Source organism: Mustela erminea, chromosome 14, assembly GCF_009829155.1.
Source record: "Mustela erminea isolate mMusErm1 chromosome 14, mMusErm1.Pri, whole genome shotgun sequence".
In the NCBI taxonomy this organism is placed as follows: domain Eukaryota; kingdom Metazoa; phylum Chordata; class Mammalia; order Carnivora; family Mustelidae; genus Mustela; species Mustela erminea.
In genome coordinates, this window is record NC_045627.1 from 55,924,987 (window position 1) to 56,069,165 (window position 144,179).

General features: G+C 40.0%; 2 long non-coding RNA genes across 2 annotated transcripts; one reads left to right on the plus strand and one right to left on the minus strand.

Moving 5' to 3' along the window:
- Window positions 1-11,256: 11,256 nt before the first annotated feature.
- On the plus strand, window positions 11,257-112,497 carry LOC116573652. Its single transcript, XR_004278911.1, has 3 exons — window positions 11,257-11,629; window positions 46,037-46,221; window positions 112,251-112,497. It is a non-coding gene; the product is annotated as an uncharacterized LOC116573652 (long non-coding RNA).
- Window positions 98,037-107,349, minus strand: LOC116573654. The gene is made up of 3 exons (XR_004278913.1): window positions 107,288-107,349; window positions 106,995-107,120; window positions 98,037-98,116 (listed from the first exon to the last, which is right to left on the minus strand). It is a non-coding gene; the product is annotated as an uncharacterized LOC116573654 (long non-coding RNA).
- Window positions 112,498-144,179: the final 31,682 nt, after the last annotated feature.

The following is a 144,179-nucleotide window of genomic DNA, read 5'->3' on the forward strand; positions in this document are numbered from 1 at the left end:
TATGATCTAGTAATTCTATTATAGGGTATTTACCCAAAGAAAATGAACTCTAATTTGGAAAGATATATATACTCCTATATTTATTACAGCATTATTTGCAATTATAGGAGTAGCCCAAGTGTCCATCACTAGATAAGTGGACAGATAGATATATATACTCCTATATTTATTACAGCATTATTTTTGCAATTATAGGAGTAGCCCAAGTGTCCATCACTAGATAAGTGGACAAAGAAGTGGTATCTATATCTATACATAATGGAATATTACTTAGCCATAAAAAATAATGAAGTCTTGCCTCTTGCAACAGCATGGATGGATCTAGAGAGTATAATGCTATGTGAAATAAGTTGGTTGGAGATTATTATTCACTTATGATTCACTCATATGTGGAATTTAAGATATAAAGCAAATGAACAACAACAAAAAAAAGAGACAAACTAAGAAACAGACTCTTAACTATAGAGAACAAACTGATGGTTACCAGAGGGGAGGTGGATGGGGGAAAGGGTGAAGATAATTAAGGGTCTACTTGTCATGATGAGCACTGAGTAATATATAGAATTACTGAATTACTATGTTGTATACCTGAAACTAATGTAACACTGTAACTTAACTATACTGGAATTAAAAGTAAAAAAAAAAAAAAAAAAAAGAGTGGAACCTGGGTGGGTCAGTTCATTGAATGTCTGACTTTTGATCTTGGCTCAGGTCTTGATCTCATGGTTGATTTTGAGCCCTGTGTTGGGCTCTCCATTGGTGTGGAGCCTATGGGACTAGGGGGAGGGGGAGGGGAAAAAGAAAAAAGAAAAGAAAAACAACAAAGCAATTCTATACCTGTATCACAATGAATCAGATTTTTCAATAAACCAATTATGTGCAGGGAAAATTAAACTAAAATAAAAAGGTATGATTAATTTTAATTATGTGTTACTAAATCTATTATGTCTAAAACATTATCATTTCAACATGTAATCAGTATAAAAATTAATGAGATTTTTACATTTTTTCCACACCAAATCTGATGGATCTTAGAGTCAATTCAATTCAGCTGCTAAATTTTTAGCATTTCAGAAATACTTGCTTTGTGTTTAAGATTTTATAAAACTTACAGTTGAAAAAGTAAATTCACATACCCAAGTTGTTCCACACTCATTTCCCTGCCAATAACTATGTTATGGATAAGTTTTAAAATTCAATAAAAATTTAAAAGCAGTTTCTCAGGTGGATTAGCCATATTTGAAGTGCTTAATAGCCATGTTTGAAGTGCTCAATAGCCACATGTAGCTAGTGGCTACCATATTGGACAACTCAGGTCAAGATGATAAGGTCATACTCAGGAAGCTAATATTTGATATTTTTACTTTTAAATTTTATTTTAATTTTTATTTATCTTTTATAATGTGGCGCTAAAGAGAACTGGTGGCTTTGTATAAAAGTGGTTTTCATAGTGGTGCCTGGGTGGCTCAGTGGGTTAAGCCTCTGCCTTAGGCTCAGGTCATGATCTCAGCAGGGTGCCTGTTTCCCCCCCTACCCCCCACCTCTCTGCCTACTTGTGGTCTCTGTCAAAGAAGTAAATAAAATCTTTTTATAAAAAAGTGGTTTTCACAGGTAATTTAAAAACACTCATTAAAGTATAAAATATATACAAACAGTATACACCTCAATGAATATTCACAAAACAAATACATACATGCAACAAACACCCAAACCCAGAACAGAACATTACCAGCACTCCACAAAGATAGGGGTCTAGATTCATTTTTTCCCCGAATATAAATATCTAATTGACCCAGTGCAGTTTATTAGAAGATAATCCTTTCACCACTCCATTGCAGTCATTTATCATGAATCAAATATCTGTATGTGAGGATCTGTTTCTGGACATTCTATTCCATTGGTCTGTTTGCTTATTCTTGTGCTAATAACTCACTGCCTTGGTTACTGTAAATTTATAATAAGACTTTTGGGTAGTGGAAATCCTTAAACCTTTTCAATATCTCTTGTCATATTATTTCCACAAATTGTATATACATGATGTCCAGCAATTTTTTTTTAAATGCATAAAAATAGAATACTTGACTAAAAACAAACCAACAAAAAGGAATAATTCCAGAAGGCATCCAGATAATGAAGTTCTTTATCATGGGATTTAAAATTTTTTATGCTTAATATGTACAAAGACATAAAAGATAGAGGAAACAGGAAACTGTAAAATTTCTATTTCAAATGGAAATTTGTAGAACAGGAAACATAATAACAGAAATTAAGATGTCAATAGGTATGTTTAACAGGATATTAAATTCAGCAGCTAAACAAAAAAATTCATGAACTGAAAGATCAGAAGAAAATATTCAGATTAAAGAGAAGTGAAGCTAAAGAATAGAGATTCCAAAAAATAGATACAAGGAAGAGCATAGCAAAAAATTTTAATAGGTATATAATTATAGTTGCAGAAGAAGAAATGAGAAAATGAAGCAGAAGCAACAAATGGAGAGGTGGTGACTGGATTTTTTTTTCTCAAGTCTAATTTTAGACACTAAGTCACAGATCCAGGAACCACTATGAACTCAAATGGGATAATAACTAAGAAAATCAAACCTGCACATATTATGGTAAAACTGATGAAAAACAAAGACAAAAAGAAAAAAAATCTTCAAAGCAGCGAGAGAAGAAAGATATATTATCTTCAAAGGAATTACAGCTAATGTGTTGTTAAAAAGAATAGAAGGTAAAAGACAGTAGGATTATGGATTAATGTTTTGAAAGAGAAGTAATTGTCAACCTGGGTTCTATAAAAAAAATAAAGCCAAGCAAGCACAAATTGACAAAAAATGTCACCAGTGGACAAGTAAGAAATAGAGTAACGGTAGAAGGAAAATGACGGTAGAGAAAGCAAAGACATGCAGGAAGAAATGAAGAATATTGGAAAGGAGAAACATGAGCAAATAGAAATGTATGTTGACTGTACAGAAATAGCAATAATGGAAGAGAATTGAAGAACACAACAAAAATGACAAAAGATGAGAAAGAGGTCTTTGCATTGTCTGGGAAATGGTTAAAAAAAAAACTAATTTATATTCTACTAAAATATGCCAAAATACTGGTTATAATCTCTGCAGTAATCACTAAAAGAATAATAAAATAAAGCATAGTAAGCAAGTTAATGGAAGGGGAGGGAGATTTTAAAAAATTAATACAGGGGCGCCTAGGTGGCTCAGTGGGTTAAAGCCTCTGCCTTTGGCTCAGGTCATGATTTCAGGGTCCTGGGATCAAGCCCCGAGTCGGGCTTTCTGGGCAGCAGGGAACCTGCTTCCCCCACCCCCACACCTGCCTCTGCCTACTTGTGATCTCTGTCCTGCCAAGTAAATAAACAAAATCTTTTAAAAAATTAATGCAAAAGAAAACAAAAAGAAATATAAAAGAGATAGAGAAATAGACAGCAAATAATAAGATGTTTAAATCCAAATACTTCAATAGTTATATTAAATGTAAATGAAATAATACTTGAACTTAAAGACTAAGTCTATCCAACTAGATAAAAGTAACACAATCCAGTTATATTCTGCTTACTGGAGAACACTTTAAATAAAATTATATAGAAATATTGAGGGTAAAAAAGTAGAAAAAGGTATATGATGTAAAGCAAAAGTACACTGGTATAATTATACTACCATCATCGAGACTGTAAAGGAAGGAAGCATTACAGGGATTCAAAAGAGACATTTAGTAGTGATAAAGGGGTCAAGCCAACCTCCCATCTCTGGGTAGCGAGACATCTATCACATGTTGACATTGAGGCTTTCTCAAGACAAGTGACCAAACAGAAAATGCTAGGGGACTAATAGTGCACTAAGTACCTAGAATGTGCACTGGGCACCCCGCACTGAGCGGGGAGTTTTACACTGTTGCCTCCTTTTATTTTCACAGAAGCCTTCTGAAGTGAATGCTGTCTTAGTCACTTTGTCAATGAAGAAAATGAGGCTCAGAAAGAATACTAGACACTTTCAGAAGTTCACACAACTGGTCTCTAGAAGAGTTAGAATTTAAATGTGGGTCCATCTGATCCCCCAATTTTTTTTTCTTCTCATTATTTGATATTGATAAAAGCAATGGCTGAAGTGTTAGAGTTTCTGTTATAGGTTCTATTCTCTCATGTCAGCTAAGGGACAAATTATTCTTTGATTCTATGACTCATTCATATTATTTGAGAAAGAATGCTGGTTTATATTTTTTCAGTCAAAAGGACAGACTTTATTCCTAGTCCTTTCTGCTTCTAAGTTTTATTATATGTATCGGTATAATCCTGATGTGAGAAAGCTTGCTTCCAAGGAATGAGAAACATCTAAATTTTTCTATCCAAGGATGATCTGTGTTCCCAGGTGGGTTACATTTGGGGAACCAAAAGTCTTCTTCATGAAGATTGCAAAGGCGGCCCTAACCGGGTCACTGAGGAACAGATGGTAGAAGCTTAGGCCCCCTACCTTCATCATGGGACAGCATTACCTCTTGTAAGAACAATGACAACATCCCATCTGCCTGTCTGACAGCCACAACTCAGGGTGAGACCCCTCTTGGAATTCTGCCTGTTTAGTCAAACACCTTTCTAACAAGAGTACTGACTCCCCAAGAAGGAAAGGGAGGTGTCAAGACATCCCTCCACAATTCTTTATTAAAAAGATTCCATTTTGAAAATGATATCCTTTTCCTGATTGTAAGACTGGTATGTGTTTGTTAAAGAGAGTCAGAATATAGTTTACCTACAAATCTCCACATAATCTTGGTTAATATTCTGGGGAATATTCTTCTGAATATTTTTCTATATATATACACAGTCATCCATATACATATTTTATAAAATTCATGCTATTCATAGTGAGTTTTAAATCTACTTATTATATTGCCATCATTTTTCTAAGTTTATATAGATTTATAGAGACAAAAGAACTTAGGGTGTCAGTAAGAGTGTAATGAAAATGATAGACACTTGACTCTAATTTAATTAAGGGAAAAAGGAAGTAGATAATGAATGGGGGAAATCAGAAGGATTAATGGACTGAAGATCACATGGGGGTCAAAGAATGGTTGAAGTAGGAGTTGTTGTTAAAGCAAAAGGAAGTGCATAGATGGTGGGGTGCATGGTTAATGATTGCTTGGTATAATAGTTTTTATGTAACAAAGTCTCATGGCCATAAGACTGAGTGGCTGAAGTTGAAGAAAACTCACTGGAGGTGAGGAAATCGGGAAATGTAAGAGCTGGATGGGATGTCCAAGTGGTTATAGACTCAGGATTATGGCAGGACTTGATCTGGGGAGGAAGGCCCTGATCTAGGTATGTTTTATATTATAATACATCCCATAATGTTATGTTATGTTAATTATACTATACTCCATTATATTAACAGGAGGGAAACAGCCAAACATCATCCTTATGCAACTTTACTGACAATGAGAAAGAACCAACTCTTTTGCTCATGTTGTGGAATTCTCACCAGGCTCAAGATCTGATCAGCTTTTAGAAGAAAGAATATGTTGCCTGACAGAAGCAGTGTGGTGTTGATAATAGTGGACTTTGGAGTAAGACAAAAACTGAATCTGAATGCTGAAAACATTGGGTAATTTACCTCATCTCTTTGAGCCTGAATTTCTAAATCCCTAGAATGGGATTCTGAATGCCAATTTTATGGAGCCAGATGAAAGAGGTGACCCTAGGATCACAGTGCCTGGAATTTAGCCTGGGCTCAAGAAATCCAAATTCTTTTCCCGTGAGGAGTCCTATCCAGGGACATACCAGTTTTGAGGGGAAAACCTGTAAGCGGTCCTATTGGGTTTTGTTGGAAAAACAGTTTTCTAAATTACAGTTTTGTGCAAAAAGACAAGCAAATGAATAGTTTGCCAAAGGTGTCAAGACACCTTACTTTCTCAATTTCCTTATACTATGGAAATTTAATTCCATTTTGTGGTGATTACAATTCAGTCTCTGGAGATAATTGCACCTAATTGTCATCTTGTTATGAATAACTTTGTGGAGAGAAATGCAGCTACACAATGAGGTTGATTACCTAAGGTTTACAGCATTCAGAGAAATGACGAAAATAGGCCAGAGTCCTTGGCTGAATATTGATTACTGAAGGAAATCCAGGATTTCTTTGAGATTCAAGAAGTGTACTTTTCTTTCAGCTCAAGGGAGGCCTAGAAAAGTTAGTGACAGCTGTCATCACCTAAGGGTAGAAAATCTCATTTTTACTCCTTAGTAATGTTTAAATACAAGTTATCAAGTATCTATTGTGTGCCAGAAGCTTTCCAAGTGCTGGCCAATTGTTACGCCCATTCTCTGAAGGAGATGTGGGTTCCTATTTTCCAGCTGAGAAGGCTGAGGATGGGAGGTTTGAGGGAGATTTGAAGTGACTCACCCAAGTCTAGTCAAATGGCAAATGGCACAACCAGAATTCAAACTCACATCCACCTTTAAAGCCTAATCTGCACACTCTATGAAGTTGCCTCTAGGCAAAGCTCTGGATAGCAAGATGTTCAATCTCCAGATTTTTTTTTTTTTTTTTTTTTTTTTTAAATAATATGGCTACTAAAATTTCTCTGGAGGATGCCTGGGTGGCTCAGTTGGTTAAACATCTGCCTTCGGCTCAGGTCATGATCCCAGGATCTTGGGAGCAAGTCCCGCATCAGGATCCCTTCCCAGCAGGGGAGCCTGCTTCTCCTTCTGCCTGCTGCTTCCCCCAGTGCACGCGCGTTCTCTCTCTCTGACAAATAAATAAATAAAACCTTCAAAAAAATATCTTAGAAGAAATTAATCAAGGTTCTCCAGAGAAGCAGAACCAATAGGATATGTATATGTGTAGAAAGAGATTATAGGGAGTGGTATTCTTGCTGCCTTTTTTTTTTTTTAAAGATTTTATTTATTTATTTGACAGAGAGAGAGAACACAAGCAGAGGGAGAAGCAGGAAGAGGTAGAGGGAGAAGCAGGCTCCCGCCTCCACAGGGAGCCCAGTGCGGGACTCGATCCTGGGACCCTGAGATCATGACCTGAGCTGAAAGCAGACGCTTAGCAGACTGACCCACCCAGGTGCCCCCATTCTTACTCTTTTTTAATGAACTATTTCACTTCTCTCTGATGCCTTGTGTGAGCCAGAGGCAAAGAACTTGGGTAACTTGGAGGACTCTTAGGTAAATGCATTTAGCAGGATACTTACTAGGACCAGTAGAAAAAAAATAAAACATAGTAATAATAGCAATAATTTGATAAGAATGCATGAGTTCCCTGCCTCGGCTGGGGCATCAGGCAGCAGGCACATTAATTGCATTTAGCTGTTCCTCATATTCCAGTAAAATGGGAGCTTCGTGAAAGCAGGGGCCGATTTGTTTGCCTCCTCTTGTTTTGTTTTTAGCCCCTGGTAGAGAGCCAGACCCATGGAGAGGGGCTCAGTAAGTCTCTGCAAAATAAATGAAGGAATGTGACAGTTCACTTAGGATCATTCTGTGCTCTGTCAATATCCATCTCAAACTGTGGAAGTCAGAACTGGGTGATTTTTTGCATGACCTCAGGAGAAAGAGGAGTCAGATTGGCATTCCACCACAATTTTGCCTTTTACTTAAGATGTGGCCCAAGTTACTTCATGTTTAAGCCTCCATTTCCTTGTCTGACTCTTCAAAACCCATAGACGCAACCATTCATAGTTCTGTAATCTTTTCCAATCGCTCCCACTCCACCTATAAACAGAGAGAGTGACTAGAGAGCAAAACGAAACAGGACTCCAAACCCTACAGGCAGCAGCATGTACGATAAAACGGCGACAAGGTATCCTCACAAACCCCAGAGATGACCAGCCACCACGAAACCCGCGTGGCATCCGTGTGTGCAAGGGATGGAGAAGAGGGAAGCACTGGAGCGTCTGGTGGGTGTAAAAACAGGGAACCCTAAAATAGACAAGAGATACTTGTCACAAAACACTGAGGGCTGATCTGAAAACAGCTACTGAACCCAGGAGGCTGTGTCCAGTATACCAGCAGACGCTGGAAAGGTGCACAAGGCTCACTCTCCCTGCTGGAGCTCGCGCCCCTCGCACATGCCCTCACTCTGCACCCGCATCACTCCTCTTAATTGTTCAGCTCTAAGAGTAGGTATTACTTTGCCTGGCGGGTAAATTTCTTATTCTGCTTTAACAAATTACCTCAGACCAGCTTAAAACAACACAAATGCGTTACCTTATAGTTTTGTCATTTCAAAGTGCTACGTAGGTCTTCCTAGGTTAAAGTCGAGGTGTCAGCGGGGCTGTGTTCCTTTCTGGAGGCTCTAGAGAATCCGCTTCCTTGCCTTTACCAGCTTCTAGAGGCCGCCTACGCTCTTGGTTTTTGATCTTCTTCCTCCATCTCCAAAGCCAGTAACAGGGGGTTCAGGTTTCCTCACATCACGTCTGCCTGCCTCACTTCGTCTTTGTAGTCAAATCTCCCTCCGCCTCCCTCGTAAGCTTATAAATTCGCTTGTGATTACATCGGCGCCATGCTCCCTCCCTATCTGAGAACCCTAACTTAATCACACCTGCAAAACCTTTCACGCAGGGTAAGGCACTCTGTTCACAGGGTCCCCAGATCAGGAGGTGGAGGTTCTTGGTGGAGAGGGGGTCGTTACTCTGCTACCACACCAGAGAAGCATATCCCGACCCAGATGGGGTTAGGTGCCCTTCTCATGAGTGCCAACAACTGCAGCCCTACTTGTCTATTGACTTATCTGTCACATAGGTAAGATGGGATGTTCCTTAAAGGCAAACCCGTGTCTTCTCTGCCACTGCCTTCTGACTGTAGCGCCCTGCTGTCTAACCCGAGTAGAATTCCAGCCACATATGTTATCTTAAATTTTCCAGTGGCCACGTTAAAAAAAAAAAAAAAAGTAAAAAGTAAAAAGCTAGTGTAACACATTTAATTCTGTTTTATTTAACTCAATACATTTAAAATGTTAGCATTTCAATCTGCAACCCATGTAAGATTTACTCTATTTTACATGGATGTATTTGTACTAAGTCATCAAAATCCAGGATGTATTCTTACACACATAGGACCAGCCACAGTTCAAATGCTCCGTGGCCACATGGAGCTGGTTGCTGTCCCCATGAGACCAACCTTAGCACAACCCCTGGCATTGGAACTTCCCCCTTCCCCCCAACCCAGTTGCCTAACAACTGGTCAGGGCATTGATGAGGAGCCAGTGTGAGGGCCCAGTCTTCGGTGTAACTGCAGCTTCAGGGCTCTTACATGTTTGTGGCTTGTCGCATCAGATTTTGCATGAAAACCAGAAACAAAATCAAATGCCTTGTGAACCACCTATTTGCATTTCTGCTTTGTCAATGCACACACTTGGATTGGGCACTGTTGGTTCCCTGTGATGAGGGAGCATCCACGGCAGTAAACATTTACCCGGAGCCCTCTCCCTGGGCGCCCATGAGTAGGAGGTAATTAGCTGGTGAGGAGAAAAACATATTTTCACAACATTTCCCAAGGTTTGCCTTTGCTTTCATGTATAGCTCCTTCAAAATATTATCCTCAAATTGCAATTTGAAAGCTGACCGTGCTAACTTTGGCTTCCTGAACCTCTTTGAAGTCACAGAACAGTCTGAACACAAAGCATTTGCACAGGCCTACAACAGAAAAATAAACACATATCCCTCCTGTAGGGAGACCCTGGCTTCTGAGCTGCAGAAAAGAGGTCTGCCAAACGGGGGCGGCTGACTGGCATCCAGGACTCTGGTCTCCATCAGGATTGCTTCAGGACACTCCTTGGTCCCCTGAGTTGCTCTTTCAAAAAGCCACTGGAGTCCCCTTCATGCATGCACAGGTTTCTGCACCATCAGCACACATGCAAAGTTCTCTGGCGTGTGCTTACCCGTAGAGCACTGTCATGTAGCAGGATATTAAATATACTATAATCACAAACACATTTTTGCTCCTCATGCCAACAAATGGGTTCTAAACAGAGACAATCCCATAACCACAGCATTCTGTGCTGTTCTTTTCCTCTTTGCACACCCAGCAACTGGGCAAAGAACCAGTCACATATTAGGCTGCTAAATGATGATGAATGAATGAAAGAATGAACGAAGGAACGAATGGCATGAACCCTCTTCTATCACTCTCAGACTTGCAAAGGGACTGGGAAGAGAAATCTACTAGAGATCACGCCCTCCTCGGAACACATGTGAGGCAAACTCTGAGCAAAGAAGAAGGTCTCTCCAATACAGGCCATTATTAAAAAGAGAGGAGAAAGGAACAAGCACCTCAAGAGTGCAGGATGCAGGCTTTTGCAGAGTCTAAAATGGAGACGAGTCTCAGGGTAGACTGGACACTGCCTAGAGGCTGAAGATCACTTTGTGTTCTCCGGAGCATGACTGGCAGGATCCAGCTAGAACTCTGCAAAGGCAGCGAAGGTCCGAGGAAGTGGAGCAAGCCCCAACACAAATCTGAGTTGGTTGAGGCTGTGTCTGCACGCGTACTGTGTCATAGATTTCTGCTGATTAAAGTCAATGGTTTACAGCTTATTTTATTTCTGTTGAGTTCGCCTTCGCGGTTCAGTGTATCCAAACGTCCTTTGACCCAATGTATTTACAAAACTGAAAAGCCACCCCCCCAATAGGAAAGTAAAGATAGGGATGGGAATAATGCCTGGCAGAAGATTCTCACAGGTCTGAACACAAGTCCTCTTGCAAGCGATATAGGCTACAGTGGCTATGGTACCCTTGGAGTATGGATGCTCGTATTTCCGATCATGGGCAGGGAGGGTGGGCCCAGAGCATCACCCTGAAAGGGGAGCCAGGAAAAGCAACTGAGGAGCCCAACCTGTATCTCTCCATCCCACCCTCCTCCTGGAACCCCAGTTTCTCACGAGCCCACTATAGAAGGGAAGAAATGTGCTTATGCGTGTGTGTGCATGCATGGGCTTTATTTTTTACTGGTTTATCTTCTCTTAAGACCCAGACAGAGGGGAGTGTCTGATTACTCCTTACTCATGGTGTGTTAGGGTCGCTGTCTAAACTTGGAACAGAAGCATGTTCTTTAAATTCTCCCTTTCTTTTCTTCCTGTCTAGCAAGAGTGGGGAATCATTCTGGAGAAAGATGGTATACACAGTCTCAAATACATACAGTTAAATCCTAACTCTCCAGGGTTGATAATTAAAAAAAAAAAAAAAAAAACCCTCAAGGACACAGGCATTGTGACACACAAAAAATAAGAGAGTCGGCCAGTTTGCTAAGGCCAGATGGTGGGCAGTGAAGAATAAAATTAGGTTTTGAAATTGGGTGAGGCTGGGATGTTGCAGATTTTGCAATGTATTCATGAGTAGAGTTACTTATTTTAGGGACATGCAGGCCCATGTAATGTGGGTCAAATTCAGAGTCGAAGGTTTCTATGCAACTGTGGCAAAAGAAACAGGCCAGGAATGAGTTTCAATTAAACCAAATGACAAGGATAACCAGAACGCAGATTTGGGGCAGGAAGAGGTCAGAGGAATGCCATGAAATCAATGAAGGTAAGTAGGGACAGATGAGCCAAAAAGGAGGCAGAAGCCCGGAGCCTGTTTTCCAGCTTCCTGTTCTGAGGATGGGTGTCCTGCTGAGTGTTAGCAGGTAAGTGCTGCAGCTGTGTGCGACAAGCTCGGGAGGAAAGCTTACTAGTAAACAAGTTTAGCTACTGGAAGCTGACATTTGTCCAATTTTTTTCATTGTAATCATTAAATTGGCTAGTGTTCTGTCTACTTGAAAACTCCACAAAGTTTGGTAGGACATGAAACGTTGGTACTGGTGATTCTGAGGTTGACATTTGAAACATTTTCTCTAAAGTGAGAGGCTTCAGTAACATTGGGAGAGCCAAATTTTATTCCCAGGTCTATATCCTGGGCTTATTTTGCTAAGTGCTTGGCTGTAGTATTCCACTGTTACCACTGCCAGATCCCCATTTTGGTTCCAGTATATAGTTCAGGTATTAAGAAGATCTCTCTCTTATCATGTCCTAAATTAGTAACAGTGGCCAGTGCTATAATGAGACAAATTAGTCTGCGAATGAAGCAAGGAAATGCTGGCTATTTCTGGATCACTTACAGCAAGCCTAGTCCCATGGGATAGGCACCAGTGGCTTCCAAGCAAATGGTTTTGTACTGTGTTCTTTTAGTGTTTACACCTATTTTTTTTTTTAATAAAATGAACCTCAGGTGCACCAAATTGGATTACTCATAATTCTGAGTTATGGAAAGGTATCATATATCCATATATATCTCTGTTTTTATTTATTTTTTTTCCTCTACTAATCATCCCTGGTTCCAGTTTCAACTCTCCCCATCAAAGACATCCACTCTTGTACCTTCACTTACAATAAGTGTTATCGTGTTAAACATGTTACTCTGCTTCAGACTTTCTTACATTCAGCATTATTAACCCAACACTTGCATAGAACACATTTGGTTTCCATTTCTTATTGGTGGACACCTAGGTGATTTCAAACCTTCTATTAATTACCTTCTATTATTCTATTCATTATTTTTATTATGTCTTTTTCTGCATATGCGGGTCCCCCCCCCCGGAAGATAGTCCCAGTCATACTATGTAGACATAATGAATTTTCATTAAACACTTTCAATTTGGTCCCCAAAATGAGCACACCACTCTCCCCCAACACTTAAAAAAGATCCAGTAAAGGAGCCGTTCATTAAACTGATAGGTTATTATTCCCCCTACACCCCAGCTTTCCTGGGGAATAACTGAAATATCACATTGTATAAGTTTATATGCAACACGACAATTTGATACACTTATACAGTATAAAATGATGACTACAGTAAGGTTAATTAACACCTCCATCCCCTCACATAATTACTATTTCTTTTTGTGTGTGCTAACATTTAAGATTTACTTTCTTAGCAACTTTTAAGTATACATTATAGTAGCATCAACCACAGTCACCATGCTGTTCATTAGTGTTATGGCTGATTTAATGTTAAAACCTGTTTAACTATTAGGACCTGCTTAGTCAGAGCGACTCCATATTACCTGGGTAGCCATATTGTTGTTTACATCTATGGGCTTCATTCCAGGAATAAATGCCCCAGCAGTTCTAAATGCCCCAGCACATCCCAACAGTTCTAAACATCCCAGCAGTTCCTGGTATTGGTTCTGGGTATCGGTTCTGGGAGTAAACGCCCTAACAATAGAAGCCACATACCTTGAGGTCTGCGGTTATGCTCTATAAAACCAGCTTGTGAGATCGAGATGGGGTGCCCCTCTTTGGAGGCAGCCTGGCCGGTCAGTCTGACTTCTAATGCTTGGCATAGAATAAAGCTTTGCATAACTTTCATTTTGTCTTAGTCTCATTCTTTTGATAATGGACCCCAACAATTAGATGCCCAGGACTTAGTACTTATAGTTGAAAGTTTGTACCCTTTGACCAATATTTGCCACTCCCCCCAAGTCCCTGCCCCTGGGAATCACCATTCTGCTCTCAGTTTCTACGAGTTTGGCTTTTTTAGATTCTACAAACAACTGATAAAGCATTTGTCTTTCTCTGCTTTACTTCACTTAGCATAATGCCCTCAAGGTTCATCCAATGTTGTCACACAGGTCAAAATTTCCTTCTTTCTCATGGCTCAGTAATATTCCTGTGTACATGTCTCTGTGTGTGTGTGTAATCTCATTTTTTAACTCCATTCATCCGTAGATGGTCAGTTAGGTTGTTTTCACATCTTGGCTACTGTGAATAATGCTGCAATGAGCATGGGAGTGCAGGAATCTCTCTGAAATACTGATTTTATACCTTTAGATACAAACCCAGGAGTGGGATGGCTGGATCATGTGGTAGTTCTGTATTTAATTTTTTGAGGAACAATGATGCTCTTCCCCATAATGGCTATACCAATTTACATACCCACCAACACTGTAGCAGGGTTCTTTTTCCCCCCATCCTTGCCAGTATTTATTTACCCCTTGTCTTTTGAAAAGAACCATTCCCACAGATGTGAGGTGATACCTTCAGAAAAATAATACATTGTAAACAAAAATGGTTACCTGCTAAGAATGGTGGGATCTGAGTGAGAGGTATATGTGGGTTTTTTGAACTCGCAACTTTTCTGTGAATAATTTTGAAATTACTGAAAAATAAAAAGGTACACAAAAAAGAATCCATGGTCAGGTAGGAAGTCATTAAAATGTGTCGATCAATGTAAGTATGCATTAATAACAAATAATAATCATTTTTGAAGTTAAAAACACTGTGAGACAGAAGTGTTGCATATCGCATGGCTTGTGTAGCAACAGTGATTTTGGATTCACTGAACAATGCATCTTTAAAATATATAAGGCAATATTTAAGGGAATGGCAAGATGAAATTAATGCAGCTTCTCAGAAAATTTGAGAAACTGAAAGACCATGATGACTAAAGGCTAGACACCTTTCAAATAACACAATTAGCAAGTTTTATTGAATAGATACAAACACACAAAATCCTGCACCCAACATATAGAAAATTCACATTCTTCTAAACAAACATGAAACAGCTTTTAAAAAACTGATCACATTTTAGGCAACAATGGAAGTCTCGACAAATCCCCCAAAATATTTTATGAGCTATATATTTAAATCACAATGTAATAAATCACAGATTGATTTTTAAAAACAGCCAAAGTAAGAACTTTCTCCCTCCTTCAAATACAATTGGAAACTATGGAACCTGATTTGAAATACTTAGTGGGTTAAAGAAAGCTAAGTGGAAGTTATAAAATATTTAGCGTGGACTGGAATGCCAAAGCAGGAAAATGAGAATGCAGCTAAGCAAGTATTTTGCAGGGAAACATTATAGACTTAAAGGCACATATTCAGAAATAAGAAAGATAAAAAATTAATGGACTAGCATCAAACTCAAGATGCCTGTGAATAACCACAAAACATCTTCAAAAAAAAAAAAAAGTAAGAGGTGCAGAAAAGCACGAGATGAATAAAACTAATGGAAATCTGGGAAGATTAGGGCTAAATCCAATTGTCAATGTGGGGCTCAAGCCACATTTAGCTAATTGAAAGGTAAAGATGGATGTTCAGCAAACATTTGTTTTATTCAATATTAATACTTACAGAGTTATTTCCTGTGCTTGACTAGATATTGAACATGGTGATTATAAGTGTCAGGCTAAGGCACTAAAACTTATTCCTCAGGAGATCTTCAGGTAGGATTTTAAACTTGGGTGCCATAACCAGGTCAGGGCCTTGGAAAACCTTGCTTCCCAGCCCTCTGCCAGCATGCAATTCCTGGCAAAATTTTATCAGTCATTTATTTCCCATGGGTATCTCAACTCTGGACTCTGATAAAATAGGACATTCTTACACTCTCCAAAGAATTCTTTAAAAAAAAAAATTCTTTCAGAAAATTCACCATTCTTTTCCCTCCAAATGTATGTCCATTCCTCCATGGCTAACCGTAACATGATCCCAAGGTATAAAGCCAAAGAAGACATACAAATGGCCAATGGACACTTGAAAAAATGCTCCACATCCCTTGCCATCAGGGAAATGCCATCAAAACCACAATGAGATACCACGATATCACCTCACACCAGTCAGAATGACTAAAATTAACAAGACAGGGAACAATAAATGTTGATGAGGATGTAAAGAAAGCGGAATACTCCTACACTGTTGGTGGGAATGCAAACTGGTACAGCCACTCTGGAAAACAGTATGGAAGTTCCTCAAGACATTAAAAATAGAGCTACCCTATGACCCAGCAACTGCACTATTTGGGTATTTACTCCAAAGATACAGATGTAGTGAAAAGGAGGGACACCTGCACCCCAATGTTCATAGCAGTACTGTCCACAGTAGCCAAACCATGGAAGGAGCTGAGATGCCCTTCAACAAACAAATGGATGAAGATGTGGTTCATATATACAATAGAATATTACTCAGCCATCAGAAAGGATGAATACCTACCATTTACATTGACATGGATGGAAATGGAAGGTATTATGCTGAGTGAAATAATCAGAGAAAGACAATTATCATATAGTTTCACTCATATGTGGAATATAATGAATAGCACAGAGGGTCATGGGGACAGGAAGGGCAAACTGAGTGAGAAGAAATCAGAGAGGGAGACAAACCACAAGAGACTCTTGACTCCAGGAAACAAACTGAGGGTTGCTGGAGGGGAGGTGGTGGAGGGGTTGGGATAACTGGATGATGGGCATTAAGGAGGACATGTGATGTGATGAGCACTGGGTGTTATATGCAATTAATGAATCATTGAACATTACATCAAAAATTAATGATGTATTATATGTTTGCTAATTGAATTTAAATTAAAAAAAGAAAAAAAGCTAAGTTGATGTCCCTGCATGATTGGTCACGAGAGTCCAAGAATACCCCTTAACCTATTCCTTAGAATTCTTGATTTACAAAGCTCTCTTGTGACAAATTTGCATTCTAAAGAGTAAATATTTGAATTCTGTATTATGATTCAAAGTGAGTATCATCTGCTTTGTCAGCTGAGAGCATTATCTTAATATAAAAACATTTGGCTTCCAAGAGTAAAACTTTATTTCAGGATTGGATTTCTCGATAATTTCAGTGACTGAGAGAATACATTAAATCAGGTATTATGTTCGGGTTGGTTATTACATTTTATAGATAGCCTTTTGTGTTTCTAGTTTATAAGGAATAAATAAGTTAGCCAAATCGATATATATAGCTGGGCTATGTTTCCACTATTTTTCAGAAATGTATTGTCTAACACTGTTGCCTAATATACTCTGAGACTATTGTTTCCCTCTGTGTTTTCCGATATAATCTAGAAAAATAAAAACCAGAGGCAAACACAATTCTGTCACTCTATTTTTGTTGGAAGCAAGACAGTTGCTATTATTTGGTTTGGGGAAAATAAAGGCAGTATTTCAGATGTGAAAAATTGCTTGGACTTAAAAATAATATTTGATGGTGTGAGCAGTAGGACCAAAGTGGCATCCTTTGTGTATAGGCAGAAGAAACCAATTCATTTGCAGTTAATCTCTCTTTATATAATCAAGGAAATACCATCTCTGTGTAGAGATAATTGTGAGGACATGGAAGACCAAGGACAAAGCACTACATTTTGACTGGAAGTTGCTAGGAATCAGCTCTTTGAGAGAATCAGTAGGGTATAGTGATTGAATTCAGCTATTGATTCAGGCACACCTGACCTTGAATCATCTCTGATTCTTACCAGCTGTCTGACCTTTCTTTTTAAATCTCCAAAAGGAGAATGATGGGAGTATCTGAGTGATTAGCCCATTGAGAGAATTAAAAGAAACCAAACGTTTTTTTTTAATTTTTAATTTTTTATAAACATATATTTTTATTCCCAGGAGTACAGGTCTGTGAATCGCCAGGTTTATACACTTCACAGCACTCACCAAAGCACATACCCTCCCCAATGTCCATAACCCCACCCCCCTTCTCCCAACCCCCTTCCCCCCAGCAACCCTCAGTTTGTTTTGTGAGATTAAGAGTCACTTATGGTTTGTCTCCCTCCCAATCCCATCTTGTTTCATTTATTCTTCTCCTACCCACTTAAGCCCCCATGTTGCATCACCACTTCCTCATATCAGGGAGATCATATGATAGTTGTCTTTCTCCACTTGACTTATTTCGCTAAGCATGATACGCTCTAGTTCCATCCACGTTGGCTCAAATGGCAAGATTTCATTTCTTTTTATGGCTACATAGTATTCCATTGTGTTATATACCACATCTTCTTTATCCATTCATCTGTTGATGGACATCTAGGTTCTTTCCATAGTTTGGCTATTGTGGACATTGTTGCTATAAACATTCGGGTGCATGTGCCCCTTCGGATCACTACGTTTGTATCTTTAGGGTAAATACCCAGTAGTGCAATTGCTGGGTCATAGGGCAGTTCTATTTTCAACATTTTGAGGAACCTCCATGCTGTTTTCCAGAGTGGTTGCACCAGCTTGCATTCCCACCAACAGTGTAGGAGGGTTCCCCTTTCTCCGCATCCTCACCAGCATCTGTCATTTCCTGACTTGTTGATTTTAGCCATTCTGACTAGTGTGCGGTGATATCTCATTGTGGTTTTGATTTGTATTTCCCTGATGCCGAGTGATAGGAGCACTTTTTCATGTGTCTGTTGGCCATCTGGATGTATTCTTTGCAGAAATGTCTGTTCATGTCCTCTGCCCATTTCTTGATTGGATTATTTGTTCTTTGGGTGTTGAGTTTGCTAAGTTCTTTATAGATTTTGGACACTAGTCCTTTATCTGATATGTCGTTTGCAAATATCTTCTTCCATTCTGTCAGTTGTCTTTTGATTTTGTTAACTGTTTCCTTTGCTGTGCAAAAGCTTTTGATCTTGATGAAATCCCAATAGTTCATTTTTGCCCTTGCTTCCCTTGCCTTTGGCGATGTTCCTAGGAAGATGTTGCTGCAGCTGAGGTCGAAGAGGTTGCTGCCTGTGTTCTCCTCAAGGATTTTGATGGATTCTTTTCTCACATTGAGGTCCTTCATCTATTTTGAGTCTACTTTTGTGTGTGGTGTAAGGAAATGGTCAATTTCATTTTTCTGCATGTGGCTGTCCAATTTTCCCAACACCATTTATTAAAGAGGCTGTCTTTTTTCCATTGGACATTCTTTCCTGCTTTGTCGAAGATTAGTTGACCATAGAGTTGAGGGTCTATTTCTGGGATCTCTATTCTGTTCCATTGATCTATGTGTCTGTTTTTGTGTCAGTACCATGCTGTCTTGATGATGACAGCTTTGTAATAGAGCTTGAAGTCCGGAATTGTAATGTCACCAACTTTGGCTTTCTTTTTCAATATCCCTTTGGCTATTCGAGGTCTTTTCTGGTTCCATATAAATTTTAGAATTATTTGTTCCATTTCTTTGAAAAAGATGGATGGTACTTTGATAGGAATTGCATTAAATGTGTAGATTGCTTTAGGTAGCATAGACATTTTCACAATATTTATTCTTCCAATCCAGGAATATGGAACATTGTTCCATTTCTTTGTGTCTTCCTCAATTTCTTTCATGAGTACTTTATAGTTTTCTGAGTATAGATTCTTAGCCTCTTTGGTTAGGTTTATTCCTAGGTATCTTATGGTTTGGGATGCAATTGTAAATGGGATTGACTCCTTAATTTCTCTTTCTTCTGTCTTGTTGTTGGTGTAGAGAAATGCAACTGATTTCTGTGCATTGATTTTATATCCCGACACTTTACTGAATTCCTGTATAAGTTCTAGCAGTTTTGGAGTGGAGTCTTTTGGGTTTTCCACATATAGTATCATATCATCTGCGAATAGTGATAATTTGACTTCTTCTTTGCCGATTTGGATGCCTTTAATTTCCTTTTGTTGAATGCTGAGGCTAGGACTTCTAGTACTATGTTGAATAGCAGTGGTGATAATGGACATCCCTGCCGTGTTCCTGACCTTAGCGGAAAAGCTTTTGGTTTTTCTCCATTGAGAATGATATTTGCGGTGGGTTTTTCATAGATGGCTTTGATGATATTGAGGTATGTGCCCTCTATCCCTACACTTTGAAGAGTTTTGATCAGGAAGGGATGCTGTACTTTGTCAAATGCTTTTTCAGCATCTATTGAGAGTATCATATGGTTCTTGTTCTTTCTTTTATTGATGTGTTGTATCACATTGACTGATTTGTGGATGTTGAACCAACCTTGCAGCTCTGGAATAAATCCCACTTGGTCATGGTGAATAATCCTTTTAATGTACTGTTGAATCCTATTGGCTAGTATTTTGGTGAGAATTTTTGCATCTGTGTTCATCAAGGATATTGGTCTATAGCTCTCTTTTTTGATGGGATCCTTGTCTGGTTTTGGGATCAAGGTGATGCTGGCCTCATAAAATGAGTTTAGAAGTTTTCCTTCCATTTCTATTTTTTGGAACAGTTTCAGGAGACTAGGAATTAGTTCTTCTTTAAATGTTTTGTAGAATTCCCCCAGGAAACCGTCTGGCCCTGGGCTTTTGTTTGTTTGGAGATTTTTAATGACTGTTTCAATCTCCTTACTGGTTATGGGTTTGTTCAGGCTTTCTATTTCTTCCTGGTTCAGTTGTGGTAGTTGCATCCATTTCTTCCAGATTGTCAAATTTATTGGCGTAGAGTTGCTCATATTATGTTCTTATAATAGTTTGTATTTCTTTGGTGTTAGTTGTGATCTCTCCTCTTTCATTCATGATGTTATTTATTTGGGTCCTTTCTCTTTTCTTTTTGATAAGTCGGGCCAGGGGTTTATCAATTTTATTAATTCTTTCAAAGAACCAGCTCCTAGTTTCATTGATTTGTTCTATTGTTTTTTTAGTTTCTATTTCATTGATTTCTGCTCTGATCTTTATGATTTCTCTTCTCCTGCTGGGTTTAGGGTTTCTTTCTTGTTCTTTCTCCAGCTCGTTTAGGTGTAGGGTTAGGTTGTGTACCTGAGACCTTTCTTGTTTCTTGAGAAAGGCTTGTACCGCTATATATTTTCCTCTCAGGACTGCCTTTGTTGTGTCCCACAGATTTTAAACCGTTGTATTTTCATTATCATTTGTTTCCATGATTTTTTTTCAATTCTTCTTTAATTTCCCGGTTGACCCATTCATTCTTTAGAAGGATGCTGTTTAGTCGCCATGTATTTGGGTTCTTTCCAAACTTCCTCTTGTGGTTGAGTTCTAGCTTCAGAGCATTGTGGTCTGAAAATATGCAGAGAATGATCCCCATCTTTTGAAACCTGTTGAGTTCTGATTTAGGACCGAGGATGTGATCTATTCTGGAGAATGTTCCTTGTGCACTAGAGAAGAATGTGTATTCTGTTGCTTTGGGATGAAATGTTCTGAATATATCTGTGATGTCCATCTGGTCCAGTCTGTCATTTAAGGCCTTTATTTCCTTGTTGATCTTTAGCTTGGATGATCTGTCCATTTCAGTGAGGGGAGTGTTAAAGTCCCCTACTATTATTGTATTATTGTTGATGTGTTTCTTTGATTTTGTTATTAATTGGTTTATATAGTTGGCTGCTCCTACGTTGGGGGCATAGATATTTAAAATTGTTAGATCTTCTTGTTGGACAGACCCTTTGAGTATAATATAGTGTCCTTCCTCATCTCTTATTATAGTCTTTGGCTTAAAATCTAATTGATATGATATAAGGATTGCCACTCCTGCTTTCTTCTGATGTCCATTAGCATGGTAAATTCTTTTCCACCCCCTCACTTTAAATCTGGAGGTGTCTTCGGGCTTAAAATGAGTTTCTTGGAGGCAACATATAGATGGGTTTTGTTGTTTTATCCATTCTGATACCCTGTGTCTTTTGATTGGGGCATTTAGCCCATTAACATTCAGGGTAACTATTGAGAGATATGAATTTAGTGCCATTGTATTGCCTGTAAGGTGACTGTTACTGTATATTGTCTCTGTTCCTTTCTGTTCTACCACTTGTAGGCTCTCTCTTTGCTTAGAGGACCCCTTTCAATATTTCCTGTAGAGCTGGTTTGGTGTTTGCACATTCTTTCAGTTTTTGTTTGTCCTGGAGGCTTTTAATCTTTCCTTCTATTTTCTTTTTTTTTTTTTTTTTTAAAGATTTTATTTATTTATTTGACAGAGACAGATCACAATTAGGCAGAGAGGCAGGCAGAGAGAGAGAGGAGGAAGCAGGCTCCCTGCTGAGCAGAGAGCTTGATGTGGGACTCGATCCCAGGACCCTGAGATCATGACCTGAGCCGAAGGCAGCGGCTTAACCCACTGAGCCACCCAGGCGCCCATTTCCTTCTATTTTCAATGATAGCCTAGCTGGATATAGTATTCTTGGCTGCATGTTTTTCTCATTTAGTGCTCTGAAAATATCATGCCAGCTCTTTCTGGCCTGCCAGGTCTCTGTGGATAAGTCAGCTGCCAATCTAATATTTTTACCATTGTATGTTACAGACTTCTTTTCCTGGGCTGCTTTCAGGATTTTCTCTTTGTCACTAAGGCTTGTAAATTTTACTATTAGGTGATGGGGTGTGGGCCTATTCTTATTGATTTTGAGGGGCATTCTCTGAACCTCCTGAATTTTGATGCTCGTTCCCTTTGCCATATTGGGGAAATTCTCCCTAATAATTCTCTCCAGTATACCTTCTGCTCCCCTCTCTCTTTCTCCTTCTTCTGGAATCCCAATTATTCTAATGTTGTTTCGTCTTATGATGTCATTTATCTCTCAAATTCTCCCCTCGTGGTCCAGTAGCTGTTTGTCCCTCTTTTGCTCAGCTTCTTTATTCTCTGTCATTTGGTCTTCTATATCGCTAATTCTTTCTTCTGCTTCATTTATCCTAGCAGTGAAAGCCTCCACTTTGATTGCACCTCATTAATAGCTTTTTTGATTTCAACTTGGTTAGATTTTAGTTATTTTATTTCTCCAGAAAGGGCTTTTATATCTCCCGAGAGGGTTTCTCTAATATCTTCCATGCCTTTTTGAGCCCGGCTAGAACCTTGAGAATTGTCATTCTGAACTCTAGATCTGACATATTACCAATGTCTGTATTGATTAGGTCCCTAGCCTTCGGTACTGCCTTTTGTTCTTTTTTTTGTGGTGAATTTTTCCGCCTTGTCATTTTGTCCAGATAAGAGTATATGAAGGAGCAAGTAAAATACTAAAAAGGTGGCAACAACCCCAGGAAAATATGCTTTAACCAAATCAGAAGTGATCCCAAATCGTGAGTGGGGAGAAAGGGGATAAAAATAGGTTCAAAAAGAAAGAAAGAAAAAGAAAAAAAAAAAGAAAAGAATTAAAAAAAGAAAACGAATAAAGAAAAGTATAAAAAAGAAAAAATATATATATTAGATAAGCTAGTTAAAAAACGTTAAAAAAGAAAAGGGTAAAAGTTAAAAAAATTTTAGCAGAAGAAGAGAAAAAAATGAAAAAGAAAAAAATTAAATTAACTGCAAGACTAAAAAATCACAGGGAGAAAGCCATGAATTCCGTGCTTTGCTTTCTCCTCCTCTGGAATTCTGCCGCTCTCCTTGGTATTGAAACTGCACTCCTGGTAGGTGAACTTGGTCTTGGCTGGATTTCTTGTTGATCTTCTGGGGGAGGGGCCTGGTGTAGTGATTCTCAAGTGTCTTTGTCCCAGGCAGAATTGTACCGCCCTTACCAGGGGCCGGGGTGAGTAATCCGCTCGGGTTTGCTTTCAGGAGCTTTTGTTCTTTGAGCGCTTTCCGTAGAGTTCCGGAGGACGGGAATACAAATGGCGGCCTCCTGGTCTCCGGCCTGGAGGAGCCGAGAGCCCGGGGCCCCACTCCTCAGTGCGCCCTCAGAGAACAGCGCCCTGTAACTCCCGTCTGCCTGACCTCCGGCCGGCCGCGCTCTGAGCTCACCGAGCCTGCGACCGGTTCAAGGTAACCCCGAGCTGTGAGCTTACTGTCGGCTCTGTCTCTGTAGCTGGCTTTCCCATTCCAATACCCGCAAGCTCTGCGACACTCAGACACCCCTGATCCTTCTGTGACCCTGCGGGACCTGAGGCCACGCTGACCCCGTGTAGACTTTGCCCCTGTTTAGCCTCTGGAGTGATGTCCCTCAGCGGAACAGACTTTTAAAAGTCCAGATTTTGTGCTCCGTTGCTCCGCCGCTTGCTGGGAGCTGGCCCCTCCCCCCGGGGTCTATCTTCCCGTCGCTTTGGATTCACTGCTCCGCCAGTCCTACCTTTCAGAAAGTGGTCATTTTTCTGTTTCTAGAATTGATCTTCTTCTTCTCTTCAATCTGCGGATGGATTTGCAGGTGTTTGCAATCTTTAGATAAGCTATCTAGCTGATCTCCTGTTAGCTGAAGTAGTCTCAGCCTGCTACTTCTCCGCCATCTTGACTCCTCCCCCCCCAAAAAGAAACCAAACTTAATAAGGCTCCCAGCTCTGTGCCTGACCCACAGTGAACCCTTCCCCATCTCCAAGGAAACTACTAGCGTAGCAGTTCAAGAAAAAACAGGGAGGCACCTAGTAGTTGAGAACTACTGGTAAATTTGAAAAAGGAGAAAAGAAAGGCAATGATACTGCTAGTGTGGGGAGGGGAGTATAGCAAGTCGAGGCCTCTGGCTTTAGGAAGAAATACTGAAGGGAGCAACTGAAAGGGAATCTGGGTCTCCCAGGTACAACAAAGCTTTGAGGATGACTAAAACTCCCAGAGGCCACTATCATGCAGGATAATGCGTGCATCTGATTTACTCCCCAGCTTCTCACTCTTGCCCTGACATAGGAGACTTCCACACAGATCTCCAACTTCACCCCCACACTATGACTACGGCTCCCTACAGACAAGTCAGACTTTCTGCCAGCTGGACCTTCCTGAAAAGATCCTGCACCTTTTGACCTGTGCGACTTTGTTCCTACTGTCCCCCCCCTAGATTGTTTCTTCCTTTCTTCCCATCTTTGAATTCCTAGCCATCCTCCTTCTTCCATTTAAAAGCCACCTTTCTCCTTCCCGGATCGCAACAGTAAGGTCCAATATCCATCCACCTCTTTTGAATTCCTGGAGTACTTGCTGGGCCCTCATTATTCACTTTGGATTTGAGTTGTTACCATAGGTTCATTACTCCTAAACCTGGAAGCAACTCAAGCGAAGAGACGATCTTATCTGTTTCCTCCTGCATGGTGGGTGGCACATGATAGGCGTGAAATACATGAGTGTTCACGGGATACTAAGAGCACAGCTGTATTTCTGAATGGACGGCTCTTGTGATCAAGCATTTTTATGATCACCTAATGGTAAAAACCATACCCAGTTTTCTGTTAAGGATCTACTATGCCCCAGGCAAGTTGCCACATTCTGTGAATGAGATTGACTCAATACTCACTCCCTTGTGCCTTATATTCTAATGAGAAAAACAGAATTTAGACAATTAGAGCTGCAGTGAGTGTAAGGAAAAAGGTAGGAAGAGAGGGGTTCTAATTAAATAGCTCACTTGTCACAAAAGAGAAAGCTGTTATCAGTACTGAAAAAGTTAAGTGGGTTAGTTTCCAAGTTGTGAAAGTCCTGTCCCTGTGACTGATTTAGGTGTGAAGCTACAACATACTATGGGCCACGGGAGCTGCTCTGTGCTCTAGGAGAAGGAGGTGGTCTATAAATTCAGATTCATTAATAAAGGAGTAGGTTGGGAAGTTGGGATCATTAGTTGGCTGAAGCAATGCACTAATGCAGCATAAAACATAAAACATACTGAGGTCTGCCATTTATTGTCCCCTCAGCTGGCATAAAGTTATTGTTGAGTTATTGGCTGTAGCAAAGCTGTAAAGTCACATAGTAGCATTATATATTATATACAAATGCAGGCATATACAGCCGGAATATATAGACAGATGCTTCCATTTTATCTCATTCTGTTAATTTAACTTGGTGTTTGGATGTAGACTTAAAGCACAGTAAATCACTGGGATCACTTCAGGAGGCTTAGCTCAGAGCAAAGCTATCTCTTTGGTTTAAAATCACTCTGATTACTCCCAATCCTTCCTAGAGAAAGCACTTAACTAGATGTTCCATATTCTCTTGAGAGTCATCTTTCCAAAAGTCAATGACAGAAAAAATTGACTTTGAATAAAATAACAATAGCTCAGGATTCTAATATTTAATTTCAACATTTCCCTAAACAAGGACAGAATTTGGCCTGTGAACAATAATGGCCCTTTGAGTCTTCTTTCTTTCCCTTTTGCCTGAATTTATATTAACCTGCAAAAACTTGGAACTTCTTTGGGAAAGGTGAAGGACTGTGTTTTTTGTTTTGTTTTATTTTGTTTTTTGGGGGGTTTTGCTTTGGTTGATTTTCAGAAAAGTTAAAGACAAAGTGATTACACAATAAAGTGCCATCCCAGCTCACTGAGTTTTCTTCCCTGAGGGTTACTACCATTTCTGTAGAAAACTATTCAAACTCCCTCATATTGCCAATTATCAATAGAATGATGGAAGCACTTTATATAGGCACCTTGAGTACAGTATAAAGCAGTAGCTCAACACCAAGGCTCTGAAATGAGGAAGATTTGTGTTTTAACTCTACTATTCATGAACTGTGTGAACTTGAGTAAGTTATGGAACCTCCCAAAGCCTCAGTTTCCTTTTCTTGGTAGGAATCTGAATGAGCTAATATATGAACATACGATCTATGGGAAGTTCTCAACAAATGATAGTAATTATGATTAATATTATCTTTATTAACCTCTACACCAAGCAGGCGCAAAACAAATACTCCTCTCAATGACCAGTAGAGAGAACCTTCTCTCAGTTTCCCTGAGTTCTAGAAGCAGTGAAATCACTAAAGAAGAATAGGTATGTGTGTCAGGATTCTTTTAGTGTAAGTGCAGACTAGCTTAATCTACTCAAGGCCAAATTGGGATTTATAGGAAGGGGTATAAGTCAAGGGAAGGACATTTGTTGCCTGTTATTAGGAGCATAGGTCCAAATACTTTCACTCACTGCATCTTGGTATTGGAGTCGCCAAGGAAAGCAACAGTCGAGTCCAAGAGGGAACATCACTTCATTCCCCAGAGAAAAGGCAGACCAAGGTCAGCTCCAATAGCTGGCACCAGTCTCCCATGGCCAACAGGTTCCTCCTAGCACCCAACACAGGGCAGCTGGCTTGCACTCACTCCTTTCATGCTACAGTAGAAGGATTCTACCTCCGCCCCACAGGGGACAGATGCAATATTTGGGTTGATCAGGTGCCATTTGTGTTAACTTCAGCAAGACAAAGGAGTACACATGAGTCTGAAATAGGGAAAGTTCTTCCTACACAAAGTGGTAAATCCAGCCCCAGCTATGGGAACTCTTTATCTCTTGGTAAGGAAGTGTTCCAGGTCCAAGGCTGAGTGGGGGTTGAAAAATGACATGCATGAACCTGCCTTTCTCAACACTAAGAGAAGCTTCTAGAACAGAAAAAAGAAATAGAAGACCTTTATATCAATGAATAAAAACTTAGGCCTTGAAAACCACTCAGTTTTTCTCTGCCTGTCTCTTATCTCTGCTTGTTGGTCTACTTTCCTTCTATTTTCAAACAACTTTTCCTTTATGGCATAGGTCACAGCTACTGGCAGCTTCCAGGGCCTTATACTAATTGCTTAGAAATCAGTGAGGAAAGAGAGCATCCCTCTCTCTCTCAGCTTCTACTTGAAAAATTCCAGGGAATGACACTGGAATTGGTCAGGTGACCTCTCCTTGGACGACTCACATAATCAGGGATTGGGGTCCTATGATTGGCAATAATCTGGGCCATGTGCCCATTTCTATTACCTAAAGCAGGGGCACTATGTGCATGTGGGGAGGTGAGGTTGCATAGGGTTTGAAGGTAGAATCCCTCTAGCACAAATGTGACCACTTGTGGAAGAGATCTTAGAGTTAAATTGTCCAAACTCTTCATTTTATTGTCAAGAAACTGGAAGCCACAGAGTTTGTTCAAGGTTAGCAGGGCATGGCCCTTCGGTAGGTTCTCTGCTGGCTGGAAGCATGTCTTCATCAGGTTGTCAGTGGAATGCAATCAGTCTAAAGGACTCAAAATACTTTATTAAGTGCCCGTCAGAACTTCAGTAGGAAACTTTCCTGGTTGAATTAAATACATTTGAATAGGGAGAGAGAGCACAAGAGGGAGGGATGGGGGGGTAGGGGGGTGGGGGGCGGGTCAAAGAGGTTATAATTTGCATTCTTTGGAACTATAATTTCCTTCAACCCTGCAAAGGGACACTATTGGATTTGCATCTGAGAACAAGCTGTGTGAACACAAGCTTGGGAGGTTTAATTGGCTATGAGACAGTCTCAGGCATGACTAAGTGGAAGCTGAGAACAACTTCTCAAACTGCACAGGAGAGGATCCAGTTACAATTTTGCCTCGGAGCTTCCCTTTCTATCCTTATCCCTGTGGGATTCTGCCCAGCCTATGAGTGGTCTGGTCTTATTTCTCAGCTGGTTGTTGGTTTCCACACTGGGGTACACTGAGATACTCCAGGGGGAGTACTGGGAGTATGGGAAAAAAAGGGTAAACAAAGAGCATTTTCTAAGGCTGGCAATTAAAAATATGGCTTATAATTAAGGCAAACATCTGAATATTACAGAACGGAATTTCAATAGCATTTCAAAGTTTACAATGAATCAGAAGTTTATAAAGTCATTTTGCATTTATTGCCAGTGTCCTCGCTCTGTGTCCTTATTCTCTTAGGGCTGGACTTTCATCCTTATCAAGAGTTAGGGATACCTTGGATGGAAAATTCAAGAAGCACTGGGGAATTAATAGCATCCAGAACTTAACTCTGAGGTCTGAGGATAAAATCATCATACTTAGAATTCAGTTCTTCCCTGGTCCTACACACTTCAGAAAGCCTGCTTTCTTTTGCTAAGGTGATTTTGGAAATGGAGGAATATTATTAGGGACAGTTCTCTTATATGTTTGCCTAGCTATTCCATGCTAGACAATTTATCAAACTGATTCCCCTCTGTCCTTTCCTTTCATTTTGCTTATTGCAGCTCTAACAGTGTTTCTTAGTTTCCTTTAAATATAGAATTTGGACATACACAATTTAAGAGCTGGAGGAGGTCTGAGAGATTTCTTCACAAATGAAGAACCTGAAGCTTAGCGAGGTGAATCCACCAGCTGAAGACCACACAGCTCGGCAGTGGCCGAGGCAGAATTGGAACCCAGGTCTCTGATTCTCATTCTAGTGCTCTGCCCTTGACCTCTGACCTCCATAAACACTACTCCAAAAAGGAGTTTTTTGAATGAAAATTGGTCTGCATTTTCTGTCTTTAGTAGGGTTTCACTTATAACTTTAAAAATATGTACCAGTAGTTATGTCTTTCTATTTTTTTTTTAAAGATCTTATTTATTTATTTGACAGACAGATATCACAAGTAGGCAGAGAGGCAGGTAGAGGGAGGGGGAAGCAGGCTCCCCACTGAGCAGAGAGCCCGATGCGGGGCTCAATCCTAGGACTCTGAGACCATGACCTGAGCCAAAGGCAGAGGCTTAACCCACTGAGCCACACAGGTGCCCCATGTCTTTCTATTCTTATTTTGTATATTACCATTTAAAATGTTAAGTTAGTTATTGCTGCACATTTTGTTGATTTCCCCCCCCCAAAGCTTATTATTGATTGATTGGCTATTAGTTTTGTTTTCTAGATCATTAAGTTCTTCCTTTCTATTTATTAATTACTTCCTTCTGATGGCTTTTATTATAGTTTGCTGTTATATATCTTGCTTTTTGAATTATACATTTAGCCATTTTATTTTAAACTTTTATTTAATGCTAGAAATTTTCCTCAGCATTTTTAAAAAGCTATACCCCACAAATTCTGATATGTTTTGTTTTCACTATTTTCTAGGAATTCTAGAAAGTTCTGTTCTGTATCTCTCCTTTGTCTGAAGGATTGTTTAACATACATTGCTTATGTATGTGTGTGTGTGTGTATGTATGTATGCAGGTGGAAAAACCTGTTCGTTTTTGGGTTTTCTAGTTTCACTGTATTGTGTTCAGAGCAATGTATTATCATTATTGCTATTTCTGCATTTTCCACATCGCAATGTGTGCCTGTGTCTAACACTATGGTTAGTTACCCCAAATTCCATCCACTGAGTCTATAATTGTATTGTTCTCCATGGTTCCCACTCCACTGCATTCAATGAGAAGTAGATTTCTATGTTATACTCTTATATTACCTTGTGCATTTCATTTTTGACATTTACCACAAATTCTAACTATATAGTAATTTATGTGCTGCATTAGTGTCTGTAGCAAATTACCTTCACTTTGGTGTCTTAAAACAAGAGGAACTTTTTCTCTCCCTGTTCTGGAAACCAGAGTCTGGAAATCAAAATATTAACAGGGCTGCCCTCTTTCTGCAGGCTTTGTGGGAGAATTTGCTCTTGGTCCCTTCTAGTTTCTTGGGGCTATCAACATTCCTTGGTGTTCCTTGGCTTGTGGCCACCACTCCAATCTCTGCCTCCATCTTTATATCACCTTCTCCTCTGTGCATCTGTCTTATTTTTCTCTGCCTTGCTCTAATAAAGACACATACTGCATTTAGGGATGATTTGGCTAATTCAGGATAAGTTCCTTCTCTCAAGAACTTTAACTGAATCATATCTTTTGCCATATAAGGTAATATTCATAGGTTCCAGGGATTAGGACCTGGGCATATCATTGGGGCCACCATTTAGCCTACTGTGTGTACCATCCCTCCTATCAAATATCTGGCTCTTTTAGTGTCTAAGATCCATGAGGTGAAGCTCATGTCTTTTTTCTGTCTTGATATATCCTTAGTTTCCAGTACAATACTCAATTCATGGTAGTTAATAGTTGTGAAATAAATAAATCCATGAAATGTGCCTTAATTGCTTCTCTATGTTCAAAGTTTTCAGCCTTAGCCTTAAGTAATCTACTTTACTTATAACTGAATGGAGGATATCTATGGATTCTATAGGATCAGACCAACATTTGTATGAAGATATGGCATCATGCGTGGGGCAGCTCATTTTGCATTGTTTCAAAGGCTGTCTAGAATTTTGGAGGATTTTTTTCATTTTACTACACTTGAGGGCTCTATGAATTAACTTCTTGCACAACCTATAGCAACTATTTCAGTGTCTTACTTCATCCATTTTTCTTACATGTTCAGCTTTGTGGAATTATATTAAGATGAGCGTTGCTTCAGGGCTGATGGATCAACTATCTTAGTGGCCAGATCATTCTACCACTTTTGTTCAACATTTCTTTAAAAATTAATGTATACCTGCCTACTTCCAATGCAATTTTAAAATAACTTCCACACTTAGTCTGAATAAGCAAGACAATAAAAATATTTTTTAAAACACCAGAAATAAAACACAAAAAGGAGAGGTATATATGCATTAGGTACTCAGGATGAGATAATTATTATAATCAAGTTCTAAGTTCAGCAATGCTATTGTTGGTGATGGAATAAGAAAATAACATTACTTCATTAACCGATTAAAAAAGAAAAATATGAGTTCATTAGAGGATGTAAAGTTTTTCCTGACTCTAGGCTCTAAAAGGAAGAATTTAGTGTATATATTTTATTTTCAAAGTGTCATTCGTCATTAATCAAATTCAACAAGTCCCCTCATTTATTTTCTGTGTTCTTTCTGAAGCTACTGTTAGGTTTAAATTTCTTTGTGGCTATGTGATATTGTATTGGAGTCATGAGGAGGGTGAATGATAGGCAGTTGTTTAGGATTTTGCCACAAATTCATTTTACTTCTAAATAATGTATATTTAAATAATCAGAGTGAGGTTTAAACATTTTTTTATTTCTATAATCAAGTTTGAGAAGTACCTTAAAATGGGAATTGATATGCTCACTCCACTACTGGTGGAAATCACTAGCCTATTGCACAGTCTACATGCTATAGCATGTAGACATAGTTGGTACGATATACTGATATCAAATGAAGAAGTCACTGAAGAAATAAGAGCATTTAAAGCTACAATGCAGGGCTACTTTCTTCTCATATTTTACATGGTTTCAGAGGATTGGACATTAGACATAATCCCTCAGTGCTTCCCTCTCTGCTCACAAGCTTATCTGTACCACACATAGCCTCCCGTTTCTCCTTTATGTGTTAATAGAGATCATCCTCCCCTTTCCCAAGACCAATTCTTTCACCTTGGTATGAGTCATATCCCTTTGATCTCATAAAGAACTTGGTTCTACCCACCATCCATTCTCTCTCTTGTAATTTCAATTTCTCTATTAACTCTTTTCTTTATTCATGTGCTCCAATGTATTTCATTTTGATAAATAAAAATGTAAAAAATTTGGGGGCACCTGGGTGTCCCAGTCAGTTAAGCATCCAGCTCTTGATCTAGTGCAGGTCTTGGTCTCAGGTCATGAGTTCAAGTCCTGTGTTGGGCTCCACTTAAAAAAAAAAGTAAAAGTATCTCAAAGATCTATAGCTCCTTCACAGTTAAATTTTGTAAAGGCAATCTTACATTCTTTGCTTTATTTATTCACTCACTCATTCATTTGGTTGTTCAACAAACATGTATTGACTCCTAACTAGTAGGATACAGCAATACCAAGACACCCAAAAGAATGATATCCTGAAAGAGATGATAATGTAACAGGATAGAAGATAAAGTAAACAAGCAATTGTAATACAAAGTAACAAGTAACAAATGTTTTGATAGGTATAAAATAAAATGTTACAGGCTCTTTGCTATCCCTTTATCAAGAAGTAGAGTCTAATTTCTTTCTCTTGGATATAGACTGGCCTCAGTAACTTGTCTGACCAATGGAACATAATAGAAGTGTTGTTCAGGGATTTCACCCTAGGTGTTAAGAAACTGAAGGAGGTCAGAACAAGTTTCCCAAAATATGCCACTTTGGTGTGAGGATTATTTTGAGCTAAAGGTAATCAACACCCAGCAGACTCAGGAAAAGCTCTTTACCTACTGCTTAACTGCCTAAAAAAAAATATATATATATAAATTTCCTAATTATAAAGGAAACTTACATTGAAAAAGGGGTCTGTAGCAGAAAGAGATCTATTATCAGAGGTAACTTTTTACTTAAGAAACTTATTTGCGTAATTGGGCAATAGAGATGTTTTCCAAGCATTTTTTCCTCTTGCCTTCCTATAAATGGCCTATTTTCCTCTTTGGCAGCCCCAGACCCCTATCCCATTCCTTACTCAGCATGGCATATAAGCCTCAACTGCCTGGCTGCCTTTTGAGTCTCATATCTTCGTGAGAGCTTTCAGAAGTGTGTGCATAATTAAATTTGTTTTTCTCATGTTAATCTGTCTCATGCTATTTTAACTGTTAGACCAGTCATGGAACGTAGAAGAGTAGAAGGAAAATTTTTCCTCCCCTACAAAACCTTGTGGCTTCTGGCTGGATTTCTTAGAGGATAGATGATCCCTCACAGATCACAGCCACCATGCTATAGGAAACCCACATCGATTGGTGGAACCACAAGTAGGTAATCTGGTTGTCAGCTTAGTAAAACTTTTAGCTGATAGTAAGCAGCAACTTCCAGCCTAGTAAGTGTATCACTTTGATCTTCCACCCAGTCAAGTCTTCAGATGATCCAGCTCTTGCTGCTCTATGATTGCCACAGCAAGACCAATCCCAAGAAAATGTTGATTAGCAAAATTTGGTCAACTCCCATAGTAAGTTGTTTCTAGTCACTAAATTTTGTGATAATCTGTTATGCAGTGATATGTAACTAGACAGCTATCCCTGTAGAATAGTACCTTTCCAGGTTTGGGTCAGGAGAACTTGAGAAGACTTTCCAGGGGATGTGACCTGATGCCATCCTGGGCCCTTGAAACTTCAAATGAAAAAAAAAAAATGTGACCTATGTTAGACATAAGGTTATCAACTAACACTACTATCAAAAGCTCAAGAGTCTATAATGAATGATGAAGGCAATAATAACATGTGCCTGAGCACTAAATGCAGTGTTTCTCCAACTGGTGTCCTTGGGATATAAATAAATAAATAAGTAAATATGTATGTCTGCAAAATATTGTTCTGCATTCAAGTAAGTTTGGGAAGCACTATGTTAATAAAAGTAAAATATGATTTCAATCCTCCTAAATTTATTAAGACTGGTTTTATGGCCTATAAAATATGATCTATCTTGAAAAATATTTCCTGTATACTTGAGAAGAATGTATATTTTATTGCTTTTGGGGGGAATAGTCTGTGACATATGTTAAATCCATCTGGTCTAATGTATCATTCAAGGCCAATATTTCCTTGTTGATTTTCTGTCTGGATGATCCATCCATTGAAGTAAGTGGGGTATTAAAGTTGCCTACTATTATTATATTATTGTCTATTTCTCCTTTTAGGTCTGTTACTATTTGCTTTACATAGTTAGGTACTTCTATGTTGGCTCCATAGATATGTACAAATATACACACACACACACACATATGGCTTCATGGGTTGACCCCTATTATCATGTTTAATTAGAAGCTTGTTCTTTCAAGCCATAGTCATGATGGATTAGCTAATATACTTCCTTCACAGAAAGACTGAGCCCTGGGTCTGCAGCCTTTTGTTGTGCCCTGGGGATGGTAGCTGTTAGAAAACTCTTTCTCTGTTTGTTACAGTCCTGGGAGGCTCATGAAAGTAAGCCTCACTGGCCACCAGAACTAGGTGATTTAGAGGTGTCCCCCGGTAGCAGTTGCAAAAACTGCTGGGGTGTCAGATAGGGATGTGAGCTTTTTTCTTGGTGACACCAATTATTACAGTCCTATGGAAACAGGAATGCAAGCTCTCTTGGTCTCCAGAGCCAGGCAATTAAAAGGTGTCCTCTAAGTGGCAGCCACACAAATTGGGGCAACAGACTCATGTAAAAGCTCCCTTCTAATAGTGCTGATGCTCTGGAGCATGGCAAAAGGAGAGCCCGCCAGCCTTTGTCCCTCAAGAGTGTTCCACCAGGCTTCAAGATGCATATGTTAAATTAGATGCTTCCCCTTAGGGTGATGTTTTAATATAAGCAGGTGAGCCTCCTTTGCTTTAAAGGCACAGATTATCTGCCCCTGAGCCAGGTTGGTGAGTCTGAGCCCGGAAACCCTATAAGAACAGTGACTCAGATCACTAGAGTCTTGTGGGTCTTAGAACACAAGCCCCACTGGTTTTTAAGAGGCTTTGGGGGATCGTGTCTCAAGTGTATGTCTTAAAAGTTGGGATGCCCTATATGGTATTCAAACCCTTTGTTCCTTGGGGAGAAACCCTGGGTTTTGAGTTCAGATATCAGGAACCCATTGTGATGTCCTCTTACCCCCATAAAATCCTATAATCTTCCAATAACCAATCAGTCTTATCTTCTGGCATAGGTATAAGTCAAGGTTGTCTTCAGTAAGGTGGGTCCCTTTGGTCATATGGCATACAATATGGTAACAACATGTGGGTTCATATACATCTTATCAAACAAGCCTAACTTCCCCCACGGGGCATGAACTACTAAAGTAAAGAGAAAACAAATAACGGTTCAAGTGAAATTGAACAACCTTGCAGATATTCTGGAATGCTCTGACATTACAAGCCAAGGTCTCCTTGTCCTTTAAAGCCATTCACCACCTTCCCTTGCTGAGGCAGAGAGATACTCTCTCTTCATCCACTTTCCCATCTGCAAGATGAAAGTGGCGAATGGATGACACCCCCCAGGCATTTCCAGGTTTTTAATGCTATAGAAGTTTCCTTCTCTTGTTTCAGTTTGGTTTTCTTTTGTGTTTGGGCTTCCAAATTCAGACAGAGCCTCTTTGATGTCACTGTCTTCTATAATCACTACCAGCAGAATGGCTTCATCATGCTTGCTTTACATCACGGGGGAGGGGGTGAGGGTGCAGTCAATGCAGAGCGAAGAGGACACTGAATTCCAGATGCAGCTGCTCTTGCACGCCATTTCTGCACCTCTTCCCAGATTCCACAACCACTGGAGACCAGAGACAGTGTATCTGGGCTCAGAGCTTCTCTGTAAGACAAGAAATAACCTACTTGTTTCTTTGGTTCTCTTCTAGACATTAGCTTGTAGGTTAATTGACTTCAGACACACATGTACCTTGGCTGGACATCCGTGTCCCCTTAGGTAAATATTGGACTGTACGATCTCTAAGACACCTTTGGGCTTCAACAATGTATGATTCTAAGCCAACATCTTCATTTTTGGACTCTTTTATTCTAGTTCCGTGGGATATGGTAATACTTCTGGGTCTTCAGAGCCAGAGGAAGAAAAGTTTCACTCTTTGGGTAATGCTTTTGGGTACTCTGGGTCAAAGGCATGAATCAGGCTTGTCACAGACTGGTTGTAGGGTCAGAAACATCTGCTTTACTCCAATGGATGTGAACTGAGATCGGGAAGGCATTTATTTTCTGTAAACCCATTTCTTCAAAACCATCAGTTACATCCTTCTGTTGGAAAGCAACGTTTTTGGTTTTGTTTTGTTTTCATTTTTTATTTTTAAAGATTTATTTATTTATTTTAGTGGTAGAGAGAGAGCGCATGCGTGCAATATGAGTAGGTGGAGCGACAGAAGGAGAAGTTGAGAGAGAGGGAATCCTTGAGCAGTCTCTCTGCTGGGCATGGAGCCTGACAAGGGGCTCTGTTCCAGAATCCTGAGATTGTGCCCTAAACCGAAACCAAGAGCCAGCCGCTTAAATGGCTGAGCCACCCAGGTGCCCCTGTTTTTGTCTTTATTTTTAAAATCGCTGCCTATATCTGAATGGTGTAGAGAGAAATACAAACTAAAAATAAAAAGATTAATTTCCCCTGTGGAAAAGGGAAGAGATTCCTCCTCCCCAAAACCTGTTACTAGAGCATTTACTTTAAAAAAAAAAAAAAAAAAAGTAATTCTTTCTTTCTCTGTCTCATTGAAATGTGTGTCAATCTTTTTAGAAACTAAATAAAACTTTTATCAACCTTGTGATCTAGGAATGTCTTTCTCAAGGACCTACTGACATATCTTTTTGAAATATAAACATGGAGGGAAATAGACCACCTATTTCCTAGTTTCTATGGGAGGATAGGAGCCTAATTTCAATGGGCGCCTTGCTCCAAGCTGTAAGATAAGACCACAGAAAAACAGAAGACATTTGTGTTTGGATAGAGCCAATCAGCTAACCCAGACAGTTGTTCCAGCTGACAGGTGCATCTAAGGATGAACTGTTTGTAACCAGTGTTGCTGGCGGGACTTCTTACTCGAGGGCTAGTTATTGTTTGTCTAATGGGCATGTATGTAAAGGGCAGTGTCTGCTTGGCTCTATCAGAAGATGAGATCTCTTTCTGTCTTTGCAATCTTTTGGTGACCCTCTGTGATGTGCATCATGTTTGGGTTGAATGCTAATTCAGTAAGAAAATTATTTTCCTTCTCTTCTACCTTTTGTGGAGAAGTTTCTGGATTGGGAGAAATTTTTTTTTTAATGTTTCCTTGACAACAGATATTCTAGATCAATGGTTTTCAAACTGTGTTCTTTAGTGGGCCCTCCATAAGTGCTGGGGGATGAGGCAGACAGACAGAAGACTGCCGGGGGAGAGGACTCTGGGCTCTGCGCTTGTTTCCACCACACAGTATTCTTCTTGATATGTTGATATATATACAGTATTAGTGTTCTAGATAATTTTTGCCTAAGATCAAAATTTCTTTGGTAAAAAAGAAAATGATTACAATTCAGTGATCTAGTCTGTACATATGTTTTCATGATCTCTTTCCTTCCTATAGATTATAAACTCTCTGAGGGGAGGGACTTTGTCTCTGTGTCCCCTGCTAACTTCCTCAAAACTTAGAAGAGTCCCTGGAAGATAGTAGGTGCACAGTTATGTTGAATTAATGAATGACCATCAATAATGAACAATGTGTGCCAGAAAAAGAGCGGAGTATGGACACACGTGTTTATAGCAGAATTGTCTTGGACAAACATTTACTCTTGTCTGTGGCTTCCCGTGGCCCAAAGACTGTGTGTGCACAGGGATATAAAATATAGGAACAGCAATGCAGGGGTGCATAAGGCAGAAATATTGCAAAGTGGCTAAAAGCACAGGCTTCAGAATGAGATGGCTGGGATTATAAACCTTTTCTCTAATTAGCTGTCTATGTCACTCTGAACAAAATTCTTAATCTCATTGTGGCTCAAGTCCTTTCACTGCAAAATAATCCTTAACTCTGATTCTATCCTTATGCCTGAGCAAGAGGGGGCCCCCACTCAAGGACCCTACAGGTCACAAACACAGAACACATGCAATTTTAAATAGAGTACACAGACTCCTCTCTTACTGAGACATTCTGTGCCTGACCTGGTCACAGCATGACCCACGATCTTGTGGATCTGCTACAGGATTAAGACAGCTCACACTCTGTTAAAACTCTGTTTCGTACCTTATGCTTTGGAAATGAAAAAGTTCAAATAACCTATTCAAAGTGCTCAGAATAGGGTTTGACATTTGAGAGTTATAATTTTCTTTTTTGTTTGTTTTTTATTTTTTTAAACATTAAAAATAAACTAGATTCAATTAATTAACATATAATGTATTATTGGTTTCAGAGGTACAGGCCCATGATTCATCAGTCTTCTGCGAGCTATTGTTTTCATCCTTAATTTCATTGTCCTTGAGGCCAGCAGCTCTCTTCCTGCTGTACTCGGTCCTTGGCTCTGAGAGGCCTGTTAGAAAATTCAATCTGTGGATCCACGCAGTTTAGTACCAGACCCCAAACTCCAGGGACCTCCACGAAGCTTGGTCACCCCAGTGGACCCCGAGAAACAGCTTACTCACATCTGTGGCTTTTTGGTCATCATCTCAACTTCAATATATTGACATTGAGAAAAACAGAGACCTAAGGCCCAGATGATTTAATTAATCAGATTATGCTTAGAAAGCTATATATTTTTAAATATTTAATGAAATCATGAAAAAACTCCTTTAATCTTTATTAGGACTGAAACATTGAAAAGATATTTTCTGTAAGATGACCTAGGTCAACTTTTGGACCAAAACCTCAGGAACAGTTTTCTGGCTTCTCTCAAAGCCCCTGTCTCACTCAGTATCAACTTGTCCTCTTTCCAGGGAGATCTCAATGAAGCGATCATTATGGTGACAGTAAATTTCATTGTCCGATCAGAACGCTTTAGTGTAAAGGGATCTATAAGTAATTGTGCCAAGATAACGAGCATAAGCCCTGACTGTAACTGGCAAGCAGATATATGATTATCCTATCCTCTCAGAAGTTTGAGCTATCCCACAGTTCAGGACAGTCCCTATCCTCTTCCCTAGCTCAAGTCCCTGATTCTGGGTCAACAGAGGTGGATTTTGCAAAGTAAAAATACAATAGTCAGTTCCACATCCAAGGGTCATTATCTATTTCTGTAGCTGCCACACAATGAACATATTAATTTATAATTTGCTCTTGCTTATTCCAAATAGACTAAAGGTGGCTTATGGCCACTTCAAGTTGAATAAGATAGCAAAAATTGCAAGTAAGTAAGGAAAAAAAAAATCACTAATACGTATGGAGTGGTTACTCTGGGACAGGCACAGTGCCAGGCATTTCATATACATTATCTCAATTAAGCCTTCTGGCGATATTTTCCAGATGGGGAAAGTAGAGCATGAAGAGATTAAGCCCCTCACCCAAGGTCACATAACTTGAAAATGTCAGAACCCAAATGTATTTTATTGCAAGGAAAGTGATGTGTTTCTTAATGAAAATTTCTAATTTGGTTATCTTGTTCTGTTCCATTTTTATCAGTATATGAAACTAGATATGTTTTTATTTCTAAAACCCTTCTCTTTCTTGGATGAGAAAACTTACTATGATTGAATTAAGCAATAAGTTAATGTATCACTTATTTCACTAACACAGGGCCTAGGGGATTTCTGTACTTAAAGGATTACTAATGATTTTTTGGCTCTTCCCATGTGATCCATGATGAAACACCTCAAACTCTTTCAGAAGGAAATAAATTCCATTAAAAAAAATTCAATTGTATAAGCTGTCTTTAAGTTTTGCAAAATTTTCAATTTGCTTTCCTAAGGTTAAGAGCAACTCAGAAGGGTGCATGCTCAATTTAAGGAATTTATATAACATAAATAATTTTCTTCCTTTATGCTTGCTGTAAGTCAGTAATTTTGTTGAAATTCATAGTCTCTGAAAATGATGAATTTGCAGATTGCATGTTTTTCCCTGTGACACAATCTAATTCACCCTCAATACTGAAGAGGGAAAGTCATTAACCTAACAGGGAAGGATGAAATCGGAGATAGGAAAGGTTAAAAATATGAATACAGCATCCTTCCTTTTATCAAAGCACCGAACAGTCATATCAGAGATGTGCAGAGGCCTCAAGAGCTGTCCCAGCTGTCAGAAAAAAAATGACATCATTTTTCCAAACTCCAGTTTCCTGGAACTAAAGTGTCATCTCATTCATAAATACCCCAGGTTTCTAATAATCTTCAGCCGCACCCCTGGAACCTGGTAAGGTAAAGGCGATTGCTTTTCTCTCAGCCTCTGTAACAGTTTATCTGCACCCCGGGTGTGTAATAATCTTGTTACAAATATCATCTGAGTTAGTAAGGAATTGATCTGGGATGTCTTTAACCCTCTTTACCTCAACATGGTCTAATAAATTGAGCATTTTACAAGAGGAAAGTGGACAGAGAAAAAGAGCAACACTAATCATCCATTTCTCCTGTTCTTTTGTCTCAGCAAATGACAGGCCAACAGGCTTTCTGTTTCTTTCTTTCTTTCCTTTTTTTTTTTTTATTAAGATTTTTATTCATTTATTTAACAGAAAGAGACATAGCAAGAGAGAGAACACAAGCAGCGGGAGTGGTAGAGGGAGAAGCAGGCTTCCTGCAGAGCAGGGAGCCTGAGGTGGGGCTTAATCCTGGGACCCTCATGACCTGAGCCAAAGGCAGATGCCCAAAGACTGAGCCATCCAGGTGCCCCTAGGCTTTCTGTTTCCTAAGATGAAGATGGCTGGTGATGGACGCAGTGATGGCCTCTAAATTGTAATGAGCTTGTGTTGGGCTCTGCGTGACAAAGCACTTGGTTAGAGAAAAGTTGGAAGAAAAGGGCTGGGTCTCAGGAGATTGGAGGATGGATTTGATTGACTTCCAAGGACTGTCATATAGTCCTTGAATGATCCAGTCCATGTTCTTGGCCCATTAGCTCCTTCTGTTAGAACAGGCTAATTTCTTTGTCCATCTCCACTAAAGTGGGCAAAACTAGGGCTTACTCCTCACTGACTTAATTTCTCAGTGACTGTTCAAAGAAGGTCTAGTGATTATTAGTTCAACTTCTTTATCTTGCTTAGAAAGACCAGGTTTATTAGACAGTGAAACCTAAACCATTTGTGGCCATGATATGATGAGTTAAAATCTTTGTTAAAATCTGTATTTAATCTAGGTACCCAGAGAGGTGTGGTATTAATCAAAATGTATTCAATACCTAACACTAAACATATGTTGAAAGGATCTCATTTTACCTCCTCTCAAGGTGTGATAATCTCAATACTTTGATAGATATATCCCTTTAGAGACATTATTGGGATTTTCTGCTTTATCCTAAAGCTTAAACCACACATTTGTGTGTGTAACAGCATCCTGAACAGACAAAGATGAGATATGTAGCAATGATTCTTTTCCTGTGTTCAACAGCAATGGCTCACAGATGTCCTAGATATCACCGTGTTGAAGAAGGACATTCTTCAGATGGGGAGAAGATTGTGCTGCTGTTCAGGAGCTCCAAAAGCTCTGATCTGTGCCAGACTCACTATATAACTAGAGTCTTGCCATGACATTTCCCCACCCTGTCAAGGTACTATGAGGGGCTGCAGTGTATCATGGAAGAGCCCTTTGATTCCAGGGATGGAGAAGACATGGAGTCTAGCTCTGCCATACCTTTTCAGAGCCTTAGTTACCCCATTACTAAGCGGGCTAGATTGTACAACAACAGCCAGCTTTCGCTAAGTGCCATGTGTTATGCTCAGGTCTAAATTTTGGTTGGTATTATCTCAGATAAGCCTTATAAACAACACTATGAGATTGTTCTTACTATGAACCTGTCATAGGATGAAGACAACAAAGCCAAGAAAAATTGAACAGCTCATCCCATGTCACACAGCCAGTAGGTGGGAGAGCTAGGATCAGAACCCAGATGATCTGAGTCCATGGATGGGCTTTTGAACTCTATACTCTATGTTGGTAGTAGTTCTTTCTAGTAAAGTCAAGCTGAAAGTCTAAAAAAATGTACTACCCTGTATTTCTAAATCTTGAAATTGTTCTCTACATCTTCTATTATCACCAGATGGGTGTAATTTGCCTTCTGTGATGCTAGTTCTCACTCTGCCCTGCCGACTTCCCTTCCTTGGTCCAGTACTACTCACTGACCACATCTATGATTGGGATCCCTGGCCTCAGAAAATCCATGAGCATAGATTCTTGGAAACCAGCAGTCCCTCAGAACCGAAGAAACCTACTTGCTACCAGGAAAGCTCTATATCCCAAAAGGCTGAAGACCTTTCAGAGAGAATAGCTTCTTACTCTAGATCTGAAAAGTCCGTACATTTTCCCCCTATAGTTCAAATATTTGAAATTGGTTTTGCAGTCGTAATTGTCTCTTACCCCAAGGCAAGAGCGAGATTAGTCAAAGAGCTAATTATGCAGATTTCTCTATTAGATTTCTTCAGCTTAACAGATTTTGAAAGCACTTGCCTATCTACCGTAGAGAAAACATTGATTTCTGTGGCTAGACACCTACTGGGCAGAAATTTCAGATCAGGCCTCACTGTGTTACACATGGAATTGAATAATAATGCTGGCTGGAGTGGCCATTACAAGGTTCTAGTCCAAGGCTGTCTATTGCTGGTTTATTATAGTCATGTAGCTAGCTACCCCCTTAGCCACTGGCCCACCAGCAGGACCAGAGTATGTTAGTAACAGAATTTTCACTGGATTATTTGGCTTTTTTCTACTTGCAGGTGAAAAAATGGGCTGGTAAAACATTTGAGTGGGTTGGAATGCTTTTATACATAATTATAAAGCAGCAACAACCCAAGGGTCTGTTTCTTTCCAATGTTAAGAAACAGATTTTAAAATCTCAGTATGTGCTTCAGAGTTAATTGACAGAGATTTGAAAGACCCCTTTATACTCAAGCTAAATTGTACAAATAAAAGAACAACATTCAAAAGAGGGGAGGAACTTAAGACCAGCAACACAACAAGGTTGCTGCGGATATGCTTTTCAATCATCAGCTGAATTTCCTCTTCCTATGACCAGCTGGTTTATGGATGTCTCATTTGTAAACCAACCTCTGCTACAAATTAATTGTCTGATGTTGACCAAATCACTTAGCTGCTGCTTATTTGTTAAAAATGAGAGAGGTGACTTAATCTCAAAAATACCATTTACCTAAAAACGGGGGCTTTGGTCAATAGAGATGGGTTTTTTTTTTTTTAATTCTAATTTTTTTTAATTACGTTCAATTAGCCAACATATAGTACATTGTTAGTTTTTGAATAGAGATATGTTTAAATCCTAGGTTCCACATGTACTAGCTTTGTGACTCTGGCCAAGTATAACCTCTCTAAGCCTCGATGTTTTCATCTGTGAAATGGGTACTAATACACATGTCTTACAGGGTATTGCAAGGAATGAACTAGATAATGCACATAAAACATCTTGCGTAGTGGTTCTCACTAGGGCTAACTCTGCCCTTTTCCCCAGGGTATATTCAACAATATCTGAAGGCCTTATTGGTTGTCATGACTGGGGGTGCAAATGGCATCTAGTGAGTAGAGGCAAGGGATACTTTTCAACATCCTACACACACAGAACAGCATCCCACAACAAAATGTCAATCTTGGGGAGGTTGGAAATCCCTGGACATAACATAAGGCTCACTGTTGGCACTCAGTAAATGCTGGTGATGGCGGCTTTGGTGGCTCCAGAGACCAACACTGGAGAGGATACAAAAGTCTTGAGGTGTTGACTCAGTGAGGATACATTTTTCTTTTGGAAAAGGAGACAGTTTTTCTTGCAGGGCTCTTCTCTGATCAGGTCAGAAAAGCCCTGGGCCTGAAATGAGGCCCAAGACCTCTTTATACCCAAGACCTACAGACAACAGCAGAATATTTATCCCATATCCCAAGTCCAAATTCAGCCAAATAACATAAGACCCCGGAATTTTCCACTATTCTCTCAACCTAAACAGAAAGGGCTCCAAACTTAATTAATTTGCATTAAAATTCCTCCCTTTCCCACTATTAATTCCAATAATAATTTACTATAGGTCAACCATAAATCATTTACTCCAAAAAGTCCTAAGCAGTAATTACTCCTTTCCAATTCAGTGCACTAAATTAGATTATAATTATTAGTCACACTTGCAGCTTGTATTTAGACTCCGACTCCAGCCAACACAAAACAAATGTTTGGAATGTTTATAAGCACTTTCTTTCTCTTTAACTTGACAGGATTTTTTTTTTTTTTTAAATTCAATAGAAACCATCATACAAAAATAGGGTTTGCCTGGCATCATGCATATTATAAGAATGAACAGCCTGGCAGACATCCACACACACAGTTCCATAACCTCCACGGATGTGGCAGGCCAGAGGAAGGGGATGTTATCAAAGTATAAAAAGAGGTCCACTGGCTCTGGATTATCTTTCCAAGGGGTCTATAAGGTGACCTGAAAAATCTCATGTATTTATTTGTGGTTTACTATTAGTCTCCTCCTTGCCCACTAGACTTCAAGCTCCAGGAAGAAGCATAGCACAAGCTCCAGAAAGAAGCATAGCACAGTGATAAGAAAAGTGAATTTGGAAATCACATTTTATGGATCCATACACCTGGCTAGGATATTGCCAATACATCTACTAGCACTAGGATGTTGGGAAGGTTCTTCTTTAAAACTCAACTTCTCACTGGATACTGTATATCCTGTTGATTATGGCTATATCACAGAGTTTTGGTGAGAGTAAAACAGAATAATGCCAAGGACCTTGTAAGAGTGTAAACATGTAAATGTTGGCCATTACTATATCATTATTAGGGCAAAAACTGTATCTTCTGTTTACAAGTGTAGATTTAGTCCCCAGTACCTTGCTTGCAGAAATTACCAGCTTACTAGATTACTAGTGGTTGAATGACTGAAACGTAGACTACTGGCTAGCAGGATGACTTGGGCAACTTACTTAATCTCCCTGAACCTCAGCATATTGATCTATAGGGGAAGAGGGCTGTTAAAAAAAATGAATGATATCACATTTCTGACAATGTATGATATAAAACATTTGCTTAATGAATGTTGGGTGTTATTATGATTATCCTCATAGTGGGGCACCTGGCTGGCTCAGTCAGCAGAACATGGGACTCTTTATCTTGGGGTCATGAGTTTTAGCCCAAGTTATTGTGTGTAGATCTTACTTTAAAAAAAAAAAAAAAAGATTACTCCCACAGTTAGCTATGTGTACCCTGTGCAAATCTCTTAATTCGAAACTCTGGTTTCCTTATATGAACAAACAGACATTGATTCTGTTTCTCAGGTAGAAGTGGGGAGTTGGTTATAGGCAGTAAGGAGGATTTACCAGGAAGGTGTGATGGAGAGAGAATATTTATAATGGACCGATCATCATGATGAGCCATGGGGAGATAAGGATGGACGTGTCTGTAAGAGGTAAATGGATAAGGAAAAAGATGTAGATTCACTGGAATGGAGCCCCTCTATTCTCTGTTGCAGCAGAAGTGCCAAAATGAGGGAGGCAGCAGTCTGGCAGCTAGAGTGGGATGTTTGAAATGAATTTTTAGAAGAGGTGTAGGTATGGGTGCTAATGTCAATTCCTCCCATGTCACTTTATACACCTTAACATACATAAAATATTTGCTGCAGAATGGATTCTTCAAGCCCTTCTTTTCCCTGGAAGAGGATGCTTAGAGCTTGTGTGGAAAATTTAAACCATAAATGAAAATATTTACCACATAATCTTTCTTGCTATCTCACTGACATGCAGAATCAGTGCTACTTCTCCACGATTCATTTGGTAAATATTCACTGAGGGCCTACTATGTAGCAGACACTCTTCTGTATTCTTGGGACACAGTACTGTATTGACCGCCCCCTCCCAAAATGGAAATCTCATTTTATGTGGTTCAACTGAATTTTCATGAACCAAACAAAGATCTCTGCCTGTGTGGTGCTTACATTCTGATAGAGACAAAGGATGATGAAAATTGAAGTAAGTCTTTAATACGTTGACTATAGTATATAGAAAAGATAAGGGCTATGGAAAAGGTAGAGCAGAGCAAACAATGGAGGCTCAGGGGTATCAGTAGGTCTGATCTTAAATAGTGTGTTCAAGGTAAGCTTATTGAAGTGACATTTAAGTAGTATTCCAAGAAACAATCCAACTCGGTCTTCTCCTGAGGGGGCTGAGAAGCTGACTACTCAAGACATCCTCTAGATCCCAGCTTTTGAGGGTTCCAGATCATCACCATCTGTTCCCCCATTTCTAAACATGATTTTCTTTCTCCAGCAGGGTAAAATCCCCATCATGAAGAGGCTTTCCCACGATAAAATGCATCCTGTGATCTCCTAGCACAGCTGAAGAATCACCATCCCAGTTTGTTGGCTTCACATGGCCAGTTCCTGCTCTCAGTCTCCTGGGATGTGACAGTGTACTTCTGGCAACACAAAGCTGGTGGCAGCACAACAAGCAAGGTACCGACTATACCCATCCCTTCTAAAAACCACTAGGGTTTTTCTAGCTCCTAAAATAAAGTAATTAAGGAGGAGTATGCCTTGAAGAGTGAGAATATGCCTTTTGGGAAGAGACCTTAGTCAGTTTCTTACCCAATCATATCAGCCATAGAGGAGACAGGAAACATGTGATCATTATCCAGGTGGTTCCCATTGGACCTCTGCAGGAATCAATGCAGACTATTGTGTGGGAGATTAATGAGAATAAGATTCTGTAGCTTCAACTAATAGGGATATCAGCAGCTGGTCCTTGTTTAGTGGAAGGTGAAGATCAAGAAAGTAGTAAATAACCTCAACTTGATCTTCACATCCCACTAAACCAGGAGCAGTTGTTGATATTCCTATTAGATGAATCTACAGGAGCTAATTCTCATTGAACTCAAAATGGATGAAAGACCTCAATGTGAGAGAGAAATCCATCAAAATCCTAGATGAGAACGTAGGCTCTTCAACATTGGCCACACAACTTCTTTCCAAAACATGTCTCCAAAGGCAAGGGAAACAAAAAAGAAAATTAACTTTTGGGACTTCATCAAGATAAAAAGCTTCTGCACAGCAAAGGAAACAGTCAGTAAAATAAGGATGCAACCCACAGAATGGGAGAAGATATTTGCAAATGACACTACAGACATAGGGCGGATATCCAAGATCTATAAAGAACTTCTCAAACTCAACACTGAAAAAACAAATAATCAAGTCAAAAAATGGGCAGAAGACATGAGCAGACACTTCTCCAAAGAAGACCTACAAATAGCAAACAGACACATGAAAAAATGTTCATCATTTTAGCCATCAGAGAAATTCAAATCAAAACCACATTGAGATACCATCTTACACCAGTTAGAATGGCAAAAATTGCTAAGGCAAGAAACAACAAATGTTGGAAAAGTTGTAGAGAAAGGGAACCCTCTTACACTGTTGGTGGGAATGCAAGTTGGTGCAGCCACTTTGGGAACAGTGTGCAAGTTTCTCAAAAAATTAAAAATAGAGCTATGCTAGGACCCAGCAATTGCATTACTGGGCACTTACCCCAAAGATACAGATATAGTGAAAAGAAGGGCCATATGCACCCCAGTGTTCATAGCAGCAATGTCCACAATAGCCAAACTGTGGAATGAGCCAAGATGCCCTTCGACAGACAAATGGATGAAGAAGATGTGGTCCATATATACAATGGAATATTATGCAGCCATCAGAAAAGATGAATACCCAACTTTTGTATCAATGTGGATGGAACTGGAGGAGATTAGGCTAAGTGAAATAAGTCAAACAGAGAAAGTCAATTATCATATGGTTTCACTTACTTGTGGAACATAAGGAATAGCATGGAGGACATTAGGAGAAGGAAAGGAAAAATGAAGGGGGAGACTATGGACTCCGGGAAACAAACTGAGGGTTTTAGGCAGGAGGAGGCTAGGGGATGGGTGAGCCCAGTGATGAGTATTAAGGAGGGCATGACTGCATGGAGCACTGGGTGTTATATGTAAACAATGAATCATGGAACACTACATCAAAAACTAATGACGTACTGCATAGTGACTAACATAACATGATAAAAAAAAGAAAGAAAAAAGAGGACCCGAAGCAAAAAATGATAAGCAGTAGTATCAGGAATAAAACCCAACCCATATTACTGTCTGGGATGTAGATCTCACATCCTACTTACTGGCTACTCAAGTTGATACCAAAGAAGCCACTGTCTGTAGCCTCCAAAAATAACTCCTCTGGTCAGAATCTAAATGAAGAAATTGATTTTAAATAAAGAAATATTTCTCTATCCTATCAATATAGCTTATCTTTAAATGTTTAGAAGAAACATCTATAAAAATACATTTGTTGAGGTCATTGTCATGGAAGAGTAAGATAGAGAGCAAATATCTATTCGTCTAATTTAATCAGGACAAACAACTCAACTGGACAATTTGAGCCCCTAAAGAAGAACTGATTTTTGTCCAGTGTGCAATTAAGACAAGTGTTTAAGTTGTTTAAACCACTTCTTATATATTTATATCATTGCTTTAGTCCTTTGCTTTCTGGACACATTGTGAATATTTTTTTGAGTTGGGAAGATTCTTCACTTACTCAACTTAGTATTCTTCTTCTTAAACAAGGCCTAAAATGAAATCAGTTAAACACTCAAGGGTAGAATCACTTCCAAATTTTCAGTGCAACCTTAATTCTAATTTGTGAATTCGAAATCAACTCTGCACTCATTTAGATAATTGTTTGAGCTCTAGGTTTTCTATTACTCTACCAATCATGCCAAATCTGTTGGGAGTTTTTTTTTAGCATGGAGGAGAAAATGAATGTTAGCTTTTTAAGATCTTTTAAAGAAAGAATTAAGTGTTTTCTTTCAATTGAACCATTTATTTAAACTAGTGTGAACATATGGTTTAACAATCAACTATTAAGATAACAATCAAATAAAGGTATTTCTTTTTTAAGTGGTTCTGAATTAATATTCACCTGGGCTAGGCTTAGAAATAACCTGGTCTAATAATTCTTGTCCTTTTTTGGGTCAGGTTTCCCTTTGAGACTCTAATAGAAGTTATGGATCCTCTCCCCCAGAAAATCCATATGTGTATAATTTCAAGAGCTTTATGAACCTGGTAGCCATATGGAATCTACATTCAAAAATCTGTAATTCAGACCAAGCCCCTCCCTTTTTAATGAAAAAAAAATTTTTTTTGAAGTTCCAGTTCAAGATGGCAAGTAGGAAGATCCTGAGTTCACCTCCTCCCATGGACACATCAAGTGTACAGATACATTAGGGACAATTTCCTCTTAATAAAACTTAAGGGCTGCCTGAGTGATGACAATGCATTGGGTGGGCAAATGAGAAGAAAACCACATCAAAGCAGGTAGGAGAGGCAGGATACAATCTCACCATAAGAAGGCTGTCCTCATTAACATTGCTGGTTCTCACTTTGTCAGTAATTCGTAGTGTGGTCTGCATCTAGCACACTCATATTTAGAAAACCAAGGGAACACTAAACGTTTTTCCCTTTATCCTTCAAATTTCTTCAATCTACGTGTTTTGGGAAAATACTGCTTTCCTTCCCCAATTCTTCAGCTATTGTCTACTATAATAAGCCAGCTTGAATTTCTCAGGTCCTATTATTTCCTTTTTCTTGACAACATAAGGGAAGAATATAAGCCCTCCCAGGCACAGCACACTGAGAAATGTTGGGGGCAGGGAATGGACAAAATAGTTGTTGTGAAGGAATTAATGACTGACATTTACAACACGCCTACTTTATATTAGACATGTAGATGTATTTGGGGTTTTAATGCAAAATTTGCCTCCTCAATTATTCCACTTCTTTACTCTAGAAAAGCATCAAACTCTTCATAGTTGAGTGCTAGTCTTTATTCCAAAGAGGTTCAGTGTCTCAGGTCCAACACTATTGTATTTATCATTGCTGGGTTTATAGAATGACACTTTTTTCAATGTCTTCCTTTGTGTTTTGTATCTTGGGCTTCGAAGATGAGCCCATTCTCTGATATTTAAGATGATCTCCTTCTTCATTCTACTCACACATTTCTCTCTGAATTTCGGAACTTTTCAGATTAAAACCATCTTTATTAAACAGGCAGATTTGGAAATGTAAAGCAGACATTGAAAAATAGTTCTTTAAAGTGCCTTTTTAATTTCATGAAACACTCTTTCACCTTTTACCTAGTAATTGTAATTGCCTAAGTTATTTTCCAGGACACAACAAAAAGTAGGGAAATGTAAGAAAATAAAATAGTATCCCGAGTTTGAATGTTAATGTCTAGAATGCATTGAAAGCAAACAGGACTCCTAAAACTCAAGCTTGAATTCTTCTGAGCTACTTTTGCAATTTACACAACACCTCCTTTTTCTTAACTCAGCCTTAAAATCTTCTCCCCCTCCCATTTGCTTATGCAGAGTTGACTGCCTCCGAGATTCCTGCTGAGTTATTTCTGTTATGGGATCTGACCTGCTGTTGAGCTACTCAACATCTCATCTGTTATTTGGGTCTTCTCTCTTCCATATAAGCCCTCCCCCGTTGCTTTGTCAGCTCCTCTGCCCTCTGATCCTCTGAAAGGACCAAGGAAGGAGAGAGCGAGAAAGGCAGGCTCCTGCTGATGTTTATTCTCATCAATCCTAGCAAGCCCTTCTTCCCTAAACATAAAACTCCTTACCACCAGTATTTCCTAAAATGAATCTCAATGTTAATAGTTTTATTTAGGGGAAAAAAATTTTTCTGGTCAAATAAATTTGGGAACTGCTGACTTAAAATCAAATGAGTTTCTTTATTACAGAACTTCTTCAAGCTTTTAATATGCTAATATGCACTGTGAATCTCTTAGGGGGTGATAGAGTATACAGGGTTTCCCAAACCCATTTTACTGCAAAGTAGGTTTTTTTTCTTTTTCTTTTTGTTTCTGGGAGCATATTTTGAAACTAATCTTTTAAGGAACACAATTTGCTTAAACTCATTTTAATTTTTCTCTTTTCTTTAGCCCAGTATTTTCCAAACTTCCACCATTCAGTTATGACCGTCATAATTTCCACTAACAATTTTCTTTAAATCAACTCACTTTTCTACTTAAATAAATTTATTTGAAAAGGAAAAGACTATAAATGGAATTTAAAAATCACTTGACATAAATGGAAAATAACCATCAAATTAAGTAGAAAGAAGCAATGTTATTTAGAAATTTAAAAAATATAATCAAAACAGTATAGTACTGGCACAAAAGTAGGCACATAGATCAACAGAACAGAATAAAGATCTAAGAAATAAATTCACAATTATATGCTCAATTAATCTAAGCTAAGGAGGCAATAATATCCAATGGGGAAAAGACAGTCTTTTCAATAAATGGCATTGGGAAAACTGGACAGCTACATGTAAAAGAATGAAAGTAGACCACTTTATAACCTCATACAGAAAAATAAACTCAAAATGTATTAAAGACCTAAATGTGAGACCTGAAACCATAAAAATCCTAGAAGAGAACATAGGCAGTCAGTTCTCTGACATCAGCTGTAACAACATTTTTCCAGGTATTCTCCCCATGCAAGGGAAACAAAGCTAAAATAAACTACTGAGACGACATTCAAATAAAAAGCTTTTACGTAGCAAGAGAAACAATCAACAAAACTAAAAGACAACCTACTTAGTGGGAGAAGATCTTTGCAAATGATATATCTAGTAAGGTATTAGTGGCCATAAATAGAAAAAAACTTATGCAACTCAATGCCCCCAAAACAATCAGATTAAAATATGGGCAGAGGACTTGAATAGACATTTTTTTCCAAAGACATACAGATAGCCAACAGACCACATGAAAAGATGCTCAACATTACTAATCATCAGGGAAATGCAAATCAAAACCACAGTAAGTATCACTTTATACCAGTTATTTTTTTTTTTTTTTATTTCCAGCATAACAGTATTCATTATTTTTGCACCACACCCCGTGCTCCATGCAATCCGTGCCCTCTATAATACCCACCACCTGGTACCCCAACCTCCCACCCCCCGTCCCTTCAAAACCCTCAGATTGTTTTTCAGAGTCCATAGTCTCTCATGGTTAGAATGGCTAAAATCAAAATGAAAAGAAATAACGAGTGTTGGCAAGGATGTAAGGAAATGGTATCCTTGTTTCCTGTTGATGGGAATGTACTACAACAATTAAAAATTAAAAATAGAAATATCGTATGATCCAATAATCCAAGCACTAATTCAAAAAGATACCTGCACCCTTATGTTTACTGCAGCATTATTTACAATAGCCGAGATATGGAAGCAACCTAAGTGTCCATCAGTAGATGAATAGATAACACAAATGTAACACACACACGCACACATGCGTGTGCACACACACATGCACACACTGGAATATTATGTCCATTAAAAGGATGAGGTTGTACCATTTGAGATGACACGGATGGACCTAGAGGATGTTATGCTAAATGAAACAAGTCAGTCTGAGAAAGAAAAATACCATATGATTCCACTCATAAGTGGAATCTAAAAGAAAAAAACCCACAAATAAATAAACAAACAAAAAGTAGAATCAGACCTATAAATACAGAGAACAAACTAATGGTTGCAGTGGGGGAAAGGGCAAAATGGGTGAAGGGGAAACAGAGGTACAGTCTTCCAGTTATAGAATGAATAAATCAAGGGACTAAAAACCACAGCATAAAAAATATAGTTAATGATATTGTACCAGCACTGTAATGGGAAGATGGTAGCTACACTTGTGATGACCATAACACAATGCATGAACTTGTCCAGCCACTAAGTTGTGAACCTAAAACTAATGTTGTAACATTATATGTATAACCACACTGAAATAAAAAAAAAAAATACGGAAATTAAAAAAATAAATAGTGGAATTCAGGTATTACTACATTAAACTGGTTTATATAAATACATGCCTGAGAATGAATTTCTCCTGAGAAGAATTGAGTTAATAATAAAAATCAAATAATATTAGAGGCCATCTGGTCACTGTTGCTCATTTTCAATGATCATGAAGATTCACCATTGAGAGCATTCTGTTTTTTGTTAATAGTTTTTAAAAAAATTTATTTATTTATTTGAGAGAAAGAGAGACACAGAACACAAGGAAGGGTAGCAACAGCAGGTGGAGAGGGAGAGAAGCAGACTCCCTGCTGAGTAGGGAGCCTGATGTGGGGCTCGATCCCAGGACTCTGGGATCATGACCTGAGCCAAAGTACACACTTAACCAACTGAGCCACCCACGCACCCCTGTAGAGAGAGAATCTTAATTCCTCTGTGCAAAGTAGACCAAAGCTGTTTAAACATTTTCAGAGATAGAGCTGGAAACTAAGAACTGATTTCTTTTAATTTTTTTTTTTCTTTTTACTAGGCACTTGGTTTCTTACCTTATTATTATTATTATTATTTTTTTGGTTAATGAAAAATTTCAAAACAGGGTATCTATCTCCTACAATCAACAAATATTAGCATTTTTTACATAATCATTTCTTGGCTGACTTATTTTTATGTAAACTTTTAACTGACATTACATACACTATTGCTGAACTATTTTAAAGTAAATTAATGATATCATGATACTTCATCCCCCAATTTTTCAGCATGCATCTCCAAAACCTGTTTTCCGGCATACCTACAATACTGTTACCTGTCATGCCTAACACATCTAATATTCAGCTCATATAAGAACTTTTGTTCAAGGAAACTTTTGTTTCAAGAAGCCATTGAATGATCTCCAAATGGTCTTCTTTTGAGAACATCAGGTTGTTTTGTACTGTCCAGAAAGTGATACAAAAAACACTCCTTATCTGTTCGCCACTGCCATTTAATTGGGGGATATACTGATGAAATCCTTTTATAAATATTTCCAGCTTTACCTCATGACATTCAAAGTATTTTGAATTCGTTTTTCAGATGAATTGATAAATAAAACCTTCTATTAGTTGTTTGATGAAATGGAGGACCAAGATTAGAGGAGATTAGAGAAGAGGGCAGTGCTGTGTCTGATGGATAGAAATAATAAAAGAAGTAGCTGTATGTTGAGTGCTTGCCATGAGCCAGGCACTAGACCATATCCGGTATCTCATATCTATTATCTTATTTCATGGTCCACACATCCTATGAAGTACCGTGTTGTTCTCAGGATGGCTGTACACAGTTGGGTAAGAGTTAAGCAGAGCATGAAATCCAGCTGTTGTACCACTCCCCAAACTCTGTCCATCAGGACATTTGAGGGTCCTTCCCCAATACATAATGGTCTCTTGTGGGGTCTGGACAGAGCCATGCCAGGTTTTATAGGGGAGACATCCGAGGTGCAGGGCAAGACCCAAATCCATGTCTTTTTGTAACTAGATTTATCCTCTTAACCACCTTCTGCTGCCTCCCAGAAAACAGAACTTAAATAAAAATTGTTTATGAGGGCAGTGGGAAGAAAGACCCTGAAAAAGCTTAGGGGAAACACAACGGGCCATGCTCCTAAAGAGAACTGTGGTAAAATGAGCTTTTCTGTCATGGTGGACAAAGAGCTTTTACGCATAGAACAGCCAGGAGATTATGCAGTGAGAGGTGGTTAGTTTTAGCGAAGAAGTGATCCATCTTTGTCTTGGCTCCACACCAAAGAACATGGAGGCCTGGCACAAAAAGAATCACCTACATGGGTTTGGGAACAGCCTAGTGAATAAAGAAATGGCAGCTTTCTCATGTCAAGCAGCTGCAGGAAGGGAGAGGATGTAAGAGAGACAGGGGAGAGAGCCATGCTCATACCATGAGGCAAACAGCAGGGAATAGTCCAGAAATGTTGGCACTGCTCTCTGACCTCCTGGGACCATGAGCAACCAAGTCAGGGCACTTCCCATTAGAGGCAGGGGTTTTGCATGTTCCTGGTCAGAGCAGAACCCATGACCATCAACTTTATTTTGGCCAGAACTCCCAAACACTCGAAAGTGTTGTATTCTGTTGCTGTACTCCAACAGGATGGGATCTTGTTTTCGCTTACTTTTAAGTTTTTGTTCTTGCTCATTTAACTGTTAACTCTTGAAACACAGCCCAGGCCATTCTGCCGGGCCAGCCATTCTGTGGAGAGCTTTATTAGCATTATCTGAGTTTATTTGATCTTCACGATAATTATGAGAGAGAGAGAGCGATAGCATAGTCGCATTTCACAGAGGAGGAAACTGAATTTTCCAAGGTCATATACTCAGGAAATAAGGGGGGTTATAGCACAACCTCACATCAGCCTGACTCCAGAGTCCACCTTCATGCCCACGATGTTACACTGTCTCCTTTTGGGTCATCTAGGGGGGAAACTCCTTGTGGTTTTTGTTCATGGGGCTCTGAAGCCAAGGCAGGCTGTTCAATTGTCTACCATCCTGGTCTGCTGATTAAGTAGCAGGTAGGAGGGGGAAAATCAGGAGCGACCGTCTCTTTTTAAAGGAAAGAATAAAGTAGGAGGGTCACTGTGACTGGAGAATTCTACAAATGAGATGTGAGCCTTGCGACCAAAATAACAACTTCTATTAATAGAGTCCAGTAGGAGAAAGACCCAAGAAAAGGCATCCTGACCTGCGCGAACAGATGTTCCAGAGGCAGGAGGTGTCTGGAGGACCAACGTGTTCATTTTAACTTAGTAGGAAAATCAGACAAGTCATGAAAGGCTCTATTTCCCTTCTCCCTTTTCTTTCTCTCTTAAATTCATCTTTATTGAAGTATAATTGGCATATATAATTATAAGATATTTAAACATGTCGATTGGATACAAGTATACATTGTGAAAGGACCCCTCCTGTCCCCCTAATTAACGCGTCCATCACCTTTCATATTTTTTTTTGATGAGAACATTTGAGTTTTGCTCTCCTAGCAAATTTTAATTATACTATACAGTGTTCTCAACTCTAAACAGCAGCTGTGTTTTCCATGAGATCCTCAGACCTCATTCATCTTAGAGCTGAGAGTTTATTCCTTTTTACTCACCTCTCCCTCTTCCTTTTACTGCCTACCCGTCTGTACTCCTGGAAACCACTTTTCCCCTGTTTTTATGAATTTGACTTTTTTTTTTTAAAAAAAAAGATTCCACATAAAAATGACACCACACAACATTTGTCCGTCTGGCTTTTTCCTGGCATAATGATCCTTAAGTTTCACCCATGTTGTTACAAATGGCGGGAATTCCTTCTCTCTCATAGCTGCGTGTTCCTCCTCCCTCTAGTTTCACCTGTGGTATGAAAGAAGCCCCAGGAGGCATTTGGAATCAATTTTTTTTGGGAGGGGGGACTCTTGACACCCTGTTAAAGCCTTAGGGTTACAAGAGTCAGAGTAGGCAGCATAAGAAGTATTAGCTAAAAAGCAAGAAAAGCACATTTGTTCTGAATATTCCGTGGAATTCAATAACCTAAGTTGAAGTTGTTTAATACACGTATTTTCGTTATAATACAAAACACTGGCTGAGTAAGACAGCTGAAGATTTTTTTTTTCCTTCCACTTATATTTCAGTTCTCAGCCAGAATTCCAACCAAATCTCAGTTCCCTCTGTTTATGACCTTGAGAAATATCTGAACTGAAAACCTGGTTGCATCAGCTTTAAATGTGGTAACAATGGTACTTAATTCTTGGAGCTTTTGTGAGAATCGAATGATAATTCAACAGGAAGCTCCTGCATAGCGTTCAGCAAATGTTGACTCTGAGAAAGTCTTGTGGTTTCTGCCCTGCAGTCATAAGCAATCCCTCTCCCCCACCACTAGGTGTCAGCATATCTAAGCTTCCAGAGCTGCTCCTTTGCCATTAATTTAATTCAACAAATACTTAACCGGAGCGCTTGCTCTAGCTATAACTCTCTTCCACCATGCTGGAGATAAAAAGCTGAGTAAGATGACCCTTGATTTCTTTTTTTTTTTTAGATTATTTGTTTATCTATTTATTTGACAGAGAGAGAGCGAGATCACAAGTAGGCAGGGAGGCAGGCAGAGAGAGAGGGAGAAGCAGGCTCCCCGCTGAGCAGAAAGCCGGATGCGGGGCTCGATCCCAGGACCCTGAGATCACGACCTGAGCTGAAGGCAGAAGCTTAACCCACTGAGCCACCCAGGTGCCCCAAGATGACCCTTGATTTTAAAGAGTTTATAACAGGACTATAAGTTCTGGCCGAGTTGCACAAGAACAATTGTTTTATTTGGCTGGCATGCTTTTGTTTATTTTAAATTGATTTAAACGTCTTTAGGTTTGGTCTGCAGTCTGTGCTTCACCCTCCTCCCCCAGCTCTCTTTTCTCATATTATTCTCAGCCCGGATGTGTTACCGTCCTGGCCCTGGCAGACATTTGAGACAGGGATCCCCTCCTCTGCTAATGCATTAAGCGAAGGATAATGCAGACTAGGAGAAAGACTATCTTGAGAGGTGAATCTGTGTAAATGCGCAGTGATAGGAGGAAGAGAAACCCGGTGAAAAACCATTTAATTGTTTTGCTGAGGCCTACACGGGTCCATCTCCACTATCTGCTACATAAAATTGTTTCCTGTCCTGTTCTGTCAAATAACAAAAAAGTTACAAAATAAAGAAAAAACCCAAACTGCTGATTGGTTTCTAAAACTTTCCAGAAGAAAAGGCTTCCAAAATGAAGCCTCATGTGGGTGATATTAAAAAGCAGGAATTGCTAAAATGGCCTGGACTGCCATGTTGTAAGTCCAATGCTCTATATCTGATTCTGACAGCTCCCAGGGAGGGAGCTCACATTTGGAACCATAAAACCTACTCAATGGAAGGGAGACGGCTTTGGTCAATGGGGAAACCCAGTGAATAAATAACTCAATGACTTGACCCAGGACCTACAGATTGTGGGAAATGGCAGCACAGAAACAAAACCCCTGCTTGCCCAGCTTCTTGTCACTCCTTTCTCACCATTTGATGGAGACAGATAATATTTTTGGCTTCAATAATTCATATTTTTGATCTTTCTGACCTGTAGTTACCGGCAATTCTCACTTCATTTCTTTCTGAGACGTGTTTTTGGACCTTGGAATCCTGGGCAGTTGTGTGTCCATGTGGCAAAGATGTAACATCAGCTGACCCTTAGGTTGTAAAACCACAGGAAACGTGAAATAGAAACGTCACCTCATCATTTGAGCAATCCAGGGGAAAAATAAAAAAAATAATCTGCTACTGAAGGGGAAGAAAAAGGCATACGGAATTGATTTTTGACATTGATTCAACCTACTGGGTCTTTGCCCAGTTCCTCTCTTTTCTTTGTATAAATGGAGCCAAGAGTAATACAGATAAATCAGGACCAACCGGTTCAAACGAAAGGACTCCGTTCGGAGATTTCATCTCTCAGTAGAAAGCTTTAGAATAAACACATCCATTCTCTCAGCTGCTCTTGCAGTGGTCCCCGCTTTAATTTTATGTTCTTCCAAAATCAGCTACATCATATCATGAAGTGGGGAAGGCTGCGGTTATCATTAGAGGACTTAACCACTCTTTGAAATTTGTTTCTTAACTTCAAACAAATCTTTAAACAAAGAATTGGTGATGTCAAGAGAGGTGTTTATGAATGAAGATGAATAAGACAAGAACGTGGCTTTTAAGGAGGAATGAAGTCCTAATGAATGGAGGGAGATAAAATAAAATAGACATTTCTCTCATACCAAGTAAGCCATAATAATGGAAGAAATCAGTGATAGATAGTTTGGGGGGATCAGAGAAATCTTTGCAAGAGAGACGGCATTGGTGTTGGGTCTTAAAGGTCTTAAAGGGTCTTAAAGGCTTCTCTGCTTAGAATGGCCACCTTACATTTTGGCTGGTAAAAAGTAATGAGAATAATTCTTTTAACATGTACTGTTTGAAAGCCCAATGTTCTGTGATTAACTATTCATCCTTTACTGCTCAGTTAATGCTGCCATCTTATCTGAGCTTAATATGAGCCTGATAGCAAAGATTCCTTCCTTGTTTGCGTTTCTGGTCTACTTAATTCATGTTGATTATTTTGTATGAGCCATATATGTAGAACTACATATATATATATATATATATATATAATATTATATACAATGTAATATATTAATATTAATATATGGAATATATATATATATTCCATCTATTTACTTGACTTAAAGCTTCTTGAAGGCAGGTATGATTTTGCATGTTATTTTAATTTAGCCCAGCACTTAGTTTACAGAGGAGTTTAAGAAGAATTTATTGAATAAAATAAGGTAGGTGATTGTCCAATCTTCACCTTTGGGGCATGTGTGGAAAAAGTCTATGTCTATGTTGACCATTTCTGTCTTCTTCATGACAAATACCACTACCATGGTCAAGACCACAAGCCATATTTCAGAAGGTTGAAAATAAAATGGTCATATGGATAGATCTTGAAGTTCTCTATCCTTTGTGATGTGTCCCACACACAGCCCAGTCTATTCTAATATGTAGTTTTTATGGAAATGGTTTTGAACTTTACATGAAACTATTGTGTAAAGACAATGAAACGCAACCTTTGTAGAAAATTATATCAAGATGAAGATACATGACTTTGAACTCCTGAGGCTTACTTTTTTTGTTACAGTGTATGTGTGTTAGCTTTTAGCTCCTTTTAAAATCAGAAAGCTTGGGAGATTAAAAACTGAAAGAGTTTGTGCCGAAGACTGCTCAGGGGCCGAAATAATAGAACACCACATCACTTACCCATCAGTTCAAGCCTTTTCTTTTGTCATATAAAAATTACCGAGGTTAATAGGCTGGCTCCAGCCTTGTTCCCCAACTCGCCAGAGGGGTTTAAATTCAGGATCTGAAGGCTACATAAGACAGACATTATCGAGTCTGTCTAAATTGTCTCTACACAAAGACCTATCATGAAAGAAGACAGCTCTAGGGGCTCAGCTTTATTGGCCCAGGATCCAATGGGATACCATTAAGCATTTTGAAAAATAACAGCAAAAAAAGCTTAGAATGTATGTGGTCATTTTCGTGCTCAAGAATATTAAGAGGTGGCTACTTTTACTACCATACGAATGAGAAAACTGAAGCTCAAGAAGTTTCTGCAAGTTGCCCAAGGTTACTCAGTTGGCGAGCAGTAGAGCAGTGAGTTGAACCTTGTGGTTTTGTGCCTACAATATTGAGGGCTAAGCAATTTTGCCTTCGTTGGAATTCCACCCCCCCTCTATATGACACTTTGAGAATATGCCCACCCTCCTCTAAGAAGATAGACTAGCCACAGAAACAGATTCCATGCCAGGTTCTAGATTTTACTACAAGTTGGTTCTTGAACCTTCATGAAAGAGAGTCTGGTATAATTTAGTGTTACATCAATATTCTCTGAATGAATAACATGTCTCTCAGTAGATCCCTTCTTTGTCAAGCTCTGGATTCAGGATAGCATAGTCAATGGCGGAGTCCAAGAGAATATTCCACCTTTCTACCCAGATGCTGCCTAGAAAAGGAAAGCATGTGGATATGAGCATTAGCGGGGTATTCCTATACACTCTATTGCATTTGTGAAATTGCTATTAATTTTTCTCAATCCACTGCCATTTTAAGAGCTACTAGGCTGTGATTATATAGCAATTTACGTGCTATCTTTCCCTTTTCCATCAGCAATGCCAATGCATAATTAAACCATATGCTCTGAGGGGAAATACACTTCTGAGTACAGAAGTAAAAGCAAGATAGTGTCTCAAGAAAAGAGCACAGAAGCCAATTTAAATACTAAGTTAATGTTGGTATATTAATGTCAGAATATACTTTGGCGAGGGAAACGAACTTGAATAATTTCTTTCCATAATGCTTTTTAATTTATTAATAGTATGTTGTTGTTGAAGTCTAAAGACACAGGTTCTCAGTCAAAAGATCTTAACATATTACATAAGATAATTAGAAAAAACTAATAATCATTTGATTATTTAGATGAAGCAGTTAAAAAAGTGGCGATTAATTTTCTCAGGTACACTCAGATAACATATCAAACACCTTAATATAATTTTTAGGAATTTTTTTTTTTTTTTAAGCCCTAGATAAGACCCAGACATTCCAAATGCGTAGCAGGCACAGGATGAGCAGATGCAAATTAATATAAATCCCCTGGAAGTCATTTGACACTAGGTTTTTTTTTTTTTTTTTTTTTGGCATTTTCCCATTTCATAAATAAGTGCATCCTATTACATTTATTTACATTTAGCTGCAGGCTAGTGGAAAAAACCCATTTAACAAATATCAGGCTAAACTCTGACTAATAATTTGGCAGAGTACATCTCACAGGGCAAGGCAGCTACGAGATATAAACATGAGGCACAGAGAAACAGAACACATGCAAAACACCATCTATGACTCGGTTCATTCGGCTCTATTTGGCAGATAAGGGGCTGGAGGGAAATTTGCAAGAATTTCCCCATTTCCTTTCTCCACTGCTTTTCACACTGAGAACTTAGGTCAATATTGCTTTCCTTTATAAGCCAATTTACTGTTGCAAACGAACTGATCGTTCACCAGGAAAGGAGAAGGAAAGTATTCTGGGTAGGGTCTGCTGGTTTGGTGAGCCATTTAATTTCCCACATTGTAACCTGATCTTAAATGGCAGAAAAATGGCACAGAGCTCCGGACAGAACCTTCTAATCCTTGGTCAAATCCATTGACCCAAGTCATGACAAGAGAAAATGAATCTAGAACAAAGGAAATTCTTCTCAAGGGAACCTGTCACAGCTTGGGACCCACTTCATAGACCTTAAAAATTCAATTTCTCTTTAGAGTGAATTTGAGTGATTTAGAGTGAATTAGAGTGAAGTGAGAAAACCCCTCCTCTCCCCCCCACTCCCGCAGGGACCCTGGGCTCTAGGAAAGACAGTTCTCCTAGGTGCATGGCTGAACCTTCTATTGTGATACTGGTATCATGTCCCACTACATGCTAAGCTCCCAACATTTGGAGCCTGTTCAGTATCTGTTCTACTGAGAGGGGTCTCTCCCTTCCATGGAGTAAGTTTTCAGATCCTAGCCCTTGGCTTCATGTAATTCTTTTAAGGACTTTTGTATTGTACTCTTCAATGAAGGACTGCCCTTTGTAATTAAAGAAACAAACATACTTTCTGACGCCTATACCAATGAGTGCAGCTAAGAATAAAATAAATCCTTCAGAGGCTTAATATGGACCAGATCTCTGCAGCTTCTTTGGAGGTTGTGACATAGGGATAGAAGAATCCTCTAGAAGTCATCAAGACTTGAATAATTGCACAAATGTGGTCAATATCAAGGTGGTTTTCTTTGCGTATTCTTGCAACAAGATGTTTGACAGTCAAACATCAGATTTACCTAAGGTAGGCAAGATGGTCATGGACTGATAATCTGTTTTATTATATAGATCATCTTCCAAAGTTGTCATTAAAATGTGGAATCTTATTTTTAATGCATGGCAGAAGCCTGTTACTTCAAGGAATCCAATGGTATCTTAGCACCTCATGGACTGGCTTTCCAAGCTGGGATTCCACCAATATAAGGCATTCATAGAGTAATGCTCCCCTAAAACACTATAAGGGGACATTCAAAACCTCCAGGGCCTGAAGCATCCTCAGCCCATTGTGAGGTTGGGGACATAGGCCTGCCCTGGTCTTCCAATGTGCTTCTTTTTCCTCTTGACAAAGTGACCTGCATTATCAGGCTCAAGTCTAGGCCTGTGGCAACTCCATTTGAGGCATGTCAATGTTGAAAAGTGGGGAGTACAAGTAATTATCCATGCCAAGGGGCCCATGTCATTTATTTGAGGCAACTAAAGGTGTCTACTTTGAATTCTGCAAATTGGCTGTCAGTTTTGCTCAACAAATTCATTAATCTTTCCCTTACTGAGTTCCCTTCTACAGAGACTTGAAGAGGGTACTGGAAGGGAAATGAAAGAGAGAGAAACAGGCAGTCTTTTAGTTAGTAGTCCCTACTCCTCTTATTTCAGTAGCTGTAATCACTCGGGGTCCTGCAGCAAATGGAATGAAAGATTCGTAAGAGATTGGACTGGCCCAATTTTCTCCTACATGGAGGGCCTGGGTCACGTTCATCTCCAAGTCAGCATGTTACAATATCCCAACCACCCACCTTCTCCAATTCTTCCACCAGTTCTCCCTCCCCACATCGTGGCAATCCATATAATACAAACAGAAAAGAGGTGAGTTCAGAGTCTACCATATCCAGAAATCCTGTCACATCCGAAGATTTTTCTTGGATTTTCAAAACCACAGAGGTCCAACATATCAGCCTGACTGATTTTCATCAGCAGGATGATATTAATGATTGTTTTTAAGGTAATTAGTTGGTGGTGGGGGGGGACAGAAAGACTGTTCTATACATGCCTGACCATGCCCAGCCACTCTGCCTTCTGGAGCCTTGGCAGGCAGCTGGGAGGAAGGGAGGTTTGAAAGCTCTGCTATCTGGCCTATTTGTTTTCTTATAATTAATATTAAGCCTCTAAAGGATTAGTAACATTATTTCTTAATAATAATTCCTTATTCCATTTAAAAGATTTCAGTTTTGTGGGAGTGACTGTAGAGTCATGAGGCAATTTCTCTGTTCCCATGTTCCGTTTGCTTTTGGGAGGCTTCCACAGACAGCTTTCATCATAAAGTATAGATTATACATTCCTTAAGAGCAAGAGAATGTTCTGCTGAAAACTTAGATCTGTGTCTCATTTCCTTTCCAACCAACTGAGAATTCTCTTTGGCACAGGACTTAAGAGCTCATGCTATTTTTTTTTTTTTTTTTTTTGGCAGCACAATACAGAAAGATCAGTTTCATTGTCTTTCAGCGTTTTCCACTAATTAGCCTTTTTGATCTCAATGAATAGATGAGCTCTTTTTATATAATTTATTAGCTTAATTATTTCCTCTTTCTTTTTTAAAAAGACAGACAGGGAAAGGATACTAGAATCTGAACAACAGTTTTCACAGCTTGGGAAGCTTTTAAAGTAATACTGGACAAACCGAGGAATTTCTATTACAGAATTTTGTGTACATTACTCGGATATTAGAGAGGGTGGGCTCTGTTCTTTGCTCAAGTACCTGAGAGGGTTTGTGGTTGTGAGACTTGGGGAGAGTGTTGTGGGAAAATTAATGTCTGTCTTCACTTCATTTTTCTTTTCCTTTCCATTTGATAATTATTTTTTTATGTGTCCCATTTTATTTTTTAATGCAGCTTCCCAGAAGATTAAAGGAGAAGACATTTACATATGATGTACTCAACATTTCTTCTACATTACCAGATGTTTAAGAAAGCCAAACATTGTATGTCCCATGTTTAATATTTATACTCTGCCTCTTTCCTAATAATAGAACAAATATATTATAGGGACATTAAACTGAAGATAGATGAGAACATTATATGAGACCAATTAGAGTTAAACAGTTTGTGCACACCAGTTAGCCTTGTAGGGTTATCTGTCATTTTTCATAAAGTGCTCGATTTTTTAAAAAGTGTTCATTATTTCACTTTTCTGTTTCCTCTCTTTTATTTTTTGTTTTCTGTTTCTTTTTCTAAGTCTTTTTACCCAAGGCAAGGCATCTGCCTTCTGCCCACCTATGAGAACTCTCTCAGGATCAAGATCAACCTTCTTCATGGCAGACACTTTCTTTACAGAGAGAAAGTGGCTTTATTGTCAACACAGTGGCTTCCCTAGAAGGGCCACAGATCAACCATTCTAAAAACAAAGTTATGATTTTGGTAGCTACACTCAGATTTTAACCTTGTTATGGAGGCTATCTCTCTACAGGTTTATCCCAGACCTACTCCTTTTGCTCCTTGGGCCTCAGTCTTTTGGTTCCACAAGGATTTTGAATATATTCTTGCCTCCAAACTTTATCATATGCTGTTCCCTCCTTTCCATGCTTTCCCTTAAGCTTAAATGTCACCTCCTAAAAGATACCCTCACTAACCATCAACATATGTCAGCCTGCAATACTATTTTTAAAATATTTATGTATTTACTTATTGGAGAGAGAGAGACAACATGTGCACAGGAGGAGGGGCAGAGGGAGAGCAGGAGAGAATATCAAGGAAACGTTGTGTTGAGCGTGGACCCTGACTCAGAGCTCAATCTCACGACCCTGAGATCACAACCTGAGCTGAGACCAAGAGTTTCATGCCACCCAGGTGCCCCCTGTAATACTTCCCAATGAACTCTTTCCCCTTCACAGAACTTGTTAGAAGTTGTCATTTTGTTTTGTTTTTTAATTCTCTTGCTTTCGTCCATCATGCTAGAACACAAACTTTGTGAGGCTGGGCTTATGTTTCAAGTGTTCATTATTAACAACTTTATGAGTTAGCCTAGAGCCTGGTACAGAATAGATTTGTGACAAATACAGGCCAAGTAAATAGGTAAGTCTCCACAGCAAGTTATTCTAGTTGGTTAGCGTGGCATATATCTTTAACATATTTTACTCTGAATATCAGCATTAGGAATTAGCTTGGGGTACCTGGGTGTCTTAGTCAGTTAGGCATCTGCCTTCAGCTCAGGTCATTATCCCAGGGTCCTGGGATTGAGTCCTCTCTGCTCAGTGGGAAGCCTGCTTCTTCCTCTCCTCCCCACTCATGCTGTCTCTCTCTCTCTCTCAAATAAATAAATAACATCTTTAAGAAAAAAAAAAAAGAAAAGAAAAGGAATTAGCTTGAGCGCCATGGTATATTTAGTGAATTGTGCTCGGTAAAGTAGGACTGAATTATTCTTTTGTCTCTGTGTTCATGGGAATTTAAAGACTTTTATAGAAATATGAATAATTTTTTCTTAATTAAAATGGTAGTACATAGTCATTATAGAAAATTTAGAAACTTAAGTATGATGAAGAAAGTATAAAACTATTTTTAAGATTTATTTGTTTGCGCAGAGGGAGAGAGCGAATGAATGGGAGGAGCAGAGGGAGAGGGAGAGAGAATTTGAAGCAGATTCTGTGCTGAGTGGTGCTTGACTCAGGGCTTGATCTTACAACCCTGAGATCAATATCTGATCTGCAACCAAGAGTTGGATGCCCAACTGACTGAAGCACCCAGGCACCCCTTGTGACTTCTTTTTTCTTTTTTAACATAGTTTGCATTGAGGCAAAGGTCCTCAGCCCACAGATGCTAGTCTTGCTCTAGGATCCCCATGAAAATAAGAGTTGGCATTGGCAAGTACTCAGACTTTCTTGTTTGGTAATTAAAGGTTCTATTTAACCCAGTAGAATTGTGTTACATTTGAAGAGTCACAGTTACCCAGACAGCAGAAGCAGAAAAAAGAATTTGTGCTTTTTTACTCTTTGATTTTATTTTCATCACATGATTTTCCCCCTGTGTTTTATTACCAGCATCTCTTCTTCTGATCTTGACTATGTGTGCTTCAAAAATATTTTGTCTTCTTACCTTCTATTTTGATGTTTCCATTTGTCCAGTGAAGTAGTGACCTTTAGGCTCATAACAACTTCATTTCTCTGACAGTCATCCCCACCAGTAAGGGAGGGGCCTTTGTAACAATTGTGTGTCATCTGCCTTTGTCCCGGTACCAAAATGGCTGAGCTAGAGGTCCAGTCGTATTTTTCCTCGGTGAGTCAGCCTTTGTGGGTGCCTCGAAGTGAGCTGATGTTTACTCATAAAACTGCGAGGCAGCCATCTTCCACCACCTTCTGTGCTGGGAAGACGAAGTGAACACACTCAGAGAGAAGCAGGGACGGAAAGCATGGCTAATTTTCTTGGTAACTATTTACTATTTCCATTCCCTCCTGTGGTCTAGCTATCCTTGGGCTTAGCGAATTACTCAGTCTCCTTCTAATAAAAAAACTTTTCCCCTTTCTTAAGCCAACCTGAATTGCTTTCTATTGCCACTAGAAAAACTGTGGCTAAGTCCTATTATTACCAAGTGAAGAGCCTCCAATATCATTCTTTGGGAGCAGTAAATTCCCTTTTTGGTGTTCCACTTTGCTTTTGTCACAAAAATTCCATTAGTATTTTCTTCTGAGTACCTCAGGCAACACGTGGTGCCCCTGAGTTCCTTTGCCACTTGTGCACCATGTTTCTCTTCGGAATTGTGCTCGTCCTAAGTTCAGGTGATCTTTCTTACTCCGTCAAGTATTCCTCTGAGCACTCTTCTCTCTTCGTGTCTTGCTGTGCTTCTTGTCCTCTCTGAGGTTCAGGTATTCCATAGTCTTTTGGTCTCAAGTTCTACCTACAATGGGGCCCATTACTCATGTTATCGTTGATTTCTCTGTACATTAATCCCTCTGCTTCTTTTCTTCTCACTTCCATTCTTCTTCTCCGGGTTTTTGACAAAGCTGCTCCTACAGAGGCAAGTATTTTTGTCTTCTTTTTTCTGCAACAAGAAGTTTCTCCCTACCATTTTCTTATGTAGCTCTTGTTCACCCCCAGGTTCTTCCTCCTTTCCTTTTATTTATTTCCCTCTCTGAATATAAAGTTTCTTCTTTATATTCCTTAAACTGTTCCTAGAGTCTGTCTTATTCTTACTGGCCTGTGTGTCTTCTACGCCTTCTTCTGGGCTGAGAGAATGAAATCCTTGCTTAATCAGGTGCTCTGGCTTGTCTCCCTTCACTTTTGGAAATTGTCTGAGTAGAACTTTGTAGGTTCAGACATTACAAAGGAGGAGAGTATTAGTCTGGGTTCTCCAGAGAAATGGAATATATATTCTTTACTGTATACATATTCTTTAATTTAATTTCTATATTATACTATATAGTTATATATTATATTTATTTTTTTTAAGTATAGAAAGTAAGGAATTTAGTTCATGTGGTCATGAAGGCTGAGAAGTCTGAGGGTTTGTGGTAGGCAAGCTGGAGACCAAGGAGAGCCGTGGTATAAACTTCCATTTGGTGTAAGCTTCAAGTTCAAAAGCAGGGATAGATCAGTATCTCAGTCAGAAGACAGGCAGAGAGAGTGAACTCTATCTTACTCAACCTTTTTTTGTTCTATTCAGGCCTTCAACAGATGGGCCCATGGTCAATGGCACCCACCCACATTGGCAAGGGCAATCTGCTTTATTCACTCTGCCAATTCAAATGTTAATCCCATCCAGAAAGATCCTTGCAAACACAAACAGAATAATGTTAATCAAATATCTGGGCACCCTGTGGCCCAGTTAAACTGACCTATAAAGTTAACCATCATAAAAAGTTTAATAAAATTGCCTCAGCTGCCCATCCACATCTTGTAGGCATCCACGTCCTGGTGGATCCCACAGAGCTCACCTCCCCTAGGTCTCCTAGGGATTTGAGTGCCTGTTCTCAGTGAAGTCTTGACATGTTTACTTCTCTCATACATTTTTCTCATGGCTATTCCTTCTCTTTACTCTCCAATTTGATCTAGAAGAGGAATGAATTTGCACAAAAATGGCCCATGTAAGGCATCTGAGGATAGCTAGCCCTGCAGAGGGGTTGGGAAGATGAGGGGATTGTACTACCTCAGTGTTGCGACTCAAACTCATAGAGCAGACTGTTCTATCTTTCCCAAATGTATCTAATTACTCCACCCACAGGATTTCCTCACTGGGCACCTTTCTCTCACTGAATGGCTTAAGGACCTGTCCCCCTCCTTTTCTTCATCCTCTACCTCCTTTCTGTCTTAAAGCCCCAAATTCCTCTTTGGTTCCTATGGGTAACAGTTAAGCAAATTCTTTGTTGCAGTGCATCCTTCCAAAGTGCAAATGTCCAGATTCACCTATCCTACCCAAAGATAGTTCTCTCCTGAAAAGCTATGAAAATGCTAGTTTATTCACTCTGCTTTGCTTATTCATGCAAGCAATCATTCACTCATTAAACTTTAACAAGTACCTACTTAGCATCCATTAAACATGGGATGCAAAAGAAAGGCAAAAGTTGTGTCAGAACAGTGCTTGAAGTGACACTATTAGCATGCTGTGCTATGATTTAGGATTTATTGTTTTAAGAAGGAAGATTTAGAATAAGAAAGAAAGAAATGCCCACTCATGTAAGGGCTGAAAAAGAAAACTAACCTATGAATAATAAAAGAAAAAAAATCACACATTTGTTGAGGCTACTGCATTAAAAAGACCCAGCAACAACCTTTCCATTCCTTAGGGAATGTACAGACCAGCACAGGAGATAAACAACAAAGAGGAAACTGCTGCTCAGTATGCAGCAGAGGTGACCGTGGGATGGGAGGGATTTAGCACGGATGGACAGGGGTCATCATAGTATAGTTCCTAGAAAGTTCCACTGAAGCTGAGTCTTGACGGATGAGAGGACTTAGGTAGGTAATGAATCATTTGTTTATTCATCTTTTTTTTTTTTAAAGGTTTCATTTATTTATTTGGCAGAGAGAGGTTGAGAGAGCGAGAACACAAGCAGGGGGAGCAGCAGGCAGAAAGAGAGAGAGAAACAGGCTTCCCACTGAGCAGACAGCCCAAGGCAGGGCTTGATCCCAGGACCCTGAGATCATGACCTGGGCCAAAGGAAGATCTTAACAGACTGATCTACCCAGGCACCCCCGTAATGAATCATTTGTACATTGTTGTGTTTTGGCAGATGGAGGTAGGGAAGAAGGGTGAGTGGATGTGGGATGTGATGTGAGGAAGATTCACAGGGATGTCACATTGATATTTAGGGCTTGACACACCATAAATTAAATTCTGCTTTTCCTCGGGCAACCCCTTGTCGGTAGATGACACCAACACTCACCTGATTGCTCAAGCCAAAACTAGAGCATTCTTCTCCTATATCTTCCCTCAACGAACATATGTAGTCCATCAGTTACCAAGCTTGGCCATTCTGAACAACTTTTAGAATCCTAGATATGCTTTCTCTCCTTTTATCTGTCAATGTGAATATTATTTGCTCTGTCTAGAACACGGTTCCTCTCCCACATATCACTCACCTTTGCTTGGCTAACTCATACTCATTCTTATGGTGTCATTTTAGATAATGCTTATCTCCAGAGGCCTTGCCTGACAACCTATGTCCAGAGTAGATGCTCTTCCTGTGGGACCCCAGCATACCCCAGAAAAGCACCTACAATCTTCTATTCTAATTGCCTATTGGTTTCTCTGTCTCCTTCAATAGTTTAGGAGGTCCCCAGAGGAAAGGATATTGTCTCTTTTTTTTTTATTGTCTCTTTTAACTATAATTATCATTACAGCGGCTGACACAGTGGTTGGCACAAGGTAGATGGTCAGTAGATATCTGTAAAATGAATGAGTAAATGAATGATTGAAGTGTCACGGGTAGAAAGTTCTGATCATGATAATAAGCTATGATTGGATATGATCTGTGTGGCAGAATGGAGGAGGAGCTGAAGTCACCAGAACTGAGAAGGGCAGGGGCTTATTTTCTTTGTAGGTGTCTAGAGATAACTGTTGTTGTTCAGGACAATAGCCTGTCATGACCTGGGTAGAAAGACCATGAACTACAGCCTGGATCTTCAGTGAACACAGTGAATAGTTGGGAGGGCAACAGATCAGAGCTGAGAAAGGGTAAATTGTGCATCATCCAGAAACTATGAGTGTTAAGAAGGAAGGAATTTTTTATAGACTTGGAGGAATATTTTCTACACTAGAAAATTTTTTCTGTTCCTAAAAGGCTCTCAGATCATCATCAAGCCCCATCTCTCTATGTGTCCTGTCCTTAATAATGGCTTTAATCTTGGACCCTTAAGCTGAAAGTGTCTGGTGAGCATTTCCCATTGTTGCCTTTCAGTTTTTCATTCCCAAGTTCAGACTCCCAACTCAGGCACCCCGTTATTGAGACTGCCAGTCCATCATAATGCCTTTGAAAATAGTCACAATGCCTCCTGCAGCAATTGTTCCTCCCTGGAGAGAAAAAAACCATGTTTTAACCTTAGCTTTCAAAGGATGCTCTCTTATTGGCTCATTCTTTTTCTTTTAATGCTCCCTTCAAAGTCCAATTTTTCTAATGCTCTGTGGCGCACACTGAATGACTTATTTCCAGGGATTTGAATTACTGCAAACAGGTCTCTTGGGTCCACCCCAGTGGAATCAATAATAGGCATTCCTACCATGTAACGTCTTGCCACGCAGTATTTTGTATCCCTTTTTATTTAGATCATCACAGTGAATCTTTATATAACGGTGTCCTTCTCTTATCCTTCTCCACCAGAAGGTTCCTTTTCTTTCGCTTCCTTCTCAATGCTTGCTGCTAGGAGAAAAGGCACTGTGGAGAAATCAGCAATATTTGTGTCTTTTCTTCTCATCTTATATCCGTCTCTGTTTTTCTTCCCTTTTACTTTGCCCATTCCATTTCTTCAGCTGTGTCTTGCCAGCCACTTTCTTGAGACCCTATCTCACTCTCAGTAAGACACAGATTCAGTCTGGTGGACTCTGACCCCAGAGTTCAAGACCAGAGTCAGGGTTCGTCTGGTCTTGACTTTCCCCACTAGGTTCTGCGTGGCAGGAGCAGACCCCACGTTTACTGTCACTGTGGTCCTCCACTCTCCTGCATCTTGTTCTTTCCTTAGGCCCCCTGCAGTGTCCCCCCAACCACTCACCCCACTGAGGGATATACATTTCCATCCCAAAGACCACAACTTGATTTGGATAATTGAATTTGATCATTAGAGATTGAGGAAAAGAAGTCCCTTGAAGATGAACTCTTGTGAAACAAATTTTCACCAATTGGAGGCCTGCCAGCAGATGATAATAAGGACAACAATACCGTTTACATTAGTAACATGGGATTATCACACAGTATTGATAGAAAAGAGGTCCTCATTATTTGAGAAGGTAATCTTCTTTGATCTAGAAGGCAGTTTCAGTGGGAAGCAAGAGAAAGGAAACAGACACTAAATCAGCCTTGGTAACCCATGGGTGAGGGGTGTCACCGATAGATCAGGCTTATATTAGAGTAGAATTTCTTTTCACAAAACCAAACAGGAAGAGAGGTAATATAAATCTTGGCCTGCTGCCTGCTTTTCTCCTCTATGTGTTGCAGAAAGTCTCAAGGTGAAAAGAAAATACAGAAATCTGGGGGTTTCTTCAATGCTGACAGTTTCCCCCTCACCTCTGCTCAGCAGGAAGCCTGCTTCCCCCTCCCTCTCTCTCTACCTGCCTCTCTGCCTACTTGTGATCTCTGTCAAAAAAATAAATTAAAAAAAAAAGAGAAAGAAAGAAAGAAAGAAAGAAAGAAAGAAAGAAAGAAAGAAAGAAAGAAAGAAAGGAAGGAAGGAAGAAAGGAAGAAATACTGATTTAGAGCCCAAGGCCTCTGCTTGTGCCTGGTTCTGATGCTTCTCTCCAATATGAGAAACAGGCCGAGGGAAAGATCAGAAGGGCAGTTCTTTCGGTTCATGATGAATTCCTGTAGAGCACACAGCACATCTGTGCCCACCACCAACTCCTGCATGAAGATGTGCGCTTAGAGGCTCCTTGTATCCCTATGGGGGGATGGGAAGCAGGACAGATAGCTCTGTGTTTTCATTGTGCTTTTTACAAACCATTAGGTAGGTAAAGGAACCACTGTCACACCATTTAAAAATGAAGAAATGGAAGCAAAGCATGGTAATGTGTCTGGCTAGAAGCCATAAAACCCATCACAGATGCCACTGAACTTGAGTCGCAGATCTTCTGACAACTGGCCTGGCCTCTCTTGGTGTGAGCTGCCTCTCCCAAGCCCTTCTTCTTGGTCAGAAGTCATATCTTTCTGAACAAAAAGAAGAAGCTACATTAAAAAAATTCTAAGCATGTAGTTTGTCCTCTGGTCACTGAGCTGATGCATTTATCTAATCTGTACACACAGAGCTCTGACTTCATTGTGTTTTGCTAGAATCACATTCCAGGGCTTTTGGTCGATATTATGCAACACCACTTTGCTGGTTTGTGCTCTGCCAATTTTTTGGAGCAAGCTTAATTATGCAAATGCACCTGATAATAGAGTATTCATTTTAGTCATGCTCAATTATTTATTTTTTATGCATGGCCCTGGTGACTTGGACAGAGCTTAGTAACAGCTCATCTCATATCCAGCAAGGAGACACAGGAAAGGACACAATTCTGATGCAGGTCAACTGCCCTGATGGGCATCAAGCTGCTTCAGGGAAAGCCACATTTGAGGCAAGGCCAGCTATTTCTAGGGAAAATGCCAACCCTATTGCCTATCTGTTGTTCCCAGACTGAGAGGACATTTCACGGGACTGGAGGAGCAGTGACACTTAGAGGCAGAGAGAACAGTACTTGAAGTTACTGGGTTGGAGGAGAATAGAAAACAAACCCGTCGGTCACTTCCACTGACTCCTAAACTGCCACGTCTTCCCATTTGTGCCACTTCTGCCTTTAGGGATGACAAAAAGGGACCTGGAGACAAAGCAGTAGAGACAGGTGGAAATAGATATGCTAGAGTGTTTTGCTCTTCTAAGAAGACAGCAAGTGAAAATCAGGCCACTGGGCAGAAATAGCATGGTGGCTCTCTTTAACTTTTTCATTTTTCCACAAGTGCCATGATCTCATTGACACTGAGCATTTACCTATTTTAACTGGAGCACTCTGTCCCTCAGACTTGGTTAACCTGTACTCTTTATAGAGCTGTTGCTTTAAGTGTGACTTCTCCCAAGATGGCTTCCCTGAACACTTCAGCTCTATCCTCACGCCTGGAATAGGACAGGCACCCCTGCAGTGTTCTCTCGTAGATTCAGGTTTATTAATTATGGTGCCTGTTATCTCACTTAATGGGATAACTTGTTTCATTGTATGACTCGCCATCTATGAAGGTGGAGATCATGTCTTCACTGATTACTGATGCAGAGCACCTAACTCAGTGCTCAGAAGTTGGTAGCCACTTGATAAAAGTTTGTTGAAAAAAGAATGAAGGAAGGAAGGAATAAATAAATAAATAAATTGTGATGGGGGTTCAGACTTTACTTTCATCCTTAATGTCCAGCTGAAGCCCAGAAGGATTCACCTAATGTCTGTTTCTAACTGTGGAACACACATTATCTTTTCTACTGTATACTTGTATCATTATAATTAACTGATGACTTTTGTGAACACAGTTGTGGTTCAATATTTGTCTGTCCAACCAATTTGTCTTACTCTTTCTTCTGCTAATCTGTGTCTTCTCTCCTTCACTTTCCCCATAACCACCAGAGAGGTGGGAATGGGACCCAGGGCTAGCCCATCATGTCTCTTCACCAGAATTGAAATTGGAAGAGAGCATTTTCTTTCCTGATGGGGTTATTGTATTGAGGGATTTGGGTCTGGGACCACTGAGAACCACTTTGTCTACCATCTCAGAGAGAGTGTGTGGATGAAACCAATCAGAAAGCCAAGTAAAATCCAGCTAGAGTCCTAAGATCGTGATTCTTGCACCTTTTTTGTTGTTGTTGTTGTTGTTTCCATGCCTTTCTCCAGAATACATTCTACTTAGGAGGCCAATAAATACTTTTTCTTTAAGTCAATGTGAATTTGATTTCTATTTCTTACAACTGAATGAGATCTGTCTAATGCAGTGATTAAAGTGCATTTATTTTCAGGGACATAAGGAGAGTCAGCTGAAGTCCAGGGAAAAGGTTGCCACATCCTTAGTTTCCAAGTTTAAATGGACTTCTGACTTTAAAAATCACAGTCCTGATAAATATAGGAATTGTTACCTGAGGCCAGACTTAAGGGTCATGACCACAGCTATAACTATACCAATGGGAAGTGGATAAATCGTCGCAACACCTAAAAGAAGTATCAAGTCCTAATTCTGTCTCAGGCGCATTCAAATATGCCAATGGTCATAGTCAACTCTTCTGGCAAGTATCCAGGGGCAGATGGAGAAACCCATCCAAGGACTTGCTGTGTGGACAGGGAAGGGAGTCCTTGATCTTCTGGTTCAGAAATATGCTATATATGCCGTGGACTAGAGACAGCTGATGTTGCTACTCCTTTCTGTGCTTTCCAAAATAGGAGTTTTTACTGCAGAAATTATGTACTCCTTCATAATTTTATATTGGCTCTGATGGGGTGGTTAAATTCCCTATTTGGCAAGAATATGAGAAGACTTGGAAATCAATCTAGCAAATGATGTCATTTGGGTTGGCTGTGTTTTCTCTTGTACACAGGGTACTGGTATCTCCGTAGGTGGGCATTTCTGAATTCAGTGTTGGGGGAAAAGGTGCTTTGAATGTGCTAGGAAGTGAAGGGGTCGAGTGCAATCATCTGTAAGAGCTATCGTGTTGTTCCTATAGCTTCTCCACCTTCTTCTCTAGTGAAATGCTCCTTCCCCTGCCATTTCTCCTTCATCCCCCTACCATTCTGAACCAGCCATAACAAAGACCTTGTAACTTGCTTCTGGCCAAAATTGCATTTTGAGGTCGAGAAATAATCTCTGAGAAAAAGAAACCTCTTTTCTACTGGGCATGCCCAAATGGGGAAATGTGAATTTGCAAAGACTAGAGAGGCCGAGATGTGGAAAAGAAGGCTGTGTTTTCTGGGTTTGATTTCCCCATCTCTGAGGCCTCAAGGTCCCAGACCTGTTATTTCTCATTCAATCTCAAGGCTACTCCAATATCCTATCTCCCTTCTTGGGTCAATAAAATCTCTGTTCTGTTTCGTGTAGTTTGATACCGATTTTTATCACTTGCAACTGAAAGCATTGTGACCTCAATGCCATCTCCTCAGAGAGTCCTCCTTTGACCATTCTAGCTAATTTAGTGCCCTTTGTGCTACCTACCATTTTCTATCTTGTTGCCCTATTTTATGTTTTATAGCACCGATTGCTTTCTGAAATTAGCTCTTCAGAAAATGTCTAATTTTCTGTTTATTGCTCATTCTTTTCTCCTCCCCCTCCTGCTGCTAAAATGTAAGTTCTGTGAAGTCAGAGATTTCATGGTTTATTAATTAATTAATTTTCCTAAGGCCTAGAACAGAACCCAGCATGCAATGGGTGCTTCTTAATAAATATTTACTAATTAAATCACGCACTGACATAGAGGTAAAGACTAAGAAGTGCTAAGGAAAGGGAGTCTGCTGGTGAAGGCATCCATCTATTAATTTATCCTGATTCTCCTAGCTTTCCTATTACTTCATTGATTGATATTAAATATTTTTCCATTTTCTCTCCTTTGGTTGTCTTTTATTTAGGGTAACCTTACTACTCAAGCTCTACATTATCTTCTGGTCCTCTGCTGCTTTTTTGTCCCAAAACCCCAACCTCAGTCCAGCTTCCCTGAATGCTTTTACACCAGATGATTTCATTATTGAAAATGTTACCCTTCCTTTTGGTTCTCTACCAAGGGAAACTACTCAACCACAGTGCTTGAATTCTTTATGACCTGCCTGAATAAATTTCTCAGTCTTTCTTGTAGTGGGGGAAGTGATTAAGAGATCTGGCTTCTTATTCTTCTGAAGGCATTTTTGGATGAGTGAATCTCAGCTGGTCAATTCAGCATCTGTTATGATGTTAACCAGGACTGGAATTGGTATAAAAAGTTCAAAGATGAGAGAGGTGCCTGGGTAGCTCAGTCAGTTAAGCATCTGACTCTTGATTTTTGGCTCAGGTCATAAGCTTGGGGTCATGAGATTGAGTCCTGTGTTGGGCTTGGTGCTGGATGTGGAATCTGCTTAAGATTCTCTGTCTCCCTCCGCACCACCCCCCGCACCCCCCATTATTCAGAGATGAGGAAACCAAGGTACAGAAAAACTGGTGGTTCGTCTAAGGCTACAGATGTGTTGAAGGTAAAGCCTAGACTTTAATCCAGCCTTCAGCTTCTTTGTAACATCTGAGACTCTTCAGAAGACTGTCCATTGGGGTGAAAAACAAATCATAGAGCATTAGTAAGCTGGTGAAGTCTAGGACACAAAATCAATTGCGGCCATATTTTACTGGATTTACAGAACAAACTAGAGAGTCACATCCGTATTACTAGTCCAATTTTGTTATTAAAAAAGAAAGCTGCCATTTGGAATTTCTTATGGCACTATTTGTCAAATCCCAGACACAAAGGGATAGAAAAATATCATTTTTGAACAATTTGCATTTTCCTTGTTTTAAGTAAAATCCAATACATCATCGGCCCAATGACATTTTAAGGGTTTCAAGTCTGTAATGGCTGTCATGACATGAATCATTCAAACCGAGGCTACTGTCCTGAGCAGTGACTCAGAGTAAACAGCTCGAAGAGAGAAAAACACATTTTTCCCTCCACTTGGAGTCATCGTTCAAATGAAATCAACCTACCAAATCCGTGACGACTTTCCAAAGGCTGGATGCTTCTAAGGTGTCTGTGGCAAAAGCACATTCTTGAGGCAAGTCCCCCAAACAAGGAGCTGGGACTTCTCAGGGTCAGTCCCTTATTTACCACTAATGAAAGTGAGCCCCTAGGCAGGTCTTTTCAGTTTTCCTTGTCTCAGCTTCTTCATTTGTAAAATGAAAGAGGTAGACTGGATAGGCTGAGAGGTCCTTCTGGTTCTAAGAACGGCTGATTTGGGGTCATTTTACTCCAGTTCAGGAGTTATAACTGATCACAGATATTTTCTTACCCATTGAGAGAAGCTGTGACACCAAGTGAGAACACCTCAGAGCACGACATATGGTGGGGAGTTGTTCCTGCTTCAACTACCACTATGGCCACGTGAGGAAGAAGACACACAGTTATCCCTTGGGTGGTCAACACTTTAGTTTGCACCTGGATGTTTGCGTACCTCCAAGGGAGTCACTAGGTTCTTACTTAGTGTTTTACCAGAAAACATCCTCTGTTGTGGCAAAAGAAATCTCAGTAGCCAGGAGTCTTATGGCACTTTTGTGTCCTCAGTGATTATTCTTGGACCCTGACATTGCCTCTTACCCCTTAGAAGAGGAGAAATGGGGACATCAGAGAGGAGGTAACTACTTTCTCTGTGGCAGGCGCGTGATGGAGCAGTCACTGGTCTGAAGGATGGGCTTGGTCTCTAACCGCCAGAGGACTGGATACTCACTTTAGACCCATGCACTCATTTCCTGTCCTTGTAGGTATGATTAAAGGCTTGTTTGGCTTAGGCCAATGTAGCATCTCAATGGAGGCTTTTGTTTATTGACAGACAGCTTTTTCCTTACGGTTGAATTTTTCTGGAGATGGTGGTTGGAAGGTGTGGGGATTCCAACTGCTTCAAATTTGATTTGTTCAAGCAGTAACATTAGAATGTTTAAAGATTTAAGTTATTCCTTCAGGTGCATTAACTGATAACCTAAATTCTCTTATAACCTTGTTCAAGTGATTGAATTTGAATAGTCACACAATTCTTGCCAAGATACAGCCCAAGCCACTGATTCAAAATAACTGACCTGCAACTACGGTGGAGCCCAGGAGCCCAGTGGCCTCCTGAAACTGTCACCTGGGAGATATCAAAGAGTTTCCTCTCAGGGACATGCTTGTCCTCACAGGGGATTTGCCAGGATTGCCCAGGAGAGGCAGATCCGGGGATTCTAAGATTGGATGCAACAAATGCTAATAGAATCGTTGTTTACATGGGGGAATGAGAGAGTCAGAAGTGGGCATGGTGGCTTTTAGTGCTGTATATGTTTTTAAATTAGTAAAATATACATAACAAAATTAATAATTTTAACCATTTTTAAGTGTACAACTCAGTGGCACTAAGTACATTCAGAAAATTATGTAACTATACCACTGTCCATTTCCAGAACTTTTCCTCATCCCCAAACAGATACTCTGTACCCATTAAACACAAACTCTCAAAAAACAACAACAACAACAAAAAAACACAAACTCTCTGTTCCCTCCTCCTCCTGGCTCCTGGTACCTTCTATTCTATTTATTGTGTCTATGAATTTGCTATTTTAGCTACTGCATGTAAGTGGAATCATGCAATATTTTTGCTTTTGTGTCTGCCTTACTTCACTTAGCATGTTTTCAAGGTCCTTCCGTGTCATAGTGTGTGTCAGAATTTCATTCCTTCTTATGGCTGAGTAATATTCCACCGTCGGGATATACTACAGTTTGTATACCCATGCACCAGTTGATGGACAGGTGGGTTGTTGCCTTTTGGCCCTTATGAACAATGCTACTATGAACTTTGGGGTACACATATCTTTCAAGTCTCTGCTTTCAATTCATTTGGGTCTATATTCAAAAGCAGAATTTCTGGATTATATGGTATTTCTATGTTTAACTTTTTGAGGGACCAAAAAACTGTTTTCCATATGGTCTGCAATATTTTACATTCCTGTCAGCAAGGCACAAGGGCTCTAATTTTTCTACATCCTTGCCAACACTTCTTATTTTCTGTTTTGCTTTTTAAAATAGCCATCCTAATGGTATAAAGAGGTAGCTCATTGCAGTGATGCTGTATTTTCGGGAAAAGCAAGGGAAGGAAGGCCTAGAAAGAATAGGATTGCTTGGAAATTTAACCATTGCCTACATTCCAGAAGATGTAAGTTTTACTGGAAGTTCTGTGGTCCATTTAGAGCAAGTTACTTAACCCCTGACTCACTGTTTTTCCTTAGTACATGGGATCATGAATCTCAAACCAAACAGGTCATCTAAGAAATACTGCCGGCACCAGCCTAAATTAAGAACCTATGCTAGACGGTGTGCCATGCTTCTTGCTGATTTATTTGCTGTTAGTAAATGATAGGTATGGCACAATTTGGTGAGGGCTAAAATCTGGCCCATTTGTTTCTTAAAACGGTAAGTCTGAGTTTCTCAAGCTAATAGGCAGATAAGGAGGAGGTGGGGTTTAGCTATTACTATTCTATAGAGATATATTCATTTTATGCAAAAATCTATCAGGAATAATATAGAATTATTTGTCATTTTTATTGACCTTCCATTAGCTTTCAGTTTGTGAACAAAAAGTTAGTTAAACCAATTCAAAATACCTTTTTTCCCCTCCCCCAACACTCAGCTACTGATGTTGGTACAGAATCTAAAATCGAATATTCCACAAGACTCGAAGTGAGTAAGGATGCCCCTCATCAAAGAGGCAAGCCTTTCTAGTGAGATAAAGCATGGCTGGCTATGTCCTGACTTCCCTTCATTTTAATTAGTTTCTTATCATCTGATAACACATTGGGATGAACATTTTTTTATATATAAAGCCTCTGTATTTTCAATTTCATGATCTAGGAAGAGATCTTAGTCATCAACTTGACATGCCATCTAGTTATTACAAAAGAGGAAGATTACTGATAGGGTATGCCAAAGTGAAAAACAGTTTGCAGAGAGCAACTAATTTTTAATTAGCTCACATTTAATAATTTCACATAGCAAGTCATCTCACTCTTTGCTCTTGGCACATATTTTGCATCGAAGGGAACAGCAGGAAATAACATGACTCAAAATTAGGCATTCCGTGAATGATGTTGTAGACATGTTTTTAGATGTTTTTAGACTGTTTTATGCAGTCATCTTACTGCAATATTGACTGGTTTTAGCCCATGGAGTTAACAGAGAGAGACGCAGGTGTCAAGATGAAGAAAAACTCAGCTGTGTTCCCACAGAACGCCTGAATCCCCTCTCAGAAAGGAAGAGCGATGAATATCCATGTTAGGCTTCTCAAATTTCACCAAAGGATGTCAACAGATCCCCTACCTCAGTTGCAAGTAAACACATACTATTTCAAATTTAAGGAGCCAGAGAAAAGTGCCCCAAAGCCAGGTAATCATCAAGGATTACAAATCTGAATTCTCTGGTGCTCTGTTCAAACTCTTAGTTGAGAGAGAATATTTACAGAGAGGAGCTCATAGGATAGACAATCTGTTAAATCCTCCAGATAAATGCCTCCTAATTTTTCCTAACAAGGGAAATAATAACATTCGTATTTATTAAACTCAAGAACATTGATATTTGACAACTGGTACAGCACTGAACCCAACCAGCGAAGGGACGGTGATGGCAAATAACCACATTGTCTTGACTCTGTCTTCGAAGTGGGGGTTCTTTCCCACATCACAAAGTCACGTGGAGTCCCCTCTGTCTACTGTCACCCCCTGACAATTCCAAGTGTCCTTGGAATGTCCCTTGTCAAATAGAGAATGAGAAAAGAAGCCCTCACAAACCGTGGGCCCAGTTTAAATTCAGTGTATCTTATAATCACAGGAGCATCCATAAATACTGGAACTTTTTCATACATTGATGAGTGAGATGATTATTTATAGAATAAATGTGCGGGCACTACTTCAGGAACCCTTGCAAAAAGGTCAAGGTTCTCCAGGGCTCTGTGGCTCACAAGTTAGGAGTTCCAGAGTAACACGAGTTAATTATGCTGTGTAATCACCAGATGAAGATCAAGAAATGTACTGGTTCTAAAGGGCTGGGTTCATTACATCACATAGTCCGTCATCTCTTTAGGAAGACTTTTAGATTTAGGAAAAGCTACTGTTTTTTCTTCTTGGCAGATAGTTTGATTTTCTCTTTGGGAGACTGAATTACGTGATGGACGAGAAAGAGCATTAACTGTTGGAAAATTTGCAGGCACTTTCCTCCAAATGTGCCACTCTCTTATGGTCAGCAAATATTACTTCATTATTATTTTGTATCAACCTTATCTCCTTACTGCTGGATCCTTCTTCACCTTCTTTATCCTCTTTCTCTAATTTGTTATCTTGAGGGACCTTCTGTATCTTTGAAAGGTAATGCCAGTCTTTTCTGGAATATAGCAGGGTATCCATAAACAAAATCAAATGACTTTTGTCACCAGGGCGGCAAGTCTGCATAAACAAGGAGACAAGGTGTGCATTTGTCGATTTCCTTGTAGATGATCTGTGGCCGTTTGAATATTGTGTTAAGATTTCTCTGCTAATCCTGTAAGCTCCTGCTTCACTTACAAGGTTGACAGGTATGGTTTTGCTGGGAAAATCACTGGAGTGAGAGGAAATTCTGGGTTTTAACTGTCAGCATTGGTATTAAGTAACTGCATTATCTTGCTCAAGGCTTTGGGGGATTCGTTCTCTTATTCTCAAAGTTGAGTGGTGATTAGACCAGAGATCAGGACTCCAAACCCTCAGGGGCCCAAGGACGTCTGCAGGGAAGTCAGTGTCCAAGGCCCTGGGTGTAAGGCAAGGGCAGAGGTGGTATTTTGGGGAACAGAGAACATCTGCTCTACCTGCTGCGTCCCCGTCTATTAAATACTCCCCGTCCGCTGAGCAGGGACCTTGAATTTGTCCATAGGCTACCAGGTGGGTTGGTTTTTTTTTCTCTTTTCCCCCTGTTTTTCTTTTCTTAACGCCTGGTCGCCAGGACCCTGCAGGGCCCTGGTTCTGACAATCCATGACAACTCCATTGTTCAGAGCAGTCCACCTCATTCAGACCAGGCAAGCATGGAGACTGAAATGACAGCCAGTGCGTGAGCTGAAGTGAGGGGAGTGCACGGGGCGGGGGACAGAAGAAACCCCTTAAGAATCCACTGACACCCTCCCGCACTGGGGCATAGCTGCAGCCAATGAACCAAGTTGTGGCCAGGCTGCCGGGGGGCGGGGGGCAGCCTCCCCGAGTTCTGACTTTGGTCCGACCATGAATCTAAGAAGCAGAATCACAAACAGTGACAGGCAGTAATAAATAACTCTTTCTCAGCTTCCCTTTCGTCCCTCCCCTAGACCCTCAGGCATCCAGCCTTACTTTCTGCTCCTTTTAACAGCTTTTCATTATATGCTGCCCATCACTCAAGTGCGGTTCAAAGGCCAGTTCCTCCTTGAAGCCTCACTCTGTCTCCCCGGCTGGAATTCTCCTCTGTGTTCTAGCAGCGTTCATGTGGGCTTCACAGAGGGCGGACTGCGTCCGAACCAGCGCTAGGAGTGTGATGGACATGGCTGTTGTCCCCTGCTGGAACATATGTCACTTGACAAGAGGGACCCCATCTTTCCTGCTTTTCTGTCTTACTCTCAGTGCCTAGAACAGCATTTTGCCCAAAGTGGTGTCAGTAAATAAGTACAAAAGCCTAGAGTTTAGGCTTTAGGGCCAGAAATGACTTGATGTTGGCTGCTGGGTCTATTATATGCACTTGGTGTGCATTATCAGCCTCTCTAAGCCTCAGTGTTTATTATTAGGGTTTTGTTTTTTTGGGGGGAGGGGAGAGTTTCATGATAAAATCATGCACAGTTCTTGGCATCATAATTCCCAGTGCCTGGTAAGTACTGAATAAATGCTAAAAACAATATTGGATTGTAAGTGCCCTATACCCCTATTCCTTACTTCCTCCATGAAAAATGAATTTACATGTGTTGATGAGACACAGGGCCTTGAGGATCACAGCTTTAGGATGGCCCAGGAACGTACCGACAAAAATTGGAAAAACAAGGGTTCTGCATCTTCGGTTCAGAGGGATAAGGAGAAAAGGTGGCTGATGCCAGGAAACAGCAAAGCAAACTGATTACAAAAAGAAGGCCCAAGGCACACAGGGTAAATTTAATTGAGAGGAGCAAAGGTACTGGCTGTCTAGAATGATGGCAGATTTGTTTAAAAAAAGAAATGCAAAGTGAGAAGTAAAGATTACACAAAAACTGAGAAAAATTCCAAGACAGACTCTTCTTGTGGAATCTGTCCGAGGACTGGGAGGTGTTGATGAGACACATCATGGGGTGGAGAGGGCCAGGGAATCCCTGGGTGTAGACACCTGGGGGTAAACAAATCACTTAGGGGCCTGGAGCTGTGTCTGGGACAGGAGATCCACTGGGTCTCACCTGAAGGGGCCAGGCCTCCTGAAGGCTCATGGAAGAGAGGTCCTGTCTTCCTTGGAAGTGAGAAAGCTTCAGACTGAAAGTTAAACATGCTTAGTGCAAGCTGGTGACTGAGCTACAGACTAGTAGTAACTCCTCTTTTTCCCCAGAGCCAGGAATGTCAAAATTTCTTATCATTTGACAAGTTGATCTAGATTTCTAAGCAGCTGTGAAATGAATGAACCAATGTTGCAGTAATGGAAGGATTTGGGAAAGGATGAAGCTTCATGTGAAGCTAGATAATTAGGAGGTTGCTTGCTGAGCATGGAATTGAACTATCATATTTCATTAATTCTAAGACACATATATTATCACATTTTAATATTTCCAAAATTATGATATATATTAGACAATGGAGTTCGACAGTCGTGCTGGCCAGACAACAATTGAGATGTGGCTTACTAAAATTTGCATATGCATAAGATAAAAAATGCCAGCATTAAAGCTTGCAAAATGGGAGAAAATCTGGAGACAAATGCAGATAACCCTTTTAAGAAATGTGAGCTCACCACGACCTTGATGGCACAGGGACGGAAAGGAAGACCATTAGTGACTCTTCGGCGAAAAATGATTAGGAAGAATCAGATCTATAAAAGCTTCTCCTAGAGAGAGCCCTCATGCTTCTGTACATAGCAGCAGTTTACACACGTTCCCAATTCATTACGTGGAATATTAAAAAGATGTGGACACAGGCCTCTGGATGGCTCAGTCAGTTAAGCAACTGACTCTTGATTTGGGCTCAGGTTCATGATCTCAGAATCATGGGATCGAGCCCTAGGTCAAACCCCTGTTTAAGATTTTCTCTCTCTCTCTCTCTCTCCCTCTGCCCCTTCTTGCTATCTCTCGGCCCTACCAAAATAAAATCAAATAATAATGAAAAGTGGATGTGGACACAAAGAGATTTGAATAAAACTAGTACTGTTTTTACTGTTTTATCATGGACTTTCTGGAATGAAATCAGTTTTATTTTGTTTTGTTTTGTTTTTTTAAATTGAGAGTGGTTGACAAGAGAAGAAGACAATGACTGCTAGTCTGGCTCGGTGCCAATGTCTTAATTTCTGCTGTGGCTCCAGCAGTTTTGCCCACTTTTGATTTTCACCATCAGTTTAAATGCCAACATAACCCAAGGGCAAATAATGTCTTAGTATTATTATAAAAATAGTTTTGACCTTGTATACCTGGTGCCAAAGTCTTGAGGAGGCTCAGGGGTTTGGGCACGCTTTGCGATCTGCTGAGGTAGCCCATCCAGGTCAGCCTTCTGGGTCAGAACACAGCAAGCATGCAGAAAGGTGGGGAGTAGATTTTGCAAGGGTAGTGGGCAACCGGCAGATACATGAAATAAGGCTTACACCAGCACTTTGTTTTAGAATAATATAAAATAATAATAGAAATATAAATATATAAAATAATATAAAAACAAATCTCAGTGATAAGAGTACTTGATCCTTTATAAGAGCTTGCAGTCTAGTGGAAGGGCTAAGTCAAGTGCTCAAGTAATAGAAACTCAAAAGCTATAGAATAGTGTTATCATGATGTACTTTTTCTTCGTCAGTGGTGTATAAAATAAAGCACATCTTTGAATGGGATTCTTTGAGTCTCTGGTTCTGTGATGTATGATTAGAACAGAGAATCAAATGAATCACATGACAGAGTGACCTGATGTATTTTTCTCCATGAGCAGGTGGAAAGAACCCCGGGACCAGAGAGATCTTTGGGATGGATTTCCTTCTCCCTAGGTGGCATATCAGGCATATTTACCTTAGAAACATTTGGTGTTGGAGGCTTCCATGACTCATGATCATCTTTTTGAGAGGCACATTTTCTTATTAATCTTATGGATGCACAAATTGGTGAGTGAATAAATACCATGGCCATTGTGCTTCCTTCAAGGGATTTTGCCTATCTACTCTAAGGGAATGATTTTGTACTATAATGTCCATAAGGCAGTTTTATTTTATCTTCAATTTTGTCTCATCTTTGGAGAGGAAGGACCATCTCACTCTTACCCCTTGCCTCCTTGTCCTATGTTTACAGACTTCATAAAAAAATTAAAAATAGAGCTTCCCTATGACCCTGCAATTGCACTACTGGGTCTTTACCCCAAAGATACAGATGCAGTGAAAAGAAGGGCCATCTGTACCCCAATGTTCATAGCAGCAATGGCCACGGTTGCCAAACTGTGGAAAGAACCAAGATGCCCTTCATCGGACAAATGGATAAGGAAGACGTGGTCCATATACACTATGGAGTATTATGCCTCCATCAGAAAGGACGAATACCCAACTTTTGTAGCAGCATGGATGGGACTGGAAGAGATTATGCTGAGTGAAATAAGTCAAGCAGAGAGAGTCAATTATCATATGGTTTCGCTTATTTGTGGAGCATAACAAATAACACAGAGGACATGGGGAGATGGAGAGGAGAAGGGAGTTGAGGGAAATTGGAGGGGGAGATGAACCATGAGAGACTATGGACTCTGAAAAACAATCAGAGTTTTGAAGGGGCGGGGGGTGGGAGGTTGGGGGAACCTGGTGGTGGGTATTATGGAGGGCACGTATTACATGGAACACTGGGTGTGGTGCATAAACAATGAATTCTGTTACCTGGAAAAGAAATTAAATTAAAAAAAAAATGGGATGGGCTGATAAGCTCCTTTGCCTACATCACTGTTCCATGGATGTCCAGCCAGCTTGTTCTGGTTGTGGCTCAAGAGGAAGGCTGAGGTCACCTGTGTACCCAAATCCCTTGAATTTACATTTGCAAGGGAAATGGTAGCCCAGAAGCTATTCTCTTCTTCCAGGGGCTTAGAGCTTCAGCTGATGCTGGACTTTCTTATTTGTTTCTATAAATTTTTAATAGTCTGCGATGGCATTAAACTCTGCAGAGGGTACAACAGAATGCCAGTAATCCTGATGATCTTACATTGCTTTACAGGGGAAAGGTGAATGATAAATCCTTTCAAGTATAAATCAGCAGAGATGTTAGCTATTTCTCTGCAAGGACATGTCTTATTACTAGCTTATTACTTGGCTGCTATGTTAGAACTAAAGTATTACATTTGAAATATCTTTTCTTCTGTTTTCTGCTAGTTTGTGGATTCTCTTCCTCCACCCATCCCCCCTTCTCCACATAACTGTACTTTTCCTCTCTCTGTCTGACTCTACTGATTAACCATCTATCTGCTGACTTACAAAATCTGTGTCTGGCCATCCTGATCTTAGGATACATTCCTGCTCCACACTATGACAAATACTTTTGTGGGGGAACAGAGTAAGACTTGAGTCTTGGTTTCCAAGAGCCTGCTGTCCAGTGGAAAGGGTAAGTCACATACCCAGGGAACAGAAACACAAAGCTGGACTTGACAGACTATCGGTTAGGGGTAAGAGCTCGGTTAGTTTAGATTCTATGTGTCTCTACAACTTCCTGCCTGTACATCCCCAGGCAAAGCCTTTGACCTCTCCGCACCTCAGCTTCCTCATCTGTAAGGCAAATGCATCCCACAGAGCTGCTGTGAGGATGAAATGAAGCACAGAGTAGTTATCACAATGCTATTTATAACCATAACTGATGTCATAATTTGTGCTCAAGGGAATGTACAAACAGTAACCAGATTCACTCTTCAATTTAATATCATTAACAGTAAATTTGCGCCACCACCAGTAAAATGTAGCAGGTTTGGTTTTCTTTTGTGTGTACATTAGGACAGGCTGCTTTCAGAAATAAAGCTAGCCCGGAGTTCCCGAGCTGCCACTAGCATTATACATATGGTAAGGCTGGGCTTTACATGAGTGATATGGCTAGGATGGAGATGACATGCCCCTGGGATTCTCTTTCCTATGGTAGAAATATGTTGCAGGAAACCATCTCCACTGTTGTACGTAATCTCTACTCTTCTAAGCAACAATATCCAAATATGTTGCGTTCCTGGAGCTGGAATGTATCCGGACTAAAGCTAATCATGTCCAGAACAAGTGAGCAGATCTGCTGTGCCTGGTCCTGTACGAACCAAGGCCCCTGCCTTCCACCACGTGTAGGTTTGATTCTTCCCTGTGTTCATCCCCCCCCCATTTGTTGCTATATGGGGGCAAGTCTCATACCCTCCACCCTTGCAGCTCCCTCCACCTCATTCCAGCACAGCCATTGATGATTCATTTGGGTTTTGGGGAAAGCAAGGGTCACAGTCTCCAGATCTTCAGAGAACCAGAGGAGACCAAGCTACTTTGTGACTTAGGCAATCTGGGGTTCCCCCTGGAAGCGAAGAACAATGGAGGGAATAGAGGCCTAGTATCAGATCTCACAGTACCTTCTGGCTCCAATCCTGATGTACTCTCTTATCCTGAACAAATTACTGAGACTTTTGGGGTCCCACTTTGGCCATTTATACAGTAACACACACACACACACACACACACACACACACACACACACACACCCCACCCATGGCTCAGAATGTGATAAAAGCCACAATGAAAACACAAAATGTGAAAGGCTGCAGCTCTTCTGTTGTGGGTATTTAAGCTACTTCTGAGTTCTAGCCACAGAGATCTGTGATTTGTGTCCTCAAGTTTGCGCACATGTCATGGGGTATTTCCTCTTGGGTATCTGGTCTCCTCTGGCAAATGAGGCAAATAAATGTAATAGCTATGGGTAAGGATTTTTTGTTTGGTTGGTTTTTTTTGAGAGCAGAGTGAAGGGGATTAAAGGTATAAATAATTTGGTGGGCACACAACTTTATCTCATTTGTCTCCCAAACTCACTGAGAGCTGGGGAGTGAAAATATTGTCATCTCCTTTTGATGTAAAAGGAAATACTCATTGAGACTGAAGCCCTTTCTGGAGGAACAATCAGGACAAGGATGCTCAGGGCAGGGCTATAAATGTGATGCCTAGGGAAGCAACTGCTCTGCTAGTCCTCCAACATCCAAATTCTCCCTGCCACCAATAGTCTCTCCTCCTGTCCTTGAACAGCTGTGATGGAGGATGTAATGTATGGTGACGCCAGTTTCCGAGCTGAGGTTTGAGTCTTTAGGTTAAGCTCAGCCAGAAAAATGCTTCCTCCTGCCAACAGGTGGCAGACGAGGCAAATTTGTCAGAAAATGGAATAAAATCTGAAAGGAGGAAGCTTGGGTTGGGACCTTCGTTTTGGTCAACCTACGTTTATTATGCACCTACATTGCAATGCCCCAGGCAAGGCCCTCAAGCCTTGTCTGAGACAGGACCTCTAATCTCCGCTTCTTCTGGAAACCCCTCCCAGCAGACTCACAGGAAGATGGTCCTTTCCAAACCAGAGACACTATGCATATGTTTAGTAGGGCAGAAGAAATAGAAAAAAGCAAAGTACAACTTTGTTAAACGATGCTTCTTATCTGTCTTGATTTGATGCAGTCCTTAGTCCTAACTCCATAGACAACTGAGGAAACCACACTTTGCTGACAGGGAACTCGAGACAGACAAACAAACAAAACATACAACAACAACCCAAACTCCAAATCTGTGGCTCAAATTCAGGGCCCCAGGCATCTCTGGAAGAAAGAAATACGCTCTTATTTTTCATTCAACTGCTACTACTGCCTGACATGCTCTAATACTTTCTCTCTAGAACAAGCTGACTTTATTCCAACTCCTTTAAATAACCAGAGGAAAGCCACTGAAACTATTTATAATTTTTAACTTACATAAAGAAGACACAACTTATGAAAGATCTTTGGAAGCTCATTACATGCTGAATAATTAAGAGGCAAGCAACGGGGGTCGAAAATACTGGCAAACTCTTACTCATGCCCCAGCTCTCAACAAAACTGGTGTCTCCCCAGTCAAGGTTTTCCTGTCTTCCTAATATATTCTCCCCTCTTCTCTGGGCTCCCACTGCACACTAGGTCTTCTGCCAACACATTAACTTATCTTAGAGTCTTTTTTTTTTAATTTTTAAAAGATTTTATTTATTTATTTGACACACACACAGAGAAAGCAAGAGAGAGAGAATGCACAAGCAGAGGGAGGGGCAGAGGGAGAGGGAGAAGCAGGCTCCCTACTGAGCAGGGAACCTGCTACAGTAGAGGGACCTAGGACCCTGGGATCATGACCTGAAGTGAAAGCAGACAATTAACCAACTGAGCCACCCAGGCGCCCCATCTTAGGCTCTTTTAACTAATTTTTAAAAATTATGTTCTGTTAGCCACTGTATAATCCGTCATTAGTTTTTGATGTAATGTTCAATGATTAATTGCATATAACACCCAGTGCTCATCACCACACGAGTCCTCCTTAATACCCATCACCTGGTTACCCCACCCCCCACCCCCTCCCCTCTGAAACCCTCAGTTTGTTTCCTGGAGTCCAGACTCTTTCATGGTTCTTCTCCCTGTCCGATTTCTCCTCCTTCAATTTTCCCTCCCTTCCCCTGTGGTCCTCTGTGTTATTCCTTATGTTCCACATATGAGTGAAACCATACGATAATTGACTTTCTCTGCTTGACTTATTTCACTCAGCATAATCTCCTCCAGTCCCATCCATGTTGATGCAAAAGTTGGATATTTATCTTTTCTGATGGCTGAGTAATATTCCATTGTATATATGAACCACATCTTCTTTATCCATTCATCTACTGAAGGACATATTTGCTCCTTCCACAGTTTGGTTATTGTAGACATTGCTGCTGTGAACATCAGGGAGCATGTGTCCCTTCTTTTCCCTACGTCTGTATCTTTGGGGTAAACACCTAGTAATGAAATTGCTGGGTCATAGGGTAGCTCTATTTTTAACATCCTAAGGAACATCCATACTGTTTTCCAGAGTGGCTGTACCAGCTTGCATTCCTACCAACAGTGTAAAAGAGAAATAGAAGGAAAACTTCCAAACTCATTCTATGAGGCCAGCATTAGCCTGATCCCCAAACCAGCAAAGACCCCGTCAAAAAGAAGAATTACAGACCAATATCCCTGATGAACACGGGTGCAAAAATGCTCAGCAAGATCCTAGCCAATAGGATCCAAAAGTACATTAAAAGGATTATTCACCAGGACCAAGTGGGATTTATTCCTGGGATGCAAGGGTGGTTCAACATTTGCAAATCAATCAACGTGATAGAGCACAGTAAGAAAAGAACAGACAAGAACTACATGATCCTCTCAAGTGAGGCAGAAAAAGCATTTGACAAAATACAACATCCTTTCCTGATTAAAACTCTTCAGAGTATAGGGATAGAGGGAACATTCCTCAATATCATAAAAGCCATCTATGAAAAGCCCACAGCAATTTATCATTCTCAATGGGGAAAAGAAGTCAAAACTCTCTCTTCGCAGATGACATGATACTTTATGTGGAAACCCCAGAAGACTCCACCCCCAAATTACTAGAACTCATACAGCAATTCAACCATGTGACAGGATACAAAATCAAAGCACAGAAATCAGTTGCATTTGTATACACCAACAATGAGACAGGAGACAGAGAAATTAAGGAGCAGATCCCCTTTATCACTGCACCCAAACCCCTAAGATACCTGGGAATAAATCTAACCGAAGAGGTAAAGGATGTATACTCTAGAAACTACAGAACACATCCAAAAGAAATTCAGGAAGACACAGAAAGATGGAAAAACATTCTATGTGCATGGGTTGGAAGAATAAACATTGTAAAAATGTCTGTGCTGCCCAGAGCAATTTTTAATTATTTAAAAAAAAAATCTGTATATTCTGCTCACCAAACTCAGGAGTCATGATCACTATGAGTTGTCATTTTGATTCCACAGTGTCAAGTAATCATTTGTTATTTGTTGAAAAAATAAATTTATAAAGAGACAAATGGGTGAAAAGGAAATACTGGCGTGTTTTCTGAACTGCATCACCATTTCTAATGAACAGAGAGGTGACCACGGAGAAGTAGAGCCATTTCAGACAGAAAGGTCGGGGATGTAACCTTTGTGACATCAACCGCTGCATGCTGTAAAGCCCTATCTGTGTTCATATATGACTCGGTCACACAGTAGTGTATAATTTAACAACCCCGAGCTTGTTTACTTGTGTAAAATGGGAAAAACAATGTTTCACAGAATTATTACCAGCTGTAATAGCTAACAAATAGCTTTAGGTTATATATTTTAACATAATATACACATGAGCAGTGATGACTATCACTGTTATCTCTGTGACAAGCCGTTTTCTCTTCTAAATGATATTGGATCGCTTTACAGCCAGCAGAGAGAGCAAATAATCGAAAGTAGTTTATTCTTTCATAGCTTGTGGAAACAAATGTAACACAGTTGTTGTTTCTGTTTTTGTCTCCCCCCTCCCCCGCCAAGATTACCTTGAATTTGCTATAAGGAAGTAAAGGCAATTTTTCAGGTAAAAAATAGTTCAGTCACTGAAGGAAAAACTTTATATTTGTGATTTATTTTTATGATTTACTTTTATGAACAATCTGGGAACAAAAAGAACTTATTTTATGTGGGTGTTACTTTTATACTAGCTTTAAAAGGTGCATATATAAAGATTCTGAATTATGTTATCCATCTGAGAGCTCTTAGATACTTTTTTTTCTGGAAGATTTAGGAATTAAAATTAAATTTGGTGGAATATAATTTGAAGTATGATTTTAGGTTGAAATTGGGGTCTGTGAGATTTTGAAAAGAGATATCCCTTTTGGCAAAGAGAAAACACTTGACATACATTTGCGATTGGGCAGGCTACTTCTAGAATGATGCGAGAACTGTGGCTAGAAAACCAGGACAGTTACACTGGCTGTGTTAACCGTGAGAGCTCTGCATCTCTTCCACCCGCTCAGTCCTGGGTCATGGTAGCTGTATCCTTGGCTGTCGGGCTGGAAGGCGCGTGATGAGCAAATGTCTCATCAAACAGCCAAGATAGTAGAACCAGTGCGCTTTGAGATCAGACAGTAGATCTTAACATAAGAGAAAGTCCATAAACAATATGCGGAAGGGATGCCATCTCCACCTGCTGAATTCACTTCAGTTCCTTCAAGTCGTTATTTGAGGACGTGTAGCTTGCAAAGCCCATACTTTAAAACTGGCTTCATCACCCCCACCCCCTGTCTTAAGCTGTATCCAAGAGGATTTATCCTTATTGATGTCTGTGGAAGGAGATTTTCTTTTCAAGTGCTTGGGAGCTTTCCACGATGTCCTGTGGATGCTTCAAAATAAAGCCTTCTCTTTTCGAATCCTTTCCTTTCCTTAGACAGAATTGCCTCTGTAATTTCTTCTTTTTACTGTTAAAAAGAGAAAAAGAAAAAGAAAAAAGCAGCAGAAGGAATCTAGCTGGAGACTGCAGCCCGGGTGTTCCAGAAGACAACTGCTGTCATCGGTCGTTAACTGCGGTACTGCCATCATTTCCCCACAGATTGGAAATCGACTTTTCCTCTCAACATTTTCCTCGGTGGCTGGGGAAATTAACAGATTCAGTGATTTTAATGAAATGACCATTTAAACGTCAAGTACTGGCCTCAAAGAGAAACTAGAGTTTTTTCTGAAGCATCTCTTTCCTGAGCCAAGTTCTTGCATCATCTAAATGGTTCCACGTGTGAGTGTGAGTGTTTAAATGCCAGATCATTCAAACGCTGTTCTTGATATAAATTTTTGCATCAAGAAGTCTTGCACGTGATTTAAACTGTAGCCTATTTAATGACAATCAATAAGGGAAATATGCTCAGTGGTGTTAAACTGCTGTTAACTGATTGGAGAAATCTGGAAAAAAAATTGCATGCTAGCCGTATGTAACTACTCAGGAAAAAGAAAGGGTTTCCAAGGAAATGAATCTTGTTCTCAACCATTATGGTGAGTTTTGGAACATTCAAGAATCTTCCAGTGGTTACTGGAATATTGTAGCAATATGAGTGACAAGTTAGGATGAGCAAATAGCCTCCATGAGTACAAGTAACTGGATTACGGACATGAACAGGCTGACTCTGTTGATACCAACATTCTGTAGGAATGCTTGACAATACTTTGAGAACATTTAAAATGTGCCCATTCCTTGTCCCCACAATTCCATTTCCGAACATATATCCTAATGGAATTTAGGAAGCATGCAAAGATTCATTTACAAGGGCGTTCACTGTAGAATAGCACTTCTTTTTTTTTTTTTTTAAGATTTTATGTATTTATTTGACAGAGAGATAGAGATCACAAGTAGGCAGAGAGGCAGGCAGAGAGAGAGGGGGGGAAGCAGGCTCCCTGCTGAGCAGAGAGCCCTATGAGAGGCTCGATCCCAGGACCCTGAGATCATGACCTGAACGAAAGGCAGAGGCTTAACCCACTGAGCCACCCAGGCACCCCTAGAATAGCACTTCTAATAACCATTTGTGTCATTGGGAACATCTGGTGATCAGAATCACTTCTTCAGGAGGTAGATTTGCTTTGGGACCTACTTTACATTTGAACCATTTTAGTAAGGATACTGAGTAACAATCCTTAGAATCCTTTTCAGTAGATGGTGGTACTGAGAACCAAATCGTCAGAAAGAAAAATGAAGGGAACTCCAGTAAGGAAAAGTCTCCTCCATCCTCATTCCTATATTTGTTGCTGGTAGCCACAAAATGTCCTTAAGTTCTGTGAATGGGACTAGTGTTGTACTCTCTTTTTACCTCTATTATGCCTGGAGTCCAGGAGTCATGATATGGATCAAAGAGCAAATAGCCATGTATTATGGGCTATAATGGAAGACAAACCATATCACCCATCCTTCAGATGCACCACTTTTATAATTTCCAAAGAATGTTATTTCTCAACCGTTGCTATGCCTGCTAATTGGCAAACTGGCACACAGCCAATTTGTACATCTGGGTTTCCTGCTACCACTGTGTCCCAAAGCTTATGAACTTTAACCCCATCAATGCTTATACCCTTATTACTAAACCTGTATCACCTTTTAGATATAGGTCTTTAGAGGCGAGTAAACTCAGAATGAAGGTGACTGAAGTCTGGAGAAATAATTTCCATGGAGATGGGGTTAAAGGACCTTGCTTTTGTGTGAATTAATAATTCATTGGTTTGGTTTGCTTTGTTCAGACTGTGGGTATAGTTCATGCTGCATGAGTCAATTTCAGATTTTCATTTCACTCCGAATTATGTAGATTTTGCATTCAACAACAAACTTTTTTTTTTTTAAACTAATTCACTGTTCCAATAGAAACCTACTGAGCTGAGTAGACCCCAAAGTAAGTGCCTCCAAAATTCCCAAAGTACTACAGTAAATTTCCCATGGCATCTCCTTATTAACATGCTCAGTCCTCTCAAGTTCTCAGTCTTCCACATGGGCCAAGTTGAAGGGTTTATCTTCCTCTGTGATAGTACTTTGTAAAACCTTCATCATAGCGCTTAGGGTATTATAAGGGCACTATTTGTTTTGTTTTTTTGGTAGTAGTAGACTTTGTGCTCCTTAAATAAAGATCACTTATTCATCTTTGCACATCCCAATCCTCTGTGTACCATAAAATAGGCAACCAATGGGTTAAATACATGGGGCATGAATGAGGAGATAACCATGAGAATTGGACATTCTCCTTGTGAAGCAATGCCATAGGATGGAACGACCATTTACTGTTAAGGGTAAACTTAATGTCTGTACTGGCAGTGATAAAAAGCAGGAAAGGAAAGCAATGATATTTTATAGCAGCCATTTAATGATCTATAAGGCTGGAAGAAAAGCTGGATTTTTTTTGCCCTCTATTGTGTAAGTCAATTTGATCAAGAAGATACCTTACAGCTCTTTGTTGGGACATTTTTATGCATATGCAGTAAGTGCTCAATCTCGTCAGATAACTTTTTTCAATAAAATTGCAGCTAACTTCTGCACAAAGCTGATACCATTCTGCCACTCAGAAATCTTACACCGTATCAGTCACTGCACCAACCACCAGCCAGCACACCCAAGCTCGTCTGGAGCAATGAGCAGTCAGTCGGTAGTGGATTTTATTTCAAAACCACAGTGTAATTTAATAAGCTTTTACTTTCTTAGGCACTAGATAAAACACTGTTTGAATGGATCATTACTAAAAAAAAAAAAAAAAAAAAGTAGTCTTCCTGCATTTTTTTCCTCTTCTACTTACATCTCTTTATTTCCCCATCATCTGAGGCTTCAGTATTCACATATAATTTAAGGAGAAAATGTCTTATAATGATAGGATCAAGGAACTAGAAGGTAGCCTGAAATTCATGTGGTAAAACACATTGGGTTAAAAACTTATCTTTAGCTCTAGGACTTGGGAGGGAGAAAGCTAGACACTTCTTCATTCTTAGGAGGCCAGCTCAATAGCAAAAATATGTGAAGTGTAAATTAAGTGTCAGACAATACACTGGATTCCTGGTGGGTGTTGGAGACAGAAAGATGAATGAGTTGAAGTGGCTTTGCTTGAGGGGTTCAGAGACCAGAAGGAGAAACAGACAATATGATAAATGATAAAGACATCCATAGGGGACTTTGGGACCCTAGAGGAGGTATAGGTATGGTTCCATTTCTTTTCTTTCTTTCTTTCTTTCCTTTTTTTTTTTTTTTTTTTTTTTTTTTTGCTTTGGGATTTTATCACTTGTACCTAAGGGGTACATATTCCTGGCTACTATGGTCTCTCAGTCCCAGTAATACTGCTCATCATTCCCTATTCTTTGTGACCTACACAACCTCTCTCTTGGGATCCAGGGCTATGTGCCCGTCCTTTGATTCCTGCCCTCCTCTTGGTTGAGGGGCAGTATGAATTTCTGTTGCTGGACTACATCTGGAAACTCAGGGTTTTGAAACTGGCCATCTGGCTCATCTGGTTGCACATTTCTGGACTTTTCACCCAGGTTTCTTCTCTGTCTCTTCCCAGGTCCCAACCACAGCAACTCAGTCACAGAAATCTGTAGGCAAGTTGGTGAATGTAGCTGCTGGATAGGGACTTAGGTCTCCTGCTTTTTTAAAGTCAGTGGATTTATTGTGATGTCAAGGACCCCAAGGGGACACCTAGCCCTCTTCGGTTGCCCCTTGATAAGGCTGAGGAGGTACAGTAGAATGCAAATGTAATTAAGCAAGTCATTTTATATTTACTGAATGAGCATTTCTTCGTCACTTGGGGTTGTCAAATACAAAGATAGGAATTGAAAACCCAGAAATGCCCTCATGTAATGGATAGCCAAACAGGGGAATGAAACCAAATAGTTAACATGGCGCTGTCAAGAAAGCTAAATGGAGACTTGGAAGGGGCACAGGAGGGAGCTGGAGAGCTGAAGAAATTTCCACAGAAGGGATTACATTTCAGCTGGGTCTTAAAAGACAGTACTTCATCAAGAAACATGGAGCATGTTCAAAGGCACTGGCATTAGAAACAACGCAATATAATTGGGGAATGACATTAATGTAGCTATGGGAGAAGGATAAGTTTCAAGTGATTGACAAGCTTTGCACTGTCTTCCTCCTGCCTGTGCATTCCCTTAGTTAGTTTCTCCTCTCTTCAGTGGAGATTTCCCATTTCCTCTCTTCTTGCCAGAGGTCATAATTGTAATAACTCACTACTGGCAAAATGTTAATTTCAACATGTTTTTGGGAAAAAATGTTACATTTCTAACTCTGACCATGGAGGCTAAACTTACGTTATTCAACGGATCTGAAAGAACTAATACAATTTTTTAAAGAAGAGTGATTTATTTACTTGAGAGGAGCAGGGAGAAGGAGCAGAGGGAGAGGGAGAAAGAGTTTTAAGCAGATGGTACTGAGCGTGGAGCCCAATGCAGAGCTCGATCTCACAACCTTGAGATGACAACCTGAGCCGAAACCAAGAGTCAGTTGCTTAACCTACTACGCCACCCAGGCACCCCAGAACTAATACAATTTTTAAAAAAGTGAGATTTATCCAGCAGTTTACAGCGAAGGAGTAGCTCAAACATACCTGGTGTGTCAGATTTCTAGTTTCCATCATACAGCAGCCTATACACAAGTATAGACAAGCTCTAGTAAGAGATGTCACACCCATAAAATGGCCTTGACAGCTTCTAATCATCAAGGAGAGCCTTTGTGTTCTTAAACTGAAATACATGATGAGTAAGAAGATGATTCTTACTATAAGCATTCACACTTTCAGAATTTCAATTTTTCAAGACTGAAGATGAACAAATTGGAAAGAGATGGACTAAACCAGTGATTCTCAAGCCAGATGTCTCTCAGAACCACACATGGAACTTGTTAAAAATAAAGGGGTGGGTGAAGATCTGGAAATATATAAATTTATAAAAACATAAATATAAATATATATAAGTGTGTGTGATATGTGTGTGTGTGTGTGTGTGTGTGTGTGTGTTTGGTAATTCCACAGATGACTTGGTACACAGTTACATTTGTAAATTCTGGGATTCAATGACTGCTTGTGGATACACCCAGTCATATGGCTGTTAGGCAATTTTCTGGGTAAATAACTAAGTGATGTAAAAAATCCTTCCACCTATTCAAGATTGTTGCCTATGAAAAGAACTTGTTGAAATAGAATGCCCAAATGTTTTAATTGTCAAAGATTGTTTTGAAAACCATTATCATTAAACTCTAACCATCCTGCTAGTTCAATAAAACAAAACATACACCATATATACAAAATATATGGTTCAATGTAACAAAAACCGAATCCATAGCTCACCTGTTGTTTCTGTTCTTCTCATTCCTGTTGGTAATACTTCTGTTACTTTGGGCCCCTAATTCACAAATGCCTTCTACCCCCAGGCAAATTCATGCAGGAATGTGCTATTATTAGTATAGAGTTACCTTCTTTGGGTGGAAGCAGGTGTCTTTAAGTTGTACAGCATCTATAAGAATTAGAGAAAAAAGATTAACTTTCTGCTATTGTCAATTCACACATGGTTGGTTGTTTAAAAAAGTACTGTGTTAAGACATTGAACAAAAAAATTATGAGGTTTATAATAGAAAATCAAGTTAAACATGAACTCTCAAATAACATAAAATGACATATGTGATTTCTTTAATGACACTTCAAGTGTGTATACTGAAGGAAGAACCAAGAGGACCAAACTCGTGATGTCTAGGTCAGTGTCCTCCCCTGCAGAGAATGAAGGTAAACAAAGGAGAAAAGCGTTTTGGAGAGACAATTTTTCCAAAGCAGAAGGCAGGGGGGTTGTTGCCAGAAAATATAAGGTGCCTGGCAGATAAAAACAATACCGGTCCACTATAATTAGAAATCAGATTACATTGTGATTTATTTGTTTCCCTAAAACTACAATTAAAGTAGGGGTACACAAAATAAGCCTGTTTCATTTAACTTTGTGTTTGAGATGTTTTTTAGAGTGGAACACCAAGGTATGCATACACTAGCCACTTGAAAAATACAGGAAGCAAAAGAAGAAGGTGTGTAGGCAGGTATTTTCCAGCATGAGAAAGCTGTGTTGATATGCTTCAAAGAGGAATATTGTTTCTGATGTATGCTACATTAGTTGGGAAAATTATTATAAAACAGTATGGTTTTGTCAGTGAAGTGCTAAGATTTGCATGTGAGATGAAAATGAGTGGTTGTTTTGGTTGCTTTCCCAATCAAATCTACTGTTCATTTGTGTCAAAGCTGTTTCTATTAAAGTAAGCAGAATCAGACACTCTACTTTCAGTGAGTAACAAATGCAGTGAGAAGTTGCAAGTTCTTATGTGCCCGAGTATAAGCATTTTCTATGGGCATCATCTTGCAAGGCCAGCAGTTTGTCCAGTAGCAACAGTTTAGAAACTTACTTGATGACCAAGCCACCAAATAGATCCTAACCCCATTTCGCTCTTCTGCTCTCTTTACTCTAACTTTGATTCTTTCATTTTTCTTTCATATGTTCTCTTCCCATTCAGCACAGTAAAACCCATACAAAACAGGGCCTGGGTGGCTCAGTTGGTTGAAAGCCTGCCTTTGGCTCAGGTCATGATCTCAGAGTCCTGGGATCGAGTCCCACATGGAGCTCCCTTCTCAGTGGGGAGCCTGCTCCCTCTCACTCTGCTGCTCCACCTGCTGCTCAGGCTTGCTCGCTCTCTCTCACTCTCAAATAAATAAATAAATAAATAAATAAATAAATAAATACTCTTAAAAAAAATCCATACAAAACCCCATTTTCCATTCTTCTCGCCTCACATTACCTATTTTCTCTATTTTATTACAGTAATCACCTTTTCTTGTTTCTTATCTTTTCCTTTTTCTCCTTGCCCCTCAAAACCCCAATTACTTTCCATTTCTTGTCCAGATGAATGTGGAGTTGGAGAAGTGTACTGAAAAAAGGGTTAGGGAAAATTAAAAAAAAATAATAATGAGGGACAAAAAACAAAAGAGAATAAATGAAAATTGAGAAAAGAAAGCCCAAAAAGAGTAGGTTGCTTTGGAATAAAAATAGAGACTAATGCAGGACTTGCACTTTTGAGACTAAATAGAAGAGGTCATGGTCACTGGCTATTTGCAAAGCTTTTAGGCTGCCTTCTGAAGGCAAGCAGATATGTGGAAGGGAATTCCTCAAAGTGTCTAAAGTGATAGACACTCTCCACAGTTTGGAAAGTAGCTTTTTTTTTTTTTTTTTTTTTTTTTTTGAGAGTGCGAGAGAGCACAAACAAGCAGGAGGGGTACAAGGAGAGAGAGAAGCAGCCTGCCAAGCAAGGAACCCAATACAGGATTCCATCCCAGGACTCTGGGATCATGACCTGAGCTGAAGGCAGACACTTAACTGACTGAGACACCCAGGTGCCCTGGAAAGTAACTTTAATATAAAGACCCCCAGGTGGGATGTGGGAGGAACAGGGAAATAGAATAATGAGTTTTGACACTAGAATAGAACTTGGAAATGTAGAAAAATGAAAAGATATGACAAATATTAAAAATAATGTCATTGCTTAGATATAACATTGCTTTCTGTGGACAAAATTTTCACTGAAAACATAAAAGTGGTCATATTTTTGAAGAATCTTTGGTTATAAAAGTGTAAAGGTTTAATAACTGTACTTGGGGTTTGCTCAGTAATTTTGTGAAATTCACTTTTACATTTAATAAAAGAAGCAAATAGAAATTGGTGTCTAAATGTAGACTTCAAAAAAGATGGTGGTTTTGAGGCATATACACCCTAAATTCACAGGGATTTGGCAACTCTGACACATCTGGAGGCCTTTGTGGGAAGAAGCGAGATTTAGTACACCAGCAGAAATAAGATTTAATTTCAGCTGTAATACACACTTGTCCTGTGACTTGCACAAATTGTGGGTTTTGTTTGCAGTCTCTCAACTGTGAATTGGGGAGGAGATAATGAGCAGAAGCAAGTGGGCTTATCTATGAAATGGATTTCAATAAATAGTAAAGCTGTACAATGTGAGGCATTCTTAAATATCCAACATATGTATTCATATTAGGTGGGCTTTTCCCCAAATCCTTTTCTTGTTAATTTCTATGTTGATTGCATCATTGTCAGAAAGATGGCCTGCATGACTACTGGTTTAGAATGTATGGAGATTTTCTTTCTAGACCACTAACTGGTGAATTTTTCTGTCAAGCTGCCTTACATACTTGAGAATAATCTGTATTTTCTGAAGCATTTTCTCTCTCTAATCAAGTTTGGTGACTGTTAATCAAAGGTATTAGAGCTTTTTTTGTTTGTTTTTCACTTTGATTTTCTGTGTAAAAATCTCCCACAGTGATTGTGGGTTTGTCAAATTTTGCTTGTCTTTATCTCAGTTTTGGTTTATATATCTTGAAACTATGTTGTTAAGTATATAAAGGCTCACAACTGTTAAATTTCTGGTGGATTACACTTTACGATCAATAATAAATACTCTTCTTTCTCTTTTTGAAGGTTTTTGTTTTGTTTTGCCTCCCAGTTAATTCTGTCAGAAATTAAAATTGCTGTATTTGCCTGCCTTTCAGTGGTGTTGATTCACAATATTGTTTCCCCTTCCTTTATTTTCAAGCTTTCTGTGCCACTGTCCTAGGTCTCTTGTGGACAGCCTAAAGGTAGACAGTATTTATTTCATCAGATTCTTCAAGCACTTTGTCTTTCATAGAAGATTTTTATTCAATCACCTTTATTATAATTTCTATTATATTTGGCCTTAATTTCATCATATATTTCTTATTCTTTGTTATCTAGTTATTATGATTTCTTATTTTTCTTTCTCATTTTTCTGTGCTCTGTTTTTTTTTTCTTTGAGCAATTTTTTCCTTTAGTGGTTTGGAAATTTTATCCCCTATTCCATTTCTCCACTGATTCTCTTCACTTTTTTTTTTTTTTTAATGTCCCACTGATTTTTTTTTAATTAAAAAGAATAAACCTTGTATTCAATTATCATTTACATACGGAAAACAGTGCAGGAGCACTTAGGTGGCTCAGTCGGTTAAGCATGAGACTCGATTTTGGCTCAGGCCATGATCTCAGGGTCCTAGGATTGAACCCCTTGTCCGCCTCCATGCTCAAGAGGCATCTGCTTGAGATTCTCTCCCTTTGCCCCTCTTCTCGCTCATGCACACTCCTTCTCTAATAAATATTCTTTTAAAAAAGTGTGCAAATAAATTTTCACGAGTTGAATGCCTGTGTGTTACCAGAACCCAGATCAAGGCATGAACAATGAACAACCCACAGTTCCTCTCCAGAGATCCTTCCTGGTGACTATCCCTCTGCCTGGGGAACTTTGTTCTCACTTTCAAGACCCGAGATTAGTTTTGCTGATTTGTGAACTCTATGTAAATCCAATCATACTCTTGTATTTGGCTTCTTTTGCTTAACATACTGCTTCTGACATTTACACACGGTATTTCATGCAGCCATAATTTGTTCATCCTCATTGCTGTGCAGCATAGAGCATGCAGTATTTCCCTGAATATCTCTGCAGGTCAGCTACCCAGTTTACTGTTCACCATCCTTTTGAGGTGTTTTTTGCCTTTATAAATAATGATGCCATGAACCTGCTTGAACCTGTCGTAGAGTGAGTACATGATGCATTTCAACATGGGAAGTGCATCTCAGCATGGAAGTCAAGTGTCACACAGTCCATGTACGTCCAGCTTTAGTGGGCTTCTGGTAGGTCTAGTAGAACTGTTTTACCACCAGTTTCCCAGAATGGGTGGACCATGGTATACTCCTCAGAATCCTCAGTTTGTGTAGGAAAGTTTCAGTTGTTCTACATCCTCGCCAAAACTTTATTTCCATCTTTTTCCATTTTGGTCACTGTGGTGAGGGTATAACAATATCACTTTGGAGTGGGAATTTTCATTGCCTTGATGGCTATGAACTTGAAGACTTTTTCATCTTCACTAGTCATTTGGATATCCTCTTGTGTGACTTCTTTGCTAATTTTTCTATTGTGTTATCTGCCTCTTTGCTTATGCTTATGATATGTAGAATATCTAAGGATATTCAACATATGAGTTACATGCAGATATATGTATTGCAAGTTTATTCTTCAGTTTTATGTCTTGGTGAACAGAATCTTCCACTTTAACATAGCAAAATTTATAACTCCTCCTTTATGATTAGCCCTTTTTGCTTTCAATTTATGAACTCTTTACTTACTTTACTTGAAAAAGATACTTTATTCTTAAAATTTTTTAAAGATTTTGTTTATTTATTTGAGAAAGAGAGAGAGATAGCAACAGAGATAGTAAGAGTGAGCCCAGGAAGGGGGAGAGGGAGAAGCAGGCTCGAGCTGAGCAGCAAGCCTGACACAGGGCTCTGATGCCAGCATCCTGGGAACATAACCTGAGCTGAAAGCAGACGCTTAACCGACTGAGCCAGCCAGGCGACCTTATTCTTAAATTTTTTTTTTTTAAGATTTTATTTATTTATTTGACAGACAGAGATCACAAGTAGGCAGAGAGGCAAGCAGAGAGAGAGGAGGAAGCAGGCTCCCTGCTGAGCAGAGAGCCCGATGTGGGACTCAATCCCAGGACCCTGAGATCATGACCTGAGCTGAAGGCAGCGGCTTAACCCACTGAGCCACCCAGGCGCCCCTTAAATTTTTAATACACGTATTTAATCATATTTTTCTGGGAATGCTAATAGTTAGAGCAAGAATAAATTTACTTCCTTTCTCCTCTCTTCCATGTTGAGCTGTCCTGTCAACTTAGATTGTTACTGTCTCTTTTTCTATTTTATGGTAGTTATTATTCTATTTTACTTCATTTCCACTTATTTTCTTAATTATATGATTCCATTTTATACTATTGTGTTTCTATTTTGTTTCTTTTTCCATTTTCTATTTTTATTGTGTTCTTTTTCTATTTTTATTTTCTATTTATACACAAAGTAAATCTTAGAGTTCATCCTGATTTATCTTTGTATATGTATTTTTCTGCATCTATTTATATCTTTACACTGATGTGACTACTTCCCCAACACACATTTCCAGTACTCCAGAAGGCTCCTATATATAACCCATTCTACTAAGATCTAGAGTGGTTTATTACACATCAATTGATAGCTGATACAACTCCCTCATACATATTAATTTACTCCAAGAACAGACATAGTTTTCTTCCTTAACATTTCAGAGCACATAGTGTATTAACCAAGATAGGCTAGATTATACTGAGTTAACAAAAAAAAAAAAAAAAAAAGAAAGAAAAGAAAAAAAACAAATGTGAGCAGTTTACACTAAAACACTTATTTCTTTTCATGCCACATTTTCTGTTCATCTTGGTCATTCAGAACAAAGCCTGAGGGAGATTTTGTTCCAGTGTGAGTTTCCACATGTTTGGGTTTTATTAGGGGGCACCCCACTTTCAGTACCAATTTCTGGGTTAGTCAGGGTAGCTTAAGTTAATTTCCTCCCCTTGATTTCTGCCTCCCCTCCTCTGTTTTGGTATTTTATTTATTAACTTTTCAAAAAGATTTTATTTATTTGACAGACAGAGATCACAAGTAGTCAGAGAGAGAGGAGGGGAAGCAGGCTCCCCGCTGAGCAGAGACCCCCCCCCCACCACCACCACCACTGCAGGGCTCGATTCCAGGACCTGAGATCATGACCTGAGCCGAAGGCAGAGGCTTTAACCCACTGAGCCAACCAGGCGCCCCTGCTTTGGTATTTTAGATACTGGGTAGTTCTAGTTTTGTATCTAAACTTTATGGTCTCTGAAGCCAAGTTTCTCTTGTATTGAAAATGGATACCCTGCTGTCCCTTGTCAGTGTAGCTCACCAACTGTAACAATACAGCACTCTGGTGGGGTGAGGGGTGCCAATGAGGGGGGAGGCTCTGGGGTAGATGGTTTATGGGCAATCTCTATACTTTCCTCTCAATTTTGCTGGCAACCTAAAACTGTCAAAAAAAAAATAGATCTACAAATAATAAAGAAAATGGATATCCTGTTGTTACCCATCTTATTAGGGTAGCTGTGAGAATGATGTGATTATGGGTGTGTATATAAGAAGATCAGAGTGTTTTTAAGACATCTGCAAATTCTCTAATTCCTCTGCCATCAAGACATGGAGTGTATGTCCCTTCTTCTCAAACTGGGACAGGGCTTTGTAATTATCTTGATGTATAGAAGGTGGCAACGTGACACTTGAAGGCTTCTGAGTCCATAATGGAAAAGGCTATGCAGTTTCCCTCTCTTGGGGGTCCCACTCTGAGATTCTTCAGCTGCCAAATTAGATGTCTAGCTCATGCAAGGGCACCATTTGGAGAGATCTGAGAGAAGGAGACAGAAAGATAGATATAGATAGATAGACGGATGATAGAGAAAGATGTCTGAACTCTAGTTGGTACAGTCCGCAACTTTTGAATCTTCTAGCCCAGGTACCCTATGAATGAAGAAGTTTCCAGACGGCTGATGCCCTAAGCACTGTCTGCACCTGTATGTGAGAGTCCAAGGATGAACAACCCAAGAGCCCAGTCAACCCTCAGAACTTTGAGAAATAATAATGTTAAATCATTGTTGCTTTATGCCATTATTTTTGTTATACAGGATAACCAGAGCAGGGCTTACAAGGTATTATTCTAAGTATTTCTAGATCGACTTAACTCATTCAATTCTCACAGCTCGATGATGTTTCCCACTTTACATTCTAGACAGCTGATGTATAGATAAGTTAAATGCATCAGGATTTTTTTCAAATAAACTCAAATATGGTAGTATAAAATAATGACTCTGCTGATTTGGGTCTGGCTCACCTGATCTTTACTGGCCTCATTCACGCATCTGAAATTTGCTGTTGGCTCATTGCTGTCTGGGGAGTCTATGATGGCCTCACTCATATTTCTGGCATTCATTCATTGTCATTGGGGGACACTGGGGTGGCAGAGCCATGTTGTCTCTCATTATCTAGCAGGCTCTGGACTTGTGTAGCATTCTAGGAGAATGAGTAGAGCATTCAAGGGCTCCCGAGGCCTGACCTCAGGATGGGTCTGGTGTCATCTCCACTGTACTTTGTTCATTAGGTCAGGTCGCAGGGCCATCCCAGAGTCAAGGTGTGAGGAAAATAAAATTCTCCTGTTGATGGCAAATCATATTGCAAATGGTGAGCTACAAAAGAGGAGATTCTTGGGCCACTGTGCAACAACACATCCTCTGACATAACTTGCCCACTGTTACCCAGGTCATAAGTGACAGAAGCCAGATCTGAACCCAGGCAGTAAGGCTCTGGAAGGCATACCACTGACTACGACACTGTACTGAGTAAAGGAGAGCTGTTATTGGCTCTTGGGGAAAGTCATCTTAAAAGACAGGCTCCTATATCAAATCAGGAGCCTAAGGCTTTCATACCATGGTGGAGCAGGGTTCAAATCTTTGCATGACCACTTTGCAGCTCTTTGTTGTGGGGTAAATTACTCAAACTCCTTAAATCTCAATTTCCTCATATTTGTAAGATTAAATAAGATCATAAGGTACAGGCAATTCTGCTGTAATGCAACATAGGCATTTCTAAAAACCACTGTGCCATGCAAAATTGCACAATAAAAACCACAGGGCTCATGGAAAAAGTGAGGTTGAGGCATAACACCAAGCCATCGATGACACACATTAAAACAAAGAATAAGACCTTAATGAAAATGGCAATGCAATTTTACATGATTTATGGTGAATATATGAACATTACAGTAAATGTGGCTTCATATTAGAAAAAGGACCCGGGCTTTGTGTGTGAGATCGGGTGTTGGCAAGGGTTGCAACTTGCGAGCAATTATGGAGTGGTGGATGGGTGGGGGTTCTGAAGTCAGATGACATATGGAGACGCTGGGCATGGAGGAGCTGCCCCATGACAGGTGGGGAACCGAGACAGTTGGTAGACATCTGAAGCATGTGCGCGGACGCTCGGCAGGTGTTCTTAAGTGGTTTCAGCTGAGCAGAGTTTTTTGGTTTTACCTAGTATTTCTTCCAGAGAAAACTGTGCATAAAAAAGTGAAATTGAGGGACACCTGGGTAGCTCAGCGGGTTAAGTCTCTGCCTTCAGCTCATGTCGTGATCTCAGGGTCCTGGGATCAAGCCCCACATTGGGCTCTCTGCTCGGCAGGAAGCCTGCTTCTCCTCTCTCTCTGCCTATCTCTCTGCCTACTTGTGATCTCTGTCTGTCAGATAAATAAATAAAATCTTTTTTAAAAAAAGTGAAATTGATGTTATTTTCAAATGGTTTCCTAATATAGCAATCGTTTTGGAACACGTTTGGGTTTTCAAAATATGCATTTGAACAGAATTGACTGTAGAGCTGTTAGCATATGTCTAACATTTATTACCTCTCGATAATCATTAGCTCATCACTGTTAGCCATGAAGACTCGCCAAATGTCAAAAAAGAGATGTAACCTATTCAGCAGCATGAATGCACGTGAGGCGAGGATGGGTAGGTGTCCAGCAAGGAATCTAGAAAAACAAAGGACAGTGAGCAAGAACTGTCAATGGGTTTCCAGCACTGGCCAGAGGATCCAAGTGTCCCGTCTTACTAGGCAGGTAAATTTCAAAGTCAGATCCCATGATGGCAGTCATAAAGGTCAGACAACTTTGTCCTCCTGCTCCCAGTCTGCACTTACCCAGTCACCCTGTGATTGTGAAGTTCCTCCTCGTGTTGTTAGGAGGCTGTCTTCTCTTGCTGACATAAACATTCTGAACCTCTTGGCAGTTGCATTTCTTAGTGTAAATTGCTAAATTGGCACTTGGTTTCGTACATCAGTCTCTTGTAAATTCCAGGGATTAATCAAGTACAAGCACACTGACATATTCCATTTTCTGGACCTGCAAAGCTGAGGAGCAGATGCTGGAATGCCATGACCCCACGAAGAGACAGAATCCTGCCAGGCTTGGCAGCTGCCTCCCAGATGACATAGTTGCTTGCTCTCTGACTGTACGGAGTACTGGCGTGGAACTGCCCTACATCTAGATGCACACGTGTGGGGACAGACATAAAACAGGCTCTCCTGAAGATTCTCTTATAGTAGCCCCAGTTTCTTTGTTCGCTAGTAATTAGCTTCAGTCACTGGGCTCTGGACCTCAAGGCACTGCATCTTCACTTACGAGGCTTGGATTCGGGAGAGCTGACTTTGAATGGATTTGCACCTGCAAATACTGATTTTTCTCTTTCTTCAGGGGGTAAATTACCTTAGAAAGAAAAGGAGTATGACATTCAGCTGTCTATTCTCTATTCATTTGGAACCAAACCTGAGCTAACAAAAGCACACATGATTAGTGTCATCAAAGAGAAGTTAGAGTGAAATAGACTCTTTTCTTCTTTTGCTTCATAGCAATACTGTCAGACGTCTAACTCCACGATTGGGTCTGAAATGCACGGCTTGTGAAGATGCCAGATTTGTAATCTTGTCTCTTACCGATAGGGAGAATCTGTGGGCTTTACCTATGGAGGAACACATACTATCACAAATAAACCAAAGATGTAGGCGGACATTTGCTGTCAGTTGAAGGCAAAAATAATTGGCCAATTAGGTAAATCGGAACCGTGACCATTATCTGAAATCTTTCAAAACTTGTAAAGTTCAACGCTATCAGTATCTGTCATCTCCTAAGAATACCTTAGTATTCAAACTAATTCAATTGTGGTTTGCATATTTATAGGACAAAACATCAGTTCTCTCTGGTTGTATGCATTGTCACTGTCTTTAGGTATTCCCTCAAAAGCTGTTATTTGTTCAACAAACATTTATCAAATGTGGTAACGAATTCCAGGCACCATATTTTGTACTAAGGATATAACAATTGTATAATCCTTGGTCTGTAAGAGCTTGAAGTTTGGTTGAGGCAAAATACAAATAAATCAATACTTGTTATGCAATTCCTTAATTTATGTATTCAACAAATCTTTATTGAGCACCCAGGTGCTAGGAGTTACTCTGAATACGGGGAGTGCAATCATGAATCTGGGGGACAAGCCCTCACCTTGGAAGGCTTGTATTGTAGGAAAAAGTGAATGAGTAAGTACAAGTAAACAAATAAACAAGATGATCTCAGGTGGCTGTAAGTGCTACGAACAAAATAAAACAGGGGGAATTAATACAGAACAAGTAGGGAGGGTAGTATTACTAGAGCAGCTTCCCTGGGAGAGTGCCATTTGTGCTGAGATCTGAATATCAGGGAGTGGCCAGCTGTGAGGATCTGGGGGAGGCGGTTTCCATGGTGGGGGGCAGCAATTTCAAAAGCCCAGAGAGAGCAAGTTTGGCCTGTTTGGGGGCACCCCAAGTGAGCAGTGTGGCTGCAGCAGGACTGGGTAGGACACGGGGTCAAGGATGGAGGCAGGGGCCTCAAGACCTTGGTAAAGCATTGCAGTTTGAACATAAATAGATAGAAGTTCCTGGTGGTCACTGAACATTGGAATAGCCTGACTCGTGTTTTTAAAAGATCATTCTGGCAGATTTGCACAGGGGCTAGATGGAAGCCAGTGGACATAGGGGAATCTGCTATAATCCAGTGGGGACATGGTTATGGCAAAACACAGTCTCTGCAGTGATTAGGTGACACGGTAATTGACGCTAGAAAAGGGGCACAGAGGTGCAGTGCAGCCACTGGGTGGCTCAGTGGGTTAAACCTCTGCCCCCGTCTCAGGTCATGATCTCAGGGTCCTGGGATTGAGCCCCACATTGGGCTCTCTGCTTGGCGGAGAGCCTGCTTCCCTCCACCCCTCTTGCCTGCCTCTCTGCCTGCTTGTGATCTCTGTCTCTCTGACAAATAAATGAATAAAATCTTAAAACAAAACAAAAAAACAAAAACAAAAACAAAAAACAAAAAACTGGGCTCCTGGGTGGCTCAGTGGGTTAAAGCCTCTGCCTTCGGCTCAGGCCGTGATCCCAGGGTCCTGGGATTGAGCCCGACATCGGGCTCTCTGCTCAGCAGGGAGCCTGCTTTCTCCTCTCTCTCTGCCTGCCTCTCTGCCTACTTGTGATCTCTGCCTGTTAAATAAATAAATAAAAATCTTTAAAAAAAATTAAAGAAAAATGCTGCATAGAATCGCTTCTCAGCCTTTTGGTTAAGATCAAGTGAAAAGCTGCATAGGAAAAGAAGCACGAGAGCACAGATGCGAGGAGGAGTAATGTCCACATGGAGGACTAGCACCGTGATTGGCACACATCCATAAAGGGTCAGAAGGTAAACGTTTTAGGCTTTAAGGGCTACACGGTTACACCTATTGCCACTAGTCAACTCTGCTGTTATGGCTCAAAAGCAGCCCCAGACAATGCACAAATGAGTGGGTGCAGCTGTGTTCCCCTAAAACCTTATTTACGAAAACACGCAGCCAGTGGCTGTGCCTGTAGGCTGTAGTTGGGCCACCTCTGGTCTAGGGTTATTGTCTCTGGCAGGGATGAGTTTTTTCTTCTCCTCCCTTGTGTCTCCTGGCATTTCTCTTCATCCTTACTCTTCTGGTTTTACCTGAACTTTGAGAACTGAGCTATTTTTCCTACATTATTTGAATAATTTACGGTGACATCAGCTATGATATCTCCAACCCTCTCTCAAATCCACTCAGATGATTAGTCTGATGGCCTGTTAGAGATATATGGTCTGAAACTTGCCCAAGACTCACAGTAGCTTCTTGGTGAAAAGCCCATAGCAGTCTTCATTTCTTACTGGCTGCTCTATCTTCCAAGTTGGCTTTCTGGCACCGAAAGTGATTGATTACAATGATATTGGAGTCACATTTTATTAGTCATTGTCTTCAGCTCCTGGATCAAACAGCAAGTTCTACTGACGCTTCCTCATAAAACTTTCTACCCACTTCTTACCCTCTACATGGGTGGGGACCCAACCAGGACAAAAAGTCCCACTGTATTTAACAGTGAACAGAGTGACTTGGTGTCACCCGTGATGAGGCTGACAGGCTACCCAGGGAGCAGTAAGCTCTCTCCAAGATTAGTCACAGTGAGAAGCCGCTGCCAACCCCAACAGGAGCAGGGTGGGGACAAAGGAGGGAACCAGGCTTACTGGCGTCCAAGGGCTGGAGTCACCAGTTGGCAGGTAGAATCCACAGCAGGCCTACTTGGCAGGAGCTGGAGCCATAAGGAGAGATGACCATCGCTGAGACAATGCCCAGGACCAGTGAAGTAGAGGACAAAACAACTAGAATTCATTCTTTCTCCTGCTCCACAATCCCCTGCTTGTCCTATCACTGGCTAAACTGACACAGAAGCCAGCTGATGCAAGGGACCGAGAACAGTGGGACCAAGCAGAGCAGAGGAAGGGCAAGGAGTGGATTTGGGGTGAACAGACCCCACACCCACTCATCCTCTCTTCCTTTTGCCAGCAGTGTGCATCAGGGAGACTCCCTGTCCTACTCCTGTCTGACCCTGATGGCACCTCACCAAGTCCCCTTTGCTAAACTGACTTATTCTTCCTGCTGTGGTCTTCCATGTGATCCAGACTTGGTCATACCCCTAGCCAACTTGCATGGCTGAACTGAAGTCACGCCTCTTTCTCGAAATGTTTTGGATTACTCCAAAACTCCCCAGTAGACTATTCCTTTGGAAACAGTGCTTTACTTTGAAACCAAGTATTGTTTCCAATAAGACCCAGATAATTGATCAGATATTTTCCTATACTGGATCTAAACATTTCTTTCAAGTATAGTTTTCTCAAGTGCAAGGACCATACCTTCTATATCTTTGTATTACCATGGGCCTACTGCATAGAGAGGTATAAGTAGGGGCCAAACAAATGCTCATTGACTGAGTAGATTTAAAAATGACAGACCCCTAAAAGTAAGAAAAGAATCTCATTTTCCTAGTTTACAGTATCTTGAGTAGTTACAAAGAGACTCTTGTAGTCAGAAAGATAACTTGGTTGGAATAAAGGTTTGCAGAGATAACAAAGTGTGAAGGAGACTTGAAATCCTTTCCAAGAAGGAAAGCTGAGTGGAAAATGCACATATATGCACGCGCGCACACACACACACACACACACGCACACACATATACACATACAGTGGTTGCCAAGGGCAACCATCAGGTTGACAGAGAGAATAACAGGTCCTAGGATCAGAGAGTGCTCTGGCTGCAGACAGAGTGAAATATACTGATCAGGGCGCCTGGGTGGCTCAGTGGGTTAAGCCTCTGCCTTCGGCTCAGGTCATGATCTCAGGGTCCTGGGATCGAGTCCCGCATTGGGCTCTCTGCTCAGCAGAAAGCCTGCTTCCTCCTCTCTCTCTGCCTGCCTCTCTGCCTACTTGTGATCTCTCTCTATCAAATAAATAAAATAAATAAAATCTTAAAAAAAAAAAAAAGAGGGGGCACCTGGGTGGCTCAGTGGGTTAAGCCGCTGCCTTCGGCTCAAGGTCATGATCTCAGGGTCCTGGGATCGAGTCCCACATCAGGCTCTCTGCTCAGCAGGGAGCCTGCTTCCCTCTCCCTCTCTCTGCCTGCCTCTCTGCCTACCTGTGATCTCTGTCTATCAAATAAGTAAATAAAATCTTTAAAAAAAAAAAAAAAGAAATGTACTGATCACATACAGAACAACGAACATATGCAGTAGTTGGTCTTACACGTGTGTTTTTAAGAGTTCTTAGAGGGGCAGCTACCGGAGAAGTCTCCTGCACACTCTCTAAGGGACCCACTATCAAGAGGCATGTTTGTCAGAAGGAAGCCTGCTTCACAATCAGTTTCCCCAGGCCCAGACTGCCCATCTGTGATGTGAGCTGTTTGGAGGAAAAGAGTTTGGAATTTGCCCAACCAAGCACCAGGCACAGACTGCCTCAGAGCCAGAGGTGACCCAAATTTCCTCACCATTCACAGCCGAAAGGACAGCCTCAGGTGAGCTCTCCCTGGATGGCCTGGGATATCCTCCTTGGGTGAGTCAGCATTCACACTTTGTAACTTTGTGTAAACATTCTCCTCACATCTCCGGGAGCACACACTACCCAGGCATCTTCACTGTATCCTTGGACAGCCCTTCCACATCTCACACAGGTACCCCTTGTAGAAAGACCAGAAGCAAGTCTTCACTGGTTTCTTCTGGTGACTGATATCCTGCAAAACCAGCCTCCAGCCCGCCAGCCCTTGGGGTGATGGCATAAAGATGTAACTATGTCAGTAAGATCTCAGTGACTCTACTGAGGGAACTCCCTCTGAGAGAGGTACCTGCCCTTCAAGAAACAAAGTCATAGTGCTCTTCCCAAGACACAAAGAATGAGAGTCTAGTGATCTGGAGGAGGGCATCCTTGACTCCAGGTGGCACCGGGAGCATGACAGAAATGGTGGCAGTAGTTTGGTTTATATACTGAGATATCACACAGCCTTCTTTAATGTGATGACCTGGGGACATCTGAAGGGAGATTGCTTGTATCCCACAACTTCTGAGACCTAGGAAACATTTGTATTGTGTATATAAGTTCTTTGGTGGATTCTTGGAAATACTTGCGGAAGGTCAACCTTCCTCTCTGGGAAAGAGCATTTTCAACTAAGGAGCAATGGGGAGTCTTCCAAGTAGGAGTTTCATGGGATTAATATTACTACAGTTACACGCTCAGTTGGCTGGTGATGCCCAGAACACCTGGGGTCCATGAAGAGTTTCCTAACAGTGAGAATGGACTCCAGATGGGATGGTCTCCAGGGAAAGTGAGTTCTTGAGTGACTCAAGCCCAGACACGTCTAGTACGCAGGGATTAATGAGGAGATCTGGGTTTCCTTTTCAGGAGGGGTCCTAGGACTCCTGAAGTCCCTCCTAATTTATCAAAATCAAAATCAAAGTCCCTTCTAATTCTCAAAATCAAAAGTTCATCTAAATTCTGTAGAATATTTTTATTGGACAGACTTGCAGAGTTCTGTTTTCTGTCCCTTGGACGTTACTGTGTTGTCATGAGGCAGCATGTCTTTCACACTTCAGCCATAAGTTCTTATTTTCATAGTCAAGAATGTGGGGGAACACAAGGACAGAGTGGCAACAGAAAGGAAACCCAAGAGGAAGCTTTGGAAAAACAAATCTTCTGTAGGCATATAGATCTTATAGGCGTTTAGTTCACAGTTGCTTTTAGGATACTGGATGGCTGCCTAAAATCTGTGCAGCAGTAGGAAAGGAACTTCAAGTGCAAAGTTATGCTCTCCATCGTTCCCACTTGCCCGTATGGCCACAACAGAATTATGCAACCGACAAGATATTTTTACAGATTTTCTCAGTTGGGTAGCACATTGATCATTCGGGGACTTATTGAGGAAAATTGTCAGTTAGTCGACGTTTCTACATTGATAAGCTGACTCCATGGCTAACCTAGTCCAAATAACTAGACAGCAAAGAGTGTCAACAGTTCATGATCTGATGGATCACTTGAGATAAGAAATCAAATTACCGTTCAAATGAGTTGATAAAGTTGAAATATGTGAAGAGAAACAGCCTTCTCCTTAGAAAAGTCCACTATCTTATTTGAATCCTAAGATAGGAGACTGTTAGAGCAGAGAGTTAAGTGATAATATAGTAAAATTAAGTTCCTCAGTAAAATGGAAGAATTAGGACAATATTATGGATGTGGTGACTTGCAGCTCTCTGGCTTTGCATGCCAGATGGCCATGAGATGGGATTGACATCCTACTTGGTGCCAGGGGAAAATGACATTTTGTAAAACAAACACACCAACCAAACCAACAACCAATTCTAAATTAATATGCCATTTGTGAGCTTCATTTTCTTTTATCATGTTCTTACAAGTTAATGGTCAAGACAGGAGTCTACTGCTAGAGCTGTCATTTCCTTTAGTTTATTGAAATATCTTCATATGGAATGAGAACTTCAGCTACTATTCTATTGTGTGTGTGTGTGTGTGTGTGTGTGTGTGCATGCATGCATGAAAAGCTTTTGTTTGTAATATTAATTCTTCCACTGGATATTTTATAGTATAGATAACTTTTATCAACTTTTATTTTATCTTCATAAAATATCACTTTATGCTTCTTGTGTAAATATTAAAAACCTCAGGTTGTTACTGCATGAAATTTATTCATCCTTTGCAAAGAAATTGGAAGAGCCAGTTGATTGCAGATAACATATTAAATATAAAAGTTATTATCACCTCCATTTTATGAAACCCACTTTTGCCCTTTGCTTTCACCTAAAATTGGTTTTATCCCATTGTTCAGATTCAGTGCCAAAACTCAAAATTTTCTTCCCTCTGATCAATTCTCAGTAAAAAATAAATAAATAAGTAAACACATTAGAGAATTGAAAAAAGGAGCAGAATATATAAACCAGAATGTTACAGTCTTCTCAAAATAGTTATGGGATTCAGGTGTGTTTTAAGTTTGGGTCTCTGTTTTCTAGATATGGCTTTAATTCTTTGACATTAAATGTTTTGACTTGACCACTGGAAATGCTTTCAATCAGTTGTCGTACAGTATTTTTCATTTTCAACTTGAGTTTAAGAATGTATTCTGTGTATGTAGAAACATACAACTACAGACGTTACCTCAGCATATGAGGATGGAACATGATGTTTTTATAATTTGTTACTTGTTAACTTGTTTTTTGGTTTAAGAAAACAGAGTAGCCTACATAATCTCTGAAATCTTTATTCAACAAATATATTCTGAGCATGTGCTATGTGATAAGCAAACTGCTAGATGTAAGTTATGCAGATATCATGGGGTCAAAATTTTATATAGTTAGATGTCTAAAAAAGAAGTGAAAATGAGTTGAAAATGAGTCTCCCTGGGATAAAATCAAGGTATGGCAGGGCTGCGTTCCTTCTGAGGGCTCTAGGGGAGAATGTGTTTCCTCACCTTTTCCAGCTTTAGGGGCCTACCCACATTCCTTAGCTCATGACTGTCTTCCATCTCGAAAGACAAGCAGTTACAACCTTCCAGACTTGCTTCCCTTGTAGCATCTCTCTCTCTCTCTCTCCATTTTCTTTTTCGAGGCAAAGAAAGATGAATTCAAGTAATCACAGCCACCTCTTGGCTCAGCTTCTCCCTCCATCCTCAACATACCTGGGCCTTTCATATCATTTCCTCTCTCTCAAAGGAATATGGAAAAGAGAAGGATTTGTGAAGGCTCCCCAGGCTCTAGAACCTTAAAACCCTTCACCTGTTTTCTGTCAGGTGGGAGTCTCCTCACACTACTTCACTACTTGTTTACATGATAGCTTCTAGCAAAGCTTTCCTCCCGTACAATGTAAAGATGAATTGGGTGAACTTTGAAAATCCCTTTTCTCTCTAGAAAAAAGGCTCAGGGGGATCCTCATTCTCCAACCTGTCTCCATTCCTTGCCCAACAGGGCAGCTTGCTGTCCCCTCCCCAATGGGGACCACTCCTGGATTGCAGCCTGCTCACCTCTCCATGTCTATCCTTTCATATTCTACCTTCCCCATCACCCCTTGTTCTGTCTTCTACCTCCAGAAGATCAGTTAGTCTAGGACTATAGCTTATTTACATGCAATATCATGAGACTTTGGACTGCCAATTTATTCCCTTCTGTATGGCTTCTGTCCACTGCTAGAAAAGGGGAAGAGAGAACCACCTTTCCTACCAACCAGAAACTTTGGAGGGTTCAGTGAAGGATGCACCTAGGTCTTCCTCAATAGCTCCTCTGTATTAAGGCAAGGAGAGCACTGGACCTCCATGGCAGACTCCAGACCAGAGCCTCCTCCGTGACAAAAGAGGGAAAGAAGAGGAAATCTCCCATTTCAGGAATCTGTTGCAAGACCTACGTTATCAGAGGGAGAGAAGAAATAGTGAAAAAAAGAAAAAGAGAGACTGCTAAGATTTATGACCCATGTTTTTCAACATTGTTTAAGTAGTCCTCAAATCTTTTCACTTACAGCATAGGATGATGGAGGGGCTGTGTGTGTGTGTGTGTGTGTGTGTGTGTGTATTTGAGTGATGACAAAAACATGTCATTTCTTTGAAATCTCATGGTTTGGTTTTAACAAGAGATACAAACTTCCAGTTACAAAATAAATAAGTCATGGGTACATGTGTGGACACAAGTGCGTGGTGTTTGGAATAAAAGGGAACTACCTTGGGGTGTATGATTAGTGTATGGCAGGGTTAGTGAATTGTAAGTTATTAATTAGTGTATTAAATATAGCCATCATTGTCCCCACCCCTGCCTCCCCTTCCAAGTTTAAGATGGTTAGGTATATGAAAGCACCTAGTGTAGCTAAGGTCTGCTTATTTTATATCTGAAAAAGTTAAAATGAGGCATATTCAAGATTTGATTCTGGATGACCTTTTCATTTTCCACAATGACATTGAAAAGTCTATCCAATAAAGCTGGCTGAGAAAAAAATCAACTACATCAATGTGTGTATTTGTTAAGTCTAAAGCATGTATTACTCTGCTAAGAGCTTCACATATTTCTCATTTAATCTTTATAAAAACCCTCAGAGAACCCAAATAATTTGCTCACAGTCATCCAACTGGGAATGAAGAAAGGTACAACTTGAACTCTAGTCTGTCTGAATTCTGAAGACCTTGCCCCTTTTATGAAATAAGGTCATTCTCACTGCTCCAAACAAAACCACACAGAAGAGACTATGACAGATTTCACTCACCACTGACATCACTGTCATTATTTCTCAATTCCAATCAAATGTCGATAGAAATTGCTCTCTTAATTGGCCATAGATTCCCGGATTGCTCTCTGAAGATTCAAAACTTGGGTTTTCTGCAAGCCGGACCCTTCTCCCCTGTTCACGCTGCTCATTCTGACTCTGGACAATGTCACTAGTGCCTTGTCTCATCACTCAGGTCTGCCACCTCTTTATGAGAGAAAGACTAGGATGATCAAGGCCATGGTAATGAGGTCTGGAGAGGCAGACGTTTGGTCAAACAGCTGGGCTACTTTTGGCTCCCTAAGAAGATTTGGAAATTTACCTTGCCAGTAGAGGAGAATGGTCAAATCAGATGCCCAGCAATTGTGTGTTGTGTGAAAAATTGAGGTCAAACCAGAACAATAATGGCCAATCCTCAAATGTTTGTTTTCTGTCATTTGTTTTGGATCCCATCACTAAAGGCAAGACACTTAGCCACTATAATGTGGTCTTGTGATATTTTTTTTTGAAATATAAAGTTTTTATCTTTTCAAAGGGGAACATTATTCCTTACTGTTTATATCACAATTTAAATACAATTTTATGCTCGTAAACCTTTCCTTTTTTATGCTCTCTGTCAACAGCTGAAGGTAAATAAAAATAACATTCAAATAATGCATGCTAATAAAATTCATAAAGGGAAGAGTGTTTTTAATAGAATAGAAACATCAATTCCATCAAACCCTACACAGGCTAAAAACCCATATTCAAAACACATTATTATTTCAAGGACTGTGACATTTCAAAGCTGCTAGGATGTCTTAAGTCCTTCCAAATTATATGACCTGAGAATATTAAATAATTATTTCTTTTGATTTTGTCCCTAGCTATTCCAGCAATAAAGGGAAGACAATTATGCAAATGAGCCTGGGCAAATTGCTAAAAAGATCACAAACCACTGAATGTTGCTAGATGCCTATGTTTTATGTTAGATGCATCTCCTCAAAGAGTGGAAAATGTATCTCTAATTTCCTGAAAGAAAGTTCACAGAGTATATTTTAACTTTCAGGGCTCTAAGCTCAGAACACAAGCCAATGCGAGAAATAAAGGAAGGATTTTTTGCTATTCCCCCAGAACAAAGGGTCTGAAGGTATCAAGGATTATATTGGATTGCCTTATACAAATATTTTTTTAACGACAAAATCTATGAAAGTCATGAACTAGAGAAAATCAAAGATAAATTGAGAGTCCTTTAGCTTTTCTTGGTCTTGAATTCCTAAATAATTATCCAAATTTTCATTGCAATTTTCATAAGGAGACACAGCCATCACTTTGTTGCAACAAAAGCAACTTTGGGATATCTTTGGTTTATTTGTTATCTTATACTAAGTTTCCTCATGAGTGATGAGAGCCATTCACATAATCCAGCCCCATGCAGGGGTCAAAGCCACTGGCCTGTGACTATAGACTCTTGTCTTCTATCCTAGTCAGCCTTGCACAATGAGAAAACAAGGGAATGAGAGCTGCGTAACTCAGGGAAAAAGATACACAAATTCTGTGCAATAAATACGAATGTAGCATACCAGCTGGAGAGGAGCAGGGGAAAACTAAAAAAAATTCTGTCGATTTTAAAATAGTGGAAGCCAAGATATGCCAGGAAATATTCACGTTCAGCTGACATTTACTGAGTGCCTACTACACACAAGGGTCCACACTAAGTACTTCATACATATTACCTTGTTTCTTTTTCATGAGAGCCCTGCAAACTAAGAAGAGAGATGGATTTTTTTTTTTTTTTTTTTAGCAGAGGAAGAAACAGATGTTCCTAGTGGTTACATGATAGGTTTCCAGGCCTCAAAGCTGATGAGTCCAACCAGGTTTCAGATCAGGTTTTCTGACCCTGCTTGAAGTAGCTTCTCCCAAAAGCAGAACCTTAGCCATGGAATTCAATGCATGTGATTAAGAAGAAAATGAGTAGGGAAGCAGTAGGGGAATGAGCAAGACACAAGGCAGGGTTGCAATTTTAGGTGAAGCCTCAGATTTGTATTTTGTTTCAAGGCAAAGGAGCTAAGAATTTGTGCTTCCTCATCAGCTAATCTGTGGCTGGTCCAACTACTTCCCTCTCTCCAGAGCAACCCTCGTAGGTAGGAGGATTTAGAGGCAAAGCAAGCAGAAGACAGACACACAGAGAAGGTGCAAGAGTATCATCAGAGCCCACTATAGACTCCAAGATTGTGCCTCCTCCTATTTCTGATCCTGTTTTTAGTATAACTTTGAAATAAAGCCCCCCACCCCAAATCACGCAAATAGAAATACAACATGACAAAAGCACCCAAGGCCTAACAAACACAGGAAAGGGACAGATATTCTAGAGGGTATCTTTGGAGATGGCACAGCTAGGCAATTTCTTTAGTTCCAACAGAAAGAACCATTTGTGTAAGATCTATGGCTTCACAGAGCTTGCATGAGAATTGAGAATACCATTCTTTGGTAGAAGAACAAGAGGAAGGTTGGCCTTGTAACGCATGCTCTATAACAAGCCAGCTGTAGCCGCCAGTTACACTGGAAATGTCATTCCTTTCCTTCACTGAACATTCTGTAACTTATAATGAGTGATGTGTTGTGTGTGTTTGTGTGTGTGTGTTGGGGGTCTAAAGTTGTTGCATTTTGGTTAAGGACAGAATAAATTCTAGTTTAGTAGCACCTGAACTATCTCCCTCCCAGTGTAGAAAGTGCTTATTGGTGGTCACAGTTGTATACTAGGAAGCAGCCCATGTTGATCCTTTAATGGCACCTATGCAGGCTTCTCAGAGGGACTCTCCATACGGGCAAGGTCCGAGGAGCATACTTAGGCATATCTATCTACATTATGGCTCACCGTGGAAACGCAGGCTGGGGATTGCAATCCAGTTCTCAGAATCTCTGCCCATACAAAGAAGAAAAATAGGGAGGTTGATTGATTCCTTTTAATAATCAGTACAATTTTGTGAAATATAACCTGTCACTTACCACTAATCAAATATGAGAGTTTTAAAGTTTCTGTGACTTCAAAGAGGCACTTATGCCTAATTTATAATCAGTTTCAGAAAAGCGACATTCCATAGATCAGATACAAGATAGTCAAACTAGGATTCATTAACATCACATTTAACTATATTTTTAAAATCACATGAAGCAATAAATTGAGATGGATTAGTAACTTGAGAGCAGCTGAGAAGTGTTAGGTATCTGAAAAGACATTTATCATCACAAATACAATTTTCTATCAAATAATAGTGATTGCCTCCATTATAGAAGAAGCCAGAATCCGACAATGGGGAGAAATATTTCTTAGAAGATGCTACAATTCTATATATATCTTTCTACTTTCAATTGGACAGAGAACTGAGCTCTCATTCTCATTACTTTCTTTCTGTAACTATAACTCTCATTTCTTGAAATGTGGGCCAATTCCATAGGCATATCCCCACTTTTTGTTGTTGTTATTGATGCTGTGGGCTGAAATCCACAAGGCTTTCAAAGAAGATTCAGGTCTGATGCATTAAATAAACTGCAGAGGTAGAGTTGCTTAGCATAGAGTTTGTGATTTAGAAGTAATTTCTTAAAAAGGAATCATGATAGTAAAATAACAGACTACGGTGTTCTTTTGAATGTAATATCTAAAAAATGGTTTAACTTAGATTTTGCAAGTGATTCATGGTAAAGACAGACCAGATTAATTTTTTTTCCTGAAAATAATATTCAGCAAATTCTGACTAAAAGGGATAGAGAAATCTATTGGTCATTGTCATGCATCTTTAATGTATGTGATCAGATGTGTACAGTGCCAGGCAAAGCCAAAGCTTTCTATGGGTTTGTCACAGCTTCTGTGCCCTTTCCCATTGCTCAAACTTTAGATGAATTTTTGGTTCCTACCACAGTTTTTATTTTTCAGGACTAACTAGGATTTCTGACCTTTGCTCTCTTTTTCCAAATTACAGTCTCCTCATGTATGTGGCCAGCTTCACATTCTATAAAGTCAGATGAAACCAAACCAAACAAAACTTCTGTTTCAGCCCACTGAGGGCACGTATCTCAGGCATTTTACATGATGCAAGGAAGGACCATCAAGGAAGGACCTTCCTTTAGGAAGGTTAAGTTTCCTAAAAGATGTGGAAATAAATGCCTTTGATTCTCCTCAGAGAAAGAAGAGTAAAAAATCAGGCTCACTATGAGAGAGCTCAGTGCTCTGAGCACTGAGCCCTGACCCGGGGTAAGATGTATGTAAAATCCTTATTGCTTGCATAGATCTTTGAGACCTGACTTTAAGAACGAAATGAATTCATTCTTATGAAAGATAGAACTGTCAGCTGCCTCTGAGGTAGAAAACCCTCAATCTATCAATCTATCAATCTACCTACCATTTGATCGTCCATCTATCATCTCTTTATCTATCTATCAATCATCTATTTTTGTCCATTATCCTATAAAGAAAAATCTAAGATTTTAAAAAAGGCAAAAGGGATTGCCAGATATCCACTCAGTGGAACACTGGAGCCTCTGGGACTATCTAATCTTATAGGAATGTGTGCCCTTGGCTTTCACTAGCCTATTCTCCAGCTCTGGAGAGAAAGACATTAACTTGTAGGAAAAAGGATGCTAAGGCAAATATTGCCTCTTCTTAGCTGTGCAAATGATTCCTGATCATGACAGTGCAAATGAATTTTGTGCAGTAGAGAACAGAAATCCCTGTAAATTAAATCTTCATTTGAACCAGGTCTAATACCTTACTTCTTTCCTTCTTAATGTCTCACAACTATTGTTGACACGTTTCTTTTATACCTATATGAGAGTCATAATTTTATGCTTGTTTGAGTACCATCCTTTAACAATACTCAATGAGGGACTTCTTTTTTTTTTGAGTGTCAGAATGATTCTGGAGGAGGGGCAATGATGTCGGTAGGAGCAGAATCCTTTGGAAACACTTGCGGAATATTACTTGCAGAAGAGCAGAAATGCTTGGCATATGGTTAGGAATGGGACAGGGCTGAAAATATTGTGAAATTGAGAACAAAGAGCCAGTTTGGTGTTGAGACATGCACACACATGTATAGGGGGACACCACATAAATATACTTACGGGGGAGAGAAAGGAAAAGAGAAGAGAGCCTATTTCTCTTCCTAAAACTTTCCCCTTGCTCTTTGTTTCTTGACTTAATATTTTTTTTTACACACATTATTTGTTTTGCTTTTTCCTAGAAAGAACTTCACCGAATGCCTGCCATTTATATAGCAGATATATTTATTTTGCATGCTGTCAGTTCCATTTCTTTCAAAATAATTTCAAAATACTGTGTCTGTTAAAATTTTTAAAAATCTGTTTTTGAGAATATGTATTTATCATTTTTGTGTGTTTGCTTAGAGGTATCTCATAGAACTAGGCTCTATTTCTTTGCTCACCCAAGCCCTATAATTAACTAAAAACATGAACTGATGAAAAAAATTTCTTACTGATATAATCCTTTCCTGTAAGCCACTAACAGTAGTAAAGTTTCTTCAGTCTCCTTACATCTAGATCAATGTTTAACCTTTCTTTGAATTGAATAGGGTATTTTTGTAGAGTACACATTCTAGTTGCTTTGTAGAAAGTCCCTCAGTTTGTGTTTGTAGGATGGTTTCCTCGCAGTTAAATCCAGGCAATAATTTCTTTGGCAGAAATTCTACGTAAGTAATGTTGTATCTTCCTCAGTGCACTGAATCTGGCATTTTGTGAGGTCATTTGGTGCCATTATTGCTAATGTTAGATTTATCATATGATTAAAAATGAAAGCAAGGAATGCTGGATTCAAAAGCAGGAAGACAATGAAGAATGGTATAGAAAATCTACTGCATCCTATCCAAAAAGTAACTTATTATATCTGGTAGAAATAGGTGAGGTGATACTATGAGACCATTTTATTCCTTAAATGAGAATTTAGCCAACACTTTTAAGATCCATAATGAATCTTGCTTAAATCAATTAATACTATGATGACTGAAAATGGTGATTTTTCTATTTAATTTCTTTCACATATAATAGTAAGAATTCTGCTGTTAAAAAAAAAAAGCTTCCTTTTTCTCTCTCCTCATTTCATCCCCCTCTCACCACAAAGTATACATCAAAAATATTGGAAAACTGGGTTTTAGTCATATGAATATATGCAAACCTTGGCTAAACTGGATTAGAGAACATGGTTTAGATTCAAGGCAAACCTGGAAACTTTTGCCACTCAGCTTAAATCTACACCACCACAACCCACTTAGGTGAAGAAAATGTTCCTGTGCAGTAACTATCCTGGCTCATTCCTATTATCTAGTAGACAGACCTAATGAAGGAATGAATTATTTAATGTCCTCTCGGGATCAACGATCAGGGGAACCAGGCCCATCACAGGTATACCACACTTGGGAGAGCATGACTGTAGAGTAAGTCCTCCTCTGGAGGGCCAACTTCTCTTCCTTGGTGAACACCTACTGACAAGTGAATTCTGGCTAGAATGACTCTCTGTATCAGTGTTAGCCTGACAGTGAGGGTCAGAAACAGAAGTTAAAATCTGAGAGTAGCAGACAAGTGGATCAAAAACTCATTTATGTGAAGGATAGAAAATTAAAATACTTATCCTGTTTTCTGATATTTGAGATTTACCAGGTTTAAAAAAAAGGAAGAGGAGCCACTCATTGCTAGTAATCCAACGTCTTTGGTGTTGGGTTGAATTGTGTTCCCCTAAAGATGTCGAAGCCGTAACCCCTAGTGCCACCGAGTATGAATTTATTTGAAAAATACTTGAAAATTGCAGATGTCATTTGTTAAGATGAAGTCATATTGCAGTAGTGTGGGCCCTTAATCCAATATGACATCCTCATAAGAGAGGAGAAACCATATGAAGGCAGAGACACAGAGGGAAGACAGCCATATGAGGAGGGAGGCACAGATTGGAGTGATGCGTCTATCAGTCAGGAGATCCCAAGGACTGTTAGCAAATACCATAGCCAGAAGAGGCAAAGAGGGATTCTTCCTTAAAGGTTTCAGAGAAAATACAATCCTACTGATTTTTCTATTTTAGACTTCTAGACTCCTGAAGTGTGAGACAGTACATTTCTACTCTTTTAAGCTGCCCAGTTTGTGGTATTTTGTTACAGCAGCTCAGGAGACTAATACAGATTTCCTAATAACAAATTCCCAAAACTGTAGGAGTAGCTTTGGAGTTAGGCAATGGGTAGAGGTTGAGAAATTTGAGTTGCTTGATTTTAAGTCTAGATTGCCTTGAGGAGACTGTTAGTAGAAATATGGACACAGAAATCTGGATCACTTTCTATTTCTTAAAGAACACAGAAATCTTCACTAACAGAATATTCTTGAAAATATGAACATTAAAGAGTGCTTCCAGTGAGGACTCAGATGAAATGAGGAGCATGTTATTAGCCAATGGATAAAAAATAACCTTGATATGAAGTTGATCTGAATTATGAGAACTTGTCTATGGGGTGGAAAATAAAACTTGCCAGAGAAGAACGTGGATATCTCACTGAGAAGAATTCCAAGGAAAGGGTAGAATGCAGCTTGGGTTCTCCTTGCTGTTTGTAATAAAACATGAGAAGAAAGAGGTCAATTGAGGAATGAACTGCTAAGTAGAAAGGAACCAGCCCTTGAGGATTTGGAAAATGCTCAGCCTCTCAGATAGTATGTTCTGAGACAGGGGCAACGGGGCAACTGGACAAACTTTCACCACGGTGGGTAGGCCAATCGACCACCTCAGCAGAAGTCAGTAAAAGAGATGGGTTTTCCAGGCAAGACCTGTGGAAAATTCTGGTGTCTCTTGGTGTGGCTGGCTTCCTACAATATCCATGGAAGATGAACACCTACAGAAACACTTCCAGCCTGGCCTGAAAGAGACAGACACGGGAAGAAGTGAAGGAAAGAGCACTCTGAAGATAAGGCCATGCATGCAGAGGTCACTAGGGCTGCTGCTGCCACTGCCTGGGATCAGAAGGCACAGGCCCAGCAGGTGAGGCCATCACTTCCTTACCAGAACCGGGGGCTGCAACCCAGAGCTGAGGGGCCAGGACCACTGCTCAGGGCCATGAGGACAGAGCACGGGAACACAGATGATTATTCTTAAGACTTGAGATCTGATGGAATTTTCCCTGCTGAATTGTGAACTTGCTTTAGACCAGTGACCCCCTTTTTTTCCCTTCCAATTTCTCCCCGTTAGAATGGAAATGTCTATCCCATGTCCTAGGACTTTATCTTGGAAGCAGATAACTTCTAGGTTTCATGGGTTCACACAGGGACAGGAATTTTGCTGTAGGATGAATCATCAACCTGAGGCTCACCTGTAACTGATTTAATGGATGAGATTTGGGATTTTTGAAATGACATATACTTAGATGAAAATATGAACTTAGATTTGAGGCTGGAATGGTTAAGACTTTTGGGGATGTTAGGATGTGGTGAATGTATTTTGCACACAGGAAAAGCAGGAATTTGGGGGTGGGTTGAATTGTGTCCACCAACATATCTGCTGAAGTCCTAGCCCCCAACATGTCAGCATGTGACCTTATTTGGAAACAGAGTCATGGCAAACATAATTAGTTAAGTTTAGGTCATGTTGGGGTAGCCCGGACCCCTCCTCCCACCTGACCGGGATCCTCAAAAGAGAGGAGAATGCAAACATAGAGACAGAGACACTCAGGGAGACAATTTCTATGTACAGTGGGGGCAGACACTGGGTAGCATCTCTACAAACCAAGGATCACAAAGGATTGACAGTAAGCTCCAGAAACAAGGAAGAGGCAAGGAAGAATTCTCCTCTGTGGTTTCAGAGACAGGGTATGGTCCTGCCTATGACTTGATTTTAAATGTCTAGCCTCCCAGAAATATAAGACAATACATCTCTGTTGTAAGCCACCAGGTTTGGGACACTTCTTCATGGTAGCCCTGGAAACTAATACAGTATGTAAGACCCAGTAAGTAGCTGCCTGAAATCTCTGTGACGTGAGGAGGATCAGCTGACCAAACCATTCAACTGGCCATCAACACTCAACCATTTTGAGTGCTGAACACCAAGGCTTCTTATTTCGTACTTTGCCAGTAGGACAACTGCCTTTTCCTGTGACGTTTTATTAGAATTCTACTCCTAGTTTGCCCTTGAGATTCTACTGACAAAAGTCACTTTGATGGTGATCTGAACCATCTGGAATACAAAAATTGTTGGATAAAGGGTCTTATCACCCTCTTCATCTTTATATCCACTATACCATAGGCCTCCCCATGTCATGTGTACAAACATTTTCAAATGGATTCCATAGGAAGAAATACATCTGTCACCATAACCCTGTGTTCCCATACCTATGCATTCACGGAAGCTGAAAGAAGAATCACTGTACCGGGGCGCCTGCGTGGCTCAGTGGGTTAAAGCCTCTGCCTTCGGCTCAGGTCATGATCTCAGGGTCCTGGGATCGAGCCCCACATTAGGCTCTCTGCTCAGTGGCAAGCCTGCCTGCCTCTCTGCCTACTTGTGATCTCTGTCAAATAAATAAATAATAAAAAAATAAAAAAAAAAAAGAAAAATCACTGTACCATCTTTAATCCTTGCCAAACAGATATTTTCTCTTCTATTTTTTAAAAAGGTGATGCCCTCCTGTATTTATCTTCTGAGCTGCCATAGCAAGGTACCACAGACTGGGGTGGCATAAGCCAGAAGAATTTCTCTCTCACGTTTCGGAGGGCTGGGAGTCTTAGATCAAGATGGCATGTCCGACTTTGTTCCCAGTGAGGCCCCTCTTCTTGGCTTGTCTCACATGGTAGACAAACAGAGAGAAAAAGAGACAAGAAGCAAAACTCTTGGGTGTCTCTTCTGTGGGCACTAGTACCTCATGACCTCATCACAACCAGATTACCTCCCAAAGGTACCAAATTCAAATATGATCACATGGAACATGACGGCTTCCACATACAAATGTTGGGGTGAAGGGAGACATAATTCTGTCCATAACACCACCCTATATGTTGATCTCATCCCCATTACTAGGTACCATTATTGAGTTATTATGGGTAACAATCCATAGTTTGAAAAACACTGCTCTGTGGCTGATATTTTGCCCCATCTCTTACTCTAGCCTCCAGAAAGGGTTTTACTAAGAAGTTATATGTCCCTCCCCTACCTTCCTAACCATACGCAACATAAACAACATGGCCCTATGTGATTTAGAGATAAACAGGGCTAAGAATTTATAATGGCAAACATTCCTGGAAATAAAAAGCAATCAAATATGAACTCTCAGATTAAAAAATATATATATATTTATCATGCAAAAACAAGGTTCTGGCTGTTTTCAAACAGTTGCAGCTATACTAAATCATGGTTTCTTGGTATTCATAGCAATGAGGCACTTTTTATTCATGGAGCTATTATACACAGAGGCCCTTTGCATGTAGGACTCTCAGATTATTCATTACCACTCTGCTTCCTGGTCATTTCAAACAATTACTCATGTCCCTAAACCAGGTTGACTGATTTTCTTTCTTTCCTCAAATAATTCATTGTTTGAGTGAATCGACCAATAATAGCTTGTGTTCTGCAGATAATGCAAGTAAATGCAGAGCTGACAGCTAATCTAGATGAGACCATTTGTTTTGGGTGAATCTTAATGTGATCTTAAGAGAAACAACCACCAGAAACTATCCCTTGACAGATACGCTAATAATTTTGAGAAACAAGTTACCTATTATTCAGGCTTCACTTCTTTTTAACTTGTTTCCTAACTTAAAGCAGCTTGGGAATGATGAGAATAGATATTTCCGTGACGCTGAAAAGAAATATCTGATTGGTTTCCTTTAAACTAAGAAACTAGTTTCATTGACAGGAACTTCACAAATGAATTCGTCCTATTATTTAGTGAAGATCAACAGAAAGGACTGCTTGGGATCAATCACTCAAAGCTGAAATCAACATTTTTTGCCAGAAATAATTTAGAATGTCACTGAGTTACACCACCAAGTCTCTCAGCTTGGGCCATTCAGTATATTTCACATCACAATTATTCTGGAGTATTTACTGGAAGGTTGCATTTCTCCAAAGAATACGATTTCATTCGTTCACCATTTCATCTGTTCACCATTAAGCTTTTTCTTTGGTCAGTCTAAGGGTGATTGGTGACTCCCATAGTAAAAATGGGCTGCAGTTATCACTGTGATCATACTCTGTGGTCTGGAACTGTGAGCCTTGTACACTCAAGAGACAGAGCTTCTACCCCCTTAGAAGCAGTTGCCCAGTCTTGTTAACAGAGTTCAGCTGTGGCTAATGGGCAATCCCTCCCTGGTATACCCTAATGCCAAGTGAAACATTACTGATCAGACCTTGAGAAAATAAAAACCCAGCTCTGGCCAAGTTTTGGAAGCAGTGTGGGCATCTGAATATCTCTTTGTAGTGTCTCGAATAGGAAACATAAGATTAAGAAAATTTTCTTAGTTAATGCCAACATAAAACTGTTTTCTGTGTTGTATGATTTTCCTGTCCAAACAACTCACAAACCCTTAAAAGTGGCATGGTCTCTACATGAACAGAAACATTGGTTGTGTCCCTTAATTTTCAGAAGACATCAACTTCTTTCTTTTTCTTATTAGCCAATATTTAAAGACCAAGGAAAGGTCTAGAATTGGCTGTATAGAATACATGTACTCTGAGCATTTTTTCAAAGGAGTAACCTGACATTATCTAGTGCTTGAATTTTTATCCAAAGTCCAATTACACAAATTCACAGAACATTGCTATGATCTGGAGCCTATTCATTTCTCAATTTGCTTGAATTGAGGGAAATTATAAAAAGCAGTCATAATAAGTTTGTCCTTACATCTACGTAGGGATGTCACCGATTGAAACACTTATTATCTTCTATATTTAGTTAGAGAATTGGCAGGAGAACTGATCCTTTAGTGTCCCAAATGAGATAAGAGAATGGTGATTAAATGTCAACCCACATGAAGGTGATGAAATGTCTCAGTTTTCCCAGGATGGCCTGGTTTCTACCTGTTGTTCTGATGAAATTATTAATAGTGACTCCTTTTATCATTTTCAAAAGTGTCTGGGTTTGAAATATTAATCATGTGGTCGCTGAGCTATAGGAACACAAATTCTGCCTGGCGTGGGATTAAGAACAGAAGACAGACCATCTACCCCCCACCCCCGCCCTTAGAAGCAGTTGGCCAGTCTTGTTACAGAGTTTGGCTGTGGCTAATGGGCAACCCCCACCCCACACCCCCATCGTCTACCCTAATGATGAGTGAAACATTGCAGCCAAGAATCCAGGACTGATCAGACCTTGGGGAAAATAAAAACTCAGCTCTGGCTAAATTTTGGAAGCAGTGTGGGCATGTGAAATACAGGATTAGGAAAACTTTTCTTTCACAGAGATTATAGGAATCAAAGTAAGACATGGTCAGAGAGGGAGTTGTCCTTAATTTTGATAAATTCTATGACTCCCAGCTCAACTGCTGACAGTGAATCCTCATGCTGTTGACTTTGATAAACTTGGATCTCAGGAATAATCTACTATATGGCCAATACTGCTGTTTGGAGCTTTTTATTCACCTCTAAGAGGGTTTTAAGGACTAACTCTATGCATGAATAACACTCAAGGAACAAAAACTATTTCTTTCCTTGAATATATTTATAAATCATCAGTGTGCTTTTGTAATCCTCAACAGTGCAATATCCTATCTCAAGATGTATGCAGTCATTATTTCTTTAAGAAGATCTTTTTTTTTTGGGTTGAAAATACAGTAGCAATTTGAATTTGAAAATCAGGCATTCTAAGACAGCTAACAAATTGCAGACCCACAAGTCAGCCACCTTTTTATCTTTTCCTTGATTGGTGAATTTAGCAGAAATGTTGAAGATCAATTCAAGGACACATGAATTCCACCTTCATCAGTTTCTGAATGTTGCATGAGGCCTGTAATTCCAACTACAAGATGGCGTTGTTACGGAATGAACAAAGAAAGCAATTGATACTTTATTCTTACCGTTGCAATGAATTTTGCTTATTACCTTTTTCAAAGTACAATTGAGTGAATAGTGATTACTCCTGCATAAATGCATACTTGTGGAAGAAGCAAAAAAATTGAATGGCGTGAAAATAGCTTTCAACTTCCAAAATTGTGTTCTCAAGCTGCTAAATGAGGCCAGATCTGGGCGGTATACGTCAAGCCTAAAACAGACTAGACTCTTCCTACTTTGTTATTTAGGGTCCAATAACATAAGGTGAACCTCTAGTTTTCTTCCTGTGGACACGACTAAGGGAAAGTAGGTAGTACCATATCCTTTGGTTATCCATATCTTTACTGCTTCAAATATACACAGGACAGTTTGAAAGCGTGTTTGTAAAACTTCACTAACATTTGAATCTACCTCAGATATTAATTATGTTTAATCTCATGCCATGACTACTGAGGGCTTGCATATGTTTTAGGTAGATATCTGTGAAATTAGCCCATGATTCTATTCTATTAGTAATTGGGAATAAATGTTTAGTTGGTTTAATTAATAGAATTTACAAATTTTCTTCCCATCTTATTATATTTTCCATTAATCAAAGCATTATTAGAATGTAAATAGACTTTTTTCCTAGCAAAATCATTTGCAAGTGATTGCCCACAACAAGTTCACTTCATGAATCTCTGTTAATTGCATAGGTTACTACTCAGCTCACACACACACACACACACACACACACACACACACACACTGGACTCTCATTTAGTCACAATAATTAAGGAATGCACACTGACAGTTAATTGACCACTCTGGTTGACTGATAATGACATTACGCATTTCAAGAAATTAAGCATGATCACAAGCACTATATAAAACATGATTTAATCTCTCCTTTCACATGCACAGAGAATTTCAGAATCTTTATGTGGCTCAAACTTCATTTGTTAACTCGTTTCATTGAGCACCAAGGCCTGTCAAAATTTATCTTAGGAATCAGCCTACCTCTCTCCCACCCTAATGGCATTTCCAGACTTCAGGTCACTGTCATCTCTTGACTAGATTAATGCCTATCCTTCTCCCTGGTTGCCAGGCTGGCCACTCTTTAAATTGTTCTTCCTTCTGAAATCTGAGAGATTATTAAAAAGAAGAGTTTATAACTTTACCCCTCTGATAAAAACACCCCAACAGCTTTCCATTTCTTTTCAGAATGAATTTCAAAATTCTCAGTTTGGTCTGAACCCTACTTCCTTTTCAGGGTTCTATACCATCTCTACATCTCTCTACATCTCAGCCCCACTCTCCACACATGCACCCTCTAATTAGAAAAATGACTTCCAGGTTCAGAAGACTCTGTGTACTTCCTGGCCACCAGACCTGTGCACCTACGACCCCACTGACTGGACCATTTTCTTTGTTCTCTACTTCCCATCCCACCACATCTTACCAACTCATAGTCTTCTTCTGGCCTCACCATGGGTTTGGCAAGGAGTCCTGCCTGCTCCTCTCACACCTGAGCCTCAGCCAGTTGAATAGTTCTCCTCTGTGGTCTTACAGCCACCTAGACAGCCTTCATCCCAGCACTCACATTTTGGACTCAAATTCCCTGTTTACCGATCTAAATCCCCCCTCTGTAAGGGCCTTCATGGACGTGAATATGTCTTTCCCAGCTTTCTAGCCCCAATGCCTAGCACAGTGACAGGTGTGGAAGTTACTATATACCTTTTTATTAAATAATGGAATGCACGGGTGTCCTTGACATCAAAAAGCATAAAATATACCAGTTTAAACATCAGTTTTCTATGATACTATAAAGAGATGAACTATTTACATTTTGAATCTCTAGTTGTGTTGGTGTGTGCTTTAGAAGATGTTATCTGAAATGCATACTCAATATGTTTGTCATTTCTTTGCTTTAACAAAGTGAAGGTTGGACAAATGCACGGCATGGTTAGGTCAAAACCACCTGGCTGCCCTTCATAAAAATGAAGATAAGATTCTACTTGTTTGCATGCACTGATGCTTACAAGAGAAGATAGATGGTGGAATGTATCTTCAGGACAAAGATTTATAAAGCAAGAATGGCAAAAAAAAAAAATATGAACAATGAACAGTGGATGACATTTAAATAGATGCTCCAATCTTGAGAAATTGCCGACTAAATATAGTAGCCCATGATAAAATTTTGAGAATTTAATCAAGCAATTACATATAGGGAAAGTATTTAATTAAGAGGTAATCAGCAGAATTTCAGGTTGGTTAAGGAATAATCAAACTCAGCAGATGTCGTCGTCACCCAAGAAAGCATCCACGTGAGGAAGTGGCACTTTGCATCCTTAAGGACGTGGCTTAAGTTTCAAATGCTGGTTGAGATGGCCCAACGGGAGCTTTTGGGTGTGGCAAAGAGGGAGGACTTAAGGCAGGAAGCGTGCATGTGTAGTGATCAGCTCTGCTGGGGTGACGGATGACTCCCAAATCTCAGTGGTTTCCAACCATGAAAGTTATTTCTTAGGCACATGAAATGTGAGCTGTTAGGTCAACCATAGCTCTGCTTAAACATGTCTTTACTTCAAGGTCCAGGCTGAAGCTGAAGTCCCTGTTTGGGCCACGGCATTCTTGTGTGAAGGGAAACACATGACGTAGTGTTTAAACACACAACCGCCTTTACAATTCTTCTCAGAGGTGGCACACGTCACAGCTGCTTACATTTCATTGGCCACAACAAATCACATGACTAAGCCTGACCTCAGGCTGGGAAAGGACCTGCCACCAACGCAGAAGTCCTTTGAGCTATGTGCAGACACATACTCTTCTGTGGGAGGGGATGAAAATTTGGAAACAATACAATGGACCATAGTCCTTGACCTGGGAAAGAGAGGGGACAGAGGCAAAAGGAGGACTTGGCAGAAACTTGTCCATTTGAAAATAAAAGGCCCTGTGGGATAACATTCCTAAAACCTGTGTCTAGTCCCAGAGAAGCAGAGAATGTGTGGCTGGAGGTTAAGGACCCAGGCACACAGATCTCACATGGTCCAGGGTGGGAATGCGGGCTCTACACTTCATTAGCCTTTCGGGTCACCTCCCTTCTCTGAGCCTCCATTTCTGCGGCAGAGTCTGTTTTCTGCTCACCACATAGCAAAGAAAAGTCTACATGCTTCTCCATATTAATTCATGCCACTTGCAGTTGGACTGAAGGCATGAGAGAGGTTCTGGTCAACGGGGTACAAATACTTCCAGGCATGGTCCCTAAAAGCTGCCCTGAGATCCTCAGTGCATTTTCTTCTCTTCTGCAGAACAGGAGTTGCTAGGTGAAAGCAGCATGGACCCCTGAATCACTCGCTATGGAAAAGCAACACATAGAGCCTCCTGACCTGTACCAGATTGTGTTAGGGTGACAACCCTGGGTTGTATTAAGGGACTGAAATCTGAGGCTTTGTCTGTTCCTGCACAATCACCCAGCATTCATGTATGAAAGGGGATAAAGACTATCTCCAGGGTTTATCTCCAAAGACTGAGATAACTGAGGTAAAGCACAGAGCAGTGTCTGACACAATACTCAGTATGTGGCAATTGTTATAATTTACTTTTAAGGTCAAATTAAGAATAAGCTTTTTGGGGGGCGCCTGGGTGGCTCAGTGGGTTAAGCCGCTGCCTTCGGCTCAGGTCATGATCTCAGGGTCCTGAGATCGAGTCCCGCATCGGGTTCTCTGCTCCGCGGGGAGCCTGCTTCCTCCTCTCTCTCTCTCTCTGTCTGCCTCTCTGCCTACTTGTGATCTCTCTGTGTCAAATGAATAAATAAAATATTAAAAAAAAAAAAAAGAATAAGCTTTTTGGTATTAAAAGCAGAGCTACTTTATGATCTGGCAATTGCACTACTAGGTATCTACTCCAAAGATACAGATGTAGTGAAAATAAGGGGCACCTGCACCCCAATGTCCATAGCAACAATGTCCACAATAGCCAAGCTGTGGAAGGAGTCGAGATGCCTTTCAACAGAAGGATGAGTAAAGAAGATGTAGTCCATATATACAATGGAGTATTATGCCTCCATCAAAAAGGATGAATACCCAACTTTTACATCAACTTGGATGGGACTGGGGGAGATTATGTTGATGAAGTAAGTCAAGTAGAGAAAGGCAATTATCACATAGTTTCACTCATTTGTGGAACACAAGGAATAGCATGGAGGACCACTGGGGAAGGGAGCGAAAAGCAAAGGGGGAGAAATAAGAGAGGGAGACAAACCATGAGCCACCCTGGACTCTGGGAACCAAACTGAGAGTTACAGAAGGGAAGAGACTGGAGGGTTGGGGTAACCAGGTGATGGGTATTAAGGAGGGCAGGTGTTAGGAGGAGCATTGGATGTTATATGCAAGTAATGAATCGTTAAACACTACATCAAAAACTAAAGATGTATTATATGTTGGCTAATTGAACATAATAATAAAATACATATACATGATAGAAAAAAAGAAAAGAAAAAATCAAGATCTTTGGAACCAACAGATTTAGTTCCTATCCCAGCTTTACTAACTAACTATGCATGTTAAGCACATTACTTAACTGCTTTGTGGCTCCATTTCTTTAGTTTTAAAATGGCAATAAACATAGCATCTGACTCACAGTGCTGTAAATTTACAATAAGATAATCCACATGGTAGTGGGGGTGGTAGGTGAAAATCTTTTGCCTGATCTCCCATCACGGGAGAAGAGGTGGTTGTCAGTGAAAAGAACTTGGGGGAAAAGCTTATGTAGAGACTGAACTACAATTCTTCTCTGATCAGCAGAACTGACCGGTCACAACATCACTACTAGCAGAGCTGTCTCCATCCACAAAGCCGGGGTCCAGATAATGGCAGACTGTTTCTGCGTCAGTAGGTAGTTTTTCTGCTGACGACAGGAAAGCTTAGGATCTAGAAATACACACTTTCATACCGTGTAGACTTTATGTTGTGTATTCCCTTTTCAGTAATTTTTAATGCAGGAAGGAATGTAGCATTAAAAATTAACTTCTTTTTTTTTGCAATTAAAATAGTAGTATAGTTTATTGTAGGAAGTTAGAAGTACAGATATGTGGACAGAAAGAAAAACATGCGTGGTTCTTATCCAACAAATAAGTAATCGTTCCTCTGTATTTACAGCCAGGCTTTTTTCTATTTACAAGATTTATTTATTTAACATAATTGGGTTTTCTAATGTTATATTAAAATCGCTTCATAAATATTGTTTTCAAGGATTTAATTAGGTAAATACACAACAGTTTATATAACAATTTATTTATCTTGGGTCATTAATTTGTGTTTAGTTTTTTGTTATTATAAATAATGCCCCTATTAATTTCACTGTTATACATTTTTCTATGTTTTCTTTTATTTAATTAGGACAGATTCACAGAATTGGAATCACTAGGTCAGAGAGAAGAAATACTTACAATAAATTATATAATATACTGCCAAATTGCTACCCCCCCAAAATACAAGGAAATGATGATTTCCCATGAACTGTTATGGGTTTTATTTTTTAAATATTTGCTAATTGTTTAAAAACACTTATTAATATAGGATTTATATCTATATAGATATAAGCATATATAGTTATTTTATTTTGCATTTCTTTCTTTCTTTCTTTTTTTTACATTTTAAAGTCAACAAATGGTAAGTGAGATTTATGGTTTATGTTAGAGGAAAAACATGAACAGCTCTCTGTATGTTGCTAATAATATATTTGTATATTCCTCATATGTAAGGCAAGTCACTTTTTCAACTTGCATATACAATGATATTTTGTCATTTATAAATGAATTTATTTAACAACGTCTGCCTAATCTGTATAGACCACTGTTGAATTCAATATACGAAAAACAAAATATGGACTTTGCCCTAAGAATCCTTGGTCTAATAATTCCGATCTAATGATTGCTTTATAGTTAGATTATTACAATATTTGTGGATTAACTGTATCTTCATTATGGTGTCAAAAAAAAAAAAAAAGAATAACATGGCTATTTCTGGTTATTTTGCATTTTCTTAAATGATATGCCAGTTTGAAAAATCTACCGAGTTAACATTTATTTATTTATTTATTTATTTATTTATTTAAGATTTTATTTATTTATTTGTGAGAGAGACTCAGTGAAAGAGGGAAAACAAGCAGGGGGAGTGGGAGAGGGAGAAGTAGGCTTCCTGCTGAGCAGGGAGCCCGATGCGGGGCTCGAATCCAGGATCCTGGGATCATGACCTGAGCCGAAGGCAGACACTTAACAACTGAGCCACCCAGGTGCCCCCTGAGTTTAGTTTTACTGCTTAATTTTTAATCACCTCTTCATGCCAATTGCCAATTCATCTAACATTTTTATCATTGGTTTGCAGGCGAGTTTTTTTTTTTTTAAAGATTTTATTTATTTATTTGACAGAGAGAGATCACAAGTAGACATAGAGGCAGGCAGAGAGAGAGAGAGGGAAGTAGGCTTCCTGCTGAGCAGAGAGCCCGATGCCGGACTCGATCCCAGGACCCTGAGATCATGACCTAAGCTGAAGGCAGTGGCCTAACCCACTGAGCCATCCAGGCGCCCCTGCAGGAGAGTTTTTAATATTAAAGATATTAGGCATATAGACTTCTTAATATATTGCAGCATTTATATTTGGGAACCAGTAGCTGGATTTGCTCTTCTTTGCTCACTTCCGACTGACTAGACAGCTTTTTGGGCTCTCTTACATGCTTTTCATAAAAGAAGTTTCCACTGACCGTACTAAAAACCTCCCTCTGGGGTGGCCTCTCAAACTTAGTAGTAGCCAGTTTCCCCTGAAGGTAGGCCTCAGGCCGACTTTTCAACCTTTGGCAAATACAGTTAATATCTACTTTTTTTTTTTTTTTTAAGATTTTATTTATTTATTTGACAGACAGAGATCACAAGTAGGCAGAGAACCAGGCAGAGAGAGAGAGAGGATGATGGAGGCTCCCCGCTGAGCAGAGAGCCTGATGCGGGGCTCGATCCTAGGACCCTGGGATCATGACCTGAGCCGAAGGCAGAGGCTTTAACCCACTGAGCCACCCAGGCGCCCCTACTTGTTGTTTTTACAAGTGCCACAGTTACACAATTTTACAGAATCTTTAAGTCCCTCTGTATGCAAAACGTTTCTTCCAACCCAACTTTGGAAGTGTCAAAGAGATGCTGAACTGTGGCTAAGTTTCTGTGTCAACTGAAATGTGGGGAAAAAATTGTCATCTTCACAGAAATTTCCATTCTGAGCCACCTTTCACACTGCAGATTGTACTTCAGCTATCTTTTTTTTTTTTTTTTAAGATTTTATTTATTTGACAGAGATCACAAGCAGGCAGAGAGGCAGGCAGAGAGAAAGGAGGAAGCAGGCTCCCCCATGAGCCTCAGCGAGCCTGATGCGGGGCTCAATACCAGGGCCCTGAGGTCATGACCTGAGCCGAAGGCAGAAGCTTTAACCACTGAACCACCCAGGCGCCCCCTGTACTTCGGGTATCTTAATGATACCTCTTTGCACGTTATGGCTCAGAAGCATTGACAATGTGTTCTCGGAACTCCCCCCATGGAGGTGCTGTTTTGCACGACTGCCTGTCTTGGTGTGAAGCAGTGGAGAAATTGGCTGACTCTGTGGTCCAAGCTGTCAGTGGAGGTCTTCTCTGTGTTTCCGCTGAGGCTGCTTTTCCGCCTGCTAATGATCTAGCTGAGTTTCCAAATGTCACTGTGCTAGGCAGGCGTCCCTAAGGTCAAAAGTGGCTTTCATACATTGTGCATTCTGTTTGGACTATCATCTTCCCCATCCTCACCTATTTTCAGTTTGAAGATTGTCAGCTTTCAAAGACTTTGGCTTCCAGGATTTAAATGCACAAGGACATGTACTACGTAACACTGCCATTCAGTAGTACCATGACAAAGTTTTCAAGATTTAAAAGGCATTCCTTCCTTCATTTAACAAATATTTATTGACTGCCTAGGGGAGCCAGTATGCCCTCATCTGAATTTCAGCTCATTGATTCAGTAGCTGTATGAATTTAGGTTAAGTCAAGTTGGTCTTCTCAATTTTTCTCATCTTAATTATATTATTTCAATTCCGATGACTAGGAGCCAGGTACTGTTCGAGGAATAAAGCCTACTTCAGTAAATCAAGGACAGTCCTTTCATGGAGGTTACACTCAAGTTGGGGAACGAGGACTTCCAGGTTTTGGAAAGGATGGTGGAGGCTGCCTAAATTTGTATCTCTCTGCCTAGCTTCCCAAAATGCAGATAGAATGACAAGGAGAGAAAACAAAATCTTCCATAGATCAGAGCTATAGCTTTAATAGGCCAAAGAATATCCAAAATTTACATGTAGGTGGAAGACCATGTCTGAAAACAGAGAAGTCTTCTCAGGAGGCCCCCAAAATCTAGATTTAGACGGGAATTCTAAATCTAGATGGGAATTCTGTGGAATAAAGCGTGTGCAGTGGAGTCTTAGTGTTAGAGACATAGATGATGTCAACTGAAGTTCATCCCTCACAAGGACTGGGTCCCACCCTGAGCAGAGATATATGAAGTGCAGGTTCAGAAATGTGGTGGATGGGAGCCCTGGCTACGCAGGAGTCGAAAGTTAGAGGTCCAGAAAGTGAGCAGAGCCAGAGGTGGTCCTGGAGGAAGGCACTGCCCCTGGGAAAAGGAGGCACCCGAGAATATGGAAGTTTCTCTTCATAGCTGGGAGGTAAAAGGCAAAAAGGAGCAGCAAGAGATCAGGGCCACATGCAGGATGTCTATTAGGGAGAATCAGCCTCTGTGGAAGGAACGGGAAGAAGCAGTCCTGGGCAGAGGGAGTGGTCAAGCTGCAGTGCAAACCTTACAGAATGCTCAGGGCCAAAAGGGCTCGCCAGGGTTTTCCTGTTGCAAAGAAGTGGCTAGACATTTATCACCATGTGAGATGAGAAAATAGCCATCCTGACTTGCTGTCCAGGCATTTCATGTTATGAGACCCCTGCTCTCACCCCAAATCTGGACATTTAGGTAAGGACCTCAAGTTAGTGTTCCTGCCGTAAGTTCTTGCCTTGCTTTTCCTAGGGCACCTTTTAAAATGCCTACTCAGGGGACACCTGGGTGGCTTAGTCAGTTAAGTGTCTGCCTTCGGTTGAGGTGATGATCCCAGGGTCATGGGATCGAGCCCCACATTGGACTCCCTGCTCAGCAGGGGCCTACTTTTCTCTCTCTACCTGCTGCTCCCCCTGCTTGTGCTCTCTCTCTCTCTCTAACAAATAAATAAATAAATCTTGAAAAAAAAAATAAATAAAATCCTGACTCAGAGTTGTGGCTGTGAAGAATTAACAGCTGCCACCCCACTACCCTGTAAGTAGCAGGTGCTTGCTACCCTGCTCTCTCCTGATGCTTGCTTGTGACCTAGCACAGAAGACTGTCCTCCCCGCTGTCCCATCTGCATTCCTGTTGGGGAGATTTGAAAGCAATGAACCTTGTGGCTTTACTTGCTTCTCGTGGGTATATTGAAACTGTGTCTTCAACCGAACAACACAGGGGGTTTCCACCACCTCAAAAAGCAGAAGTTGATGGGGGAGCAGAGCAGGGGTGTGTGGGTGGGAGGGAGGCTACCTTCCAACCCTGAGTGAGTGGCTGGAGGCGATTTACCCCCAAAAGAGGCCACCTTGAGTGGGACAACTCACTTTAGCAGTACAATCTCCCAAAGGCTGATGTTGAAGACTGCTTGCCTGGGGCCTTCTCTGCAACTGGGTAGAAGTCCTCCGTTTAAGGAGGGTCTGAGTGGCACGCTTCCATGTCTGTCCCAAGAACAAAGTGGATCAGAGTGGATAACTAGTGATAAGAGAAGGGGCTCCTGCATCAGAGTGCCTGTGTTCAAAGCCATGCCATTTACTAGATGTGTAACTTGAGGAAAATTACTTACATCCCCCCACCATGAACCTTGGTTTCCCCAACTACAGATTGAGATAGCAACATTTCCCCCCCACTTACCCCCGCCAGGATCATCATGAGGACTAGAGATAATACATAAAATGTATCAACTAAAAAATGGCTGATTGCAGTGATTTTTTTGTTCTTAATTATTTATATCCTTATGGCCATAGAGCATGAAAGAAGAGCATGTCAGCAGCATCTAGAACATGAATACTTTCCCATCAGATTGAATTCCTCCTACGTCTTTCTTGGGGACTGTGCAGTTGGTCACTTTCTTACAATTCTGACCTGTCCTTTCTGCTCGGTGAGTCTCTGCTGCACGGAAGAACTTTCGTAACCGCAGGCCCTTTTCGTAAGCTCCTTCTGGCAGAACTCCTTCTTTATAGCTTATTCAGGAAGGAGACGGATTGTTTTTTTCTCCTGAACATTTAAAACCTATTAGGTTTGAATAACTTTTCAGCATAGCTAATAGTAATTTGCTAACCTAAGTTATGAGTGCCAAATGATTCCCCTGAAATCTTCACTATTTGAGACACTAAGGAGTCCAAAGTCTGAAGAAAATATGAGGGGCCCTGTTTCCAAGAATGCAGTGTCCATGTGAAACCTTTGAGACAGCTCTCCAAGAGCCTCCCTTTGAAGGCTCAGGGTGAATCGCTTTGTCGATAAATTGGCTGACAGCTGAGGCTTGGAGGGGCTAAGCCACAGGGCAGGTTGGTGATGGTGGGTGATGACACTATGACAGAAAGTGCTGGGTGGACGTGGGGCTGCCTGCGGTTCTGAGAATAGGCTTGTGGACTCCAGGGGGAGAAGCTGAGAAGCCGCAGAGACCACATTTTAGGAGAAATGCCAAAGGCACTCCTATCTACTTCTTGACCTAGTTTTGGTAATGTCTGAAAAAAGTTTGAAGAAATTTGACCAAAAAAAAAAAATTTCAAACTGTACTTTTCAATGAAAAGTATGTTCCTCTTCTATCTCACTCCATTTCTCTCTTTTTCCCAGAGGTGAACACGGATACCGGTTTCTTGATTATTCTCACAGAGCTCTTCTCAGCAGATAAGCAGAAATATGTATAGAAAAATATGATTCCTACTTAGTGTTTTACTAATGTTAATTAAATTAATCCTTGCAGATGACTATGAAGCAGATTTTATTGCTATCAACCCCATTTCAGATGAAGATGAAGGCACAGAGAGATTGGGAAAGTTGCCCAAGGATGCACAGCTAATACATGGTGGAGCCAGAGGATGGATATATATATTCATAACTATATAATTTATTTTACTAGTGACCTATCATCTGAAGGGTATTTAGATTGTGGCTCCTCATATTTGAAACACTGCAGTGCGTTTCCTTGAACACAAGGCCCCCGGGGCAGGTTGTACACTGCACAATGCAAGGAGGTGCCATTCACATAGATTATCTTGTGATATAATTCCCATCGATTTTAATGGCATCCTTGGAATTGCTCCACAGGCCAGCCATGCTTATTCATGTTGGCCTAATTTGAAATTGAATGTCTCATCCTCTGATCAGCTAGTATTTCCACTGGGTTATTTGCAATGTAGAATGAAATCAGATGCCCTCCGTATGATGGTGCTAGAATGTCCAAACTCAAGACTAGAGAAATTGCCTGGTCAAGATCTGTGCCCAGCCCCCCCAGCCCCCAGCATGCCAGAAGGAATGGGGATTTTGTCTTTTCATGCCCTGGAAAAGGGTTTCAGGCATACATGGTGATCTGCCAACAATGACGCCAAGAAGCCATCAGGCAGCTTTCTCCTGCATGATATATCTCTGTCTCCCAACAAAATAAACATCGTATTTTCACCCAGAAAACTCCTGGAATATAAATCATCTGAATAGTTTAAATTTTTTCTTTGATGGCGTGATGGATCACTGGGCATTAGATCCTTGAAGAGATGCTGTTTTTCAGAAGTTGCCTTTAAAACATCACTCACCCTGTCATAACAGATCCAAGTTTTACAGCCCTGCAGCTGTATTCTAAATTGTTGAAGTCAACACTAAGTAAGATGCCTACCATAAATGATTGAAATAAATGTTTTTTCTTTAAAAAAAAAAGGACATTTGAAATTATTTATTTCAAAGGAGTCATTAAACTAATCTGAGTTTATCACACAAGTGTTTACAACTAGCGTCTGTCTGCCTTGTGCCCAGGAGTCTTCCTTTGTATTTTTTTTTTTTTATAAACATATATTTTTATCCCCAGGGGTACAGGTCTGTGAATCACCAGGTTTACACACTTCACAGCACTCACCAAAGCACATACCCTCCCCAGTGTCCATAATCCCACCCTCTTCTCCCAAACCCCCTCCCCCCAGCAACCCTCAGTTTGTTTTGTGAGATTAAGAGTCACTTATGGTTTGTCTCCCTCCCAATCCCATCTTGTTTCATTTATTCTTCTCCTACCCACTTAAGCCCCCATGTTGCATCACCACTTCCTCATATCAGGGAGATCATATGATAGTTGTCTTTCTCTGCTTGACTTATTTCGCTAAGCATGATACGCTCTAGTTCCTTTGTATTTTTAAAGAAATGATACATTTTGTTCCAGCTGGTAGGTCCAGAGCACACCTGTCCATTCACATCTGTATGTGGAAGGGTTTATGCTGCTTCCCCTGGGCCTGAGACAATCATAGAAAAGAGATGGCCTCTATCTGCATAACTTCATTCCTGCTCAACATAATCCATCAATTTCTGTTTGCAATTTGATTTTGTCAGCCACCATAATGGTCAATTACTAAGTAACAATTGATCACCGAGTGACCTGATGCTGTTACCTTAGCAACCCTGTATATAGTCTAGTTATTTCAATCATTTAAGTGACTAGATTGGATTAGCCCTTGCCATTTGATCAGTAACACAGTGACCAACAGAAGACTAATTCTACTGTGTACTCGGACAAAGTCTTATGGGGTAAATGGTTGTTTAATGATTAATTATACAAATTATTAATTATAATAATTGATTTGTATAATTTGTATAATTACTTGTGTAATTTGTATAATTGTTAATTATACAAAAGTATTTCTCTGGACAAAAGAAGACACTTGCAGATTTAGTGTCTAACTTGGCAGCTATTCTTTTTTTCTCATGTAGTGAGAAAAATGTTAGCCTTAAAGTCATTGAAAGGAGAATCATACCACAGATAATCTCTCCAACAAATAATATTGAGTAAACTTTTACATGTTGGATGTTGGGGTTCTAGTGATGAATAATTCAGAGTCCCTGCCAGCAAGTAAATCATAGGCTCCCAACAGATATACTGGGAAGGAAATAATTTCAATATAGCATTGTAAGTGCAAATGAGGTATGATGAGAGGAGGAAAAGGAAGCTCCTATTTGTACCTAGAGAAGTCAGGGAACAGACATACAGTCAGGGAACATACATGCACAAAGCTTGAGTAGGTTCTTGAAAGATCAACTGTCATTCTCAAGGTCACCAGCATGAGAGTCAGGGGAAAGTTAGTAAAACACAAAATGACACAGCATGTGTGTTTTTTTCAAACCTCTTGGTGGAAAATGACAAAAATAAAAAAAAATAATTTGAGAAGAAAAGCAGATTTTTGTTGGAAATTGTAGGAGGCAGGCAGAATAATGACCACCCAAAGATGTCTCCATCCTAATCTCTGAAACCTGTGAGTGTGTTGTTACATGACCAAGGGGAATTGAGGTTGCAGATGGGATTATGGTTGTTAATGAACTAAACAGTTAATACAAGAAGATTATCCTGGATCCCCCAAGTAGGCCAAGTGTAATCAGAAGGGTCTCCCCATGGAGAAAAGAGAGGCAGAAGCATAAGAACCGGAGTGAGAAAGACTTAACCAGCCACTGCTGGCTTCAAAGATGCAGGAAGGTCAAGAGACAAGGAATGTGGGCTCTCTCCGGAAGCTGCAAAAGACAAGAAAACAAATTTTCCCTTAGACCATTTCAAGCTACTAGGTTTGTGGTAATTTGTGAGAGTAGCAATAGGAAATGAAGCCTCAAGAAGAGAAGGCATAACCGCAAGCAGATTCTCCACCATCGAAG